General features: G+C 39.0%; 2 protein-coding genes across 5 annotated transcripts; both read left to right on the forward strand.

The window, feature by feature from the left end:
- Positions 1–19,781: 19,781 nt before the first annotated feature.
- On the forward strand, positions 19,782–28,868 carry phax (phosphorylated adaptor for RNA export). Its single transcript, XM_059969688.1, has 5 exons — positions 19,782–20,024; positions 21,482–22,167; positions 26,326–26,446; positions 26,813–26,896; positions 28,118–28,868. Exons 1-5 carry the CDS (start codon positions 19,797–19,799, stop codon positions 28,388–28,390), a joined length of 1,392 nt encoding a protein of 463 aa, XP_059825671.1. The 5' UTR covers positions 19,782–19,796; the 3' UTR covers positions 28,391–28,868.
- Positions 28,869–50,856: 21,988 nt separating this feature from the next.
- Positions 50,857–119,713, forward strand: lmnb1 (lamin B1). 4 transcript variants are annotated; one of them, XM_059969690.1, is made up of 18 exons: positions 50,857–50,977; positions 54,784–54,899; positions 57,929–57,969; positions 62,412–62,596; positions 68,688–68,773; positions 70,411–70,484; positions 77,536–77,611; positions 83,441–83,828; positions 99,059–99,215; positions 101,497–101,622; positions 105,131–105,301; positions 106,389–106,514; positions 106,874–107,094; positions 110,423–110,648; positions 110,736–110,840; positions 112,922–113,041; positions 113,558–113,662; positions 119,070–119,713. In XM_059969690.1, the coding sequence occupies exons 7-18, from the start codon at positions 77,554–77,556 to the stop codon at positions 119,109–119,111; spliced, it is 1,845 nt and encodes a 614-aa protein (XP_059825673.1). In that variant the 5' UTR covers positions 50,857–50,977; positions 54,784–54,899; positions 57,929–57,969; positions 62,412–62,596; positions 68,688–68,773; positions 70,411–70,484; positions 77,536–77,553; the 3' UTR covers positions 119,112–119,713. The 4 variants fall into 4 exon arrangements, with proteins under 4 accessions (XP_059825673.1, XP_059825672.1, XP_059825674.1 ...); XM_059969689.1 differs by lacking the exon at positions 50,857–50,977 and adding an exon at positions 50,984–51,548; XM_059969691.1 differs by lacking the exons at positions 50,857–50,977; positions 54,784–54,899; positions 57,929–57,969; ... (1 more) ...; positions 68,688–68,773; positions 70,411–70,484 and adding an exon at positions 73,744–73,879.
- The last annotated feature ends 3,032 nt before the right edge of the window (positions 119,714–122,745 follow it).

Raw genomic sequence — 122,745 nt, forward strand, 5'->3', positions numbered from 1 at the left:
GGGAAACTTCCGAGTGTCTCTGCAAAGTACACCCGGCTGCATCTCCTGGCTGAGCACGTCGAGAAGCTCGACTCCGGGAGCATTGCAGTTTTAACGAGTCATGCCTAAGGTACAGGCTGCAGTTAGTTGCAAGTGGAGCAAGAAAAGTAGAGAGGCGAGGCAAGTAGTGCAGGATTCTCACGTGGCCTTTCACCTTGAAAACAAGAATACCGTTGTGAACACTGATGGGGGAGAGATAACAGTGGTAAACTACGTATAACTAAACTATGTGTGGACACGCCCCTCTGCTGACTGCTCCTGTGGCGATTGGGGCACTGCTTCCTCCACCCCCCCCCCCCCCCCCCGTCTTCTACATGTTGTGCTCCCTTTTCGCTGTTAAAAAAAAGCCTATCGTTCACTTGCAGTCTCCGAGGGTTATTGATGGTGCATCAACAACACTTCAGAAAAAAGGAGCAGCCCTGTATCCAAGTACTTTGAACCAAGAGTGGCTCTGAGGCGCGGCAGGGAACTCCATCAGGACTGTCGTGGTGGGAGATTTCAGTGGCAGGATGGGGCAGCACAACTTGGGGAGAGCAGATAGGAGATTTTATGGTGGCAAAGGAACTCCAGCATAACAACTTGCCTTCCTGAAGCCTCCAGGATCGAGGGTGTTTTTTTTTCTGAGCAGTTGCAGAACATTCACGAAGGAGAGGGTGAGCAGCCAGCAGTCATTGCACACATTGGCACGGATGACGGGTGGAAAAATGAGAACAAATATAAGGACATAGCTGGGACTTGATCTGAGTTACACGGAAAGGTTGAATAGGTTAGACTTTATTCCCTGCAGTTTAAGAGAATGGGGGGGGAGATCTTATGGAGATATTGAGGGGTAAACGCATGTACTTTTTCCCCTACGGTTGAGCAAGACTACAAGACTAGAATTAGAGATCATATGGTGAAAGAGGATGTATGGAACGAACTGCCAGTAGAAGTGGTGGTTGTGGGTTCAACTGTGATATATAAGGGAAGTTAGGATAGGTACATGAATGATAAGAGTGTATTAGATTATGGTCCGGGTGTGGGTAATGGTACTAAGCAGAAATACAGGTCAGCGTGGACTAGACAGGTCAAAGGGCCTGTTTCTGTGTTGTATTGCTGTATAGATGAAAGACCGTGGAGTCAATATTAGAGTTAGGAAATGGGTTAAAAGCAAGACCTAAAGTGTGGTAATCTCTGGATAACTCCCAGTGCCATTTACTAGTGTGGGTAAGCATAGAAGGAGATAGTGCATAAATGTGTGGCTAAAGACAGGCAGCAGCATGCAGGAAGCAAGATAGACTGAGATTGCCATAGTGCTAAGGGCTTAGATAGGGTGGACTTTGTTAAGCATGTCCAGGAAAGTTTCCTCAGGCAATTTATAGAATGCCTTAAGAGGGGAAAAAAGCAAAAGTTTGGTCTACTGTTGAGAAATAGGGAAGGACAAGTGCCCGGGGTGTTAATGTGGAAGTACTTTAATACCTGTGATCATAGTTCTATTAGTTATAAATTAGTAATGGAAGGAAAGAAATCTGGACCACAAGTTAAAGTTCTAAATTGGAGCAAGGAAAATTTTTGAAGAGATTAGACAGGAACTTGCAAATGTTGATTGGAGTAGGGTGTTTGTAGGCAAAGGGACAAGATCAGCAAGTGAAAGGCTTTTAAAAGTGAAATAAGAGTACAAGGCTTGCATGTTCCAGTTAGAGTGAAGGGCAAGGCTGGTGGAAGCAGAAAACCTAAGATGATGAGGGATACTGAGGCTCTGGTCAAGAAAAGGTCAGGTACAGGCAGCTGGTGAAGTATAGGCAGAGAAGATTAAGAGAATCAAAAAAAATTATCAGTATATTTAGAAAAAAAAGTAATTAAAGAACTAAGTGGACATTTGTGTGTGGAGTCACAGGAGATGGGTGAGGTCCTTAATGAATATTTCTCTTCTGATTTTACAGGGGAAGAAGACATCAGAACTTGAGACAGTCGATGGGAATGATTGCGAATGATCCTGATTACAAAAGAGAAAGTTCTGGACATCTGAAAATGTGCAAAGTTAAATAGATCTCCATGGCCTGATCAAAACACTGCGAGAAGCAAGACAAGAAATAGAAGGACACCAGTTGTTGACCACAGGATTGCTGGGTGGCTAAGGTTGTGCTTTTATTTAAGAAGGGTTGTAAAGAAAAAGCTGAACTCTGCCTCCCGCTTTCGGACAATGAAGACTCAGTTACTTGCTGTCCGCCTTTAATCTCTCCCTTTTCCGATTAAAACTTTGAAATTTCAACTTTATTCTGTTGAATTTGTACAGCAATAGTTATGGCTACTTCGAAAACCACCAGACGAAATCCGGACCTGTCTAATGGGAAATTTAAGAAGACCAACAAGTACGCGGAAGAACCCCCTTGGGTCAAGAGATTAGAATCTTGAATCAGCAGTATCTGTACTGAAATAACTCAACTAAAAGTGAAATTTGAAGAAAAAATTGACCCTTTGAGCCTTGATCTTAAAGAAGTTAATCGAAATGTGGCTGATCTCTCTTCTCGCCTGGAAAAGGCTCAAAAAAGAATCGTGGATTTGGAAGCTTGATCACATTGGAATAATATTCAAATTGTTGGATTAAAAGAGAAATCAGAATCTGCCGACACACTGGATTATTTTGCTAAAATGTTTCAGTCTTTATTTCCGGAGGTTTGTCCACAACTCCTAGAGATTGAATCGGCTCACAGAACCAGTGTTTTAAAATCTTTGGATGAAGGTAAAAACAGGCATATAGTTGTGCGTTTTCTCCATTTTAGAGATAAGGATCGTATTCTTAAGCTTGCAAGAAAACAAAGAATATTTTCATTTCAAAGCTCAGAAGTCCATTTTTCTGAAGATTTTCCACGCGAAATTGTAAAACAACACGCTGCCTTTGGTCCATCTATGAAACTAGCCTATGAAAAGAAGCTTTTTCCAATATTGCAGTATCCAGCAAAATTAAGGATCATTATTAAAAATTCTGGAATTCGTATTTTCCATGATCCAGCTGGAGCATTGCGTTTTATTAACTCTTTGTCTGACGAGTCCAATGGTGAATCTGAAGTTTGAAGATTGAATGATTTATAATAGTTTGATTGTCTTGTGGTGTAAAGTGAAGAAATTGGAAGATCTGATGGTTATAAACGTTTTTACCTTAAAATGTATTTTTATCTTCGAAAAAGTCTGGTTGGGGGGCAGTTTAACCTCTGAAGATATAGTGGGAGAACGGTTGAAAGATTGTAGACAATTCTGAATCATTTAGAATTTTTTTTCTGTAGCATCTAAATGTACCAACTGTTTTTTTTTTCTTCCGTATGCTTTTGTAAAGTTTCTTTTAAGTCATTATCTGGATTTTCTTACGTTTTAAGGAAAGACTGGACAATTTAAAGATGGCAATTGTTTTTTCTTCTGTGCAAATATTTCAATGATGACAAATTTGAAGCCTGAAGTTGAATGACTTACAATGGTTTGAGTGTCTCGCGGTGTAAAGATAGATAAAATTGGAAGATTTGATGGTCACAGAAAGTCTTTATTTTAAAATATATTTCTATTTTTTGGAAAAGACTGGTTTGGAGGGTTTTAACCTTAGAAGGTATAGTGCGAGAACTGTTGATAGGCTGTAGTTAAGTTCGAACCATCTAGAACTTTTTTTTTGCAGCATTTAAATGAATTAATTGTCTTTTTTTATTCCGTATGCTTTATTGAAGATTTTTTTTTAAGTAATTATTTGGATTTCCCTGTGTTTTAAAGACAGATTGGACAATTTAAAAATGGTGATTTTTTTAGGAGATTCCTCCAAAATGGAAGCTTTTTTATATAAGATTAAATTTCTACAAATTTCTGGTGAAGATCAACAGATGCTTGATACTCCAATTACCGAGGATAAAATTCAGAAAGCTATTTCATCAATGCAATCAGGTAAAGCTCCCAGACTTGATGGTTATTTGGTGGGATTTTTCAAAAAATTTGAGAGATTACTTTCTCCGTATCTTTTGGAAATATTTCATGAGTCCTTTGAGAAGGGTAATTTACCTTCTTTTTATGAAACATCTATTTCCTTAATTCTTAAAATAGATAAAGACCCTGTTGAATGCTCATCATATAGACCTATTTTGCTATTAAATGGGGATGCAAAAATTCTCTCTAAAATAATGGCTAACTGCTTGGAAAATATTTTAATTAAAATCATCTCTATGGATCAAACGGGCTTTATTAAAGGCTCTTTCTCTGATGTTTGGAGGTTGATGAACATTATTTATTCACCATTATCTAAGCAACCTCAATGTGTTATCTCTCTTGATGCAGAAAAGTTATTCGATAGAGTTGAGTGGCCATACCTGTTCAAAGTATTAGAAAAATTTAGTTTTGGTAATAATTTTAATAGATGGATTCAAATTATCTATAAGAACCCTATTGCCACAGTCATTACTAACAATTACAGGTCTTCTTTCTTTTCACTTTCTCGTGGTACTAGACAGGGATGGCCATTAACCCCTTTATTATTTAATCTTGTATTGGAACCTTTAGCTATAACATTACAGGAGGCCAAAAACATTCATGGTATTTCTATAATTGGAACCATACATAAGATTTCTCTTTATGCAGATGATCTTTTGATTTTTATTTCGAGTCTTGAGGAATCAATTCCTAACCTTTTGGAAACACTTAGAGATTTTTGAAAGTTTTCAGGATATAAACTTAATTTGAATAAAAGTGAATTGTTTCCATTAAATGCTCCTGTTAGTACATATAATGATATCCCTTTTAAAATTGTTAATACATTTAGATATTTAGGTACTATAATTACTAAAAAAATATAAAGATCTTTATAAAGCTAATATAGTTCCTCTAGTAGACTCCATGAAATTACTATTTTCTAGATAGAATCCACTTACTCTTTCTTTAATACATCATATCCATGCTGTTAAAATGATGTTTTTACCTAGATTTTTATATATTTTCCAAAATATACCTATCTTTTTAACTAAAAATTTTTTTGATCAAATTGACTCTCTTATTTCTTCCTTTATTTGGAACAATAAGAGACCAAGAATCAGCAAGTACTATTTACAAAAACCCAAAAAAGATGGTGGACTTGCACTTCCTAATTTAAGATTGTATTATTGGGCTGTGAATATTAGACAATTATGTTTTTGGTTATACTGGCTCGATAAGAACCAAAAATCACTTTGGGTCGATTTGGAATTAAAAGCTGTTTAACAATTTTATTTAACTTCAATATTAGAAGCTCCGTTACCTTTACAGCTCTCTAAAATTCCAAATTTAAAGTTTTACCCAGTTATTGAACAATCTTTACAGATTTGGATTCAGTTTCATAACTTTTTAAATTTTAAACAATTTAAGTTGTCTAGTTTCATATATCGAAACCTTTCATTTAAACCTTCAATAATCGACCCCATTTTTTCCTATGGAAAAATAAAGGGATCCTTTTTTTTTACAGATTTATTCTGTGATGGTCGATTGATGACTTTTGAAGAATTAATTAATAAATTCTCCCTCATACACATTTTTTGCAATATTTTCAGGTTAGACATTTTTTACAACAATATTTACCTAAGTTTCCATATTTACAAGAATCTGATTTGTTGAATACCAATTTGAAATTGAATCCCTTAGTGAAAGGTTCCATTAGTAGAATTTATAATTTAATTTCGTTACAAAAAGAGAACCTATCACTAAAGATTAAACAAGATTGGGAGAGAGAACTCAATATGACCTTTGTGAATGAAGATTGGGTTTGAATTTTGAAAAAACCTAAGTTCTTCTTCTATATGTGCCAATCACTGTTTAATTCCATTTAAAATTGTCTGTCGTTATTATTTAACAAAGGAGAGACTATCTAAAATATTTCCTAGTGTAGATAATCACTGTGATAGATGTAAAACTGAAGTAGCTACTTTGTCACATATGTTCTTCATTAAAACTGTTTTGGAAATCTTTATTTTCTACAATCTCTAAAGCTTTGAAAATTAATTTACAACCTAATAGACTAACTGTTCTATTTGGAATAGTTTCGCATCATATTCAGGGTATTTCATCTTCAGATCAACATGTAATTGCATTTGTTACATTGTTGGCAAGAAGGGTTATTTTATTAAAATGGAAAGATGTCTCTTCCCCTACATTAATTGAATGGTTTTCTCAAGTAATGTTATGTCTCAGTTTGGAAAAAATTAGAAGTAGAACTCTTCGATTTGATTTTGAGAGTGTTACGAAGGATGAACAACTCTGATGGGCAGAAGGGTGCAGAGTCGCCCATGCCCCCCCCCCCTTTGGAGAATCGCAAATTGCTGCTATTTCGATGCTGTTATCAAGGAAGTAAGAGAGACAAAGGAAATCTACCAGGGCAGTTGTTATTGATAACAGCTCATGAAAGTTAATGAGCGAGAGACACAGCTAAGAGTTACCCAGGGTGGATGGTCTCCTAGTGATAAAAGAGGAGATTTACTGCTATTGTCTTTTGGAGAAGGATTGTTTACTTGGTACTGTTCTATTCATTGAAACCCCTCAGGGGGCAACCAGAGTGGGCTGGTTTGATGGGTTACATCATCCCAACCTGATTGGCACCTGAGACCCCGTGAGTGGGGATAAAAGTGAGGTCTGGGGTAACACCCCTCAGACGCACCAGGAGAAATGCTAGTGAGCAGCAGAAACCCACGAGACAGTGTGGGACATCGGGGACCGAACGAAGAGTCAGTAAATTTTAACTCTCAGTGTTTATAGCGAGACTGGTGGGGGCTTGTGTGTGCGTGTCCACCCTTGCCTGGGTGATGAGTCCACCACGGAAGAACGGTCTAGCTGAAGGACGGAGGGGTCACACTTGAATGGCCACAACAACGACACATCGACGGATCGAAATCATAAAGGAAGGTTGGCAAAGACCATAGCTGTTACTGTTTGCGCGCTCTCTTTCTCTCGTCTCTCTCTCTCCAACAATTGCAACACATCGATTGACAACTACCGCAGCCTGCATGAACTAAATTGAACTTTATATTCCCATCTGACAATTCATTATCCCCTAGACAACAATAGAGCTTGTTTTATTATTGATTATTATTATACCCGCACTTTTAGGTTTAGTATTGTTAACGTATATTATCTGTATATTTGCATTGATATTGTTTTGTATATTTTTGCTAATAAATACTGTTGAAAATAGCATTACCAGACTCCAACGGTCACTTCTATCTTTGCTGGTAAGACACCCAGTTACGGGCTACGTAACAAGAGAAGATGGGGTTCTTTTGCCAATTATTACCATTTAATTTGAATTATTCTATATGGTTTCCTTTCAATTTTATTATCTTTTTTTAAAAAAATGTGAATTGGCAGTTGATGACTTTTTAAAATATATTTGGATGATTGCTAAACGTATTGCTTCCAGGGGTTGATTCCTAATGGTTTTTTTTTTGTAGTTAATGGGTTTTTCTTCCTTTTTTCTATATAATTTGTTTTTCATTTTTATATATTATGATTAGTTTTTTTTCTTCAGCTTTACTAATTGTATACATTTCAATTTGTTGAAGTTTTGTATTACTCTATAGTTGTAGAAGATTATGTATCAATAAAAAGATTCTTAAAATGAGAAGAAAAACCTGGAAAGTATAGACCAGCTAGCCCAACATCTGTGTTAGCTACTGGAGGGGAATCTGAGCAATTAGATATGCATGCCCTCGGAAAGACAGGGGTTGATTAGGAATAGTCAGCACAGCATTGTGTGAGGGAGATAGTATTTCATGAATTTGATAGAATTTTTTGAAGAAGTAACCAAGAAGGTGGATGAGGGCATGGTAGTAGATTTAATCTATATGGACTTCAGTAAGGACACCGATTCAGGTTTCACATAACAGACTTGGAATTGCTTGGGATCCAGAGTGAGCTAGCTAACAGTGTATACAATGACTTTGATGCTAGCAAGCAGACGCTGATGGTGGAAGATTGTTTCTTGGGCTGGATGTCAATGACTAGTGGTGTGCCTCAGGGGTCAGGTTGAGCCCATTATTGTTTTTCATCTATATGAATGATTTGGATGAGAATGCACAAGGTGTGGTTATTAAGTTTGCAGATGACACTAAAATAGGTGGTGTCATAGACAGCCAAGATAGTTATTGTTGTGACTGTGATCTTAAGTCACTGAAGAGGCATTGAAACAGGTGATAGAAAAGTCTTTATTCATCACAATAAGTAGGCAAACAGTCAGAGAATCTCTTGGTAGAAAAAGTATAAAATGAGCACCACATTTTATACCCTTAAGATCAAAGGTAAATGCAAATAATTCAGTATAATTTCCATAGTTACAATGATTACTTACTTCAATATTGTTTGTCTGAGTTACATATCTGTAATGGAAGACACCTCTGAATGTTCAAACAACTTTGCTGGGACAAAATAGTTCACAAGAATGGTCTTAAAGCTTCTGAAGGCTGAGAACCCAGATACCCAAAATTAGTGTGAGTGTTGACTCTCTGAGTATCCCAACCGTTGTTCGATCAAATATACCTGTGACCATGACTGATGTGGTCTGCAAGCTTCCTTGAATTTGGTCACAGTGGTGCAAAATAACATAGCCTATATTGCCTGGTTTGGTGTAGAGCAATTAACATGATCCCGTTGTCTAATATTTGACTAATACATACAAGGATGTCTCATGGTTACTTTGCTTTGCAACTATGTCCCCTGAACATCCAGTTCCCTGCTGTGGGCCAACAGTCTCTATAGACAGAACTGTTTCTTCATAAACCTTTTCGACTTCAATCTGTTTGGCAATTTACATTAAGAACATTGTTTCTTGTTTGAATTAATAGCTATTATTTTTGCAGAATTCCTACTATATATCCCATTCTTGACCCCTGGAAAGAAATCTGTCCCCAGAATGCTAAACTTCAAGGAGGATATAATTAAGTAGGGGTAGCAAAGATGCTCTTTGCTTAGAATCTAATTTCCAATTACTCGACTAACATGTCTCTCAGTGAATCTACATCTGCACATTCCATCTTCCCTAACCGGCTCTAGTAGTGATGGCAATAAAACATTCCAGATCTTTGATCACATCTTCTTGAATGCATTTTTCCTTGATAACTTTAATCAGTCTTTAGAATGCAGCTTTGTCTCTCGTAACACATTCCTTGCTGTTTCCTTGCCAACACAGTATACATCACAATCTTTGCCCATTTAGTCTCTGTATAACTGAAACTATCAGACTGTCTGGCTGTCAGTAATTGTTGTGTGACCAAGGGTATGAGCCAGGTAACTTATTTCGTCAACATTTTCCATGCCATCACAGAAAATTGTCAGAACAATCACAAGTCTCACAGTCTACTGATGTGTCTACAAGATGGTTTGGGGGTGGTCTCAGTTTGAGTAGCGGTAAGGATATCACCCCAAAGACTTCTCCTAGAGTGTCCTTACATTCACTAGTGCAACCACTGAAAGGGCACATCTCATTTAGGTTCACTCCCATCCAGGCTGGAGTGACGGCCTTCACTGCTCTACAATTTCTCTTCTCCAATTCTCATTCTCTCTCTCTCTCTCTCTCTCTCTCTCACTCTCACTCTCACTCTCACTCTCACTCTCACTCTCACTCTCACTCTCACTCACTCTCACTCTCACTCTCACTCTCTCTCTCTCTCTCTCTCACTCTCACTCTCACTCTCACTCTCTCTCTCTCTCTCACTCTCACTCTCACTCTCACTCTCTCTCTCTCTCTCACTCTCACTCTCACTCTCACTCTCACTCTCACTCTCACTCTCACTCTCACTCTCACTCTCACTCTCACTCTCACTCTCACACACACACACATTCTCACTCCTCTCCCAAGGTCTGCCTTGCTTTTGATATTTTGGAACTTATTATCTCTCATATCTCAAATACTTTACCATCTATTTTCCCAATATCTTTCTATTTTGATCTATATAACTAATCATCTACCTTTCAGATTAGCCTTTATTACAAAGTACAATTACCATTATACTTTAACACTTCATTGTGGCTGGCTGGCACACACACTTTGGGTTCCTGTTGCTTTTCATTCATTGTTATGTTTCTATCAGTGGTAGCACAGCAGGCTGGTCATTTAAATTCTCTGCAACTACGTTGTGAGTTGGTGGGCTCGGACCCTTGGTCAGCCTGTGAGGGCAACAAGAAAGCGAGTCATACCATTTGCCCCGAATCCAGTGTTTCCACTGGCTGCCTAACTGGATCTGCACACAAACTATGCTGGCATTCATCAGTAGAACTCCCTGTGGTCCTAGGCAGCTTTGCAGGCAACTCCCTTGGTCACCAGATTGTAGGAGCATTATCTTCTCTTTCTCCAGCTCTGTCCGGCCAGCAGTATGGTGCCGCTGTTTTGTTCTGTCCCTCAACACTTCACCCTGGTTATGATTTTCCTTCACATCTCTGTATAATCTCAAGAAATTGGCCTTTGAAATTTCTTTCTCTACACTTTTAATTTCTATTGTCTCATTTTTTTTTTTGTCCTGTTATATGCCCACTGATTCCCTTTCTGCTCCATACATTTCCTTTCTGGTGTATCTTTACTTTAATTGCTGCCACCTCTGCAGGCATCTGGTCTGTTTTTAAAGATCTAATCTGAGTATGGCCCCTACCCTTGCGACCTCCTGGCATGATTCATACACATTATCTTGTCTCCTAACCCTCTTATCAAGGTTGCTGTGGCCATGATGTTTGTTTCGTGGATAATTATTGTTTACTGACCCTGACTCATCCATGTGATTTCTCCCTTTCCTGAATTTGTGATAGCCCTATTGTATGCATCTATCGCTGATCGGTACTAACAGTGGATACTGTCACCAGACAGTTGTCTGACCTGGATGCCGACCTCACCGATTTCAGACAGAAAGGGTGCTGCTGTGGTCTCTACCTGTCTTAGTGGACAACTTTCACATCTTCACCCCTTATTGGGACACTGCATCCAACCATAGCCTGAGAAACCACAGCTGTAACAAATCACCTCATTTACCTTTCTAAGCTGTCCCTCACTCAGTGTCCCAGTCATTGGCACACAAAGTAAGTCCTCTGTGTCCTTGCAGCAGCTATATTCACTGCTCTCTTCCTTCTCCCCTGGTCTATCTCCCTGACCCATGACACTGTTGAGTAGTTTGATCCCACAGCTATTCCCAAGACTAAAACTTCCTGGTGGGCTGAACTCAGGCCTTCCTTATAAGGAAGGCTGCTCATCCCTTCCTGGATTGCACAGCCCTGAGTATTCCTGTTCTTCATAGTCCATGGTGGATTTGTCATCTTTCTGAACCACTGATATTATTATTCCCAGTTACTCTTTCCTCCTCAGAGTAGCAATATCTTTCCTTGTTTCTGGCACACTCACTTGTTGCCCATATACACACCGCAGGCTATGCTTGTTTATTTTATTTCGAGATACTGTGTAGAACAGACTCTTCCGGTCCAACAAGCCTCACACAATTAACACTATCCTGGTCACCGGACAGTTTACATGGCCAATTAACCTACTAATTGTTACATCTTCGGACCATGGGAGGAGGCTGGAGCATCCGCACAGCCGTGGAGAAAATGTATAAGCTCCTTACAGACAGTGCTGGAACTGAACCCCAAACACCCATTTAGCTTTAACCAACACATACGTATCTTTGGGATGCTTTTGGTGAATTTCAATCATTTCTTCAAGCTTGCACTGGAATTCTGCATTTGCACAAGCAATTTTATTTGGGGGCAGCTCAGTAAAAATGTTCTGTTTATCCCCAGACATGAAGGGTTTATGGATAATGGTAATCAATGTTAAGGGCTGGCTGTGTACATCAGGATTCTTGCCCTGGCCATTGTCTGATCTTACTAGGTGCCATCCCAACAGGCACGGCTGGCTATAACCTCTCCTGGTTGCTGGCATATTCCATCCTTTCAGCTTCATGGGTCAAAACCTCCAAATCTACCTCATTGTTTTGCTATTTGACTATTCCCATAACTGCTACCCACCTGCAATGTCTTTTCCATTTATTACTCAAGGTCTATCAAGGTCTATCACTAATCCATCCTTCTATTGTTTGCTAATTCCTCTCCCTAACTGTTTGTTATATCCCTGTCACAATTTGCATCCTGCCTAGCTCTTCGCTGTACTTGTCCCTTGCCTTCTCCATTTTGTCTCTTGCTATGTTGGACATTTATTTCTCTGCTGCAGGTACTTCCATGCTAACTCCTATACTAAACAAAGACAAAGGAAGGGTAAAAATGAAACAAGGATCAGTTTTATTCACCATATACATTGGTATGTCTTAGCAATATGCTGTGGTGTATTGGCACAATATGCAACAAAAATCAACAATATTCAACAACGATAAAGAGTTATATAAAGATAAATTTAGAGATTAAAGTACAGATCTGGAATAAAATGTGCATACATAAATAAATGCCTGCATGTATTTCCCAAGTAAACCGGATTATAAAATATGATTTAAAGTGTGTACAATGCAGTACAATAACTGAGGTAACGGATATAGGAGGGCAGGGAGGGTTAACTCAAGTGGTTGATCAGAATAACTACCTGGGGGAAGAAACTTTTAAGATGACATGAATTATTTTTTGTTTTAATAGGCCTACAGTGCTTTCTAGAAGGGAGCTTTTGGAAAAGGCAGTTTACAGGGTGGTTAGTGTCCATAATGATTTACTGCGTGCTTCTTTATCCTGGACATTGCAGTGATGGTGGACTGCAACCAATTTCCTTTCCTGCTAACCTGAGAGTTTGCTGTAGGGTTTCTATATTTTGAGAGGATACATACTTAAAACCAGAGGGCACATTCTTTGCATTCTCCTCCTCCTGTGCTACTAAGCTTATAATGCCTGCTGTATTCCTTTCACACAAAACTGTTACCACACAAAAAACACACTTTATTGTTTAGTAAATAAAATACTATACTGTCTCCCAAAGATGTACTGTATATACCACCTCTCTGATCTCAACAGTCAGTAACCTAATTTCACAGCTGGTGGCCATGTCTCACCAAACTACCCAATACTATCATATAGTTCTACACACACACAATTTTTATATGTCCCTGATCAGCTCTTTACCATCTCCTGATTTCTTGAGATCAAAGTTAACAGCAAGCGATTCAATCAAATTTCGTTATAATGACTTCACCTGAATTCTGAACTGATTCCACAAACCGACTCACTTTCAAGGATTTTACAAATTCATGTTCTCAATGTTATTTTTTCAAAATTTGCACAATCGTCTCCTTTTGCACGTTGGTTAATTGTCAGACTTTGTTTATGTATAATTTTTCTTTAAGTTCTATTTTCTTAACATTTTCTGTAAACACCTACAAGAAAATGAATCTCAAGGTAATATATGGTGACAAACAGTGGCATGGAAAAGTTTGGGCACAACTGGTCAAAATTTCTTTTCCTGTGAATAGTTAAGTAAGTAGAAGATGAACTGATCTCCAAAAGTCATAAAGTTAAAGATGAAACATTCTTTTCAACACTTTAAGCAAGATTAGTGTATTATTTTTGCTTAGTACGATTTTAGAGTGAAAAAAAGGGAAAGGAGCACCATGCAAATGTTTGGGCACCCCAGGAGATTTGAGTTCTCAGATAACTTTTACCAAGGTCTCAAACTTAAATTAGCTTATTAGGGTTATGGCTTGTTCACAGTCATTATTAGGAAAGGCCAGGTGATGCAAATTTCAAAGCTTTATAAATAGCCTGACTCGTCAAACCTTGTCCTAACAATCAGCAGCCATGGGTTTCTCTAAGTAGTTGCCTAGCACTCTGAAAATTAAAATAAATTATACCTATAAAGCAGGAGAACGCTATAAGAAGATAAAGCATTTTCAGCTAGCTGTTTGCTCAGTTCATAATGTAATGTAGTTAACAGGAATGGTGGAAGTCAAGTTGAGTTCTGGATGACCAAGAAAACTTTCCAAGAGAACTGCTCATAGGATTGCTAGAAAGGCAAATCAAAACCTCTGTTTGACTGCAAAAGACATTCAGGAAGATTTAGCAGACTCTGGAGTGGTGGTGCTCTGTTCTACTGCACAAATATAACCTTCATGGAAGAGTCATCTGAAGAAAACCTTTCCTGTGTCCTTAACACAAAATTCAGCATCAGAAGTTTGCAAAGGAACAAGCCTGATGCATTTTGGAAACAAGTCCTATGGATTGATGAGGTTAAAATAGAACTTTTTAGCCGCAATGAGCAAGGGTATGTTTGGAGAAAAAAGGGTCCAGAATCTCATGAAATGAACACCTCTCCAACTGTTAAGCATGGGGGTGGATCGATCATGCTTTGGGCTTGTGTTCCAGCCAGTGGCACAGGGAACATTTCACTGGTAGTGGGAAGAATGAATTCAATTAAATACCAGCAAATTCTGGAAGCAAACATCACACTGTCAGTAAAAAAAAAAGGTGAAGATGAAAAGAGGATGGCTTCTACAACAGGATAACAATACTAATGCACCTCAAAATCCACAATGGACTACCTCAAGAGGTGCAAGCTGAAGATTTTGCCATGGCCCTCACAGTCCCCTGACCTAAACATCATTGAAAATCTGTAGATAGACCTCAAAAGAGCAGTGCATACAAGACAGCCCAAGAATCTCATAGAACTAGAAGCCTTTTGCAAGGAAGAATGCGTGAAAATCCCCCAAACAAGACTCCTAGCTGGCTACAGAAATCGTTTACAAGCTATGATACTTGCCAAAGGGGGTGTTACTAAGTACTGACCAGGGTGCCCAAACTTTTGCTTTGGGCCCTTTTCCTTTCTTGTTAGTTTGAAACTATAGAAGATGGAAATAAATAAGTAATATTGCTTAAAATATTAATGAATTGTGTCACCTTTAACTTTGTGCCTTTTGGAAATTAGGTCATCTTTACTCACTTAGCTATTCACAGTAACAAAAATTTTGACCAGGTTGTCCGAACTTTTGCATGCCACTGTATATGTAATTTGATAATAAATATAGTTTGACTTTGACATTATTTACTTCAATATTTTGAGTCTAACAATGCTTCCATTGAGCTACATATCTATAATGGGAGCCAGCTCTGAACATCCAAACTTTACTGGGAGAAAGTAGTTTACAAAGATGCTCAGAAAGCTTCTGAAGACAGGGAATCCAGACCTTGAGTTGACTGAGAACACAAATATCCCAATTGATATGTCAAATATGACTGTGACCATACTTAATATGATAAGTGACAATATCTGCCTGGTCTCCAAGTTTTCTTGAACTCAGTCACAATGGTGAAAATTAACTTAGTTAGATGCCTAAAAAAAAATCTCCTAGTCACTTAGCTTTGTAAACCATAGCTCTTGACCAGCCTGCCCCTGTTGTGAGTCATCAGCATGTGTCTGTATCCAGTACTGCTTGTTATACAAAAACAAGAGAAAATCTGCAAATGCTGAAAATCCAGAACAACACCCACAAAATGCTGGAGGAACTCAGCAGGCCAGGCAGCATCTATGGAAAAAGAGTAAACAGTCAATATTTCGGGGCAGAAGAAAGGTCTCGCCCCGAATCGTCAACTGCCTGCTGAATTCCTCCAGCATTTTGTTTGTTTACATAGCTATCTTTCTAATTCCAAATTGATATATGCTATATTCACATAATTTCGTAATTCCTGAATCCCTTACAGTCATTAAGGACTACAATGGGATCTTAATCAGCTGGGTAAGTGAGCTGAGGAAAGGCATATGGAGTTTAATTAACATAAGTGAAAGGTATGCATTTTGGAAAGGCAAATCAGGCCAAGAGTTTCACAGTGAATGGGAAGTACTCTAGAACAGAGGGACCTGGTTCCTAGGTACATAGTTACCTAAAAGTAGTGCCATAGCTAGACAGGGTGGTGAAAAAGGCTTTTGACACATTGGCCTTCATCAGTCAGCGGTCTAATTATGTTATTTTGGGATTTTATTTTGCAGTTGCTGAGGCCACATTTGGAATGTTGTATCAAATTTAGTCACCCTTTGCCGGTTGGTGGTGTAGTGCCATTCACACCGGACTTGGGGGTGAGTGGTCCCGGATTCGAATCTGGCCATCTCCTTGCACACTTTCCATCTGTGCCGGGTTGAGCATCAAGCTAGCAACTCAGCCATGTAGAAAATACAAATGCTAAAGATTGGCAAGGTTGCGGCCTGATGTGCCAGAGGATGTTGTTTTATTACTTAGTCACCCTGCTGTAGGAAAGATACCATTCAGCTGTAAAAAGTGCAGAAGGGATTTATGAAGATGTTGCCAGGACTCAAGGGACTTAGAAATGTGTGGTATGGTAGCATAGTGGTTAGCTCACTGCTGTTACAGCTTGGGGTGTTCGGGGCTTCAGTATTCAATTCCAGCGCCATTCTTTAAGGAGTCTCCATGATGACCCTGTGATCTCTGTCTCAGAGGCCAATGTTAGATTGTTTTTAAAGAGAGTGAACCCTTGTAAGGCAGAAGGTCCAGATGGAGTATCTGGTAAGGCTCTGAAAACCCTGGCCAACCAACTATTGGGAGTATTCAAGGACATTTTCAACCTCTCACTGCTACAGGCAGAAGTTCACACTTGCTTCAAAAAGGCAACAATTATACCAGTGCCAAAGAAGAATAATGTGGGCTGCCTTAATGACTATCGCCTGGTATCACTCACATCAACAGTGATGAAACGCTTTGAGAGGTTGGTTATGACTAGACTGAACTCCTGCCTTAGCAAGGATCTGGACCCATTGTAATCTGCCTATCGCCACAATAGGTCAACGGCAGACGCAATCTCAATGGCTCTCCACATGGCTTTAGACCACCTAGACAACACAAGCACGTATATCAGGATGCTGTTCATTGACTATAGCTCAGCATTTAATACCATCATTCCCACAATCCTGATAGAGAAGTTGCAGAACCTGGGCCTCTGTACCTCCCTCTGTAATTGGATCCTTGACTTCCTAACTGGAAGACCACAGTCTGTGTGGATTGGTGATAACGTATCCTCCTTGCTGACGATCAATACTGGCACACTTCAGGAGAGTGTGCTTAGCCCACTGCTCTACTCTCTGTATACACATGACTGTGTGGCTAGGCATAGCTCAAGTACCATCTACAAATTTGCTGACGATACAACCATTGTTGGTAGAATCTCAGGTGATGACGAGAGGGTGTACAGGAATGAGATATGCCAACTAGTGGAATGGTGCGCTGCAACGACCTTTTACTCAACGTCAGTAAAATGAAAGAGCTGATTGTGGACTTCAGGAAGGGTAAGATGAAGGACTACATACCAATCCTCATAGAGGGATCAGAAGTAGAGAGAGTGAGTAGCTTCAAGTTCCTTGGTGCCAAGATCTCTGAGGATCTAACCTGGTCCCAACATATTGATGTAATCATAAAGAAGGCAAGACAGGCGCTATACCTCATTTGGAGTTTGAAGAGATTTGGCATGTCAACAATAAACTCAAAAACTTCTATAGTTGTACCGTGGAGAGCATTCTGACAGGCTGCATCACTGTCTGGTATGGAGGGGCTACTTCACAGGACTGAAAGAAACTGCAGAAGGTTGTAAATCTATTCAGCTCCATCTTGGGTACTAGCCAACAAAGTACCCAGGACATCTTTAGGGAGCGGTGTCTCAGAAAGGCAGTGTCCATTATTAAGGACCACCAGCACCCAGGGCATGCCCTTTTCTCACTGTTACCATTAGGTAGGAGGTACAGAAGTTGAAGGCACACACTCAGTGATTCAGGAACAGCTTCTTCCCCTCTGCCATCTGATTCCTAAATGGACATTGAAGCTTTGGACACTACCTCACTTTTTTTAATATACATTATTTCTGATTTTGCACATTTAAAAAAGATCTATTCAATATACATAATTGATTTACTTGTTTATTTATTATGTTTTATTTTATTTATTATTATTTTTCTCTTTCTGCTAGATTATGTGTTGCATTGAACTGCTGCTGCTAAGTTAACAAATTTCACGTTACATTTCACGTTGCTGGTGATGATAAATCTGATTCTGATTCCTCCCTGTGGAATGCATGGTTTTCCTCAAGTGATCCAGTTTCTTCCCACAGTCCTACTGAGTAGGTTAATCGGTCATTGTAAATTATTCCATGATTAGGTATGGGTTAATCTGGGCTGTAGGGCTCCTGGGGCAGCGTGACTCAAATGGCTAGAAGGGCCGACCCTGTACTATATCGCTAGATAAAATAAAATGGAAAAAGAGGTTGAGCTTACGAGGGATATTCATTGGAGTTTGACATCCAAGGTTCCCTTACCTTGGCCTTCCTTCTTTCTGAAACATACCTGTCCTGTAGTCAGTGCTGATGGTCTTTAAACACTTGGCACATGTCAAGTATAATTTTGCCCCATAACAGCTGTTCACCATTAACTCCCCTTAGTTCCTGCCTAATACTCTCACAATTTGGCCGGTTCCAATTTAATACTCTCCCACAAGGTCCATTCTTATTGTTATATAAAGCTATCTTAAAACAGGGAGTTGTGATCAGTGTTCCCTAATTGTTCTTCCACAAAACACTAAGTCCATTTTGGCCCCTCCTCTTGTGGGACAATCTACATGTTTGTTTAAGAAACCCTCCTGTATGCACCTAACAAATTCTTCATCTAAACTTCTTCAGCATCAGAATCAGATTTATTATCACTGACATATGACATAAAATTCACAGCCACCTTCCCCCTTCACTTCATTTCATGAATCACCTGCCAGCTTTTTTTACTCCTTATTCTGGCTTAATTTTCCTTTCTTTCCAGCCCCAATGAGGGGGGTTTCAGCCAGAAAAGTCCACCGTTTATTCTACTCCATAAATGCTACTTCAACTGCTGAGTTCCTCCAGCATTTTATATGTTACTTTGAATTTCCAGCATTCATAAAATACAATTTTTTTGTCAGCAGTACAGTATAAAGACAAAAAACTATAAATTAAAAAACATAAACAGTGCAATAAAGGAATAACAAGGCAGTGTTCATGGACTGATTTTAGAAATCTAAAAGGTAGAGGAAGAAGCTGGTCCTAAATCATTGGCTGTTAACCATCAGGCTCCTATACCTCCTCCCTGATGATACAATAAGAAGACATACCTCAGTGGATGAGGGTCCTTAATGATGGATGCCTCCTTAAAGAAGGTTGTTTCCATGGCGGAACTGGCTGAGTCTTCACTGCAACCTCTCATAATCCTATACACTGGAGGCTCAATTCCAGGCTCTTGCAAACCTCCTGCACTAAGGAGGTCCCAAGCGTTAACTGAATGATTTAAACACACTAAATTCTGTGATTTGTAAATCGGGAGTTGCCTTCAAGAGCAAGGCTATTAACAGTAACAGGGGAAACAACGTGTCCAGTTTACACAACAGTATCCCTGTGGAGTTTGAGAAGGATCAGAGATGTTGCAACAAAATTACTGACAAGTCCTGAAAGGCCTCGTGACCACCATGGTGAAATGGCATTAAGTGAGGTGAGCCGTAATAAAATGAGGTGTAGTGACAAAGGGCAGCACCACTTCTGCGGTGGGAGGAAGGTGATAAAGATAGACTCCGCAGTGCTGTGAAGTGAGAAAGCTAGAAGCATCGACAGTGACAGCTTCGTCGTGGGGAGGTGATAAAGGTTGAGGCAGCGCCGTCTGTGGTGGGAGGTAATAAAGGCAGCGGCAGGAGGAGAGCGGTAGCGCCGACTGTGGTGGGAGGTAATAAAGGCAGCGGCAGGAGGAGAGCGGTAGCGCCGACTGTGGTGGGAGGTAATAAAGGCAGGGCCAGCGTTGTCTGTGGCGTGAGATGTCAAAGGCAACGATAGCGCCATCTGTGGTGGCAAGCCGTAAAGGCAGCTGCCGCAACTCTGCGATTGGATGTGAAAAAGGCGGGACTTGGCGGCCGGAAGCGGCCCCCCATTACCTCCAGAGTTTTCCCGAATGCGGCTGTGAAGAGATGGAGGCTGCGCTGGAGGACGGCGAGGTGCTGGACTCAGAGTCGGACTTGGAAATGACAACCGGCGCCGAGTCGCAGGTACCGGTGCAGGAGTGATGTGTGGGAATATTCGGGGATTCATGTTGCGGCCTGGTGAGCTACTGTGGTTGTGAGGATGCAGGAGTCTGCGGGCTCTCTCGCGGTAAAGCCGGTGCCTATCCACACGTGGGGTAAAGGTGGGCCCAGGCGATGTGAGAAAGAGCCACGGTTACTTGAAACTCTCTATCTCTTCCTCAGATCCTTCTCCCGTCCATATCCTTGCCGAGCTTTGTCCCAGACGTACTGTATATTGTCATTCTAATCCAGGGTGACATTTCAGCTCCATATTTGAATCCTTCCGTCAAAATTTTGCTGTTATCAGAACAATGACTTCTCTGATTAAAGACGTAACTGACATATGTGGCTATGATCATTGTAATGATCTCATTCTTCGTACTTCATCCATAACTAATTGGTCCTGATGCAGGATTTGTCCAAATTTGTCCTCTCTCTGGACGCTCTGAATTTTTCCTGCAGATTGTTATTAGAGATACCAGCATCTGCAGCCTCTTGTGTATTCCATTATCTTTGGTTCAGCTTTGCTGCCTGATTGGTAGCCTAGCGGGAGGAACATCTTTCACCCTATATTAGTTGTTGTTAGCAATACTTTGAATAATATTCTAATTTCTGATTTGATTTTCAATTGTACTTGTATACCTTTATTAATGCCTTCATCAGTGCCATTACCATATATACATCTGCAATGCTTTCCAGTCCTGCAACACCTCTGCTCTATGTGTGAAATTCCTGTGTCCCTGAAATGAATGTACATTTCTGATTTTGACTGCTCTACCCTCCACAGTTATATTTCCTGAACAAACTGCATCCCTCTACCTTTCAAGATGTTTATAAGAATACTTCTTTGAGCATCCTGCCCTAGATCCTGGTATCAAATTCTGCTTGACAACAGTATGTTTGGCATAATTTACTATGTCCGAAGTATAATGTAATGCAAGTTATTATTTCTGCGATTGAACAATCCAAATTTAGCTACAGGTTATATTTTTATATCCAATATCCACGTGTAGAGGTTTTAATAACGGTGTTAAAGACTCCCAATGCAATTTAAAGGATAAATGTAATTTTATGGATCACAGCATTTGTTAAATAAAGAGAACATCTATTGTAATTTTGATCAAGGAACTTGGTTATTTCAAAGAGCTATAAGCAGGCAAAAATCTGATTTTGCACAGTTTTGGGAATAATTGCATAAAACAATAATTTTATTATACAATTTTTGTATGAATGAAATATTTGATCATTGGATAATCATGGAATGGGAATTTTGGGGGAAATTTAAGATTTGGGATGATGGAGAGAGAAATTGGTAACAAGGTGAAATTGTGTAATAGCAAGTGATTTTTTTCCCTATGATTTAATGTTTTGAAAAATAAAAAAATGCCATTAAACTGATTGAGATGTTCATTCTTGCTAACTGCATTGTATTCCATTCCAAGAACCAGCAATCTGCAGTTCCCACCTGTTCTGCAACACTGTTTACTGCGCAAAATGACTTTCAACCTCGTTCATCTTCATTTGATTTGAGCAATTGCTACCGAGTCACAGCATCTGACAACTCCAGTGAAGACAGTGAGCAAGACTCTGAAGAAGAAGAAAGACTGTTGTGGCGTAAAAAACGTCAGAAATGTTCACACAATGGAGGTGATGTACCTCAAAAACCATCAGTAACGCCTTTTGGCACAGCTGGAGAAAGTTTTGCAACTTCTAACAATTCTGCCAAAACAGCAGGTCGAAAAGTTAACAATGTTTGGGGTTGTGTGCTACAGGAGCAGAATCAAGATGCAGTGGCAACAGAGCTTGGGATTCTGGGAATGGAAGGCAACGTCGACATGGCTTCTCGGCAGTCTGAGACTTACAATTATATACAGGCAAAGAAAATGATGATAAAACAACAGGAGGAGGAGGAAGAAAAGGAACTGGCTAAATTAGAAAAAGAATTGGATGAATATGTTCAGGATGGAAAGATCAGCAAAAAACTGCCGGTGTCTAATTCAGGCATCCTCAAGCGAAAAAGACCTGTTAAAGAGAGGCTGGGTGAAAGAGTTGAAATGGACTATAAAGGAAAATGTGATATTACTGAAGATGATAGTCCAGAGAAGATTTCTGATGAAATAGCTCACAGGTTAGTTGCTGCTGCTTATTAGTTGTCATTGTACCATTAACAGTCTGGAGGCTGTTTGTGTAGCTCCTAACATTTTCCTTTGCCCAGTGTACTCCAAGTCTTTGTGGTTTGTTCAGTGCAGGCATAAGTTATCAAACTTGGATTTAGTACCTTTAATTATCTTAAATTGCCCTTTGACAAATGAAGCCAGGAATTTTAAGACATTAGGCCTGCCACTTGCAGCTTCCAAGCATCAAGTGACGTGGCCTATCGGAGACCGGGTCTCCTTTTTCCCTCTCTTATGGGCAATACCTGAAAGTCATATGTCAAATGTTTCATAGTTGAACATCAGAAAACCACTCCAAAACGGCTTTGTATTACACGAATCCCACCAGATATAAAATAGTGTTTTCTGAGTTGCAACTCATGAGCAAGTTGGTTGATAAGGTGTGACAACCCTGAAAGTACTCAGTGAACTTTTGTTTTGCTTTTATCCCCACAGGGGGTAAATGTACACATGCAATCATGCACTTTAATGCCACTTCTACAAGCAATGTTCTCTGCCCATCTTTCTGCAGTACATAATAATGCACACGCAAAATGCTGGATGAACTCAGCAGCTCAGGCAGCATCTATGCACCAATTCAGTGGACACAATGTTGCAAAGAGTTATACCTGGTGTAGTGGCAAAACCAAAATAAAACAATTGCCACTAGCTTGCAACTGCTACAGAGTTCTACTCACATGACACATCCCTCCGCTCCAATGATTGCTCCAAAAGTCGAATCCTTTATTTGATCTTTTATTAGCAATTAGCAAACATACAATCTTAGAGCAATGAAACTTCAGCATACCCAAGTGTAAGCTAAGCACTATACAGTGTTAGTAAGCATTATTTAGCGATCAGCGAAAGATACAACCTCTGCCAGTCCCAAGCTACAAACTGCAACGAAATAAGTAAGAATACGTAACTTATTCCCTTCACTTTTACCATGCCCCCCCACTCATGTCTAGTTACCATAATAAACAAGCAACAAAGAATACAAAGCAGATAGAGAACAGATACATGGCTCCTATAACTATGTTAAAGTAGTGGGTAAAAATCAAGCGAATGAAGTATAATTTAAGAATGCAAAGCTCAAATGCAGGAGAAGCTGGGTAACGTGATGTATGATGTGCAAATAGCAGTTATGTTTAGCAAATATTTAGAAAATATTTTGGAGGACTGTAGGGGAAAATAATTATTCCTCAGTTACATATAACTTTAGTGAGAACATATCTGGGAATTGGTGTAAAGGGATGTAATGCATTAGAAGGAATTCGGAAAATTAATTGGAATGAGCAGATTGAAGTAGTGGAAAAGTTAGCTATACAAGGTTATAAAGAATAACGCAAGGTTAAAGAATAACAGAGATTTTGATTAAAATATGCAACATCCTAAGTTTGACAAGGTGGATATTAAAGGCAAACAAGGTGAAAATTTTCCTCTTGGAGAATTTTGAGTTGTTAGAAAACCTTGTAGGGTGATGGCAGAGAAGATGGATGTAATATTACCTGGGCATACAGGTAGATAAGATCACTCATGATCTTATAGATGATTATGAACTAATGTTTTCATCTTGTTTCTGAAGAACTTGATTCCTCTCTGCCAGTAAGGAAGGTCACTAGTGGCTGAGATGTTACAGTACATGCAGAGTTAAGTTAAAGCACTTCAGGTCTGGTAAATCGTGATTGTGGATCTCCTTATCTTGCTATACTTTTCCAGTTTGGAGAGCGAACTGACACAATTACAGACTGAGTCTTTGTAGATTATCAAGAACAGAAAAGTTAGAAAGTTAGTCAGCTATAATTTATTTTTTATGATGCAGTTTGGATATAACACAATTGAAGAATTTGCAAAGATTGGTTATAATGCAATTGGAATGGGGAACTACAGAATGGCTTCTAGTTACTTTGGAAATGGGCTAAAAAAAAAAGCCCACTTCCACCTTTGGGAAGCTGGTAGGGGGGAGTTGTGGTGGAAACTGTTTGAAATGTAACCTCCCCAAAATAATCAGACGTCAATCTCTTGGGAACAGAGTATGCTAGTTTCACGTGGGAATGCTTGGAAATTAATAAAAAAATTACTTCTATTGATACTTGTTATAACAAACAATGTAACATATGGCCTTTTTGTGTTGGAGTAACAAAATAAATGAACTAAAAACAACTTTGTTCCAGAAAGAAAAATGATTTGTTTATTGGCACACTTTTTAATAATGTGATCTGCTATAATAAAAGATTTCTTAGGAATGAAACTATTATAGCAGAACTACCTGTATGTAGTGTGTTGTAAGCACTTAACTACAGTGCCTATAAAAAGTGTTCGCCACAACCCGGGAACTTTTCATGTTTTGTTGTTTTTCAACATTGAATTACAGTGGATTTCATTTACCTTTTTTGACACTGATCAACAGAAAAAGACTTTCATGTGAAAGTGAAAATAGATCTCTGCAAAGTGATCTAAATTAATTATAAAAATAATTGATTGCAGAAGTGGAGTATTGTGAACAATTTTCGGCCCCTTAGAAGGGATCTGCTGAAACTGGAGAGGATTCAAAGGAATTTCACGAAAATGATGCCAGGATTGACATATAAAGAGCATTTGATGGCTCTGGGCCTACATTCACTGGAATTCTGAAGAAGGGGTGATCTCGTTGAAACCTATTCACCCCCTTCAAAATCAGTATTTTGTAGGTACACCTTTGGCAGCAATTATAGCCTTGAGTCTCTGAATACATCTCTTTCAGCTTTCCACATCTGGAAACTTCGATTTTCCCCCTTCTTTATAAAACAGCAAAGCAAATATCCTAGGTCACAGTTCTCTTGCAGACTGCATCAGGTTTTCCTCCAGGATTTCCCTGTATTTTGCTGCATTCATTTTACCCTCTACCTTCACAATCCATCCAGGGCCTGCTGCAGTGAAGTATCCCCACATCACAATGCAGCCACCACCATGCTACACAGTAAGGATGGTGTGTTTTTGATAATCTGCAGTTTTTGGCTTATGCCACACATAGGATTTAGTCTAATGGCCAAAAGGCTCAATTTTGGTTTCATCAGACCATAGAACTTTCTTCCAGCTGATTTCAGAGTCTCACATGTGCCTTCTGGTAAACTCTAGCTGAAATTTAATGCAAGGTTGTTTTTCCAACAGTGGCTTTCTTTTTGCCACTCCCATAAACGTGCAACTGGTGAAGTATTCAGGGAACAGTTGGTGTATGCGCAGTCTTCCCTATCTCAGCCACTGAAGCTTGTAACTCCTCCAAAGTTGTCATAGGTCTCTTGGTGGCCTCCCTCGCTACTCCCCGTCTTGCACGGTCATGTAGTTTTTGAGGATGGCCTGCTGTAGGTAGATTTACAGTTGTGCCATATTTTTTCAGTTTCCAGATGATTGACTTAATTGTACTCAATTCAGTGATTTGGAAATTTTCTTGTATGCATCTCCTGACTTGTGCTTTTAATAACCTTTTGCGGAGTTGTTTGGAGTGTTCTTTTGTCTTCATGGTGAAGTTTTTACCAGGATACTGACTCACCAGCAGTTGGACCTTCCAGATACAGGTGTATTTTTACTACAATTAATTGAAACACCTTGACTGCACACAGGTGATCTCCATTTAAATAATTATGTGACTTCTAAAACCAGTTGGCTGCACCAGTAATGATTTGGTGTGTCATATTAAAGAAGGTGAATACTTATGCAATTAATTATTGTGTTTTATATTTATAATTAATTTAGATCAGTTTATATAGATCTGTTTTTACTTTGACGTGAAAGAGTCTTTTTCTGTTGATCAGTGTCAAAAAAGGCAAATGAAATCCATGTGATTTAATGTTGAAGAACAATAAAACATGAAAACTTCCAAGGAGAGAGTGAATACTTTTCATAGGCACTGTAAATCATTTGCATGAAAAACCTGTTTGGCAGATCAACATTACCCTTGGAGGGGAACAGAGACTAGATCACTGGAGATTCATTCTTTGAAACATCAGTGTTGACCATATGTTTAATTTTTTCAGTAGAGTATATATATTTTTATAAAATAGCCTTTACATAGATAACTGTTGTTGGTGAGCTGTATAAATGTTATGAAATAAGTGATATGGAAAAATTACTAAAATTTTAATTTTAAATTGCAGACTCCGAGAGCCAAAAACTGCTTTGATACTTAGAGTTGTGCAAAACATTGGAAAGAAGAAAGCAATAGAACTCTTGATGCAAACAGCTGAGGTTGAACAGAATGGTGGACTCATGATTTTTGTATGTAACAGTTTTTCTACTTTAGAATGTTCCATCAATGACAACTGAACCATATATATCTCTGTAAAGTCTTGGTTTCGCTCTCCACTCTTTATTCAGTAAACTAATGTTGCCTGAGCTAACGATGGGTGTGTTATATTTGACTTTTGTGAGTTTGGAAGAAAGGAAAGTACCAATATTTCTCCTGCAATGCTGTTGGTTTTGATTGTGTTTGTATCAATTGCTTATGCAAGGGAGTTCAAACTAAAGAAATTATGCTCCAGGAAGATCAGTGGAGGGAAATGCCATCAATTGAGTGTCATCAATAGGATTTCACCCAATTTACTAAAATCTAAAGATGCTGCTGCAAATTTTTCTTTTACACAGGATGGAAGTCGCAGAAGAACGCCTGGTGGAGTTTACCTGCAGTTGTTGAAAAATACTCCAAGTATCACTCAAGATCAGTTAAAGGTAAGAGTCCAACAGATTTGATTGATGAATTTAAGAATTAAGTGGTCACCTATTTTTCTTGTATCTCACTATCTGCATGAATAAAAACTTTATGAAAATTGTGATTATACATATGTTAGCCAATCTTGGCAGAGCAACAACGAGAATGCCATATGCCTTATTTTGCTTCTAAACCTTTTGAGCTGTTAATCTTCATTTGGGATTAACTGTTTAAAGTGTACTTACACTCAGTGGCCACTTTATTAGGAACAACTGTGCAACTGCTCGTATATGCACATATCAGCCACTGATGTGGCAGCAACTCGGTGAATAAAAGCATCCAGACATGTTCAGGAGGTTCTGTTGTTGTTCAGACTAAATATCAGAACGGGCAAGAAATATGATCTAAATGACTTTGACCATGGAATGTTTGTTGGTGCCAGACAAGGTGTTTTGAGTATCTAAGAAACTGCTGATCTCTTGGGATTTTCATACACAACAGTCTCTGGAGTTTACAGAGAATGGTGCAAAAAATATCCAGTGAGAGTGGCAGTTCTGTGGACGAAGTGCTTTGTTAATGAGTGAAGTCGGAGGAAACTGGCTAAACTGGTTCAAGCTGACAGGAGAGCAACAGTAGCTCAAATAATAAGGCATTTTGCCCACAGAACTGCCACTCACTGGATACTTTTGCACCATTCTCTGTAAACTGTTGAAAAACATCTCTGAATGCACAACACATAGAACCTTGAAGTGGATAGGCTACAGCAGCAGAAGGCAAACATCTAGAAATACACTCCGTGACCACTTTAATAGGTGGTTCTTGTACCTAATAAAGTGGCCACTGAGTGTATATAAACAGCTAGACAACCGATGAATGTTATTTCAGCTACTGGCTAAGTTTTCTTGTCAAGAATGGTCTCTTGAGTGAGACCGCATACATTAATGTATTCTTTTGTTCTTTGAAGCCCCAAGAATCCTGTTAATGCAAGTGTTATTAATCTTTTGCTCAGATTCCTCAGATTGGCCTTGAACCAATTGTTATCTACAAGGCTCCTCATGTCCATCCTCTGACATCACTTGCTTCCTCCATTGTAGATGTTTAGATAGTTTTGACTCTGGTTTCTTATTAATCTCATGGTTAATCTTTGAAAATGTTATTACAAAATGCAGCATTTATCTTTTTTAAAAGGCTTAAATTGCAATTATATTAAAATGAAAATGTTTCATGATTTCAATCAACAGGAAATATTTTATGATGAAAATCAGAAGGAATATAATTCCAAAAAAGCAGCTAAGAAAAGGAGGCGTCACATAATTGGAAAAAAGATGAAACAGGCAATCAAGGATCTGAATTTGCAAGTAGATGATGATGCTTCACGAGAGACTTTTGCTAGTGACACAAATGATGCCTTGGCTTCTGTTGAAGATACAGAAGAAGTTCAGATGGATAAGTCAACATTAGATCCAGAAGATGCAATTGAACTTGATCATAGTAATGATTTGGAAATATTTTGAATTTTACTAAAAGTGCTGACATTACTACAAAACTAATGTAATCATTGTTACTGCATTGCTGATCTCATTGAAATTTCAATTTGAAATGTGTTACATTTAAAACACCTCTTCATGGTTTCATTTTTGATTCTTTATGGTGGTGATTGTTTGTCAACTTGTAAATCAGTGTCGTCATGGTATCAATCTCACAGTATTGTTAAAGATATAGCATAAAGCAACACATTCATATTAGCAAAGGTAAATTTCAGCAGTTTATTTGTGATCAATATTCTGTAAATTTATCTTGATGCACATCGACTATTTTGGAGAACTTTTTTAATGAATAAAATGCAGATATTCTTTGCAGATCATTTGATTCATTTCAATAGAAATGAATCTGGTTTTAAGAACAAAGAAAGCCATATTGAATGAATGTAATTAACTTTGGTTCCTTCTACAAAATTATTTGAAACACTGAAAAGATATTTAGTAAATGGGTTTTATTAATAGCACAATGAAATACGTAAAATGATAACCTATATATGGTTTGGATATACTAATACACTAAAAATTACAAGTCATTATGCAACACATATTCCTAATGATGTTGGAGAAACTGGGAATAGTGGGATGATCTACACCTAAGCAGAGAAGACCAATGGTTAGTTTTAATATTATTTAAATTGACAGAATATAGAGAAAGCTCCTGGTTTGTGAGCTAGTAATGAGCAATCACTATTGTGTATGGACCTGGTTGGGTGGGGGGAACTGTTACGTGAAAGGGATCAAAGTGGAAAGGTAACAACCAAGCTTTGACTTTGACTTTAAATTAAACTAGACATCAATGAATATAATCTAACAGAGTACAAATACACGCAATAACCACTTTATTAGGTACACCTGTGCTCATTAGTCATTCAATCATGTAAATACTCAATGCACAAGAGCATGCATACATGGTCAAAAGGTTCAATTGTTCAGACCAAACATCAGAATGGTCAAGAAATGTAATCTGTGTGACTAACTGACTGGAATGATTGTTGGTGCTAGACAAGGTGGTTTGAGTATCTCAGAAACTGCTGATAAAAAACATAGAGAACCTGCAGCACAATACAGGCCCTTCAGCCCACAAAACTCTGCCGAACGTGCCCTTACCTTAGAACAACATAGGCTTACCCATAGCCCTCTATTTTTCAGAGCTCCATGTATCCATCCAGGAGTATCTTAAAAGACCCTATCGTTTCTGCCTCCACTGCCAGAAGCCCATTCCACGCATTCATCATTCTGCGTAAAAAAAACTTGCCCCTGGCATGTATGTCCTCTGTACCTACTTCCAAGCACCTTAAAACTATGCCATTTCAGCCCCGAGAAAAAGCCTCTATTGACACAATCAATCCCTCTGATTATCTTGTACACCTCTTTAAGATCACCTCTCCTCTGTTGCTCCAAGAAGAAAAGGCCAAGTTCACTCAACCTATTCTCATAAGACATGCTCCCCAATCCAGACAACATCCTTGTAAATCTCTGCACCCTTTTTATGATTTCCATCTCCTTCCTGTAGTGAGGCGACCAGAATTCAGCACAGTACTCAAAGTGGGGTCCGACCAGGGTCCTATATAGCTGCAACATTGCCACTGGGCTCTTAAACTCAATCCCACTATTGATGAAGGCCTATGCCTTGTATGCATTCTTAACCATAGAGTCAACCTGCATAGCAGCTTTGAGTGTCCTATGGACTCTGATCCCAAGGTCCCTCTGATCTGCCACACTGCCAAGAGTCTTGCCATTAATGCTATATTCTGATCTCCTGGGATTTTCACACACAACAATCTCAGTTTATTGAGAATGGTGTGAAAAACGTAAACAAAAACAGTGGCAGTTCTGTGGGCAAAAGTGCCTTGTTAATGAGAAAGGTCACAGGAAAATGGTCAGATTGTTTCAAGCCGATGGGGAGGTGACAGTGACTCAGATAACCACATGTTATAACGGTAGTGTGCAGAAGAACATCACACGTCATACCTTGAAGTGGATGGGCTACATTAGCAGAAGACTACGAACATTAATGAAATGGCCACTGATTATAATTATATGTTAATTGGTAAATGCTGAGCATTTCAAAAGGCCCTGAAGGGCCGTATGATGATGCTTGACAATGCAACTCAAAATTCACCAGTTAGAGTGAAATCCAGTACCTTGTTATGGCATTGAACAAACTTCAAAACCTGCCCTGATTCCAATCAATGACTACCTTCCACTTCATTGCTGAGTATCACATTGTGCTACTGACTTCAAGTTGAACTTTAAATCAACGGCACACATAACCCCATCATGCCAGGTCAAAATCCATATCCGCTCACAGAATGGGAACCATCATCTTAAAACTAGCTTTCATTCTGTGTTCACCAAGAAATCAGCTAATATTACTGTCACCTATAATCACACGACCTAGAAAAAAATAATGAACTGGGCTAGCAAGCATAAGCATAGACCATCTTAACCTGAACGCAAGTATTTTAGCAGAATACTGACTCAACATGTGGTTGGGTTCTTTAAGTGCAAGTTGAATAGCTATATGCTAAACTGGAGGTTCCTTGGATATTCAGTATAAAGCCAATTTTTTTGAAACTATGGGTGCAGTGTCCTCAAAGATTGTTTCTTGAAGTACATGTTCTACACTCAGGAACAGAACGACAATATTTCGGAAGCTGATATCCACCTGCAGAACTTAATGGAAGCCAGAATAAAAAGGTTTTGGATCCATTTGTTTAATGCTTGGGGAACTTCTTGCTTCTTGCTTGGGAAACAACACATATTGCAATTATATGAGAGGCTTTGTCTGTGTGAAGTGGCAAATCACAGTACACAGTCAACGTACAAACTACAGTAATTAATAAAAGCTGCTCCAGAAAATATTTCACTTAAAATCATAGAGCATAATATTTAATTACTGGCTTCCGGATTATAAACAACTTGAAAAAGAAACTAGTGTTTTCCCAGTGTATATGACGAATAAACTGTTCTTGGGCTTCCAGCCTGGTACAGGTATCAATTATAGCTGACATTTCGATGACAAACTTTGCCACCTTCATCAGGGATGACACTCTGGCATGTCTAGTCTGGTGGTATTTATACCCCCGCAGTCCATCCCTTCTGATTGGCATCCAATCAGGTTTCTGCTCTCCCACCTTGTTTACAATCGAATTCCAGTTCTTACTTAGAGTGAGACCTTTGTCTTTGTTAAAATTCTTTTCCTCTAGTTTTATTTCAATGGCTTCCTTTAGCAGGTGGTCCCAAAAGACAGTAGTTTTGTGCCATCAAAGTCAGTCCTACGGCCATTGCAAATTCAGTGTTCTGCTACCACCAATTTCTCCGGGTAACCCAAATGGATTTACCTCCTGTGCTCCTCGATGCGGGTACCACTGTGCGTCCTGTCTGGCCAATACAAGCTGCTCCGCTTTCACAGAGAACCCTGTAAGCACTAGCCAACCTGAGTCTCAAGTCATCTTCAATTCACATAAGCTGCAGTTTGAGCTTCCTTATGGGTTTGTGGATGGTATTAATCCTGTATTTCTAAAGAATCATGGCAAACCTTCCAGAATCTGTGGAAATATAAAGAAGATAGGCGGTAGCAATGGGTTCCTCCTCATTGTTAGGTTTCCTGCTTTTTCCATCCTGACCTGATTTATAGAAATATGGCAACACAAATTCTCTCATATATGTTTGAAGTACTTTTCATCTTGGTGAATATAATGTTTCATGTTCGTCGTTAATGGCTTGATACAGTATTCAATATTCCATTAGTTTAATTATGGGTAGTGTTAATGATTATTTAATGAAATGAATAAGTAGTAGCAACCGTATAATGTACAGGTAGCTTTAGAAAATGGATGTTTCTGACTTGTGCTCAGTTCTCAGAAACATAACTCAGGAATTGCTTGTAATCTACAACAGGTCAAATGATTATATATTCAATTGTCATTTCATAATTCAGAATTAATCAACAACATATATTCAACCAAATTCAAACATATAATCAACCAAATATTATCCGTAATGCACATGTTAAGATCTTTTAAAAATCTTGCCCATACATCGAGAAAGAATGCACCTAAAAAAAAGTTGTCTCGTATACCACTCAAATGGACTGAAAACCTGGCCAATGTTACCATGACATGCTCTTTTCTGAATAGTAACAGTTTATTTCCTTTACAGTTGGTTGAAGGCACATCATGTTTTTTCCCAATTATTCCCAGGCCTGGCACACCCTGTCAATCAATCACAGCAAAAGCTAAGGATAATATGCAAATATTAAAACTACAGAAAGGTCTTAGCCTTTCCAGCTAACTGATGTTCCTCGGTACAGAAAAATTTATAGAAAGGAGGACAACGAATCAAAAGTGTTGGTCATATAGGAGTAACTAGCAGGAAATGATACTACAACAGCATGGTGATGCAGTAGTTTCCTTCTTTGTCCCAAAGATGCACACAGGTAATTGGACTCACCCCTGTAAATTACAAGATAGTATCAGTTATTGGCAAAATAATCTAAGGGTAGGTTTTGTGGGAGACTAACTTGCAGAGAGAAAGGGAAAGTGGAACAAATTGTATTGCTATCTTGGGTGCTAGCATGGATGTTTTGAACCAAATGGCCCCTTTCTGAGTCAGAAGTACAAACTCTTTAAAGGTCACAACCAAAAACAGTCTCAAAAATTACAGATGCAGATCAGAAAGGTGCAGACACAAAAACAGAGAATGAGATGGATAATGGTGCAATTAACCATGAATCACATTGTTATGGTAAGAGGCCATTATTGTACAATTTCATAAAAGTTATTGCCATATTTGAGTGAGAAATGCACAATTTTGTGTAATGTGTATCCAGAGTTGATAGCAAGTATTACATGGTTAAGTCCATTCTTGTTGCTAAGCAAACATCATTAAGGTTTTTCAAATGACATCACAATAGTATGATACATATAAATAGCCAATTTATTCTAGTGTTAATAAGTTACTTTGATATTCTGTGAGTAGGGCTGACACGGAGTTTTTAGGAAGCTTTGAATCAATAGTAAAATTTGAAGATTTTGGTGTACATTCTCTACAATTAATCATCATGGACAGTTCAAAGGTTGATGCAACAACAAACACCGAAGTCAAACTGTGAGGAAAATAATTACATTTCTCATACTATATCCTGTGTTGAGTTTTTATGTTACTTGTATTTTCCTCAAATGTGTAAAATATCACATTGGGCAGCAATAAATTACAGGATTTATGTTTTTCCATCAAAATATTAATATTGCCAAAAATGATATGCCAAAAGATTGTGGATATTCATTGATGCAATAGTGCTTGTGTAGGGTAATGTGGCTGAGAGAAATGTACATAATTTACCACCACCAGCATTGAGCTGGGGTTTCACTTTAAGAGACTGGTCTGACATGATGATGTTCTTACGTAAAGAGTAAGTGTAGTGTAGGTTTTGGAGTTCAATAAAATGTGTTATGCGTTTCATTAAACATAAAACATCTCAGTTTATTTTCTTTGTGAAAACTTAAACTATTTTTGCCCTGTCCAAGAAACAAAATTTAATACTTACAAAAATAATATTCTGAAAAGAGGCTGCAGAGGATTGTAGACTCAGCCAGCTCCTTCACGGCACAACCCTTCCTACCGTCGAGGGAGAAGTGTCAAATCACTAAAAGAAGTGTCCATCACTGAAGATCCTCGCAATCTAGGACTTGCCCTCCTTGTGTTGCTAATATCACGGCAGAGGTACAGGTGTCTGAAGATCCACACTCAACAGTACATAAACAGCTCCTTCCCCTCTGCCATCAGATTTCTGAACAATCCATGAACACTAACTCATTACTCCATTTTTTGCAGTTTTTGTTTTGTACTTTATAGTAATTTGTTTCCTTATTCACTATATTTCTGCCACACAGTCTGTTTCATATCATGTAAGACTGTGATAATAGTTCTGATTCAGAACCTTACGAGCCCTAATTTTGATCAGTAACTTATTTTAATGTATCTTATTTAAAGCATTCTGAAAATCCAATTAACTATATCCATCAGTTCACTCCACTCCTCCACCACCTGTTTTAACTTCTTTTTATGGTGCTAATTAGACTCCTCCTGCTCTGTGGCTAAATCCTTTACAACATTATTTTTAATATCAACAACTAGATTATAAAAATTGTATTTTCTGTAAGGATGGAATGCATACAATGTTCAGTATTTGTAACTCAAAAAATATCTTAAAAATGCAATATCAAAGATCAGAAAAGATAGAATGACAAACAGAAGTTTGAGGACAGTTTCTTTTTCGATTGTGAAGGACTTTCTTGTATCCAGTACAGGGGTGTGAGGAGTTTAGGAAATGTGCTCCAGCTATCTTAGCCACATTAAAATTCTGAATATAATGGCCTATTTCTAGAGATAAAAAGAAACAATATGGAGAATGAAGAGTTTGTAGCTGTTGGTTTATTTTTAGCATCTCGTTTTAAAATTCTATGGTTTTTAAAATATAATTTGCAATAGTTAAAATGGCACTTTACCCATGCCAAATCCACTCTGTAGTTACATAAATTTAAGAAATTCTATCTTTTCATGTTCCAATGCAACTACCAATCTTTTCTGGTTATAAATAATTTCCAGTACTATCATAATAAATTTGGTTGCTTTTCCCCTTCAATTGAGATAAAATACTGCATTTTTAAATAGTGATCCAGCCTTAATTTAAATGAAGAGAAAACTCCAACCGTCGGTAAATCGAGTTGACTAAAATCCTTAAATTTGAAAGCCACTATGTTTTTAAAGGGATAATTTTAAATTGGTTTCAGGGAGAAGGCAGGAGAATGGGGTTGAGAGGGATAATAAATCAGCCATAACGAGACTTGATGGACTGAATAGCTAATTCTGTTCGTATGTCTTATGGTCTTATGGTTATCTACAAGAAAATTAGTTAGCCATTGACATTTATAAATGAGACATTCTGGTAGCACGGAAAAATTTATACTTCGTGGGATAGTTTAAATGGAAAGTGAAGTATCAAAGGTCTGCTGCATAATAATTCTGAAAAAAAAAGTGCAAAGACTTAAAGGGAAAACCACACACAAAAATTAAGTAGCCCACAACCAGCTTAGTTTCAGAGAACTAAACCCAGAGATTTGGATAGCTGCTTGTTTCTATGTATCTAAGTTTTTTTTTGGTGTCCATTACCTTATGAACTACCAGTCAAGGTACAAACTGTTACTTAAATTAACTGAACTGAGGGATTGTAACAAATGAAATTCAGCAAAGATTGGGTAAAGAATCTCATTGATTTGTGTCCTGTAATCATTCTGTAGAATATTTTAAAAAAACAATGTATTCACTTGTTAAAGGTTCACTGGGTGAGACAACCATGCATTGTAATTCCATAAGAGCAAGCTCTGGCAAATGTAAATGAAGGGAGAAAGCTCTTTTTTTTAATTTAACCCCCCCACCCCACCCATTAGCTCGAGAAAGCTCTAACTAGCATCCTGTATTGAAACAATAGCAGTTCTGCCAGAACATCATTTTTTTTTCCTTTAATATAACTTTATCTGGAATAATATATAGATGAAGTACAAATCAGTTCATGTGTTCTTTGCAAATCTACCATAGTTTACAGCAATAACTTAGATCCTAAAGTGAGATTACAGATTTGATAATGCTCCAGTCTTTAAAATGTGTAGGCAACATGGAAATGAGTAAATGTAATTTTCAGCGAAAAACAACAGGCAATAGGGGAAAGGAACACAGAAGATGCTAGTGGTAATTAGTAATTAGTATAAAATTATTGCAGTTCCAGTGATCAATGACTGGGGCTCAATTCTTGCGGCTCTCTGTGAGGGATTTGTATGTTCTCCCTGGGGGCATGTGAGTTTCCTCTGAATGTTCTGGTTTCCTACCACATTCCAAGACGTATGGGTTAGGGTTAGTAAATTGAGCGCATGCTATGGTGGCAACACTTGCAGAATGCTGCCAACGCATCCTCAGACTGTGTCCTCAAACAACGCACGCCACTGTATGTTTCAATGTACAAGTGACGAATAAAGCTCATCTAATCTAACAAATATAAGAAATCTGAATTTGATTTATTTAATAGCATTAGCTTTGAAGATTACTTATCTGTGAGATAGTGGAATAATAAAAATGATAATAAAAGAAATAAAAAGAAATGCTAGCTGTAAAACATAGAACAGGCCCTTAAGCCCATAGTATCTGTGTTGACCAGCATGCCAGTCAAAACCATCTTATTTGCCTGCATGTGGTCTGTATCCCTACATTCCCTGATTGTTCGTGTGCCTGTCTAAAAGATCCAAGGTTGTTTAAAGTAATTTCCAGTGCACAAGTGTAAAGGAGAATGAAATAATTATTTAAAAAAACACAAAATGCTGGCAGAACTCAGCAGGCCAGACAGCATCTATGGGAGGAGGTAATTATTACCCTGGATTTTGATGGAGCGCAAAAAAGCACAATATGAAAATCTTCTTAAACAAATTAAATGCCTTTTAGAACTGAAATACACATTTTATACATTTATTTCAAATAAGGCATGCTTTAAGCAAACTGAGTTATTTATTCATTTTTAAATATTTTCTTCAGTTGCAAGGAAGCTCATAATCCAGTTTTCTCAACCCTTCACCCTTGTATTCCAAGACGCTATGTGATGCCATGGAAACAGAACATGAAAAACAGGAGGATCATATTATTGGTATGTTTCAACAAATTATTGCAAATAGTAGTTTATGATTGAGGATTTAAATATTCCTAAAAGGATTTTAATATAAAACACATTGGCATGTGGCCTAGTGGACAAGGCATCAGACTAGTAACCTGAAGGTCACTGGTTTGAGCTTCATCTGAAGCAGCGTGTTTGTATCCTTGAGCAAGGCACTTAACAACGCATTGCTCTGCGACATCACCGGTGCCAAGCTGCATGGGTCCTAGTGCCCTTTCCTTGGACAACATCGGTGGCGTGGAGAGGGGAAGGCCTGCAGCTTGGGCAACTGCCGGTCTCCCATACAACCCTGCCCAGGCCTGCGTCCTGGAAACTCCAGGTGCAGATCCATGGTCTCTCGAGACTGACGGATGCCAGCACAAAACACACCCTGAGTGCTGCTATCTGGCAATATTGTAAAAATCTTGAAGAAGGAGCACCATTTATCATAAACTAAATCTGTGTTTTACATGTACAGTTGATATTAAGAGCTCGGTTGTTATTCATTGAACACTGGCTCTTCAGCTCCTGTGTCTTATAGTCTTATTTCTCCTGTATGCAAAATGCAATTGGTGATTTGGATATTTTAAACTGAAGATTACTATAGGAAGGAGAAAAGTGAAAAGGATTGCTGGGGGTGAATCTGACTAATTAAAGGACAAATAAAAATATATATAATAGATTGCTAGGTGAAGTTAACCTGAAGAGCAGTGTAGGACCATATCAAGAGAGCAAGCCTTACAGATAAGAACGACAAAGATGATTTGCAGTATTAGAGTCTAAGTTATGAAATTCTACAGAACTCTTCAACTTTCAATTAAGAATGAAGTATGTTATGAATACAGACAAAAATTTAACCCTGAATGTTAAGCTTAACTTTCAAACTGCCTAAGTAAAATTTGGAATCATGGATTTAAAACGAATGAAAACTAACTTGCATGCTGTCCAGAGTTGGGAGTAGCTGCGGATGTTGTGTTATAACTTCCTTGCCTAGCTGGATTAGGTTGAACCTAACATCCAAGCATTTAGTATTTGTTCTAATTTTGATCTTGTCATCAACTAGCATTAAAAATCAGGTTAATAACCAGGAAGTATTTGTTTTTTGGTTAACTTTTTGGGGCTGACTTTGTGTCTTTTTATTGACAAATCTCATGCTTTGTTCACATTTAACTAACTTAAGAAAAAGAAAAAAAAAACTACCCCAAAGGCAAGCTCCACAAGAGGCCATCTGTCCAAATACAAGGAACATTAATTTGATTATACACCATCCTCCATTCCATCAAGGAAAAAGTAATCTGATTAAAATAAATGACTTCATACATTGCTGAATTTTGAAGATGTAAAGATCTGGAAGTTAATCTTAATGAATTACTAGAATCAGAATCAGGTTTAATATCGCTGGCATATTTGTTGTTTTGCAGCAGCAGAACATTGCAGTACTTAACCATTTTAAACTATAAATTACAATAAGAAATACATATAAAAATAAATTAAGTAGTGCAAAAAGAGAGCAAAAAAAAATAATAAGGTAGTGTTCATGGTTTCATTGTCCATTCAGAAATCTAATGGAAGAGGTTTATCCTGAAATGTTGGTAGCAATGAGATGAGGGCATGTTTTGGATGATGGGGATCCTCAATAACAATGCCTTCTTCTTGAGACATCACCTTTTGACGGTGTACTTGGTACTGGAAAGGCTAACACTCAAGATGGAGCTCGCTGAGCTTACAATTTCTACAGATTTTTCCAATCCTGTACAGTGGCTTCTCCATACCAGACAGTGATGCAACTAGATAGAATGCTCTCCACAGTACACCTGTTTGGAAGGGTCTTTGGTGACATAGGAAGTCTCCTCAAACTTTGAATCAAATTTAGCCACTGTAGTGTCCTCTTTGTAATTGCATCAGTATATTGAACTCAGGATAGATCTTCAGGGATATTGAAACCCAGAAACTTGAAACTGCTCCCCCTTTCCACTGCTGAACCCTTGATGAAGACAAGTGTGAGTTCTCCAGACTTCCCTTTCCTGAAGTCCACAATCAATTCCTTACTCTTGTTGACATAGAGTGCAAGGTTGTTGGTGTGAACCATTCAACTAGCTGACCTATCACTTGTATGTCTCTTTGTCACCAAATAAAATTCTGCCAACAATGGCTCTGTCATTATAAATTTATAGATGGCAGTTGAATCGTGTCTAGCCACATAGTTGTGGGTGTGCAGAGAGCAGAGCAGTGGGTTAAACACACAACTTTGAGGTGCGCCAGTATTGTCAGTGAGGAGGAGATGTTATTTCCAATCCACATTGACTGTGGTCTCCGGTGAGGAAGTGCAGAGGGAGGGAGAGAGGCCTAGCTTTTGGAGCTTGTTGATTAGAACTGAGGATATGATTGTGTTGCGCGCTGAACTATAATCAATAAGCAGCAACCTGAAGTAGGTATTGCTATTGTCCTGGTGATCCAAGGCCAAGTGGAGAGCTAGTGAGATTGCATCTGTTGTAGACTTATTGTGGCAATCGGCAAATTGCAGGAGGTCTAGGTCAGGGGTGGGCAAACTTTTTGACTTGAGGGCCACAAAGGGTTCTAAAATTTGACAGGGGGGCTGGACCAGGAGCAGATGGACAAAGTGTTTTGGTAATACACCTCATAAGAGAAAATAAAATATCATGGGATATGTAGAAAACATATGCTTTAATTTCAATTGAAAATGAACAAATGCATTACAACAAAATATCTGTCTTTGAAGTCCCATGGTATTTAGCTATTTATTGAAAGGACTTTTAAAACACTGAAAATTAAATGAATAAAATACAGTTTTTTTTAATAGTAACAGTTATTATTTTAAAGCACTGAAAATTCTGTTATCCTTCAAGATATTATCATCATCACTCTCCTCCTGACTGTCTTTATTTCAAAAACGGTAGGAGATGCAGGTCTACTTGTCCTGCTCATTCTTATTCAATTGTCCCCTGTGCCAAAACTCAACAACGACCAGCACAAGGACAGAACAGTGACAGCGCACCAGTATGCGGAGCACGTTATTTGATCTGGAGCGCATTTTTTATTTTGAGAACGTACGTGCACCTGCGCACTACTCATGTCCATCACTTAATAGAAATGACATGTAACATGTAAGGCTTATTGAAAAAAATATTTTCAAATGCATTTTTTACATAACACAACGAAGAAACTTATTTTTAATTTCAGTGGGAACAGTGTTGTTGGTCTCCCTTTTTAGCCAATGCATCAAAGTCTGGATTTAGTTTTGTTGTGGCGATTCTCAGGATGGATCTGAGGTGTTGGTCAGTTAACTTGGATCTGTGGCTGGCTTTGTTGATGTTCATGACGCTGAATGCCTGTTCACACAAATAGGTCGAGCCGAACAAAGAGTAAAGTGCAAATATGGAGTAATACGCTGCACCTCAACAAAGGTCAATGTATATAGAGTGCGTCATCTATTGGGAAAACGCCAGAATTGCGGGGAAAAAACGTTAACAAGGTTTATTAATATAATTTCATCAAGTTCTGCGGGCCGGATTAAAAAGCTTAACGGGCTGCATATGGCCCCCGGGCCGTAGTTTGCCCATGCCTGGTCTAGGTCCTTGCTTAAGCAAGAGTTGATTTCTGGCCATGGCCAACCTCTCGAAGCACTTCATTGATGATTTTTCACCTAATTCATTTACTTTCTCTTCCTTAGCATCAAAATATCCACAACATTCCAAATGACTACATGGAGGAGAGTCTATTCTGGGAAAAACGTGAAAGGCTTTGTCATGGAGAACACAGAATTTGCCTGGAAGATCAAATGGACCAACTGACCCCAGGCAGTATGCTTTATATTCCTCTGTCATCCCACCTCTCCCGATACAAGAGTACTATTTTACGTCGTTGGAGCAGATCTCGTGACTAGACACTTTTTGTTTGAGGATATTTCTGCATTATTCAGCCAATATATGAGAAGTAGCTGGTATTTCAGGGCCTGCTAACTGTTAGTCAATTGTTAATTGTTGCACTTATGCTATGAATAAATAGCCATATCACTGTTCCAATAAAATTGTAGCATTAATTTGCTTGCTGTTGTGTTTAAGTTAAGTATTCATAATAAAATTGATCAAGCAAATCGACAGAAATTAAATTTAAAATGAGCAGAAATGACCAGTCAGCAAATTGGATGGAATTGTTAATGCTTCTAATGTTATTTTTGTGGTTACTTTGAGGGAGAATACCCAAAAGCAGAGTGGTGCAGCAGGAGCATACTGGGTCCATAACCCAGAGGTTGATGGATTGAAATCGTCCTCTGCTAATAGCAGTTAGAGTAATGCTATTACAGCTCCAGCAACCTGGGTTCATTTCCTGCCACTGTATGTAAGAAAATTGTACATTCTTCCTGTGACCACATGGATTTCCTCCAGGTGCTCCGGCTTCGTCCCACATTACAAAGATGTACTGAGTTCATGAGTTGATTGGTCACATGGGTGTAATCGGGTGGTGTGGGCTCATTGAGCCAGAAGGACATGTTACACTCTAAATAAACAACATAAAAATAAAAATCTTAAAGACCAAAGAAATTACACATTTTATTCTGATGTGGCACTTTGCCTGATAGTAATATTTATTGAGCATTTACAGCATGTAATTTTCAGCATTTTAAATCATTAATGGTAAAATTGTATTTGACAAATGCACAAAATTCTGTTCCATATTGGTGGTGTACAGGTCTTCCCAACAGAAGCATACACTTTCAAAATTTATACAGGTGATATCTGATTTAATATTGAACAGGGCTGAATTAATGTACCATGTTCAGGAAATGTATAAATCTAGAGATATTTTCAATATTACTTAACTGCCATTAAAATCTGCCAATTTAAATTAAAAATATATTTTTTGGTTCATGTCTAAATTAAGAAGGCAAGACAGATGGTAAGTATAAGGCACAGTTAAGTATAATGATATTTGCAGGCATGGCTTAAGGGCTATCAATGTAGCTGAAAATAATAATGCATTTCATTCAACAGCTCAGAAAAAGACGTGTTACGTGTCATTTTTGTCTATGGCTCCTTCAGCTCTATGGATCTTTTATAATCAAAGCTTTATCACAATTCACTGTCCTTCACATAAAAACACAAAGCTCTTTCATCCACTAGATGACATTGATGGACTAGCAGAGAAAATTAAGTCAGGTCAGGCTTCACAGGCTGGCTTTAGAGAGTACGGTTGAATGAGGAGCCTGGTCTGTGCTGGGGGTGGGGTTTGGGAGGCATGGGGGAACGGAGTAATGGATAATCATTGAAAGGAGTGACTTTAGTCAAAAGCACCTACATGAACAGAATTGCTGAATTCTGAAGGCTCAAAAGATTTTAGGAAGGCAATCTGTTAAATGCAGCTAATCTTTAACGGATTCCTCTTGTCACTAATTAACCTGCATGTTTCTAAAAGATTGTTTAAAATATGATTTTCATGGTTCAATTTAACCCAGTAGTAAACATGCTTTTTAGCATTATAAGGCATAGATTATTATATTCATTGGTAACCAATGCCTGGTCCAAGAATTTCAAGGCTTAGAAATTCTGTATTCAAATCTTTACTAAATTCTTTCTCATCTTTGGAATGTTCGGCAATCAATGGCTCTCCCCTCCTGACCCAATTCCTAAACTAGGTCTAGAATGTTCTCTCCTTGAGCTGGACTCTCCACATACTGTTTCAAGAACCCCTCTTGGATGCACTAAAGATATCAATGTTCAGTTTCACACTTTATGTAAGTAATAATTGATGTATTAATTTAACTCTGAAGCTAGTTTAAAGTTGGGGCAGTTTGTCAACGCTACACAACGCCATCATACTATTCAAATGTCACACTGCATTTAACTGCATTTAATGTGAAAGAAACCAATGTTCACATCTTCAATGTAAAGTTTAAACTTAGCATGTCTTAAGCATTTATTTAACTTTGCTTTGCAGGGATATGTGGAATTATTGCAGGTTTCTACCTCTTTGCTGTTGAACTCTTGATCTGTGCCTTTTTCTCATCATGACTTAGCTTCTCCAGAGCATGCTGTAAATTATTTTCAATCCCTCAGATACCAGAAGTAGAAACATCATGTGAAAACTTGTCAGTACCTCCCCCTTAGCAGTCAGTCTGTGGTTTTGTATTGCCATGTGCTTCTGTCCCTGTTCCTGCTCTATTCCGGCCCCTGTATTACTGAGTACTCCACCTCTCACTTGTTTCTCATTACTACCTGTATTGCTGCCACCTGTGTCTTATTGTGCTCCACCTATCATCTGCCTCTCTGTTTATTGCTCGGTGTATTTCAGTCCTGTGCTTTCACCTGTTTGTTGCTAGATCGTGCCAGTGTATTTTCCTGAGCTTTTCCAGCATTTGTATAAGTACCCTGTCTGTCTGAATATTGACTCTGCCTGTTTCCTGATTATGATTTTTGGATTTTCTGGATGTTTTAATCTCTGCCTGAACTTTGATGCTGACTTTGTTTGCACCTTGGAATTTGTTACTCAACTAATACCACTGTGTGCACAGTAGTGGGTCTGCGACTGGATCCCTGCTCCAGCATCCTGATAAAACTAAGTTGAAGAGTGACTGAAACCTCAGGCTGCAACTGGAACAGGGTTTTGTGGTTGAGATTTGAGCCATAAGTGGAGGGACAAACATTTGGATAACTGAATCTTAGGGCAGATTTCATGTTCTTGATGAGAGCAATATTACAATATTGTTACTCCAATACTTCAGTAATGTGTCAAGTTGTTCTCTGGTTTTGTTTTTCATTAACAATGGCACTCAAGTAAAGAGTATTATTATAGGATCTGAGTCAACATTTTGTGCCTATTCATAATTGCCCTTGTGAAATTAGTGGTGAGACACCTTAAATTACTGCAGTCCTTCAGCCCTTGCACCCAGTGATAGAGAAATAATAACGTATTTCCAAGTCAGGACTGTGAGCATCTTGGAAGGAAAAAAAATACCGATGCTAGTGTTTCCATGTACCTCATAGGAACTAGCCCACCATGTCTGAGCTAACCATAATGCCAAATTAATCTAATCCCACATGACTGCATCAATTGTGGCTGAAAGAAGATCATAATTAGGAACTTAAGATCCAAGGATACACATTGTGTTGAAAATACAGGCAAGTAGGCAGAGATGGTGGGGTGGCTCTGTTGGCTTTTATAAATAAAAAAAAAAGTGAAATCAAATCCTTAGAGGTGACATGGATTGGAAGATGTAGAATCCTTCTGGAACTGCAAGGGTAAAAAGACCCTGATGGGTGTTATATACAGGCCTCTGAACAGTAGCCAGGTTGTGGGATACAAATTACAACTGGAGATGTGAAAGGACAACATTTTGACAGTCATGGGGGGATTTCAATACACTGGTAGATTGGGAAAATCTGGTTAGTGCTAGACCCCAACAGAAGGGATTTGTAGAATGCCTATGAGATTCTATTTTGGAGCAGCTTGTGGTTGAGCCTACTAGGGGAACAGCAATTCTGGATTGGGTGTAGTGTATTGAACAGCTTTGATTAGGAAGCTTAAGGTAGAGGAACCATTAGGAGACAGTGATCAGAATATGATAGAATTCACCCTGCAGTTTGAAGGGGAGAAGTTGAAGTCAGATGTACCAGTATTACAGAGGGGTAAAGGGAATTACGGAGGCATAAGAAAGGAGGTGGCCAAAGTTGAGTGGAAGAGGGCGTTAGAAGAGATGATGGCAGAACAACAATAGCTGCAGTTTCTGCAAGCAATTTGGAAGGTGCAGTATAGATACATTCTAAAGGGAAGATGAGGCAACTGTGCCTGACAAGGGAAGTCAAAGACAGGATAAAAGTAAGAGAGGGTGTATAATATAGCAAAAATTAGTGGGAAGTCAGAGGATTGAGAAGTTTTTAAAAGCCAATAGATGGCAACTAAAAAGCCATGAGAAAAAAGATGACATGAAGGTAAGCTAGTCAATAAAATAAAAGAAGATAACAAACATTTTTCAGATATATAAAGACAAAAAGAGGCAAAAAGTGGACATTGAACCACTGGAAGATGATGCTGGAGAGGAAGTAATGGGGGAATAAAGAAATGGCAGATGAACTTAAAGTATTTTGTGTCAGTCTTCACTGTGGAAGACACTAACACTCGCAGAAATTTGGGAGTGTAAAAGGGCAGAAGAGAGTGTAGTTGCTATTACTAAGGAGTAGGTGCTTGGAAAGCTGGAAGGTCAGATGGACTACACTGCAAGGTTCACAAAGAGGTAGCTGAAGAGACTGGGAAGGCATTAGTAATAATCTTTCAAGATGCACTAGATTCTGGAATGGTTCTGGAGGAATGGGAAATTGAAAATGTCACACCACTCTTTAAGAAGGGAGGGAGGCAGAGAAAAGGAAGTTATAAGCCAATTAGTCTGACTTCAGTAGTTGGTAAGTTGTTGGAATCTGATGTTTCAAGGTGCTTGTAGGTACATGATAAAATAGGCCAAAATCAGTATTGTTTCCTTAAGGGGAAATCTTGCCTGACAAATCTATCAGAATTCTTTGGGAAAATAACAAGCAAGATAGCAATTGAGAGTCAATGGATGTTGTTTACTTGGATTTTCAGAGGGCCTTTGACAGGATGCTTAATAAGATAATTGCCTATGGTATTACATGAAAGATACCAGCATGAATCGAGGTTTGGCCCACTGGCAAGAGGCAAAGAGTGAGAATAAAGGGTGCCTTTTCTGTTAGGCTGTCGCTGACTAGTGGTGTTCTGTAGGGGTCTGTGTTGGGACTGCCTCTTTTCATGTTATATGTCAGTATTTGGATGACAAAATTAATGGCTTTGTGGCCAAGTTTGTATACAATATAGGTAGAGAGGCAGGTAGTGTTGAGGAAGAAGGGAGTCTACAGAAGGACCTATACAGACTGGGAGAAAGGGCAAAGAAGAGGCAGATGGAATATAATATAAAGAAGTGTATGGTCATACACTTTGGTAGAAGGAATGTAAATGTAGACTGTTTTCTATATGGGTAGAAGATTCAACAATCAGAGGTGCAAAGGCACTTCGGAGGCCTCATACAGGATTTCCAGTTTGACAAGGTGGTGAGGAAGACAAATGCAATATTGACATTCATTTTGAGAGGACAAGGCCATAAAGCTGAAGTTTTATAAGGCAATGCTCAGACCATGCTAGGCGTATTGTAAGCAGTTCGGGCCCCTTATCTACGAAAGATGTGCTGGCTTTGGAGGGGGTCTAGAGGAGGTTCACGAGAATGATTCCAGGAATGAAAGGATTAAGGTATGAGGAGTGTTTGATGGCTTTTGGCCTGGAAGAATGAGGGAGGATCTCATTGAAACCTATGAACTTTGAAAGGACTAGATGGAGTGGATGTGGAGAGGATGTTTCCGAAAGTGGGGGAGTCTACACCCACGGGGCCTAGCCCCAGAATAGAGGGACATACATACAGAACAGAGATGAGAAATTTCATTAACCAGAGGGTAGTGAATCTGAGGAATTCATTGCCACAGACAACTGCACAGTCCAAATAATTGGGTATATTTAAAGTGGAGGTTGATAGGTTCTTGATTAGTCAGGGCATCAAAGGCTACAGGGAGAAGGCAGGAGAATGGGTTTGAGAGGGATAATAAATCAGCCATGATGGAATGACCTGGCAGAATCGATCAGATAAATGGCCCAATTCTGTTTCTATGTCTTATGGTCTTAAGATCTATATTCTCCCATCCTCTGCCTTTTTAACTGGCTGCCTAAATGCCTCTTATATGTTGTTAGCATATCTGTTTCCACCACCTACCCACAGTGGAATCCAGTCAGTTATCAAAAGCTTGCCTCACAAGATCTTTACAACTTTTCTCCTCTCACCTTAAAACTATGATCTCTGGACATTATATTTCCCAAGTATAGGAGGCAGAGGCGGCATGTGTACTTCCAAGGTGCCTTTGCACTGACGTGAAAGGATGTGCAGTTGGGCATCACAAAAGATAATTGCATTCAATGCATGGTATCCCTTGCAATTGGTGAAAGCAGTATGTTCAAAATTTAGTGGCTTCTGTGCAACATGGAGAGTATCCACAGCTCCAATCACTTTATGAAATTAGCTCTCCTATGGGATATGCTGTGGACCTCTCAATTTGACAGAGTATGATCAATTCAGGATAGATGAAGTCTAATGCTCTGTGGAATATTGTATTCATGACCTGGTGAGTATAGGGCCTCACCAGACTCTGAGCAGTGATGCACATGTCAGCAGTCCCTGTTAGAAATGATCCATAGTTACAGAAGTTGAGTAGTCTGCTTACTTTCACGGCTGCTGAGAATGCAATGTGTGTCACAGAGCATGGCTGAAGCTCATCCTTTTGGTATATCACTGAGTCAGCCAATTATTTCCTTTCTGAAACAAATTGTTCTCACATGCAACTTCACTGAAATAATTTTGTTGGTAATCCTCGACTTGATAACTCTCTCAAGTGAATAATCAGTTCTCTGGAGCAGCCTTCTTTTGAGAATGCCTCTCACTCATATCTCAACCAGGAGGGTGCATACTACATACATGATTTGCATTATATGTGTAAAATAACATTTCCTTTCTTTAATGATATCTATCATTGCCTATGCATTTGAAAACATGATTAAACACTTTAACAGCCACATAAATGCAAGAGTTCATAATTATGCTAGCAAGTTAACTTCAGAAAGGCAGAAGGAAAGCAATTATATTTTACTTGGAGTTTGGGGAGAATTGGTATGTCATCAAAGACACTTACAAATTTCTACAGATGTACCATGGAGAGCAGTCTAACTGGTTGTATTACTGTTTGGTGTGGCGGGGCCACTGCACATGATCAGAAAAAGCTGCAGAGAGTTGTAAACTCTGCCAGCTCCATCATGGGCACTAGCTCTGCAGCATCTAGGGCACTTTCAGAAGGTGATGTGTCAAAAGGGCATCCATCATTAAGAACCCCCATCACCCAGGACATGCCCTCTTCTCATTGTTACCATCAAGGAAGGAGGCAGAGGAGTCTGATGACACACACTCAGCATTTCAGGAACAGTTACAGAATTGCATGTCTGCACTGCTCAATGCATAGATCAGCAGAAATCAGGTGCTGTTCTGCCCTTTAGCCTGCTGGTGTCAGTCACAAGGCTATGTGTGTAAATCACATGACTGTGACTTGAGTGTTTTCATGTGTTTGCATTCAGTTGAACAAGGTCTGGGGCAAAGCTTCTATTTTATCACTAACAATTGTTCTTGTTAAAATGTGTAACCATTACTGTTTGCATTTCCAATATGTTATATAAAGGAACTCTCTGTAACCAAATGCAGGGTTGCTGCTCTCAGGAGGGATGGCTCTCCGTGTCACGTAAAATAGAGTCTCTTAAATACATGGGTCTGAGTCTGGTGTGGAAATAAAATTTCCCTAACAGAATAGAGTATCTCTATGGCAGAGGGTCACAATGTTGAAACATTGTTGCAAATGGGAGGGAGGGGAGGGAAAATATGTACAGGGAAATCTTATTGGATCGCACCACCATCCAGAAACAAAGGAATATTCCCACACTCACACTTAATTGCTATGAATATGTTGATGGAATCCTGATGGATCACCAAATCTGGAAGATCTCAACAACTATTACAAGTGGTATCACTTCATTCAGTAATTCCTGGACTTGTGTCAATGAGATTGGCTTGTGCTAGTCACAGACTGGAAGATTTAGTTGTATTTCTCTCTCTGCAGATGCCACCTAAACGATATCTTGAGCATTCTTTTATTGAAACAGAGAACTGTACTTTCTATTCTCAAAACTAATGCTTATCATACAACATCACTAACTGCACTTCTTTCAATCATAGGTACTAGTAAGATTTTTATGCGGAGAAAACCCGGTAAATCTGGCACTTTTCCTTACAAATGACCTAGTCCTTTGGAGCTTAGCCTCGCCACTTAGCAGTAAACGTTCTACAAAAACATGCAAGTGTCCATCACTATTCACTTTTTTTTTCATTAAACATGCATGTAGTCTGCTTTTTTTCTGTGGTGTGCTACCTTGTTAAGATCACAAGATGTTGAAGGTTGGACTGACTTCAGCGATTATGTCTCAGGATTAAACAGTTTACCAAGACATCATTTTATTGACATCCTCGGGGAAGAAAGTGAAATTGGTAAAACAAAATATTTCTAGCAAAGATTCTGAAAGAAATTTGCCCTTAGCTTAACAAACAAACCCAACATTGCCATAGGTATTTATCTTGTGGTAATTATGTATTTATACTGTGGTACTTCTGAGCTCTGTGGGAGCTCAGAGATATTTTTGGAGATTTCAATATTATATGGTTAATATTGTACTTTAAAAGAATTATGTTACAAAACATGGTGGCTATTTTCCTCTAAATGCTAGGAGGCAACTGAACACAATTATTTATTAAAAAAAATAGGGAGGTTGTATTAGGATGCTATGGATCTTATTTTTCATCAACAGAGGGGCATATGAACAAGCAGGAACTCAAGGAAAGCAGATGTGTTGGCAAATGGGATTCGTTACAATCGCATCATTGTTGGCAAAGACATGGTGGCTCGAAAGGCCTGTTTCTGTGTTGCATTGTTTTATGTCTGGTTAATTTGAAGACACTGCAAGGAATAAGGGGTGGAGCAATGATGGTGCCTTACAGTGACCCCTTCGAGCTCACCTGCAGAAACAACTTAATTTCTGCCTTTAATGTCTCTTCATTTTCCAGTTCAAGGTGGATGGGATTCAATCGAACCTTGTGGTGATGGGACCCACTCCCAGAGGCTAACGACTGGCCAATTTTCGATATCCCAAGGAGACAGCCTAGACGACAAGCAGGCCTTCATGGTTCTGAGGCCTTACGGCCCTGTGGACGAGCCAACTCTATACCAGTGCCACAGACTGAAGCATCACGGGAGAAAACTAAATATTGGGAACAGCGGATCAGCTTCTGTATCTGGCAAGTCTCTCTCCCTCTCTCCCCCCCTTTCGGTGACAAGTTCATTGATTGCCTCAGACTTTGTTTGCAAATAAAGGTTTAAACTTCTCGAAGAATTGTCTGTGTCTCCTGGTCATTTCAAGTAACGACACTCTCTGTCCCTTTATGAGGGGGAGAGAGAGCCTGTGGTATGTCCAATTGCTGAGTGAACAATTAGTTTTTGTTGTACCTCAGATCATGGTCGTTATTGTGGTCTTTGCTATTGCTTGCTTGGTGGGTGGAGGGTGCTGATGCTTTTTTTTTGCTGAAGTGGGAGAGGAGTGGGTCGTTGTTTTGCTACTGATTGTATGTGGGAGGGGGAGTAGAAGGCTTTGGAGTTCTAATGCTTTTATTATCCCTCATTCTTTGGGGCATTTTGCTGTTTTCGTGGATATCTGCGAAGAACAATACAGTATACATTTCCCTAAACCGAACTACTGAAGCTATTGAAACGGGTCTCATTCACCCAGGAATCCGATACGTCCACCGATTTGGATCGTGATCCTCCATGGCACAGGCCTTGTGGACGGCACGGCACACTCTCCATGTCTGCGCGGAACTTGGACCGATCGTACGACTCTTTCACCTCTTCCTCGGACGGTCAACAACTGCACCCAAGTTGACGGCGAAGACGAAAGCCAGCAGACATGAAGAGACTGCCTCACGCGAGGGGGGGGGGGGGGACTAGTTGCTTAGCAACCGCTTTACGGTTGACGCCGGCAAGTGGAAGGAGAAGTTGTTTGGTCCAGTGTGATGCCAATCATACGCAACTCCCACCCCTTTCCCGGTCCCGCGGCAGAGCTCCTCTCGTTGATTGGTGGTTTTCTGCTCCGCTTGGCTGCGTTGCGCGGTGGCCGGTCGCAAAGCTGGGAGTTGGCGAGGGTCGGTGAGTGGTGGCTTTGGGGTATTAACTTCTGGACACCAGCAACCGTTGGTCTGACCAACATGACTGGGCGAGGCTAAGACATCCTCCAGTCAGCCGCCGGTCACAAGCGGGGGTGTGGAGCTGCTGCTCTCGGCCCATGATCCCAGGCACTCCAGCAGAAACGTTACCGACTCCCGAAAACATATGGGTGTGAATGTAGGCCGTTTGGGTGGGACGTAGGTGTAACCTGTCATCTGTAAGAGGTGCAGTAAACTAATTGCCGGAATAACATGAATTATCTCCTGTGTCGAGGACCCTCCAAGTAATTTTCCACCGGCAAGTTATTTCTGTTTGTGGACGCTATTTGAATTCCTCTCCAGAACTGTTACGTTATGTTAGTGCAGTTGCTTCAGAAATATAAATTGGATATTTTAGGAGTGTTGGTGTTTGCGGAAGGCTTCCAATGGGCTGCAGCATAAAATCCTTGCCTGTGCCTGTGTGCAGCAGCATGTCTTTCTGTCGTCATATTTGTACGTGTGCACAGCAGCAGAAGATTGAGTTTCATGGAACATGATCTTGTGTGTTTATTCAGGTTTGCTCAATTTTTAATTTTTTTTTGTTGTAGTTTTGGCTGATGTAATTTCCTAGGTGTATGCAGAGAGAAATGTTTTTATTAGAAACTTTTTTCTCTGTTGTGACTGCTATGTTCTGTTAAATTTAATGACAAATTAAAATCAAAAACCGCTGACAGCAGCTTATTTGAATTATTCACACAAGTAGGGTTTACACTGTTACTGAGCTGAAAACTCGATTGTATTCATCATAAACAGACTGATGCATTAACGTTGTCTTTCAGCTGTCATTAAACAACAGCCCGTCAATGTGAAATAAGGATGTAAGACTAAAGGAGCAAGACTAGGCCGTTTGAACTGCTGCCCCACTATTCAACAAGACATTGGCTGACTTTATACCACAACACCCTGATTGCATGATACATTTAATATCCAAATTCAGCCTCTGTTTTGAATCTAATGAATGTCTAACCTCACAGTTCTCTTCTGTAAAGAATTCTAAAAAGACTGAATGGATTTTTTTTTCTTATTTGAGGCCCAAGTTATGTGCTTTTGTTTTGAGAGTGTGACTCCTAGATTTTGACACCTTGGCCAGGGAAGCCATACACCCTTCTTCTAAGCACTCTTAAAATTGAACATTTCTGATGTCACCATTCATTTTTTTTAAAAACTGTTGATAATAGAGATCCAACCTACTCCTTGTCTCCTTGCATATCAGACCATTCATCTCATGAACCTATCTGCTTAATCTTCAACAACTCCCTTCATTTTAAGTGCATTCATTTTGAGATCACCAATACTACCAGATACCGTGGTAATACGGTAACTAAAGTTATATAGCTTTAGAAATACAACTTGATTGCTCAGAACTTCTTGCAAAATAAGAATAATGTAACATTTGCTTTTTAATTGCCTGCTGTACTTGGACTTCAAATAACTTGTATACAAGGTCACCTTCTCCCAATTTAGAAAAGTTATCATTACACCTGTTTCTGTTTTTCCAACTTCAGTAGATAACCACATACTTTTTGCTGCACTTGAATCCATCTTAGCACCTTCATCTTTAATAGCAAGCGGTTCTACCAAAATGAGCCAATGCATTTGGATTAGAAATACCTAGAAAAGAGGGAATGTAATTTTGTCCCAAGGAGTCCCATTGCACATCACAGCCACCTGGTACAGCATGCTAATTTGATCCTGACTGCCAAAGTAAGTAAATTCACAATCAGGGATGACTCTTCAGGATAACAGCCTAGATGCCCTGCATCATGAAGAGAGCTGCAATAATAATTCTTGAATGGACAGATACTGTGAGAGACAACAAGCCACCCAAACATATCACTCACTGCAGGTGTTTACACGTAAAGGAGCTGATTGAATTGAGCAATGCAAATAAGCATAAAACCTGTTCATGTTGGCTGCCAGTATACACTTGCCATTTTCAAAGTAGTTATTTTAAAACAAATGAAGTGACTGAGTGGGATTTTTCTCCTACGCATGAGCAGCTGTATGGCAAAGCATATTCAGAGGCTGGTGAGAGAGTGGAACGAGCTGCCAGCACAAGTAGTGCATGCGAGCTTGATTTCAACGTTTAGAAGTTTGGATAGATAGCTGGATAGTAAGGATATGGAAGGGTATGGTCCTGGTGCATGTCAATGGGTGTAGGCAGTTTAAATTGTTTTGGCATGGGTTAGATGGGCCAAAGGGCCATTTCTGTGCGGTACTTCTCTATGACTCTATATGTTGCAAGCTTAGGGGTGAATGTTTTTGGCCTATTCGATTACAATTCCTGTAAATTGCAAAATTAATTTTGAACAATTGATTTGAGAAATAAAATCTGTGTTTTGTAACAGTAAAGAATATTAGCTGCTGTCTGAGAGAAAATGGGGATGCTTTCTCTGTTTCCTCCTACCTCAACACAAATACTGTTGAATATGTCTTGCTGTTTAGAACAAGTACATGTGAAATAGCAAACTTTGTAAGATTCAGTCATTTTTTTTCAGCTTGGCAGTCTGTCAATTATGTTAACAGCTTGGTAATATTTTTGTTACAACTTGTCTTTTGTTATTTTGCCCAATGTGTACTATTTCTCACATAGACTTTCTTTACCAGAGATTGCATATTTGGTTCCTGTGGATGAAAGAAAGCTGTTTCTTATGTTCATTTGTCATTGACCAGCTGGAAGTATCATTAGGTATCATGATGGAGCTTTTCAGAAATTCTGATATACAGTCAGTATTTAACAGGGAAATGGGCTGGTGTTTCCCTGAACTGTAGGGAGTACAGAACAACTAATGTTTTTATTGCTAGTGAAAAAGATAAGGTCAGTCTTGATAGTAGGACAGTGGTTATACATTCCTATCTGAAAAAAAATCATTGACAAATCAGTGATAATAAATCCTGCGTGCAATTCATCGATTGAAAATTATCACTAAATATAATGCATTTACTGTCTCTCTTCAGGTAGTCTGAAAGTTTGAATGACTACAACTTTTCAGTGTTATAAATTAAATTAAAGGTGGCTAATATAAAACAGCAATCTTAAAATTAATCAGAATTTATTATTCTCTATTGCATTGTAACTAGTAATCTGACAACTGTACTGAATGTATCAATGTATAAATTGTAAAATGAGTGTATCATACATATTTTGAATGTAAAAAAAATACTTTTGCAAAGAAAAAATTGGGAGTTACAGTGACATGGCTTATAGAGTCTCTGCCCCGCAGTGACGTAGACCCATGTTTAACGCTGATCTCATTACTGTCTCTGTGGAGTCTGCACATTCGGTCCACGGCTCTCCTGTGGTTGTTGTGGTTTCTTCCCACGTTACAAAGATGTGCAGGTGGGTGGGTTGGTTCCCACTGTAAATTGCCCTTTGCGTTTGTGTGAGCGGTAGAATTGGGGGACATTAGATAAAAATGTGGGTAGATACAAAAGGCATTAATGTTAGGATTAGTGCAAATGTGTGGTTGATTACCAGTCTAGTTTTGGTGGTGGGTACCTGCATTATGTTTATATAAGATAACCTCTTGTGATGATGAGGCTAACTTCTTGATTTAGATGACCAACTGAGTGTTCTCACATTTAACATTTGAGCATTTTAAATTATTTTGTTTTAACAATATTTAACAATGTACATTCTTTCTGCCATAATTTATGGCATCTTTCTACTTGGTCTTTAGATAATTTTTGAAAAGACAAGCCATTTTTTGTAAATGGGTAAATTCAAATTTTAACATTATTTCATTACAGAAAATCCTGGATGGTGCCCAGAGACGAAGGAAAACTAAGAAAATATTACAGTTTGTAGAGATGGTGTACCTTCTGGTTTATCTATGTACAATATGGACAATGTTCACTTCTTTCAGGTAAAAATAATTAGAAACATGTTTTTAAATATATTAAAGCTTTTAGAATTTTCATCTTGGCTCAAGTGGACATAAGTAAGTCTTTGTTGCTTTGTTTAATGTTTTACATGTTAATTAACAGTGCTGGGAGAGCTTAGTGATTTCCAAGCGTGTGGTAGAAAATATGTGGTTGTGAATGCCTTTACCTACAAATTTCTAATCTAATAGTTTATTGAGTAAAAGTATCACCATAGCATGAATCTGAGAGTTGTAATTTCAGTAGTCCAGAGCCACACAAATTCTTTTTCTGCTCTTTAATAATGTAATTGATAACAGCAACTGGGCTGAAAAATATAGACAGACATACTTTATTGATCCCGAGGGAAATTGGGTTTCATTACAGCTGCGCCAACCAAGAATAATGAAGAAATATAGCAATATAAAACTATAAATAATTAAATAATAGTAAGTTAATCATGGTGAGTGCAAATAAACGTGGACGCTCAGTGTTACATCTCGGTGTAATGAGTCTCTGGTTGAATGTACTCCTGTGCCTAACCAGTACAATAGTTTCAGGTGCTTTAAAAAGTATAACCTCTGCTGGAAAGAATGCAAAAAGAATGAGTGATGTGTAGATGATGTATTAGGTAAATTCTTTACCCAAGAACTGGATTCTTTTTTATTGAAATTTGAAATGGACAGATTTCCCTTTGATTTAAGGAGCCAAGACCAGTATAATTTGGGTAGAAAATAGATTGAGTATGGGGTGTGCTGCACTGCTGTTGAGTAGTGAACAATGTTCCAGGCACAGTACGGTAAACACTCGTTACTATTTGTTCTTATATGCTTAACGGATTTGTTAAGAATGAAAGAACATATTTGTCCTAATTAGTCATTGCTTCCTGGAATTCTTTGATTATACTCATTATATTGGCGGCACAGTAGGTAGCAGTTAGCGTAATGCTTCACAGTGCTGGCTGTAAGGTCCGGGATTGATTCCCGCCACTCTTTGTGGGGAGTTTGTACGTTCACCCCATGACTGCGTGGGTTTCCTTTGGGTGTTCTGGTTTCCTCCTACATTCCAAAAGTTTGGGTTAGTAAGTGGTGGGCAAGGTATGTTAGTGCTGGAGGTTCGGTGACACTTGCACAATCCCCGCAGATTTGATTTGACGCAAATGATGCATTTCATTAAAGATAGGCTGACAAATATATGTACATCTGTGTACATCTGACAAATAAAGCCTATCTTTAAATCGTTATACCAGCTAAATACTTCTTGCCTCCACTACCAATAATGAATAGTTTCTTCCAAATTTAAATTAAAGTGATAGAGATAGAGTAGATCTTCAAGCCTATTCTCCATTCAAAAAAATAGTGGCTTATGCCACATTCCTGTGATAACCAAAATATTTTTTGTGTGTTTTTCCTCTCTAACTGCCATCTTCATATCTTTCAATTTGTTCATATTTTTTCTGTCTGACTGCTCTCACTAACGCAAACTGGATGAATTCATCTATACCTTTATCCCCATGGCAACCTTCCCTCACCCTATCAGAGCTATCCTTTTGTCTTTCTTGTCCCTTCTACAGACTTTCCGCACCTTAAAACTAACTTGTTTTTTCTTTACCAGTCCTGATAAAGATTCTTCAACCTGAAATATCAACTCTGTTCCTCTTTCCCCAAATATTGTCTGACCTGCCAGGATTAACTAGTATTTTTAGTTTTTACTTCTGATTTCTGGCATGTACAGTTTATATTGATTTGTAGTGGTCTGCACACGTGGGGCTTGAAACGCCATCGGAAGCTGTGAGCAGACGCATGACCCGCTTGGGGCGGACCTTCTGGGGATGGTCTGACGTCACGTCCGCCCTGCTGATCGCAGGGACCCATAGGAAGAGGTTTTTAAGCGCGCGTGTTTGAATCGTTAAAACCATTCCGAGTTCAGCTCTCTCTGCCTCCATTTGTTCCTTTTGTAGCACCTTGCGCGCCATTACAGATTTTCGATTTGTATATTTTCATTGTCCTTTCCATCCATTATGAGAGGAAGCATTAATCTGATATAGTGGCACTGATAATATTTGACATGCTGAACCAGGTAAACCCCAAAGGGACTGTAAACTTACAGTATATAGATTAACTTGTATATCTTAGAACCTTATACAAAGTTAGTGAGCTATAAAACGTCTCAAGGTCTCGATATTTGCTTTTTCGAGAAGGACTACATAAATCAAATAAAAATCTGGTGGTGGCCCCACACCATCAGGTCCAGGAACAGTTATTACCCTACAAAAATCAGGCTCCTGAACCAACCTCACACTGCAAAATTCGGACTCACTTTCAAGGACTCTACAGTTCATGTTCTCATTGTTATGTATTTGTTTATTTTTAATTTGCACAAATTGCCTTCAATTGCACATTACTCCTTTGTCTGTCTTTATGTATAGTTTTTCATAACTTCTCTTGTATTTCTTTATTTTCATGTAAATGCCTACAAGAGAATGATTCTCAAGCTAGTATTTAGTGACATATACATATTTTGACTTTTAGACTTAGAAAAAAAGAGGAATACTATGTTCAGAGGCAATTCATTGGCATTGTCTCCCATTTACACAATGCAGTTAAATAAATACAGTATCTAGTGTTAAGATATTGATGAGAGATTTTAAGCTATAACTAATATGGTTGTGAAAACAATTAGATTTCAGATGCTATAAATATGAGACAGGAATAATGGGTTGGAAATAATCAGCAGGGCAGGAAGAATCTATGAAAAGAGGAACAGAGTAAATGTTTCAAGTCAAGTTGGGTTTGTAAGTAGGTTTCATGCTGTTTTACCAGAAATACTTCATTGTATGTAATCCATTGTGCTGAAAGAAAGTGCAATTTAGTTCAAAATGTCTGCCACATTTCCAGCTTTGCTCAATGGATTATAAAACCAGCTAGTTTAAATAACTTTTGATTTCTTATGAATTTTCAAAGTTAACAAAGCAAGCAATTTGCTCATTTGTAATGGTTAAATTTTGTTCTATTTACTATCTGCATTCTTTCAGGATATGTGAAGCCATGCCATTGCAGTCACAAAAGAATACAAGTAAGTAATAGTAAGGTAGCAAGTTGTAATAAAACTTGTTTTTTGAAATATGAATAAAAATATAACTTAAAATACTAAAACATATGTACAATTGAAAACAACTTTGGAATGATAGAATTCAACTTACAAAACTTAGACTACAGAGATTTGATATTGAAAGCCTACAGAAGATCAGAGGTAAATAACAGTCAAGTGACAAGTTGTATCAACATTTTTACACTTTTTTGAAAGATGAATAAAAATATAGTAAGGTATAGAAGCAGGTACCATTGGAAAATTTTGAAATTAAAAAAAAATTTAAGAGGTATGTACATTCTTCCTGTGGATGCATGGGTGTCCTGGGGTGCTTCAATTTCCTAAAGCAATCCAAAGATGTACCAGTGAGTAGTCATTGTAAATTGTCTTGTGATAAGGCAAAGATTAAATGGGTGGGTTGTTGGGCAGTGTGGCTTGTTGGGCCGGAAGGGCCTGTTTTGCTCTGTATCCCCAAATAAATAAATAAGCAAGTAAGTAAATAAATAATCTGAATTAATATAATTCAACTTAGAAGATTTGGATGACAGAAGTTTAATGTTGAAATCCATATAGTATTCTGCAAGATATTGAATAGGCCACAATAGGAGTAATGTGTCAATTCTGATCGCTAGATATGAAAGTTGTGCAGGTACTAGAGAGGTTGCTGAATAGTTTTGTGTGAACAGTTTTTCATGATGAGTAATTTGGATTAGAATGTTTTTGATAGAGTAAAAAAATAGTGACAAGTTAATAGAGATGTGCAAGATCGTGAATGGTTTAAATAGAGTAAATAAAGAGAAGATCACATTAGCACATACTTTAAAGACCAGAGGGCACAGATTTAAATTTTAGGCAAAAGCTACAAGGGAGAGTTTAAGAGTTGGAATGCATGACTTTCAAAGGTTTTACAAACACAACCAAAATGTGGCTTTTAATGGGAATTAGATATCTACTAATTAGGGAATATTTTTCAGAGTTAAAGGGAAAGAGTTGTTATATTTGAAGCTGACACAGGCTTGCTGGATGAACGGCCACCTCCAATGCTGTACTGATCTTGGACAGAGTATCTGTCATTGGCCTGACAAAATAACAAAGATGTTGGAAGAATAAACAAAGTGGTTAGATTACCAGAGAATTGGAGTACAATCCAGAGCCTTGTTTAAATGCTACCACTGGAACTAGGATATTTGTTAATTAAGTAATATGGAATTTAAAAAGAAAATCCAAAATCTTGTGTAATAAAAAATACATTTGCTTGTCTTTCAACCCTGTCCTTGCCTTTGTGTGGCCTTAGCTTCTCTCAAAAGTGACCGAAGCAAGCCTATCTTTTGTATTTAATTCTATGTTGAAACGCTGAAAATAAAGCTTAATGGATCTGTGATTGGTTTAGGCAGCAGATTCAAACACTTTGCTCCATATGGTTTGGAATTTGTGTCTAAACTGGGAGAGCAACAGACTATGCTCACTATATTGTAGCTTGCATCCAATGTCTCCTACTCCTCCATTACAATTTCTGGCTAGGTTTATTTACTAGAGGTAATTAAATTCAGAATCAGGTTTAGTATCACTGACATATGTCATGAAATTTGTATTGTGACAGCAGTATATTGTAATGCATAATTTAGTAAAGCTATAAATTACAATAAGTGATATATTTTTAAACATTAAGTAGTGCAAAGAAAGCAAAAACATTGAGGTAGTGTACATGGGTTCATTATCCATTCAGAAATCTGATGGGCAGAGGGGAAGAAGCTGTTCCAAAAGCATTGAGCGTGTGTCTTCAGGCTCCTATACCACCTTCTTGTTGGTCACAATGAGAAGAGGCTATGTCCTGGGTGATGAGGTCCTTAATGATGGATGCCGCCTTTTTGAGGCATCGTCTTTTGAAGACAGCCTTGATGCTGGGAAGGCTAGTGCCCATGATAGAGCTAGCCGAGTTTGCAAATTTCTGCAGCTTTTTCCTCTCCTGTGCAGTGGCTCCTCCATATAGGACAGTGATGTAACCAGTTAGAATGCTCTTCACAGAACAACTGTAGAAATTTATGAGTCATTGGTGTCATACCAAGTTTTATAAAACTCCTGATGAATTATAGCCACTGTCGAGTCTTCTTTGTAATATGTTGGGCCCAGGACAGATCTTCAGAGATGCTGACACCCAGTAACTTGAAACTGCTCACCCTTTCCATGCTTATCCCTGATGAGCACTGGTGTATGTTCCCTCGACTTCCTCTTCCTGAAGTTCACACTCAATTGCTTGGTCTTGCGGACGTTGAGTGCAACCACTCAACCAGCTGATCTATCTCTCTTCTGTACACCATTTTATCACCCTCTGAAATTGTCCCAATAATAGTTGTGTTCATAGCTCTTGGATTCAGGGACTTTAATGCCCATCATTAAAAGTGACTTATTAGCATCATCATTGTCTGAGCTTGCCATGCCAAATGGAATCTTTGGTACATAATGAGTGAACTGACATGAGAGATAAACTTACATGACCTCATCCCAGCTCACTTGCCTGTTGCAGTTGCAAATGTCTGTTTGATAAAAGTGGCCATAGAATAATTTTGGAGAGACTAAGTCCTGCCGTCATCTGTATGAAAAGTGTTCTATGAATAAAGTTGTTATTATTTCACACTAAGGACACTGTTCATCACGTGCCACTCCCATGCTGCTATATGGGATAGTCTCAGAAAAGTTCAGACAGACCAACCTGAAGCTGCAATCCAACAACTCACAGAAAAGTTAAGAAATCTGCAGTCCTGTCATGCCTAGCTGTGAAAGGTGGTTGTCAAATTAACCAGCCACAGACAACCCATAATTACCAAATGTACCATCTACAAAAGGCAGTACACATCATGCTCCACAATCTTTCAAACATGAGACTCATCCCAGCAAGAAGGACAAAGTCAAAATGAGCTGTAGAAATAGGAGGATTCATAAACACAAGAAATCCTGCAGGTGCAGATGCTAGACATCCAGAGCAAAATACACAAAATGCTGGAGGAACACTGCAGGTCAGGCAGCATCTATAGAAATGAATAAACAATTGTTGTTTTGGGCCTCTTCATCAGGACTGGAAAAGAGGTGGGGTAGATTAATAAAAAGGTGGAAGGAGGGGAAGGATGAAGCCAGGTGGATGGGAAAGGTAATGGGCTGGAGAGTAAGGAATCTTATAGGAGTGAACCATGGGAGAATGGCACCAGGAAGGATGGGTGGCTGTGGTAGCAAGTCTGGGTGAGTACATGGTCAAAGCATTGGAGAGCAGCCTAGATCACAGAGGATCTCACAGAACTCCCATTGAAGAGAAGAGTTAAACTTCTTCAGGGTAGGCTTATCTTGAAGAGCCTTCACAGTGGAGCAACAATTCATAAATAAGAGATTCTACAGATGTGGGAAATTCTGAGGAAATCAGCAGGTCAGACAGCATCTATGGAATGTATAAAAGTTGACGTTTCAGGCCAAGACCCTTCATCATGACTGGAAAGGACCACTTAAATTGATTATTATGATATAGAAGTATATTACTAGTTCTTTGTCACTAGTTGTAACTCACGGAACTCTCTATAAATACAGTAGGAGTACCTTCATTTGGATTACAGTAGTTCCAAAACTTGCTACTATTTCTCAAGAACAGTAAGAGGTGGACAATAAATGCTACCCTTTTCTGTGATCTTCCCATATCCACAAATGAATAAAAAAAACACTAATTGCAATTGTAGAAGCAGATTTGATATACAGATCCAGATCACTAACTGAGCAACTAAAGATACGTAATAGATACTGAGCTTACCTGCAATGCCATTTATTAGAGATATTTAAAAACAGACATTTCTGGGAATACTTGGCATCTCCAGCAGTGAATGTGCAGAGAACCAAGTCCACATTTCAGGTTGAACAGTCATCATCTTTTCCATCAGTATTTATAGTAAGTTGCTTAAGGAAGTGGTCTCCATTTTCACATATCTCTCCCTCCTAATTTTGCCTCTTTCATTTGATAGCATCTGCACATTTCAAAATACAGTCTAAAGTGTATTGTTTTCTGTGATTAAGTTGCTTCTGGTAAATCAATTCAATGTTATTTGTTCTCCTTTGATATGTAATATGATTGCAAAAATTACACCCTCGTAAATCTGAACCTTAGATGTAATGTAAATAGAGTGTATTCCAGTTAATTGGACTATCTGTTAATGGAGGCAGCTGCTTATTTGGGACGCTATGCTGCTTAATTGGGACAGGAGACAGTTGCAGAACAGGTTCTAACTAGCATCAGTCACATGGACTTGTGTGCCCATTAGACATTATACCATGCTCAAACAGAAGAGTTTTTAAATAGCATCATCTGCATGCGTTTGTGTTCAAAAAGAGGTAATTTCACTGAAATAATCAGCAAGACAATATAGATATGTTTTGATTACTGTGGTTTCAAGCATTCAGGCTTGGAGATACCAGAATCGGGCAGGAATGAAAATGAAGCAATTTCACTAATCCAACTAGTTAGAAATTATGAAGAATTTGAAATTATCAACAATCCTCTTGAATGTTACAATGAAAATGAAGATTTTGAGGATGCAATCGTCAAATGCATTGTGTGAAGGCTTTGTATTTGCACCAGGTATTTGCGCTGATTTTATTTATTAACAGTCAGTCAAAAGAATATAGCATTGTACACTGGAAGAATTCCTCTGTTGATAACTATTAAGAACTAATACATTGTTTTATGGTATTGCCGGTAGCATTGGTTTTGTTCTAATTTGTTCTGAATTTAAGTACATAATTTGTTACTCAGTTAAACAGTAGTTTGTCTTTTTTATACTTTTTGAAAACTATTTTTGTGAAACGTCGGCTAATTGGGGCAGCCACTCAGTTGGGCCAAAATGTACTGATCCTGTTGTATCTGAATTAACCAGAATCTACTGTACACAAGAGAATTGTTACATTTTTATGTAAAACTGGGATCTAGCCTTGTTGACAAACATGCACTGTGTATAGAATTCTTTGTGAAAGTTTCAATGCAGTGGCTCTTAACACAAGTAAATGGATAAGTATATTATTTTGCAAATTGCAAATGTCACTCCTCCCTTCAAGAAGGGAGGGAGGCAGAAGAAAAGAAACTATAGGCCAGTTAGTCTGACCTCAATGGTTAGGAAGATGTTGGAATAGATTGTTATCGATGTGGTTTCAGAGAACTTGGAGGCATGTGATAAAATAGGCTGTAGTCAGTATGCTCTCTTCAAAGGAATATCTTGCCTGACAAGTTTGTTGGAATTATTTGAAGAAGTAACAAGCAGGGTAGACAAAGGAGAATTAGGGGATGTTGAGTACATGGATTTTCAGAAGGCCTTTGACAAGATGTGACACATGAGGCTGCTTAATAAGTTAAGAGCCAATGATATTCCAGGAAAGATGCTAGCATGGATAGAGCAGTGGCTGATTGGCAAGAAGCAAAGAGTTGTAATAAAGGGAGCTTTTTCTGGTTGGCTGCCAGTGAATACTCATGTTTCACATGGGTCTTGGTTTCGACTTCTTTTTACATTATATGTCATTGAGTCGGATGATGGAATTGATGGCTTTGTGGCAAATGTTGCGGACGATATCAAGATAGTTCAAGGATAGGTAGTTTGGAGGAAGTAGAGAGGATGTGTTGGGAAATGTATGGTCTTGCATTTTTGAAGAAGTAATAAAAGGGAAAACTGTTTTCTACATGGAGAGAAAATTCAAAAAACCTGAGGTGCAGTAGGACATTGGAATCCTTGTGCAGGATTCCTTAAACGTTAATTTGCAGGTTGAGTAGGTGGGTGAAGAAGGCAAATGTGATGTTAGTATTCATTTCAAGAGGGACAGAATATAAAAACAAGGATGTAATGTTGAGACTGGTGAGGCTTCACTTGCAGTATTGTGAGCAGTTTTGGGTGTCTTTTCTAAGAAAGGATGTGCTGACACTGGAGAAGTTCAAAGGAGGTTCACAAAAAAGATTCTGGGATTGAAAGGCTTATCATATGAAGAGTGTTTGACGGCTCTGGGCCTGTACTCACTGGAGCCTCATTGAAGCCAATTGAATGGCTGAAAGGCATCGGTAGAGTGGATATGGAGAGGATGTCTCCTATGATGGAGGGGTATAGACAAGAGGACACAGCCTCAGAATAGAGGGGTGTCCCTTTAGAACAATAAGGAATTTGTTGTCACTGGTGGCTGTGGAGGCCAAGTCATTGGGTGTATTTAAGGTAGAGATTGATAGAAGCAGGTGATTGGGGCTGAGAGGGAAAGTTGACCAGACATGATGAAATGGCAGAGCATTTCATTGGGCCAAATGGCCTAATTCTGTTCCTGTATCTTATGGTCAGCAAAATGTATACTAATGCAGTACAGTAACAGTTGATGATTATCATATAAATTCAGAGTACAAAGTAAATGTACTATTAAAGTACATACTATATGTCACCATATACTACCCTGAGATTTGTGTTCTTGCAGGCAGTCACATTAAGTACAAAGAAACACTATAGAATCAGTCAAAAACTGCAAACGAACCATGGTGGGGAACAACCAATGTGTAAATACAAAAAAGAAAAAAAAAAAGCAATATTAATAATAAGTAATAAATATTGAGACCGTGAGTTATAGAGTTCTCGAAAGTGAGTCTATGGTAGATTGTGGAATCACTGCAGTACTGGGTGAGTGACGTTATCCTCTCTGGATCAGGAACCTGATGGTTGAGGGCTAATAACTTCCTGAACCTGGTGGTGTGGGACTGAAGGCTCTTGTACTTCCTTCCTGATGGCAGCAGCCTGGATGGTGGGGATCCTTGACGATGGATGTTGCTTTCCTGCAACAGCCCTCTTTGTAGATGTGCTTAGTGGAGGGGAGGGCTTCTCTGTGATCATGGGTCTTGGAATAGACTTTTTACCCAATGGAACTGCAACCAGAATTCTGTGTTATGCAACTTCTCACATTTCAAATGGTCCAGTGGGGGATGTACTCAATGGGACATTAAGAGCCATGGGAGATAGAAACACTAATTTTGAGTGTTATAGGAAATGCAAATACTCCACCCTGCATACTCATTGGAAAATGGCCAAAAGTATAGTGGAATATAGTGGTTATGTCACCGGACTAATAATCAGAGTCCTGGATCATTGTTCAGAGACATGAGTTTGAATTCTGCTTTACCATCTGGGTAATTTAGATCCAATTAAATCCACCAGCTGGGAAATCTAAACCCTCTTTTTGCTACTACTATCAGGCAAGAGGCACAGTTGCCATAGGTTGTATGTCACCAGGTAAAGGATCAGTTATTGTCCTACAACCACGAGGCTCCTTAACTGGCGTGGATAACTATTCACACCTACTATTCTGAAACGATTCTACAACCTATCAACTCACTCACAGGTCTTTTGACAACATATGTTCTCAGTATTATTTTTGTTTGCACTGTCTTCTTTTGCAATTTGGTATTCAACAGTCTTTGTTTATAGTTTTTTGAAAATTCTACAGTATTTTTTCATGTAAATGCCTGCAAAAAGATGAATTTAAAGGAGGCATATGATATCATATAGTAATATATTCAATATGTATTTGGATAATAAATTTAGTGTGAACTTTGAAGTAATTAAATTAACCTGAATTTAAAATAAGTTGGTCTCCACAACAAGCTAATTATCATTAAAGATGTACAAAGTTCATTAATGTTTTGCATGCATGTTCTACAAATCTGCCAGCCTTACCTTGCCTGACCTGTATGTGACTCCAGCTTCTCAAAATAAGTTGAACTTTAACTGCGTCCTCCACTCAGAGGCAGTTATGACTAGGCAATAGATGCTGGCATTGGCTGCATCATCCATATTCTGTGAATGAATAAACAAAGGCAAAGCTGGACTATTTTAAACAACACACACAAAATGCTGGTGGAACACAGCAAGCCAGGCAGCATCTATAGGGAGAAGCATTGTTGACGTTTTGGGCCAGGACCCTTCGTCAGGACTAACTGAAAGGAAAGATAGTAAGAGATTTGAAAGTAGAGGGGGAAATGAGAAATGATAGGAAAAGACCGGAGGGGGTGGGATGAAGCTAAGAGCTGGAAAGGTGATTGGTGAAAATGATACAGCGCTGGAGAAGGGAAAGGATCATGGGACGGGAGGCCTCAGGAGAAAGAAAGGTGGGGGGGGGGGGGGAAGGACCAGAGGGAGATGGAGAACAGGCAGAGTGATAGGCAGAGAGAGAGAAAAAAAACAAATAACTATATATGTCAGGGATGGGGTAAGAAGGGGAGGAGGGGCATTAATGGAAGTTAGAGAAGTCAATGTTCATGCCATCAGGATGGAGGCTACCCAGCCGGTATATAAGGTGTTGTTCTTCCAACCTGAATTTGGATTCATTTTGACAGTAGAGGAGGCCATGGATAGACATATCAGAATGGGAATAGGACGTGGAATTAAAATGTGTGGCCACTGGGAGATCCTGCTTCCTCTGGCGGACCAAGCGTAGGTGTTCAGCTCCTGGTGTGGCCTTTTACATATTGATGAGACCCGACGCAGACTGGGAGACCATTTCGCTGAACACCTGCGCTCGGTCCGCCAGGGGAAGCAGGATCTCCCAGTGGCCACACATTTTAATTCCACGTCCCATTCCCATTCTGATATGTCTATCCATGGACTCCTCTACTGTCAAAATGAATCCAAACTCAGGTTGGAGGAACAACAACCTTATATACTGGCTGGGTAGCCCCCAACCTGATGGCATGAACATTGACTTCTCTAACTTCTGTTAATGCCCCTCCTCCCCTTCTTACCCCATCCCTGACATATTTAGTTGTTTGTTTTTGTTCTCTCTCTCTGCCCATCACTCTGCCTGTTCTCCATCTCCCTCTGGTGCTTCCCCCCCTCCCCCTTTCTTTCTCCCGAGACCTCCTGTCCCATGATCCTTTCCCTTCTCCAGCTCTGTATCACTTTCACCAATTACCTTTCCAGCCCTTAGCTTCATCCACCCCTTCCGGTCTTCTCCTATCATTTTGCATTTCCCCCTCCCCTCACTACTTTCAAATCTTTTACTATCTTTCCTTTCAGTTAGTCCTGACGAAGGGTCTTGGCTCGAAACGTCGACAGTACTTCTCCTTATAGATGCTGCCTGGCCTGCTGTGTTCCACCAGCATTTTGTGTGTGTTGTTTGAATTTCCAGCATCTACAGATTTCCTCATGTTTGCTGGATTATTTTATCTCTCTTTAGAAAGTTGGTTCAGTTTTTCTGTCGAAAGATTGTAGGTAGGCCTCCATTAGTCTCGATAGACCATGGATTTCCAGGGCGCAAGCCTGGGCAAGGTTTTTTTTAATGGAAGACCGGCAGTTGCCCAAGCTGCAAGCCTTCCCCTCTCCACGCCACCGATGTTGTCCAAAGGAAGGGCACTCGGACCCAAGCAGCTTGGCACCGGTGTCCTCGCAAAGCAATGTTTGATTAAGTGCCTTACTCAAGGACACACACAGCCTCAGCCAAGGCTCGAACTAGCAACCTTCAGATCACTAGACGAACGCCTTAACCATTTGACCACGCGCCAACACCGAAAGATTGTATTTACTAATTGACAAAAAAAGATTAACATAAGAATAAGGAAGAATGTAAAAGGACAAGGCAGCATAATCAAGAGAGAAGAGATTTATTTGATAAGGGAACAGGGCAGGAATAGGAATTTTACTAATTAATTTACTATTTTAATCTTCCATTTTATTGCAATGGAAGTTTGTCATCTCTCATAAAGCTTATCATTATTTTTATCATTATATTTATATACATAGATTTATGTAGCACAAAGAATCTTAAATTTAACATGAATTGAGCACTTCAAGGAAAAACTTTATATGATTTCTTTTTTTCCTGTGTTCCCTGGAGTTTATTTCAAGTTTTGTGGAATTCAATTTCATACTCCTTCCATCTTCTATCTTTTGGTCACCTACATACGGGAAAGATATAGCTTAGCTTGAAAAAGTACAAAGTAAGTTTACAGGGATGTTGCCAGGTCTGGAGGACCTGAGTTATAAGGAAAGATTGAATAGATTAGGACTTCACTCCTTGGAGCATAGAAGATTGAGAGGAGATTTGATAGAGGTATACAACATTATGAGGGGTATAGAACAGTTAAATGCGAACAGGCTTTTTCTATTGAGGTTAGGTGGGCCTACAGCTAGAGGTCGTGGGTTAAGGGTGGAAGGTGAAAAGTTTAAGGGGAAACTTCTTCACTCAGAGGGCCACGAGAGCATGGAACAAGCTGCCAGCACAAGTGGTGCATATGAGTTTGATTTTAGCGTTTAAGGGAATTTTGGATAGGTACATGAATGGTAGGGGAGTGGAGGGGTGTGGTCCCGGTGCAGGTCAATGGGAATAGGCAGTTTAAATGCTTTGAAACTGACTGGATGGGCTGAAGGGCCTGTTTCTATGCTGTGCTGTTCTATGACTTTATTTCTCTGCTACTTGCTTAGCCCCATATTCACAGGTTTAGTATCTGTCATGTGTTGGTAATTGCTAAAGCAAATTTCTCTAAAAGTTAGCTGTTGACTTATGAGCTGTACTCTATCATTCTGTTGACCCAAAAGGTAAATTTTCTAGAATTTTCTGTAAGGTGGATAGGAAGAAATTGATTTGGTAATTTGTTTAAAGATGTTATTTTTCAAAATTTACTAAGTAATATTATAAATATATTTTATTTATGAATTAAACAGCAAATATTTTGCAATCAAGACCTTGCTGGGAATATGAAGAATACAGCATTCTAAGAGAATGTAGACCTTGCACTGATTACGAAAAGGTATTGTGTGTGTGTGTGTGTGTGTGTGTGTGTATGATATTCAAATATTTCTTGTCCTTGAGTAGTGGAATGATAAGTTTTCTATGAGTGGATATTCTAAACAGACGTCTTAAAAGTAGGGATATTGTATCATGATGACATACATCTTTAATTAACCAATTTGTTACCAATGGTTCTTTATACTGTTTGGAACATTGTACAAAACAGCAGTTTCCCAAATCATTATTGGCTGTTGAAATATTGGTGAAGATAAATAGTTAGTGCTTTTGCTTATGCTCAAATACAACTAAGCTTGATATGACCAAAATGCTTGGTTAAATATGTTGTGTTGTAGGCCCTGATGCAGGTTTTAACCTGAAAGTCAACAATTTCTTTCCTCCCACATATATTGCATAACCTGTTTAGTTCCTCCAGCAAATTGTTTCTTGCTCCAGATTCCAGAGTATGTAGGCTTTTATCTCTGTTGATCTGCTATTAGATTCCTGAAAATTTTATCTGATTGTTTAGCTCAACTGAGGTACATTGATTAACAGTAGCTTTCTTTCCTTTTTGTTTTTCTTCAAATACTCATTGACTTAACATTCTAATTTACATTTCTTTCTTGTTTTTTTTGCCTCCCATTCAACATCACTTAAAAAAGATACTAAAATTAATCCTTTGGGGAGGGATCTTGTTTAACGTCAATTGTCTGCCATGTTTTCTACAGTGCAATGGAAGTGAACTTTTAAAATTACTTAATTCACTGTGAAGTGTTCTTTGGCGTGCAGATATCATGAAAGACACTACCTGTTCTGTCTTTTCAGAACAGTCGAGTTAAAATTTTATTTCATAGTCCCTTCAGCATCTGGAAAACTTTGGAATCAGATCTGTAGGTAACAGCCAACTGAAAAATGGAAGGTGAATGAAAATATGTGAACAAAGATGAGCACGTAGAAAGATTGCATATATGCCTTAAAGGTTTACTCTTACACAAAGATATGTAATTCCTGAAGTTAACTACGTTAATTTTACCATCATGAAATAGTACAGAATTGTAGCATTATGCATGCAGCACTTAGACAATCTAATTCCAATGAGAAGGTTAGGATTTTGAATCCCAGCTTGTCTGTCTATTAAAATTATAGGCTCTTCTGCATGTGTTGCTCAATTGTTCATTTCTAAGAAAGGGTCCTTGTTTCAAAGCATTTTTTTCTCTCTCCATAGATGCTATTCGACCAGCTGAATTCTTCCAGCTTTTATGTTTTTGTTTCAGATTCCAGTGTTTGCAGTTCAATCAGTTTTCTGATCGACTGCTGTTTCTGGTTATGCAAAGAAAGATTAGCAGAGAAAATTGTTATATTGGACAATTACACTATTTTCTTTTTATTAATTGCATGTGGTAAAACCTATCATCTATTCTGATGAATGCTGGTGAAACAAATGATGAAATTAGAAACAGATTTAAATATAAATCTAGTGTTCATTGAGAAAACACACAGTTTACAAATGTGTAACAAGCCTGCAGTATGTTCCACAAACCATATTCTAAGAAATCCAATTTTTTGTCTAGGTTTTTGATTGTTTTTGGTTTAACAAAGTAATGAATTGCTTTTAAAATCTTACTGCTATTCCATAACCTATTATCTAATATTATGCAGACTGTGCATCCTGAATGTAGGTTTACTGGTTTTACTGAAGAGGTAAAGTGTGCCGAAGACCAGAGGTATAGAAGGTAAGGCAGCTCAAAGTTTCAATCTGGTTGGTGTGCTGGTTTGTTTTAGTAAGGTATCACATTTGAAAGCCTTCTTAATCAGTAAATTTCATTTTATTATTATTGGATCGTGATGCTATTTGAATTTCTGATCTGGTGGCAAGCTCCAATTTCTTTATTGTTTTGTTATATTTGATGTTTCAGCAGAGTTTACAACATTTAAATTGCATCCACACATGTCTTCCTTGTTATACATCATGTAGTGGTAGAGAATGAGGTTATAAACTGCTATAAATCCTCTTTCTTGGCTGTGTTTTATTTGCATGCGTTTATTGTATGTTAATATAATAATGGTCATTGGTAACTTTTGATTTTACATATTGCTGTTGGATAATTGGAATATAAAAATACATAATTGTTAAATTTACAGTATATTGCAAGTCATCATTATCTAGGAGGCTTAGTGATATTAAGATTTGCTGTTGATAACCCGGGTGGTGGGCTGGAGATAGGTCTCTACCAATGCAAGTGTTAGGCTCCCCTTCCCTCTGCTAGCCTGCACATCACCCTTGGGCAAAGTGTAGCATCTGCTTAGCCCATCCCCCAGTCAAGGTCATGTGAAACCATGGGAACAGGTGTGGGTGGTTGTATGAGCAGCTGGTGCATATCACAAGTGCTGGTTATGCGACCACTGACTGACACCAGGCAGTCAATCTCTGAAGATTACTGATAATGGCTGATAAGAGTACTGATAATGGTCACCTGTGTTGTAAAGATACTGCCCAGAAGAAAATAATGACGAACCACTTCTGTAGAAAAATTTGCCAAGAACAATCGTAGTCATGGAACCATGATTGCCTACATCATATAACATGGCTCATAATGATGTTGATAACAAAAAGACACCAAGACTGCAATGAAGCACAGTGATCATACCTTCCATGAATACAGGCCTCCCCCGCTTTACGAATGTTCGCTTTACTCCTCTTTGCTTTTACAGAAGACCTACATTAGTTACTTGTTTTCACATTACAAAGAGGATTTTCGCTTTTACGAAAATTTTTCCCATATAAGTTAATGGTTCTTCACTTTACACCATTTCGGCTTAAGAAAGGTTTCATAGGAACGCGCTACCTTTTAAAAGGGGGGGGGGACACCTGTACACTAATTCCCATGTTTGTTTCGCCTTACCTTGTATATTTCAGCTTGTCAAAACAGCTTCGATTTGCTTTTGGATGACTGCAGTCTTATAGAGCAGAAATTGACTATCTTTGGATATTTTTCACTATGTATATACCTGACTTGTTTTGGCTGTAAATCTACCACAATCCTGACCACTAATGTTACTGATCCAGATTCTCAGCACACACATAGTCCAAGCTGCCAGTCCCAGCTCCAAATGTACACTAATCTTCAGACCCTGGCTTGGGTCACATTACTTGCCATACATCAATTGTTTTCTTAACTGACTTAAAACACTGGTGATTATAGGACTTGGAAAGGCACATACATAGAAATAATATGCAAAATGGGTGTAAGTTTATATACATTGATGAATAATAGATATTAGCTAACCAAAAAAAAAAGACCCAGGTTCTTCAAGTCAGCTGCACACCAACTATTGATATTTCACTCCTTGCCATTGCAAGACATCTAATGTGTGATATACAGGATTTAATAGCCAACATTGGGGAAGGTCCTGGAGGAATATTCAATGTTTACCAATAATCCCATGAAAACTGGTTTGACCTCACAAGAATGCTGATCCACAGATTGTAAGTTTAGTGTGTAATGAAGACTTGTTAATCTGTTCCAGTTCATGATCCTGTTCTGATTTATGAGCAGAAAGCCATGAGACTTAAATAGGTCTGGAGTCGATCTTGATTCCAAGATCCACACCCCCTGCCTTTGTGCCACCATCTCTCTGGATCTTCCCTGTCAGTGGAATAGAAGGTTCTTAGCAATTGTAATGGAGAATCACGCACATTGAAAGTGAGGAATGTACCATAAGTGTAACTATATCAGGCTGTCACTTGAACTAGACTGTGGAACAGCTTTCCCAGTTTCCATAGAAGTGTATGAGGAGGAATTTGTAAGTTTAATTACTTGGGAACAACTTTGCCATGTTTGATTTTGATGCCTAGCGATGCCAAGTGATCCATCCAGTTAAATGTAGTAGTATTGGTTCAACCGAGTAAATAGTCAACTACATGAGTCTGGAATCATATGAGGACCAGACCTGGTAAGAGTGGCATTTTCCTTCCCTAAAAGACATTAATGAACCAGATGGAGTTTTAAAGATAATCCAGTAGCCTCCATGTACAGACTAGTTGGGGTTTTATTCCTAATTCAGTTTATTTACTAAATGTAAATTCTACAGCAGTTTTGGTGGGATTCAATCCTGATTCTGTGGATTACCAGTCATATAACTGAACTACTATGTCATGCCTTTACCCATTACGTGCGTAGTCTGATGCCGTAGTGTAAAGGTAAATGGGAAATTGTAAACCCTAATGAAACATTCAGAATATGTTATTTCTGTATAGTACACCCTCTTTCAGTTTTTGACCATTTAAAACAAAAGTAGTTAATTTACATAATATTGTGAATCATGCTTTATCATTCCTCGTCTTTATGGATACTCCCTTCTTTATACCTTTATTTTCTTGGAGATATACATGTTGGGTTAATATTAGTAGCTAGATTTGGAACAGTTAAGTTGGTATGGATAGGGAGTGTTCCTGAATGTCAAAGCCATTTAGTAGCGGAGCTATGTATTGAGCAGCTTGATTCAGCTTTAGCTTGTTCAGTCTTTCTAAGATCTGTCTATATATTGTTCTTTTTTAAAAAAGGTTAACTGAGACTTGGTTCTTTGTGATTAAACAGGAAAATCATAGGATGTAATATTTCAAATGGTTGTATCTAAGAGTTATATTTCCTACTATTTATGTTTTGATTTCACTGCTCAGATTTTGAGTTGTTTATAGACAGAAGGCCAGTCAGTCCCTCCGAGCTTATTTAATAAGATCATAACTGATAAGTTTGTAACCTCTGCTGATGCAATTGTTCCACTTATGATGAAAGTAGAAAAACATGCTGTATGATAGACTGTCACACATTTCACTACGATCTGATTTCTATATAAGAACCACCATTACATGTGCCATTAATTTAACAACTCTTTTTAATGTTAGATACAAGGTATTTATTAGAAATATTAAACTTCGATTTTTGCTTAAGTTTGTTTTCACTTTGACCCTCAGCTGTCGTTCAGTTGAATTGGAGGAACTGAAGTTCTGGAAGTTTGAAGGAATTGTTGTTTTGATGGGTGTAATCTTTGCCATTATTGTTACTTTCCGTCAAAGGACCTTAGACAGACGTGCAGAGCAAAAAGTGCGACGACAGCTTGAAGAGATGTAATTTCACAAGATACTAACATTTGTGTTTGCACCCAAAGTAGTTCAGATTGCTTTTCAAATTAATGTTATTTTGAATTGGTGATCTTTAGTGTTCTATCCATTTTTACATTCAATATCCACCTGTAAATGTTGTAGGAAATAATAGATTTTGATGTAGTTAAATTTGTTTCCAATGCGGTCATAAATGTTAGGATGTAATTATCTTTTGTGGTTAGACAATACATTTCTATAATATTTATATGAAGAGATAAATTGTAATATAAAAATCTATTTATATAGGCAGTATAAAATGAAAGAGAATAGTCTGTTCAGTTTCTTATTTTGTTAGCTATTAGAAAATGTGATTAATAGTACTTTTTACATATTGTACATCTATAAAAGTCAGTGTTTCCATACTGATTTCAGTATAAAGTTCTTGTGTTACTGTTATTTTTTGTACTTTGAACTGAATTTACCTGTTTATATTCCACCTCATCCGCCACGATTCTCCCTTTCCCCCAATCCGAAGAAGAAAAAGAAATTTACATCTAAATAGTTAATTAAAGTCAAGATAAGTCATCTCAAAGTTTGTTTGCAGAGATTAATATTCTGAAGAAATAAAGTGTAAAACTCATAATTTCTTTAAATATGGATACTGTGCATTTTTAAAAAAAAATCTTCCTTGAACCCTCAGGTTAGTTGAGCTTGTTGAGAATTTGATCAGGTAGTCTGCAATGTAAAACAATCCCTCTTCCCTCTTTAAGATGCGAGTGGGGGACTAAAGAAGAATTTTGCTTTTCAATGTTTTCAATGAAAAATGCACATAGTCTAGTTCTTTTTTTTACGTTGTTCCACAGATTGAATACAATTGTATTCTTCTCAATTTAAACGCTTTTGTGCATGCATTAACACTAAAATAACAATAATAACTGATTTTTTTGGGCTTTTTAAAGATTGTTTACAAGTAATTTCTTATATTTCTTCCTTTATATGAGGTTATTTGGCCTTAGAATCTCCCTGAACAAACATACTAGTCCCATTACCCCAATTCTCACAATTTATTTTCTGGCACCTGCCTATCAATTTCTATCATCCTACTGCCACTGATCTAAACAAGGGCAAATTGCAGTAGGCAATTTATCTATTAGTACAACTTTGTGACGTGGAGGAAATAGGAAATACCTGTGCAGTTACAGGTAACATTCCAACCTCCTCACAGACAGCATTTGATAATAATTGAACTTATTACTCTTTAGCAGGGCAGCATCAGCCCAGCCTCGTATATACCCCACTTAGTGATTACAAATAAAACACAATACACTGGAACTACATGGCAGGTCAGGCTGTATTTGTTAATATTTCAAGTTGATCATCTTTCAAAAACTGTAAGAGTCAGCAAAAGCAAGTTTCAAGATGCAGGAGAACGGGGTGGGAAGAGGTGAGAACAAAAGAGAAAGTCTGTGAAGAAGGAGAGATAGTATGACAGTAGAGAATGAATTATTGGGTGATAGAGTAGCGATGAAGGAAGGTGATTTAGTGAACAAAAGATTGTCTAGGGAGGGAGTGAATACAGAATAACAATACGAAATTGTTAAATTCAGAAGTTTATAATGTATCTCAACCTTTATTTAATTTCATTGCAACGATTTTGAAGTTGAGGACAGAGATGGGGCAAATAAAATGACAGGTAACTACAAACTCGGGTCATCTTTTCAGACTGAGTAGACATTTTTTACAAAATGGTCATCCTCTTTTTGAAATAAAGGAAGCAACATCATGAGTAGTGAGTACAGTATACAAAAATGAACATACAAGTTACTGCCTCATGGAAAGGGTATTTGGAGTACTGAATGACAGGGAGGGAGGTAAAAGGGAAGGTACAGCAGTGCCTGAGGTAGCAAGGTAAGATACTGACAGAAATTGAGTAAGTATTGGTGGAGATGGAAGAGGGAATCAAAGCACCTCAGTGAAACAGTCCTTTAGAAGATGCTTTTGGTGAAATCATGGTGCAGTTGCTAGAAAATTGAAAGAGTAAATCAATAAATTAAAAGGATTTTAGAGGACAATTCTCCTCCTGAATTAGGGAATGGGGAAAGATTAACTGTATATTGAAGATCTTGTTCATCTGATTTAATTATTGTATAATACAAGTCAAGCTGATTTTGTGTGTCCAGAACCTAATGTAAAAAGTGCTTTATAATTTACTTATTGGACACTTCATGCGGTGACAATGAATGAAGATTAATAATGTTGAGGAAAAGTGGCTACTTCTCTTGCTCAGTATTATGGCCACAGAGTGCATTACTGCCAGCAGTATAACTCATCCACTCTGCAATACCACAGCTCCCATCAGTAACATCAGTATATGGATATTGAACACTAGTCAAAATATATCCAATTAACTATATAGTAAGGGAATTCCTCCTTTGTCCCATCCTCCTATACACTTTGCCTTCATACCTTTGCAGTGAAAAAGGGAACTGGGAATTCAGCTATGACCATAGATTATGCATGAAATGAATAACAGTCTTAAAAAAATTATAGCTTGGACAAAAGAATCAATTTCAATTTGTAACCATAAACAAACCCAAATGTGCCTCTAAAGGTCAACATGGTCACCTATTATTTACCTTTTTAAAAGCTGCTGTTCTTTTTTATTCATTGAATTTATTCAAAGTTCAAAGTAAATTATTTTCAATGTAGATATGTCACCATATACTACCTTGAGATTCATTTACTTGCAGTAAATACAATGAAACACAATAGAATCAACAAAGATGGACAAACACTAATATATAAAAGAGAAACTGTAAGTACAAATAGAGAAAAAACCCTAACAATACATATTGAGGATATAAGTGCGGGAATCTTTGAAAGTGAGCCCATAGTTGTGGAATCCCTTCACTGTTGGGTGCAATGAAGTTATTACCTCTGGATCGAGACCCTGATGGATGATGGGAAATAATTGTTCCCAAGCCTGGTGGCTTGGGACCTGAACTTCCTATACCTCCTTCCTGATAACCATGGATGGTGGAAGACCTTGATGATAGAGCTGCATTCCTGTGACAGTGCTTCTTATAGATGTGCTCAATAGCAGAGAGGGCTTTGCCTGCAATGGACTAGGCTGTATCCACTAGTTTTTGTAGGTTTTTCCACTTTAGGGCATTAGTGCTTCCATGAGAAGGTGATGGCAGCCAGTCAGTATACTCTCCGCTGCACATCTATAGAAGTTTATCAGAAGTTTTGATAATATTCCAAAACTTTTCAACTTCTAAGTAAGTGGAGGCACTGTTGTGCCTTCTTTGTAATGGAAGTTACATGCTGGATCCAGGACATATCCTCTGGAATTATAACACCACGGAATGTAAAGATGCTGACCATCTCTACCTCTGATCCCCTGATGAGAACTGACTCATGGACCTCTGTTTTCCTCTTCCTATTGTCAATATTAAGCTCTTTGGTTTTACAGACATAGTGTGAGAGGTTGCTCTTGTGGCATTATTCACTCTTCCTCATATATGCTGATTCGTCACCACCTTTGATTAAATCTACAACAGTTGTGGTGTCAGCAAACTTAATTAGGGTATTGAAACTGCACTTAGCTTCACAGTGATAAGTATAAAGCAAATGTTTATTTCAATTAAAATTTCTAATAATTTTTTGATTTTTTATAGCTCTGAGTGACAATCCTAATGGTGTGCCGGTTCTTCTATAATTTTGTGCTATGGAATGAGATTTACATTTTTTCAGGTACAACATTCATCAAACCCAAAATTTACTGGTCATGTAATCCCATCCGTAGACTTTATGTATTTAAATACATTTTGCAAGGGTGAAACTAGGATTCACATTTAATCCTTAATTTTAAATTACATTATTAATGTATGTAGAAAAAATGGACAAGCTTGCTTGATGTAAACTGATTTTGTAATCTCTATCCTAAATTTCAATGAACCTATCTTTAATCGTTGCAAGTTTTTAAAAAAATCTTGGAATTCAGAAACTAAAAGTTGAAAAAATCTGAAAAAAAACTGCAAATGTTGGTAATCTGATATAAATTCATCATGTCACTTTTGATAAGTAGCTTTCAATTTGAAAATTTAATTCTGTTTCTCTTTGCACAGATTCTGCCTGGTCTGACATACTTCCAACATTTTCTGACTTAAAATTTTGTACTTAGATAAACAACTTTCTGTTCATCTTAGGTTGATTTTTCCCTCTTGCTTGGAGGTACTGAATAATGAAGCTACTGGAAATATGGTTCAGATCAAGTAGCATTTGTAAAGATCTAAAACAGCTAACATTTTAGGTCAATGACCTTTAATTACGGGTTATTAAAATGTTCAAGCTTTGTTGTTTCCCTGAGATGGTTTAAGTTAGTTATTTATTATCCTATCATTACAATCAAGATACAATTCGCACCCATGTTTTAAGAGGTCTTAGAAATCCTTGCTATGACTTGGAAGGAAATATGGAAAAGAAAGTTTGGTTTTAAATAGTTTAAACAGAGCTATTGTAATTGGAGGTTTGTTCAAGTTTTGGCAAGAAGAATGGAGAGAAGCAAATAAGCTAATAAAAGTTATATGAACAGAGGTGCTTGCACATACTGATGATGGTGTAAAGGCAATTTGAAAAGTCATACTAAAGTTTTAATACTTAATATTTCACCTAGGGAAAATGTTTTTTTTCTCTGAGCATCATATTTAAGGGGCATTTAAACATGATGTATATCATAGAAGGATACTTAAAAGTTAAAATAAATCTCATGGATACAAACCTTATTGCAGTGAGTTGAGTGCACAATGAAATAAGCAATAGTGAAATGATACTGCATTGCACTGCTCTATTTGGCATTAAAAAATTTAATATTGAAACCTATCACCATCTTCAGTTACCATAAAGATCTCTTTGGTGAAAAAGGGGAAGTTTTTATCAGTTTCCTGACTAATTTTAGCCTGTAAACCAAAAACAGTAAAAAAAATCATTGCTAATTATACTACCGTGTTTTAATTTGGCTGTTGCCACTCTCCTAGTATTACAATAACACTCGGTGTAATTTATTTGTCTATGACTATCCTTGTGTTATAAAATGTGTAAAGTAAATAAAGTTTTTTCTGTAATGGAGAAGTTTGAGGTCTGAAGTAATTCACGTCAAGAATTGAGATAATATATGCCTACACAGACTGACTATCTAAAATGCTAATAAATTTCAACTGTAGTAACAAGAACCAACTGTAAACATGTTATGAAGGGAAATTGTGTAATTTTCATACTTGAAATACCTTCACTTAATCTATTCAAGATTAGAACTGTGCAAATTTGAAAACAAATGAAATTAACAAGAGGCAGCGGGACAAAGACTTCATCAGAATGGTGATGAGTGAGATCATTGGAACAGGAAGGCAAAATCCAGCAGCACAGCTAAATTCAGTGTTCTTAACCTTCCAGCATCAACATTCCAATTGAAAATAATAGTAAAAAATTACAGATTTATTTGGTGGGATTTTTGTAAAAACTCTTGAAATCAGAAATTAAGAAATGGTGACAAATGGATTGAGAAGGCTCAGGCTAAAGACCCTTCCTAATCCAATTTTGCCAAGCAGAAAACCAGAAGTTCACATGAAATTGCTTTTTCTGAACATCAATCCCAACAGGTCTAAAAACATGGACATGAAACAATTGTGCTATTTATCCTCCCACTAATCCAAAAACCACTTGCTTTCTCAAATGTTCAATCATATAAACAGATCGGGCAGATTTTCAATACTGTCGTGCTATTGGCCAAAGATCAAATCCCAGGGATAATACAAAAGCAGTGCACAGAAAGGTCACCTGGAATCACTTTTAGATTTTTAAATAAGATTTATAAAATGCCAACATTACATTCTATATATATCTATAAACAGTGACGTTAATTCTTATACCAAAACATAAAGTGACAATAATTAAGTTCATGTTTTGATATGAAACCACACAAAATATATATAGGTCTTTACAGGTAGCTACAAAATGATGTTTTTTCCTGGCTGGATGTCTGCATAGACACAGAGAGTAGCAGGAGTAGGCCATTTAGTCTTTTGTCCCTGCTCCACCATTCAATATAATCACCATTGATTGTCCACGTAAGTTCCTGTTCCTGTTTTCTCCTCATACCCCCTAATCCCTTTGTCATCATGAAATACAGTATATCTACCTCCTTTGTGAATACACTTATTGACTTGATGTTCACTGGCTTTGTGGCAGAGAGTTCCATAGGTACATCACCCTGTACATAAAAACATTTCTCCTGATCTCAGTTTTAAATGGTACATCTACTGTTCTGAGTTGAGGATACTTGGTTTTCAATTTTCCAGACATCAGGAATATTGTCCCTTCATTTAGCCTGTTAGGCCCTGTAAGAATTTTCAGTTCCACTGAATATGAACGTGGGTCTCTTGCAAAGTACTGAGCAAAGACTTAGACACAGGTGAAAAAATTCTGTAAAGCAAAGATGCTTTCAAAACAAATGAAATAAAAAGTTTCTAAATATATAAAAAATATATAAAGAACAGTAAACAGTAAAAAAAATAAATCAATATTTGGTGTGACCACTCTTTGCCTTTAAAATGCATTAATTCTCTTAGGTACACTGTCACACAATTTTTTAAGAAAATTGGTTGGTGGGTTGTTCCAAGCATCTTGGATAACTTTCCACAGTTCATCTGCAGACTTTGGTTGTCGTACTTGCTTTTGTCTCTCCAGGTAATCCCAGACAGCCCCTTGATGACGTTGATATCAGGGCTCTGTGGAAGCCATACCATTTGAAACAATATAAAAGTTCTAGGGTGCCCAAGGTATTTGCACAGTACTGTACATCAATCCCACCACTCCAGCAATCAGTCAATTTGCTGTCAATCTTTGACAAGATTATCCTTCCTCAAATGTGAAGACCAAAACTACCCCGAGAGCTCCAGATGTCGTAGTTTCACCAAGGTCATGGGAGTTGCAGCATGATGCCCTTAACTTTCTATACTCAAAGTTCTGGCAGTAAAAGTCAATGTACCATTTGTCCTCCTAACTGCTTGATGCAGTTAAATGCTTGCTTTCAGTAACCATGTACAAGAGCACCCAGGTCTCTTATATTTCTCCATTTCTTGGTTTATTGCCATTCAGATAATTCTTCTTTCTGATCTAGAATCAAGGCGGACAACCTCACATTTATCCGCATTACATTTCATTTCCCTTGTATTTGCCTGCTCATCCCACTTGCAGCTCCCATTTTCCTTCCAGCATTGTGTGTGTGTTGCCTAAGTGTCGTGCTCCTGACACCAACATAGTATGCCTACGACTTCCCATGGTGAGAGAGTCTAGGACAAAAGGGAACAGCCTCAGGACAGAGGGGCATCCATTCAAAACAGATGCAGAGAAATTTCTTTAGCCAAAGGGTGGTGAATTTGTGGAACTTGTTGCCACGTGCAGATGTGGAGGCCAGGCCATTAGGTGTATTTAAGGCAGAGATTAATAGGTTCTTAATTGGACATGGCATTAAAGATATTGGGGAGAAGGCCGGGAAATAGGGTTGAGGATGACAAAAAGGTATCAGCCATGATTGAATGGGGGAAGCAGACTCGGTGGGCCAATTAGCCTAATTCTGCACCTATGTCTTATGGACTTACAGCTTAGCTGCACGTCTTTTGAAGTAGGGGAGGAAACTGGAGCATCCTGAGGAAATCTATGTGGTCTTTGGAGGATTGTACAAATCCCTTACAGACAGTGACGGGAATTGAACCTGGATTGCCGGTGCTGTAAAGCGTTTCGCTAGTGCTACTTTGTTGCGCTGCTCTGTAGACACAGATCTGCAACTGTTTCCTGTCTGAGTACTCATAGAGGCTTTTCCAGTGGCATTTTATATCCTGGGCAGGTGAAATCTCATACGCCATTTCCACTGAACCCCTCAATTCAATCTTTTTGTTCTCATTTGCACAACCTAAACAGCAGGTGCTGCCCATGTGGGATTGAGATGAAGAGAAATATCTCCTCTTGGGAGTCAGTGCATTTGTGCAATTGTCTGCCCAAGAAGGCTGTGATGACTAAGACATAGCTGGGTGTTATATCAGGCTGGAGATGGGGTAAACATGTAGATAAGATCTTGTGCAAAATCTGTATATGGGTATGTATGTTTGTTTTTATGCATGTGTCCAGTTATGTACAGTATATACACATACGAAATGCATGCATAACCATTTTGGACCTTCTTGCCACTGGATTAAGACCAAGACCTCCCTCAGTCAAGATAGTGTATACCAGCTGGTGTCTACTAGTTATCTCAGACACACACAAAGATGTCACACACACAGGCATTGTTTGCTGCCCCTATTCTCAAAAAGATCAACTACGATTAATAAATATTCACCACATTTTTCTCTATCACTGGCACCTTCAGTGTCATTCTCTCTCGGTCTCCATCCTATCAACAGACACGTCCCTTGTTCTCGACACTTTCCTGTCCCCAACTTAAAACGTGTTCTCACTTTAACTAGTTCTGAAAAAAGATCATCAGTCTGAAACATTCAATGCTTCTTTCTCAGCTCGACTTGAGTATTTTAAATATATTCTGATTCTTTTTGCGAATTTTCACAATCCATGGTGTTGCTCGCAAAAATTAAGGCGTTCCCTTATGTAAACGTAGACGGAAAGGCATTTCTTTTAAGTGAAAAGAGCCAAAAACCGCCTGACTTCTCAAGTAACCCAACGAAGTCTACAAAACATCTGCCCGACTTCCTTCCAACCTTATCGGTTTGTTTCTGGATATCGAGCTTCCTAGCGTAGGGCGCGCATTGTGGAAAGACACAAATACTTCTTAGTTCTGGGTATTTCACTTTGTCCGTCTAATCGATGGTGTTAATCCATTCGCAACTGGGGGAAATTACATAATTTATCTTTTGCCGAACAAAATACTGATTTAAGAACTTTCACAACTAAAATGGATACAATGTAATATTTACGATTTATTTGAAACAATTAAATCAATCCATTAAAATTTCGATCATTAGCGCACCACGTTATCTCATACGCCTTAAGGGAGAAGAGCGGTATCTGATGCTTGCAGTGTGTAAACGCCTCAGCGCAAGGAAACCCACAGAATAAAACTGATGAAGCAGCTTCTCGTATCCAGTTTTCGGTGCTCCACCGATATATTGATTCTGAGAAAACAAAACTACACCGAGTTTTGTCAAACACAACTCTTAATTTGCCACTTTGGTTTGGATTTCTGAAGGGAGAAAAATGTACGGGATTTGCTTGGTGGGGGAAAAAAAATTGCTGGCGATTTGCATAGTAACAAATGCTTTCAAACTTTGCAACCTCTGGTATCAGAAGAAGTCCTTTAGTCTCGCGGTACAATTGGCCGCTTGCGGTCACGTTGTGGAGCTCAAACAAGGAGCCATTTTAATAGTGGATTTGTCAGTGGATAGGGGGAAGAGGCGTGAGCACGGAGTGAAAGGAATAAGCAGGTGCTCGCGCTTCTTATTGCTTTGATTGTTAAAGCATTTTATTTTGCCGCTTCTCCGCACTGTTGTTGATAATTGACTTGATTTTCAGTGCTCTCTAAGGAAGAGTTCTGGGAAATTATGGCGATGGCCACTCCACAGACCCGGCAGCGGGCGAGCAGCAGGAGCGCTGCGAGTACACCGCTCAGCCCAACCCGCATCACCCGCTTGCAGGAGAAGGAGGACCTGAGGAACCTCAATGACCGGCTCGCCGTCTACATCGATAAGGTGCGCTCGCTGGAGACGGAGAACAGCGCTCTGCAGCTGCAGATCTCCGAGAAGGAGGAGGTGACCACCCGGGAGCTGAGCGGCCTCAGGAGCCTGTACGAGAATGAACTGGCAGACGCCCGTAAATCCCTGGACGAGACGGCGAAGGATCGGGCGCAGCTGCAGATTGAACTGGGAAATCTCCGCGGTGACCACGAAAGTCTTTTGCAAACGTAAGTGTCGGGGTCATTCATAATATCCTTTTTTTGTTTACACACGAAACCACATTTTACTCAGATGAAAGATGTATTTTGTTTCGTATCTGACGCTCTCGGGGCGAGCTGCGCGCATTAAGCGCGAAAATATTTTGAAAAGCACCGCGTTAGATTGTAGTGATGAAGTTGAAAATCCACAAATTATGAATAAATTGTTTCACATTCTAAAGGGCGGTTTTTAATATACAAGCTGATCGTGAATGCTCTTAAAGCATAAGCAGTTATTTGAATTACTACTTATAAACCACTACACGTTTTCTTATGTACTTTTTGAACAATGGAATGTACGATACTTGAATGTTGCTAGTTTCATAGTAACAATCCCTGACTGGCCACAGCTCAAGCTCGCCGTCAATCGAAATGCATCATTAGATGTGGTAACATCTGATTTGAATTAGTGACACTTGCAGCTCTTTAATCCTGAATTGTTAATTAAGACTGACCTCGGTGACTTGATCGCATTTAATTGTTGGAACTTTTTTTTTGTACGAATCTGTTGGATTAATTTGCCACAGATTGAATGGGTCAGTTCGGCAGTTAAGTTACTGGCTAAAGGCGGCATTGCTCTCTGGGGAGTTCCAAGTGGGGGGTTGGGGTGGGAGGGAAAGAGCCGAAATCTCAGCCCTTTCACAAATGTCGCACCTTTTTTTTTAAAAAAAGTGGGCTTTTGTTTCAATGGGACGGAAATGTAGAAGTCCCCAATAAAGGTAACGTTTGTGAGCTCGGGAAATGGGAGGGAAATGGTGAAATGTGAGCTGGGCAATGGCCATCTGTCGCGTGGTAGTGCTACTCTGCAGACAAAGAGCCGGGGTCCCTGCAAACCCCCAGCCACGTACAGTTCAGTCGATGTGGCCCGCACCATTAAAGCGAAGTTAATGGGGACGTTTTTGACATATTCCAAATAAGGATCGTGCTGCACGCAGGGTTACCGTGTAATCTTTCCTCTTTGGCTGCCCTCACCGCCAGAGTACTGTGTGAAAAGACAACAATTAAAGTTCTAACGACAAAGCAGCTTTTTGAGTGGCGATTGTGTGGGTTGCAGTGGTAGTCTAGTTTTCAAACGAGAGGATATCTGCGGATGCTGGAAATCTAAACGACACACACAAAATGCTGGAGGAGCTCAGGAGGCCGGGCAGGTTCTCTGGAAAAGAATACTGATGAAGGGTGTCGGCCCGAAACGTCGACTGTTTCCTTTTCCATAGATGCTGCCTGGCCTTCCGAGTACCTTCAGCATTGTGTGTGTGTGTGGCCCATTTTTCTCTTTACAGATGAGACTTTTCCTTAAGAACTCATTGTAGCACACTAACAATTCCTAAGGTAAATGGTTTTCGCAGGAAGAACTGGACTTGTGAAAACAAGTTTTCTGGGGCGTTTTGCTTTCGGTCAACAAGATTCCTTTCCATCTTTCTCGCAAGCACTTTTGCAACTATAACAGCTTTCAATTGGCCACCTTTAGCATTCGAGTGGAAACAAAACGTGTTTTATCCCGATGATCTACTGAATATCATCTTGCATCCCTAGACCTTGCACTTCGTTTCACACGTTGTTGCATTTACTTTATCAAAAGCGAAACATATTGTTAAAATCTTTTGAAGTTGTTTCATCTGTGATCTTGTTGATCCTCTTCCCAGCCTGCCCTTTTAGTTTGCTGTCCTCTGCAGATTTGACTGGTTTGCATGTGATCGTATTCAACAAGGCAATGCTTTTATTCTGACAGAAGATAAGTTTAGGTGAGGATTTATTGAAAATGCAAAGTTAAAGTTACTAAATCTAATAGAAGTGTGAGATGCTATGTTTTGAACTGTACAAATCAAGTTTAGTTGATATGGAGTTAGCTTACTCCAACTTCAAAGAAAAAAAAGTAGCCTTTTCCTGTGTTCTTGATAGTTTAAATTCTTCCATATAAAATGCCATACTCTTATGCTTAAGTTTGGGATTTTAAAAGAAAAGTCACCATTAATGGCACCCTTCATTGAAGAAAATAATAGGAGCTTGGTTTGAAATCCTACTGATAATCTTTGTAGAAATTTTGAAGGGGCACTTCAACATTTTAAGTTTTACCCATCTGTTTAAACATTTAAAAGTACAATTCACCTGGAATATGGCTAATGCCTTCAGCTGCAGTAACCAGTGGCGTCAACACCTGCACTAATTTTGCAACGCACGTGGGTTTCTTGTGTTCCACTATCAATTCCCTCCCCTAGCTGCTTGAAATGGAATGATTGGACATTCCTCCAATTTAATTCTTCAATTCTCCATCCTTGGCCCTGCTAGCTGTTATTTCTATGTCACCATTGCTAAGTTCCTACCTCTTAAGTGTTGGATTTCGTGCTAATGACTCATGAGCCCTAATTAGCACACTATCACCATTTCCTGAGAACTCATTGTGACAAATTGGTTGTGCTGACATTCTAACTAAATTTTATTTTGGATTTGGACTTATTACATGTACATCAAAACATACAGTGAGATGTGTTGTTTACATTAACAACCAACATACACAAGGATGTGGTAGGACTGGTCTACAAGAGTCGCCACATGCTGTGCTGGCAACATAGCATGCCCTCAATGCTTGGCAAAACAACACACAAGTGACGAAACAATAACAACAGCAAAACAATCCCCATTCCTCCCTCTCGCACATGCACTTACACAAACCATAACTCCAGGAAAGGATGTTTAGAATGATCGGTCTTTAGATGTTGGACTCTTGCACTTTGCTTTTATTTCCTTCCTTTCTCCACTGCCCTCCACCCATGCCCCTATCCTCCAAAGCACTTTTTTTGGAGGGGAGAAATGTGCATAACATTATCACAAACTTAACAGACTGTGTGTCTGAAAGTGATAGCCTTGGATATCAATTAAACAGTCAAATTGATTATTTAATAAAGAATAGGCCTATGAGCAGGGGTTTTGATGGATTGTTTCCATACGTAGATCATTCAGTTTTGTTTGACTTTAATTTTTACATTGAGATAAAGAGCTGTGAATAATTAAAATGCATATGCACTATTCTCTTGAATTGCAGGCAATTCCCTTATCATTTAATTGTAGGTTGTAATTCATTTGTGTACACAAGCTAGATATTAATCTTAAACTATTGGCATAAATTGTAGAAATTAATGGTATACAGATCTTTAAAAAAATTGTATGGATGTCTTTAGAACTTGGAAAGGGTAGTTGGATAAGTTGCTAGCTATTTAGAATGGAGTTTTGGTTAACATTGGAAATCTTAGGAATTTTCTAACTTGGAGTTCTGGTTGCTTAATCACCGGGTGTACTTGATGGTAGAATCAGTAGTGTTTGGATGAAAGTAATTTAAAGAAGGGATCAGGCAGAAAAATGAACAGAGCCCACGGGATCAGTAGAAATTTTATTGAAAAGCACAGCTAGCTCATGGGGCCATATAAGCTACAGAGCTTAAATTTAACTTGAGGTTTTGATTTCAGTGAAGTTCCTGTGGTGGGGTGGGGGATAGTGTTACTCTCGAACAATATAAATGACTTTAAATTATTCAGTTATAACGTGGCCATGAATGGCAAAGCCAACAATAATCAGGCTTTATTAAATGTTCATTTGAAATGCTGGAGAACTGCTTGATGCTAGTATGGTTAACATAGTGGTGTAGTTCTATAGAACATGTCTTTGAATTGGCAACAGCAGTGAATTGGTATTTCCATGTTAGTATGCTGAAGTTTGCAGGGGCTTGCAGGTAGTAATGATGATTCCTTGTAGCTGTTAGCTTTTGTGGTGGCAGAAAGTTACATGTTTGGAAAGTAGGCCAAATAAGGAAAGAAAAATTTGAGTGGTGGAGGATGGGTGGACATTTCAAATTGAAGGCACCACTTGAGCTGTAATCTCAGCTGTTCCTTGACTACCCAAGTATGGGTAACTTAGACAAGGTTTTAATTCAAAGTTGGAATTTGCTTACTGTGACATCTGCAACATTAGCTCAAGTTTAAGATACTAGAGCTCCTTTGTTTTGAATCCATTAGGCTGATCAGCAAAGCAGCTGCAAACTTGGAGAACCAGCTGCTTTATTTGACAGATGTTTGAATAAAGTCTGCCTTTTCTAAGGTGTGCAAGCTGAGTTGTGCTTGCAGCCCTTTCCAAACATCAGTTGATTCCTGAACTGTTCCATGTGAATATTCATGTAGATTAGATTGCATAATACATGAAGCAAACTTGTGAGTTTTGCGAGTCCTCATTACATTTTCTTCATTTCATAGGCGAGTTAATTTTTTAAGGAATCATGGTTGAGTTTTGATAACAATATGCAGTGCATTCTGATTAATTGAAACACATCAGGACCAGTACATTTGACTCAATTAGTTGAAGTTTCATGGAAATAGTTAAAAAGGTATAAAAAAAAACAAGAAACTGCTGTTTAACAGAGTAACAAGTTGTGTATTTAAGTGAAATATAGAACAAATTAGAATACTACCAATACTACTACAGTACTATAAATCTCTTGGTTACTAATAGTTATTGATGGAGGAATTGATCCAGCGTAGGCTGCCATGTTCTTTTGATTGACTAAATGAACAAAATCAGTGCAGGCACCTGGTACTGATAATGGAAATGCCTTCAAACAATGCTGTCGATGATTACATCCTCCAAATCTTCATTTTCATTGTAACGTTAAAGATGATGCCTTCAAATTCTTTATAGCACCTAACTTGTTGGAGCGTTTTCACTTCCATCTGGTTCTGCCATCTCCAATCTGGAATGCTTGAAACCGCAATGAGCAAAGCAGTTCTAAATTGTCCTACACTTTATCAGTGACAAAAGAAAACACCGGTTTTTGAACACAAACACGCAACTGATGCTATTTTAAGAACTGTCCGCTCCAAGCACAGTGTAGAGTCTAACAACCACACAAGTGCACGTGACTGACACTAGTTAGAAACTGTTCGGCAACAGTCTCCTGTCCAATTATGTGGCATATTTTCCAAAATAAATTAAGGGAATTCTGGCTATTTTCTCGATTAGTTTTTGTACTTCAAGAGTTGTCCCAAATAAGTGGCTGCTCTAGTTAACTAATGGCCTGATTAATTGGAATCAAACATTCATGGAAAGGGAGAGCGTGAGGGAATCATCCATAGAGTTAGAACTTAGAAATCTACAGCACATAACAGCCCCTTTTGGTCTATGATGTTGTGCCGACCATGTAACCTACTCTAGAAACTGCCCAAAATTTCCCTACTGCATAGTCCTCTATTTTTTTCTAAATTCCATTTACCTATCTAAGAGTCTTTTAAAAAGGCCCTACAATAAAGAAAACAAAATAAATTGGTTCTGAGACTTCCTGACCACCGACTGCTAATGGGTCTGGTTTGTTAACACCAGACTTAAGTGACGCTATGCACTTTGGGAACAGCAGCTTGGTAACCGAAGATGGAGATTTAAGTGGTGATTTGAAGACAGAAGCTGGACAAAAACAATTTCTCTTCCACCAACTGCCATTCAAATGTGTTGAATGAGAAGAATTTCCTGTACTTTGAAATGCAGAAAGTATGTTAGTGTGAAAGCCTTCATCCAATTCATGGACTTAATTGTGCTTTTGTCAGCACTATTTTGAGCTCTGTGTGATAATTTACAAAGAGAAAGCAAGCAGATGCTGGCAACACACACAAAATACTGGAGGGACACGGCAGTCCAGGCAGCATCTATGGTGGAAAAAGTACAGTGGCCATATCGGACCATAGAGTCTTATGGAAGGATTTCGACCCAAAAGATTGTACTTTTTTTCCATATCCGCTGCCTGGTTTGCTGAGTTCCTCCAGCATTTTGTGTTTGATAAGTTATTTGGATGTTCATTCAAATAGGTTGAATAAAGAACATTAAAAAAAAACACTTAATACTTGGTGGAATAGCCAATAATACAATAAAACACATTGGACAACATACAAGAAAGGATGTTTCAGACATTTGTCTGCTAAAGGTTTGCTATTGTACCTGCTCTGAAGATTTCTTGGAGCTGAATATAACCCACTTGATAAAAGCACCTTCACAGTAAGGTGCTAACTTTATCAATGAGACAAGATTTACTGTTAGAGATATTAAGTGCCTACCAGAGCTGACCTCTGTGGTATTCCAAAAAGACTTGTCCTATGAAGACCATAAGACAAAGGAACAGAAGTCAGCCATTTGGCCCATTGCGTCTGCTCTGCCATTTTATTATGAGCTGATTCGTTCTCCCATTTAGTCCTACTCCCCTGCCTTCTCACCATAACCTTTGATGCCCTGGCTCAAAGATACCTATCAATCTCTGCCTTAAATACACCCAATGACTTGACCTCCACTGCTGCCCATGGTGACAAATTCCACAGATTCACCACCCTCTGGTTAAAAAAATTCTTTGCATCTCTGTTCTGAATGGGCGCCCTTCAATCCTTAAGTCATGCCCTCTCGTACTAGACTCCCCCACCATGGGAAACAACTTTGACACATCCACTCTGTCCATGCCTTTCAACTTTCGAAATGTTTCTATGAGATCCCCCCCTCATTCTTCTAAACTCCAAGGAGTACAATCCAAGAGCGGTCAAACGTTCCTCATATGTTAACCCTCTCATTCCCAGGATCATTTTAGTAAATCTTCTCTGAATCCTCTCCAACATTAGCACATCCTTTTTTAAATAAGGAGCCCAAAACTGCACATGATATTCCAAGTGAGGTCTTACCAGTGCCTTATAGAGTCTCAACATCACATCCCTGCTCCTATACTCTATTCCTCTAGAAATGAATATGAACATTGCATTCGCTGCCTTCACCACCGACTCAACCTGGAGATTAACCTTAAGGGTATCCTGCACGAGGACTCCCAGGTCCTGTTGCATCTCAGAACTTTGAATTCTCTCCCCACTTAAATAATGGTCTGCCAATTTATTTATTCTACTAAAGTGCATGACCATATACTTTCCAACATTGTATTTCATTTGCCACTTGGTTGCCCATTCTCCAAATCTATCCAAGTCTCTCTGCAGACTCTGTTTCCTCAGCACTACAGGCCCCTCTACCTATCTTTGTATCATCAGCAAACTTGGCCACAAAGCCATCTATTCCATAATCCAAGTCGTTGATATACAACATAAAAAGAAGTGGCTCCAACACAGGCCCTCTGTGGAACACCACTGGTAACCGGCAGCCAAACAGACTGGGATCCCTTTATTCCCACTCTCTGTTTCCTGCCAGTCAGCCAACGCTCTATCCACATATGTAACTTTTCCGTGATTCCATGGGCTCTTATCTTGTTTAGCAGCTTCATGTGCGGCATCTTGTCAAAGGCTGCCTGAAAACCAAAAATACACAACATCTGCTGCATCTCCCTTGTCTAGCCTACTTGTAATTTCCTCAAAAAATTGCAGTAGGTTTTTCAGGCAGGATTTTCCTTTAAGGAAACCATGCTGAGTTCTGCCTATCTTGTCATGTGCCTCCAGGTGCTCCGTAACCTCATCCTTGGCAATCGACTCCAACAACTTCCCAACCACCGATGTCAAGCTAACAGGTCTATAATTTTCTTTTTGCTTCCTTGCCCCATTCTTAAATAGCGGAGTGACAATTTGCAATCTTCCAGTCCTCCGGAACCATACCAGAATCGATTGCCTTTTGAAAGGTCATTGCTAATGCCTCTGCAATCTCCACAGCTACTTTCTTCAGAACACAAGGGTGCATTCCATCTGGTCCTGGAGATTTATCTACCCTTAGACTATTCAGCTTCCTGAGTACTTACTCTGTCGTAATTGTGACTGCGCACACTTCTCTTCCCTGACACCCTTGAGTGTCTGGTATACTGCTTATGTCTTCCTTAGTGAAGACAGATGCAAAATACTCGATCAGTTCCTCTGCCATCTCCTTATCTCCCATTACAATTTCTCCAGCGTCATTTTCTATCGGTCCTATATTTACTCTCACCTGTCTTTTACTCTTTATACACTTGAAAAAGCTTTTAGTATCCTCTTTGATATTATTTGCTAGCTTCCTTTCATAGTTCATCTTTTCCCTCTTAATGACCTTAATTTCCTTTTGTAAGCTTTTTAAAAACTTCCCAATCCTTTGTCTTCCCACTAATTTTTGCTTCCTTGTATGCCCTCTCCTTTGCTTTTACTTTGGCTTTGAAGGTGGATATTGTCAAAGATTACAAGAAAGGAACTGTTTTCAAGAAAAGTTTCTTCTTACCATTTCTCTTCACCTTCAGCTGTCCATCACATCTGGCAGGTGCCTCTCCTTCCCCTTCTCCCAGGGTCCTCTCTGCTTGTCTATCTGATTTCTTCAGCTCTTCACCTCCCAAATTCTCATTTTATGAGCCAACCACCACATTCCCCTTTACCTGGATTCAGCTGTCTCTTTCCACTCTCCCCATCTTCCCCTTTCCTTTCCAGTCCCGATGAAGGGTCTTGGCTGAAGCAGTGATTGTTTATTCCTCTCCAGATGCTGCCTGACCCGCTGAGTTCCTGTCTAAGCTGCAATTCTGTTTTTATTCTACACTCTTGAATTCTGGTTGGATCCACTGCTAAGTGAATAGCAGGGACTTTTTTTTTGTATATATTCTTCCAGTCAAACTTTACCAGTAACTAGCTTAACATCTCTTTTTCCTGATGATGCAGCAATTCACTTCCAATTCTTTCAATCTAATGTATTGCATTTGGTGTTCAGAATGTGGTCTCATCTATGTTGGAGAAACCAGTCACAGCCTGGGGGTGATAATTTTGCTGAGTACATGTTTAGTCTACAAGAGTTGCTTTTTACCTTTCAGAAATTTACCATCCTCTTTCCATTCTGAACTTTTTTTTATGGTCTCCTTCATTGTCATATGAAGGGCCCATCATAAGCTTGATGAACAGCACCTCTTCTCCATTTGGGTGCTTTGCCTCTGTTCAGGCACTTGTACATTGTAAAGAATTCTGCATCTTTGTGTAACTTGTTTTCTCCATCTTTATTGGAACTGGCCACTCATTTTGTCATATTGACTTAGTTTCTTGTCCCAATAGAAGATCCTGACCTGCCAGGCATGTTCTCTTCCACCTCATTTTACTACTTAAGTTGCTTTGTACTCTTAATTGCTAACTGCCCTCATATTCAGATTCCCTTTTTAACTGCTTCATCAACTGGATTACTCACTTTCAGTTTATCCTCATGGCAAACCCAGTGCAGGACAAGCTGTTTTTCCTTTGTGAGCTGAACTATATTGAGATAAGGAAATGTTGCATACATATTCTTGCAGAAACATGGCTCCAGATCAACGTTCTGTGCACCATCAATCTTCAGACGATGCCATTCTGGGACTTGTGCTAATATTATTCTTTGTGACTGTATGCACTATCGTAACTATATGTGGCGACTGTATGTACGGTGTTTTGCACTTGCCTGCAGAGGAACACTGTTTCATTTAGCTGTATAAATGTGTATTCCTGAATGATAATTAAACTTGAATTTATTGAATATATACCCTTTGTCTCATCCATCTTTCTCTTAACGTGTCTGCAATTTAAACTTTGTTCTCTCTACTTGCAAGTTGTATTTAAGAATCTTTGAACTGAATTGTCCACTGGTTCTGCTTCCATTGAGGCTGTTTACTGTGTGCATTTACTCTTATTTCTGCTTCCATTTTCTTTCTTAGCATGGATAATAATTCTGCAATTGTTCAATATCCTGTTTCTGATTTTTAAAATGCTTTTATCACCCATTCCATTAGTAACATTCTGGTATGTGCAATAGTATGCAAGCAATGTTGTAGTAGGAGCAAAGATAGATTACACTGCCTCTGAGTCAGTTTGTAACAAGCTATGCAAAGGTCAAGAGTTACTTTCAAGTGTCTACATTTTTATGTTATGTGTGTATGAGATATGCTGAAGAAATATCAATCATTGCTTTTATGCATGTAATTGGAACTAGAATTGATTTTATTGTTGTCCAGAGAATGAACCCACAGAAAGTACCTGGCCTGGATGATGTTCCTGGCTGGGTCTTTAGATCTGTGTGTAAATCTGCTGCCACTGAGTACTGGCAAACATTTTTAACGTCTTGCTGCTTCAATCTTTAGTTCCCACCTGCTTTAAGAATACCACTGTTATCCTGCAACTGCCCAATGGTTTTGACATCTATTGTCATGAAGTGCTTTGAGAGACCGGTCATGGCACATGTCAGTGCCAGCCTTCCAGAGACACTTGACCCACTGCAATTTGCCTACCACTAAAAAAAGGGTAAAGAATGGGCACCATCTCCTTTGTCCTACACTCATCTTTGGACCAACTGGATAGTAAAGATGCACCATGTCAGACTGTTTATTAACTGTAGCGCTGCTTTCAACACTATAGTTCCAAGCAAACTCATCACCAAACTCTGTACTCTGGTAGCCTCCCTCATCACTGACTTCATGACCAATAGATTGCAGTCAGTAAGGATAGGCATTAACATCTCTGCCACAATTATTCTACTCACTGGTGCCCCACAGACTGCATTCTTAGCACGCTATTCTACTCCCTGTAAACTCATGACTGGGTGGCTAGATTCTGCTCGAACACCATTTATTTACAGATTTGAATTTATAACCTTTGCCTAAGGTAAATAAAACACAAGCTGATCTAATTGATGTATCCAATGTTGATTAACAATAAGAACAAATATATATTTGTCTCTTTTTCGCCTTGTGAAAATCAAAATTGAATTTGCTTAGTAAGTGAAATACTTCCTACCTCTACTCTTCCTTGTAAGGTCTATATCCTCTTCAGGTGACTGAAGTAATGAAAGATTTGTTATCTCACTGTTTCTGACACAGTGATACAACATAAGCTTTAAGTGGGAAATTATCAGCATAGTGACTCTTTTTTATAGTTATTTGAATAGATAAACCAGATAACTATTTGCTTGCATATTGACAATTTTTTTTCTTCTCCAGCCTCTTTGCTAACTGGCCACTTGCATGTATAAACGATTCCCTGGATATTTTGTTACTTTATGTATCTGGGTACTGCCTTTTCCTAATTGCCCTTGAAATGGGCAGTCACCTTCGTTGTCGAACCATTGAAGGAGTGTATCTCCATAATGCTTCAGGGTAAGCGGTAGAATGGAACTTGGCTGGGTGTAAGTTGGAATGGTCAAGTTCAGATATAACAAAAGATGTGAATTGGCTGCCCTGCATCAAATCAACTAAAATAAGCAGTTTCAAAGTGCTGGAGGAACTCAGCAGGTCAGTCAGCATCCGTGGAAGCATAAGTTGACATTTTGGGCTGAGGCCCTACATCAGTCCTGATCAAGGATTTCAGCCCGAAAAGTCGATTGTTCATTTCCCTCCTCAGATATTGTGTGTCCTGTTGAGCTTCTGCAGTTTTTCTTTATGTGTGCTGCTCCAGATTTCCAGCATCTAGTCTCTTTTGTCTGAGGTAGAGCAGAGTTGGATATTACTGAGAACGAGACTGTGGTTCTTGCTGATAAATCTGTGTCTAAAACCAATCACCGGATCCGTGTGACACTGACTTCAGGAGCTCAGTGCTTCCATGCTCACATCTTGGGAGGAAAAGCTGCTCCTTCCTCGATCTAATTCCTTTGATCTTCAGAGCCTCTCCACAGGCTGTTTAATTTGTCTGGATCTTTTTTGTTAACCTCGCTCATGATAACTAGCTTCTCAATTTTTAACACTTGATTCCTCTGGGATCGATGTGGGGTTAAAACTCACCAGGCTTTTGCTAGAAATGGAGCCCTTACAAACCTTGCGGGGGAGAAAAGTTGGATATTTTCTGGCAACTCTTGCTTTTCCTGGGGCCATGACTTCACCAGACATCAAACAAATGACAACAAACAATTGCTGATGTGTCATTAATACCATCTCGTGAGGTTGTCAACTCATTACCGCTGACTGTTAACTGGCTTTGTGAATAAACATTGCTTGTCACATAGTCTGAAGGATCTAATTTTTAAAAAAAATGTCACTGTACTATTTCACTGTCATTTTGGTTGCATCTGTTCTCCACCCCTTTACATAATTTATTTTTCTCTTCATACCCACTCCCCTTTGTGTTTGAAACTCTTTGCAATCTTCTATAGATGTGTGGCAGAGATCATATTGACTAGCTACATCACAGCCTTGAATGGAAACACCAATGCCCTTGAGCATACATTGATAACAAATTTACTTTGAACCTTCCCTGCCTGGAAAGTTAGCAAACTCAAATATTTGTTCAAGATAAGCTACCTTCTCTGTCAAATTTTGCTTTCCTTTCGGTTAGTCCTGACGAAGGGTCTCGGCCCGAAACGTCGACAGCGCTTTTCCCTATAGATGCTGCCTGGCCTGCTGTGTTCCACCAGCATTTTGTGTGTGTTGTTCTCTGTTAAATACAGTGTTTCCTATGTAATCAGTAAAACCAATTTTCTTGGAGTTATGGCATTGAAAGTTTCTAATCATGAAAGATGAAACAATTCTGGAGGAAGTCAGCAGGCTAAGGCAGCATCCATGGAAAAGAGCAAACAGTCAACATTTCGGGCTGAGACCCTTCATCAGGACTCGGGCCTGCTGAGTTCCTCCAGCATTGATTTTGTGTGTGTGTGTGTGTGTATGTGATTTCCAGCATTTGCAGATTTTCTCTTGTCTGTGATAACAATGCTGTATTTTGGTTGAAGTATTCATTTGGAGCTACTATTGGTCATTCCTGCTGAACAGGCTTCAGAACTGGAAAAGCCAGAAAACAATGATTTTGGGAGTGCCCGTTGCCTGCACATGCTTTGTGGGGTTTGATTGAGGGAACAGTTTACACTGAAGTAACTTGTGCTAAAGAAAGTTGTAGTTGCAATTAAAACCTAGTCTTTTGCAGCAGAATTTTTCTGTCATCTTGAATAGTTGAATGAGCAGTCTGCTTCATACAACTGTGGGTAGACAAAGAAAAACATTGAATACTGTGAATAGCATCTTTAATGCTTTTTTAAAATTATATAAAGAATTGTCCCAATGGAATGGCATCTGAAGGTTTGTGCACAACTAAACTGCTGGAAGAACTATGGGTCAGGTTACATCTGTAGAGGCTCAATGGATGTATTGATGTTTTGGGTTGCATCAGGTCTGGGGCTGACAGGGAAGAGAAGTACTATAGCAGTGTGGGGAAAGGGTGTGACAGGAGGTTGGGTAAATGGAGCAGAGAAGACGGATGGGAAATGTGAGCAAAGGGGAAGAACCCATGAGGGTTGTTTGGAATGGGAAAGGAACATGGTATATGTATTGCTTGAAACTGCAAAATTCAGTGTACATACCATAGGGTTGTAAGGCACCCTAGTGACATTTGAGGTAGTGTTCTTAGTTTTGCTTTTCTCCTCACTGTGGCAGTAAAGAAGGCCGAAACTAGGCAGGTTAGTATGGGAAGGGGAGTTGAATTGACTCTCATCTGGAAACCCAATTTGGCTGATGTAGGCAGAGTGCAGGTGCTCTTCAACATTGTCTCTATTTTAATCTTGATTTTATCAGTGTATGGGAGGCTGCTTTGCAATTATCTAAGGCAGTAAATGAGGTGCGCTTGAATCTTTTCCTCACTTGGCAGGGCCCTTTAAGTCTCTGGATGGTGGTTTGAGAGGAGATGTTGGGACAAGTGTTGTAACTCCTACAGTTGCAGGAGAATGTGGCTGGGAGTAGGAAAAGGAGAGAAGGAAGAAATGAGAACAGACCAGGGAGCCACAGAGAGAATGGTACTTGCAGACAAAAGAAATGGAGGGGAGAGCAAGGAGGAATCTGAAGTGTCAGGGGAGTGGACTTGGGCACCTTTCATGCCCTTTATCCTTTTGATAACAATTAGTTTCCTGGACCCAACCACCACCTCTTTACCATGGACATCCAGTCTCTATACACATCCATCCCCATCAGGAAGATCTTTCTGGAATGAAAATCCAACCAGTGATGTGCCACTAACACTTAATTAGACTAGAAAACCACATTCTTATCATTAACAGCTTCTCTTTTAATTTTATCCCACTTTTTACACAGATCAGAGGTCCTAGCTATGCTTATCTTTTTGTCTGTCTGGAGCAGTTCATGTTCTAAAAATATTCTTGGCACCCCTCTCTAACTCTACTACATTGGTTCTGCTCTTTGCTCTCAAGCACCACTTGCCAATAGTATTCCCTTTTGCCACCATCTTTCACCTGGGTTATCTCTGTCACTTGCCCAGACAAAACGGCTAATTTGCCTAGTCTTCGTCTTTTACTTCATTAGCCTTCATATCCTTCATTTCCATCAGCTTCAATGGGGTTTACCAACCGTCACCACTGCTGATGTATTATACGGCAAGAAAGCAGGGTACTACCAGTATGATTGGGTGAAATTAATGTTAACAAATGACAGTATTGGCAAGAATTTTAAGTTATTTTTACTTTTCTGATAGAATCTGAAATATTTACTATGTTGTAGTTAGACAGCAAATGAAAGATGATAAAAAATGTGAATTGGAATTGATTAATTTTCCACATAAATAGCAAGCAGTTTATGCTGACGTTTTAACATTTAATGAAACCATATTGCATTTTTTTTATTCTGTCAGTGCTAAATACAACATTTTGCCTTTTGCAACTTCCACAGGTGCAAGTTTCCAAAATAGAGATAGCTTGGGGCAGTTGTAGTCAAGTAAGACTTTTTGAAATGAGACTGCTGGAGACCTCTTTGCTCACTACAGACCAGATAGACTGTGTGTACTTAAAGCTGAGTCTCAGCTGATGACTTTGTAGTGTCATCAGCTGTCTGCTTGACATTTTGATTGACTTCAACACCGCTATTGTGAATGGTAATAGCTCTTGTGAGTAAGAATTGAAATATATACAATTTACAATAATCAGTACCTGTAACTGATGAGCCAGTTCTGTATATATTAGAAAAAAGTAGCTGTTTTCTGTTCTGACTTCAGAATGGTGTGGGTAACGAGGGCCCATGCTGTTCTCCTTGCGCACAAGTAAAATAAAAGAAAGCTTCAGCTGTAAGAATGTGTGCGTTCTGGGCCCAGTTATTTTAGTTGTTTTATTATTGATGACAGTTACTTCGACACAACTTACAAATGGATGTTTAATTTAAGAGTTAACTTGTTCGATGTTAAGTAAGCTTTATATCCTGATAAGGCTGTGTGTTGGTGTACATTTGCTAAGACATGAACTAAGCACTAGTTCTAGCTTTTGATTTTTGGGATGATTTTTTTTTACTCTCCCCTCTGGTCTCGCAACAGCTTTGCCAAAAAAGAATCTGATCTACATGCAGCGCAGGTTCATGTCAAAGATCTTGAAAGTGCACTTCATGCCAAGGAAGCTAGCCTCTCTACAGCACTGAGTGGAAAAGAGGCGCTTGAGGAAGAAGTTGAGGATTTGCAAGCACGTCTTTCAAAGGTAACATTACAACTCAAGAAAAAAAAATCACTGGTATGAGAAATATTTTGGATTCCACTCCATTTAGTTAAAGTTTAGTTTGGACGGTGGCCACATATCTTTTTCTCCATTTCCATGGTGTTTTTTTTAAAGCTGCATTCTTAATTTCACACCCTTTGTCTTGGAATGAAGTACTGGATAGGAAGGTCCTAGCTTTTCTTGTTTATGGGCTTGTGATAATCTTTTTTCAAATTAATTTTAAAGCAGCAGAAAATCTGTGTTTATTTTATTGGTCAAGGAGGCTTAAGCTACCCTTTATTCCCCCATTCGATTATTTTAATGCATTTCAAGCCTGTGCTTAAATGATCAGTGACCACTACCATTTTATTAGAACTTGGTCAGTAAGGAATAATCAGTGAGTAGAAAAATTCTGTTTTGAAGCACTTAAAATGATCTGCCAAACAGTGAGTGCCTCAAATGTTTACTGCCTTAAGTTTATGTAATTTGCCTGTGCAGGTTCTTGGCTGAAGTAATCCATAACTAACCTTTTGCCCAATTTTTGTCTCTCTCAAGTCACCTGTGATATTTTAACAAAACATTATATTACTTTCATAATGAACTCTATTCTAAAATACATTGGCAGCAGTAGGTAGTATTTTTGTTTAGCATCCTGAGGGACCTAGTTTCAATCCTGACTTTCAGTACTTTTTATGTAGACTAGTGGTCACCAACCTTTTTAAGCCCAAGATGCCCTATCTCTGCCTTAGTGAAAGGCAAGATCGACCTACTAAATTGTTTAGAGAAAAAACAGCTCAGATTGTGCTTCCAACTTGAGGCCCTTGATTTGGGCTAATTGTATTTTAATTACATAAAATGCTTTTGTCAAACTTTCAAATTAATTTAACCAAGAATATACTGTAACTAGCATATTAAACAGGCCATAGAGACATCGAGCTCATCCGATAACGCCTTGAACAAGTGGTGCTGAAGTGCTTTTGCTTGAATCAAGTTTATCAGTTTGACCACCAGTGCCATTACATGAGAAAAGTCCACGACCTTCCCAGCCGAGGCCTGCTGATGAATCTCACAGTGATAATCCAGGAAGTCAGGAAAATCAGGGTCATTACGGCACAGTGTTATAAAAACCAACTTGCACACTGCAAATTGCTGGGGCCCCATCAGTAATAATTGCCACCAGTTTATAAATGGGGATGTTATTTTCACGGACATTTTTTTAAAAACTCATTGTAAGTATCCTCACCTCTTGTTCTCTCCTTTAAGTGCAAAAGAGTGAGCAAGTCCTCCTTTGTTGTAAAATCCTGGAAAGCCAGTCTGACAAATACAACAAGCTGAGCTGTCTGCATTACATCCAGGGATTCAACAAACTGTCGTGAAAAAATATTCACAGAGTGACAAGTCCTTTAACATTGTCAATCCACGTCCTCTGTGCAGCATGTTTGCTGGGCGTTCAACCCCAATTTCAGCTCCTCAACTTTCCTGGTATTGGTAAACTGTTACTGAGACACTAATACAAGTTTCAGGGGTACGCAAGCTAATGACACCACTATTTTCGTTTCCCATTTCTTGTACATTTGGGGAATATTGGAATTTAAAGTGGGAGAAGGGTTGTAATGTGAGTATTATAAAGATAATTTAATACCAATTAGGATCATGGTAATATAGCAATACTCCCGCTACAGAAAACTGTTTGTAAAGAGAGATTGTTTCCGGGGTTGCGGGGTTTCACATTAGTGAAAACTTCTGTTATGGGAATATCGTCTTACCGTCCTAGATAAAGTAGTTCCTTTTGGGCATGAAGTTACCGAGTGGTCCTTTTTCAAAGTAGAAGTTACTACATATTTGCATCAAAAAGTTTATCAGGCATAATGTATTTGTGTATTTATTTTTCATTTTTTTTCGGGATCTACTGGGAAAGTATCAAAGATCGACCGGTGGATCGCGATCAGCTGGTTGGTGACCACTAATGTAGGCATCGTGGGTTCCACTTCTGACTACAGGGGTTTTCTGTGTGTCCTGATTTCCTCCCACATTGCAAAGACATGCTAACTGTTAGACTAATGTAAATGACTTGTATGTGGCAGATGAATCACTTAATGAGCATTTAAGAAAGAAAAGGGAAATGTATACAAGGTTGGGATTGCATTTATGGAATTGCTTTTCTGAATGGTCTCTTATTTTGAAGGGAATTTGAGAAAATGTGCTGAAATGAACACTAGTAATTTTGCAATCTTTTTGTAGAAGGATTTAAAAAAAAATGATTAAATTAAAATCTTCCCTGCAGCTGGAAGTCTCTTTAGCTGCTGTGAGGAAACAGCTTGAAGATGAAACACTCTTGCGAGTGGACCTTGAAAACCGTTGTCAAAGCCTCACAGAAGAACTTGAGTTCAGAAAAAATGTGTATGAGGAGGTAAGGAGATTTTGCCATATTTGAAATCAAAGAAATTTAATTGAGAGGGATAAAAGAAAGCACTGTACAATAGGCAGAACACAGTATTTTCAATCAATGGTCAAATCAGATGACAGCTCTGCAGTCCTACATGCAAGTCAAATTCAAGTTTATTGTCATATACAAAAGTACATGCATGCACAGGTGCAATTAAAATCTTACTTGTAGCAGTATCATAGGCTGATGGCATCAGCTAAGCAGCATTCATAAGAAAACATACACACTACACAGTTTTTACAAGAAAATAATTTGAACAAAATATGCATTTTAGTTCAAAGTAGGCAAAATGTTCATAGTCTATTCTGCAATGAATAGGGTTTTGTCAGTAGGTTCAAGAACTGAAAGGTTGAAAGGAAATAGCTGTTCTTGAACTAGGTGATGTGTGACTTCAGACTTCTGTACCTCTTGCCCACCTTCAGAAAAGATGTCGTGGCTCGGATGGTGGGGATTTTTATTGGATGTTTGATAGATATTACCTTCTTGAGGCAGTGCCACTTGGAGATACTAGGGCAAAGGTCACTAGTTCCTGTGCATTTAAATTGCCTTACAGCCCATGATGCAACCAGTCAGGACATTTTCAATATACATCTGCAAAGTTTGATAGAGTTTAATAAGCTGAACCTCATTAATCTCCTAAGGACAGCACACCACTGTCATTTACTTGTGATTGCATCTGTTTTGGGCCAAGACAGGCATCTGACAGGAATATTGTTAATATATTAATAGTGTGAATATCAATGAAGAGTTGAACGGCTAATGAGAGGAGGTGGTTCCAAGAGTACTCCCATCCTCAATAATGGTGTGGCCTAACTTGAGTACTAAAGGTAAGGCTGAAGCATTCACAACCATGATCAGCTGTTTCCTTCTGAGTTGCACCTGTTCATAAGATCAATTTCAGCCACGTAATAAGCCAAATAACATCCTAGGTGTACTATTGACAGTGTGTATTCCAGAACAGGTTGTGTCTCCAGCCTACCTCTTGCAGTACAATTTCAACTAACAATGTGGAAAATTGCCAGTTGTCTCATTCAGGAGGAAAATTCTAATGCAGGTAATTGCCTGCCAGTTGGTTAGTGATAGAAAATGTAATTGATGGCCTCATTAATGTCCTGTCCATCCATGTCCATGTCAATCCATACTCCCCCTTCTCCAGCCTTGTATCCCTTTTGCCAATCAACTTCCCAGCTCTTGGCTTCACCCCTCCCCCTCCTGTCGTCTCCTATTATTTCGGGTCTCTCCCTCCCCCTCCCACTCTCAAATCTCTTACCATCTTTTTTTCCATTAGTCCTGATGAAGGGTCTCGACCAGATGCTGCCTGGCCTGCTGTGTTCCACCAGCATTTTGTGCGAGTCATTGGACCTTTTTTTTTGCTGAAAATAGAACAAACTTCTAGGAAAAGAAAATCTTTTTCTGCGAAAGATAAGCTTCGTGCACTTGATGCGATCAAGACTAAAGTCAAACTCAAGTTGCACAAGACCTCGGGATACTGGAATCAACACCTTGTGGCCGGAAGTCTCACGAAGAAACGTTACGCACATTGCTTTGCAAAGTTGAAGAAGAAGCAGGACTAAAAGCCAAACGCCTGAAGACAGCCAAAGATGTCAGCTTCGATGACTCCCTGTCCAGTGGTTCTTTCAAACTCACTCAGAAGGCTTTCCAATTTCCGGTCCTATTCTCAAACCTCAAGCTGAAAGTTTGTCAAGCAGATCAACGGAGAAACCTCACAGTTCAAAGCTAGCAATGGATGGCTAGACCGGTTTAAACGCTGTCACGGGATTTCTCAAGTGTTTTTGTCGGGAAATTTGCTCAGCCGACAGTGCTGCCACCAGCAAATACCCAGCTGAACAAAAAACTCTTAGAAGAAGGTGGCTGCGTGGAAGAATAAGTGTACAATTGTGACGAAACGGGCCTGCTACAAGATGATCCCAGACCGTACACTGGCTACCAAAGATTATGCCCACCGACGTGAGGGGTTCAGACAACGCAAAGATTGTGTGATGTTTTCTGTAAACAAGATTGGAACACAAGTTAAAACCGCTCATGATTGGCAAATCTCACTCACCCTGCTGTATTAAAAAGCCTTACTGAAAGGATCTCGGCCTGAAACGTCGACTGTACTTCTCCCTGTAGCTGCTGCCTGGCCTGCTGTGTTCCTCCAGCATTTTGTGTGTGTTGCTTGAATTTCCAGCCTCTGCAGATTTCCTTGTGTTAGCATTACTAAAAATTAATTTGTTTTAATTTCTACAGTAACAACGATTTATTTGCGTAATTCTTTAATTCAAAGGTAATTTACTTGCCAGAAAGGTAAACGTTTAAAAAAAAAAACGGGTCAAATAAGGTGAAAATAGGTGTGTTTTAGGATGTTAGGCCAACATTGGGTCAGTTTGAACGCTGATTTTCTTGAACCCTGATTTAGTGCAAACCTGCTTTTTTCGCAATGACATTTTATGGACCCAAATGATTGCATTATAACGGGGTTTCACTGTACTTTGATAATAAATTTACTGTGAACTACTCTGACTCATAACCTCTGCCACCAAGTAGGATGAGCAATAGCTGCACGGGACCTCTAATGCATGCAGGATCCTTTCCAAGCTGCATATCTGGATCCTGGCAGTTCTAGGATCTGTTTGCATCAGTTATGGAGGAATGACAGCCTATCTCCAAGATAGTATGTTATGTGATTTGGAGACTTCCTAAATTAATGTTTTCCTCCTTATTCTTTATAGAGGTTGAGAAGCAGTTGGCAAGTTGTTGCAGAATATCTTGGGATACAGGATATGCATCTACGTACAAAGGGTACTCTGCATCTTGCCTGTTAAGTTTCTAGTTGGTAGGGACTTGCAAGCTACTGGTGGAAATGTACTCCCTCTGTCTCATACTCGTGCAATGAAAGGTGGCGTTGGGTGAAGTAGGAAGAGTGGTGGAGGGCCAGAATTAGAACAATGGAAACTTAATAATGATTTTTTTAATGGATAGATTATATTTCTGCCATTGGAAAAGAAAGTTGAGCAATGCTCATTTGGCTAGGGAGAATTGGGGATGTAGTAGCTGAGGTAGGAAAGTTGGCTCAGTGAAGCAACGTGTGGTAATTTGCTCAGATTTGATCTCAAGTAGCTACGGGTGTATAGCTTGGCAAAAACTGAGATGAAGCAATGTGTAGGCTTTTCTTGTGAATCTTCTTATACTTTTCTGAAATTAAAATCAAATTTCCTGGACTTCACTGTTGTAATTTGTAATGTAAATCTCATCGAAGCAAGTCCGGGCTTCCTCCTCATTGCTCAAAGCTATTTGAACAACTCATTTTGTATTCCATTGTATTCTAAATTACTGTAAGTTGAAGGTTTATTTAATAAAATTCAAGCTTGATTGAGATGTGAATTTCAGTTTTCTTTTGCCTTAATAATTTGTATGCTTCTGGTGAATTCTTCTCCCCACCCCACCCACCCACTCAAAATAAAAAATCCAGGAAATCAAAGAAACTAAAAAGAGACACGAGACCCGTCTGGTTGAAGTGGATACAGGGCGCTTGGTGGACTATGAGCATAAACTGGCCCAAGCTCTACAAGAATTAAGAGAACAACATGATCAACAGGTGAAAGTCTATAAAGAAGAACTGGAGAAAAATTTCCAGAATAAGGTAATAAAAACTCTCATTTGCAGCAAGTTTTAGATAGGATAGTCCTGTTGAAGGGCCTCGGCACAAAATGTCAACTCTTCATTCTTCTCCATAGATGCTGCCTGACCTGCTGATCTCCAGTATTTTGTGTGTGTTACTATGGGTGGGAGAGTAATGTACAATACAGAAAACTTTTCTCAGATTTAACATCTTTTGGATATGATTTAAGATGGAGAAAGTGCAGTGGAAAAAAATCACAAGTGTTTTATTGGCCTGCACGCTTGAGATATTGGGAGAAACTATATATATCCTAGGACTTGTTTTCCCTGGATAGAAGGATGCTGAGGGGAACCTTACAGCAGCTTAAATCATGAAAGTCACAGTTGAGTCTTTTTTCCCAGGGCATAGGTTTAGGGTGTGAGGAATGAGATGAAAGGTGAAGCATTTAAAGGAGAGCTGGAGGGATTTTTTTCATACAGTGAAGTGAGTATATGGAAAGAGCTGCCAGAGTAAATGGGAGAGGCAGGTACAATTAAAAGTGTAAAAGATATTTGCATGTGAATAAGAAAGGTATAGAAGAATATTGGGTCCTTTTGCTATGTTAGTGGCATCTTTTTGTAATCAACTAGCACAAAATATATCCTCGCTGTAGCAGATGGGCAATTGCACCAGAAATGGAGAAGTAATGATGAAGTAGTTCAGTAGTATTGCTTTTCTTGTGTCGCTGAACTTTAGTATAATTATATGGTGACCAGATGTAGTGCATATTTTGACTTTGGAATGCTCACATTTTATTAACTGCATGAAGATCTACTTCAAGAGCCATCCTTTTTTTTTACTGAAAATCCACTCTTATTTTTTGATATAAATAGTAATGCTAAAATTTGTGTGAGGAATCTATTGTTTCAATAGTGGAGATCTTTAGCCCGACCTCGTTAGTAATTGGATGTTCTTTCTTCAGATTATCAGCATATTTAAAATACTTTTTAGCCTTACTTGTTTATCTATATAATCATGGCAGTCAATCTTGGGATAAATTGACAACATTGTCCGAAACTCGAAGCAGTTTTTCTTTCAAGTACTGAAATTTTGACATTCTTTTTAACAGCTTGAAAATTCAAAGCTTGCATTGGAGATAAACACCAAGTCGGCCAAGGCAACTGAAGAGGAGCTAAAGGAAAATTACATGCGAATAGAGAACCTCAGCACTCAGTTATCAAGCTTGCAAAAAAATGTAAGTCAATGTGTTGTTATTGGATTATTATTGCCACGTGTGCTGAGATGCCATTTTTTTTTGCCATCCAGGCAGATTGTACCAAGTACACTGGGGTAATAAAAGAAAACAATGTAGAATATAGTGTAGCAGCTACAGAGGAAGTGTGCAGTGTAGGTAAACTAGTGCAAGGGCCATGCCACGTAGAGTGGCAGATCAGGCCTTGCGAGCTTGCAAGAGGTCTGTTCAAGAACCTGATAACAATAGTCCTCTAGTCTGGTAGCATGTGCGTTCAAGCTTCTGAATCCTTTATCAGTAATGTTAAACAACAATGTTAACCACATTTCCTTCCCTTTCCCCCCTCCCCCACCACCATCTAGGCAAAAATGTGGCAAGAACGAGTCCAGGAATTGGAAGAATCTCTGGAAAAAGAAAAAGATGGAAATCGAAGGCTCTTGCTAGAAAAGGAGAAAGAAATGGCTGAAATCAGAGCACAGATGCAACAACAGCTAAACGAATATGAAGATCTTTTGGATGTCAAGTTAGCTTTGGATATGGAAATTAGTGCATACAGGAAACTCTTGGAGGGTGAAGAAGAAAGGTAACCTTTGGTTTCATCTTAAATGTGTAACATGTTTAATATTTTTCAAATGTAATCTCTCAAAAGTGACTTGGGAAGCCATATTTTTACTTTTTGCCATCTACCCAGTGCAAATTTCCATTTATTTATTGCACACTTTATTTACTACGGTTTAAGTCCCATGCTTTAAGTGGTATTTTGCAGGAAAAAGCACAATCTCTGATAGGTATCCATTGGATTTTTATGAAATGCCTCCTATTACTTACTTCCTACAATAAAATGGGGAAAGTGGCATCTAAATACCCTTGATCGGCTTCCTATGATTTGATGTCCCTCTCCTGTTTGGAATCTTTAATTTTCAGAAAGCTTCTGCAAGCAAAGTATCATGTCAAGGTGTTGGTTAAGATGCTTGAGGTTCCCATCTGAACAGGATGGGCAGGTAGAATTTTCCAGGAGCTTTTATGATTTCTGCTGTTAATGGGATGCTTATCATTTGATGTTGCACCATAAGGGAACTTGCTCACGTGTGCATACTTCTGAACATGCCCTTCTTCCTACGTGCCTTTTTATATTCTCTATTCTTTACTTTGTGACTGTGTATAATGAGTACTGATGTAACCAGAGTGAATGGAGACAATTGGGTAATTCCTCGGCACAGACCAGATGGACTGAAGGACCTGTTTCTGTGCTGTACTTCTCTATGACCCTGTTATTCAAGCTTGCTGAGATTGCATATAGCTATCCTGTTCACTGTATTTTCCTAAGCTACCCTTTTTTGGGAATGGTATCTGTTTCCTCTTGTTTTTTGAGTGTCTTTTTCGGGGTAAATTAGCATTCCTTGCATAATGAGTCATTAAACTTAATCTACCATTGGCATTTTCGCTTTAGTTCAGATTTTCAATTCCTCTTAAAATTGAGGAATCACCTATGTAGTTTCAGCATGAGGTTGAAAGTATTATGTGAATCAACTACTAGAATATATTTCCATCCACAACTATTTTCATTTTAATCTTTCCAGATTTGAATTGTTTTGAAAGTAGATGCATACTGATATAGTCGCCAGTCCCCAAGGCACGTTACTATTCAGTGATTTGTATTATTTGGTTTACAGTCTTGCTCTCTGTCACACTGAATTGTAGAAGTGTACAGCAAAGAAACAGACCATTACAGCCCATCTTGTCCACACTGATTATGATGGCTAGGTACACTGATCAGTTTGCTTGCATTACGCTTGTGAACTTCTATTCCTATTTCTATCAATGTATTTGTCTGATGCCTTTTAAATATTGTAATTTTATCTGCCTTCCCTGCTGCCTCTGGTTATTCCTCAGCTTCCTGGCTTCAAGTGAGAATAATCTCACCCAATCAGTTCTTGTAACCCAACCTACATTCCTGGCGATACCTAGTGAATCTTCTCTGAACTTTCTCTTGCTACCACACCCATTAGTGTGGCAATCAGAACTAAATATAACAATGTGATTCAGCCAGTGTTATGTACTAACTGTAAAGTGGTGTATCAATTCTTATTCTCAGTGCCTCTGCCTGTGAAGACATGCATCCATGTATGTTTTTCATTACCTATCCACCTGTTTCACAATTTTCAGGGATCAATGAACATGCACTACAAGGTCTCTTTGTATATCCTTTCTGTCCTTATTCCGAGATTCTGCAGAAGCTGGAGGTCCAGGGTACATGCACACAGTGCTGGAGGAACTCAGCAGGTCAGGCAGCATCTATGGAGAGGAATAAACAGCAGATGTTTAGGGCCAAGACCCTTCAGGACTAGAAAGGAAGGGGATTGAAGCCAGAATATGAAGGTGGGGCTAGAGGGGGAAGGAGCATAAGCTGGAGGTGTGAGAGGAAGTCAGGTGAGGGGGGTGGTGGGAAGTTAGGAGGTGATGAGTGGAAAAGGTAAAGGGCTGAAAAAGAAGGAATCTGATAGGAGAGGAGAGTAGGCATTGGAGAAAGGGAAGGAGAAGGTAACCAGAGGCAGGTGATAGGCAAGTGAGGAGAAGAGGTAAGAGCGAGCTAGAATGGGGAATGAAAAAAGGGAGAAGGGGAAGAGGGGGGGGGGGGGGGAACCTGTTCATGCCACCAGGTTGGAGGCTACCCAGATGGACTCTGAGGTGTTGCTCCTCCAACTTGAGAGTGACCCTATAGTGGCAGTAGAGGAGGTTATGGCCTGACATGTGGGACTGAAAAGTAGAATTAAAATGGGTGGTCACGGGAAATCCTGCCTATTGTCGGTGGAGTGAAGATGCCCCACTTTTGGGTTTCACCATTGTAGAGGAATCCACACAGATTTGTAGGTGAAGTGTTGCCTCACCTGGAAGGACCATTTGTGGCCCTGAATAGAGATGAGGGAGGAACTAAAGGGACAGGTGTTGTCTTTGTCCTCCTTGCAGGGTTAAGTGCCAGGAGGGAGTTCAGTGGGATGGGATACAGTGAGGGAGTTAGAGAGCAGTCTCTGAAAAGTCGAGAATGTTGGGGTGGGGGGAGATTAATTTGGTGGTAGGATCCTGTTGAAGATGATGTTATGAAGAATGTGCTGGATGTGGAGGCTCGTGGGGAGTCACCCTCACCTCATCTTCCTTGCTGCCATAACATGGATTCTGGGTACTATCTCATGCCTCGTTAATTTAAATCCCTAACACATCCCTTTGCAAGAATAGTGGTTCCCCTCCTGTTAGGCTATAACTTATGGTCTTCAGCCTTCTCTCCTACAGTAATTCTTTAGCCATGCATATATCTGTCCTATCTTCTCATTTTTATATACTCACTAGCAAATTTCACAGGGAGTAATCCTCAGATTACAACCCTACAGAGCCTACTTTTTAAGTTTTAACTTTCTAAATTCCCCACATCAATCTTAACCATGTTTTGTTTCAAGTCAAGCCTGAATACATTTTACGTAGTACCAGGACTGTGTGCTTTTGTTGTTAGAGTACACACATGATCATGAATAAATTCATCTCGGAATAGTTAGGGCAGCATGGAGTGTAGCAATTAGCACAATGCTTTTACGGCATCACGAACCCAGGTTCATTTTCTCTGCTGTCTCTAAGGAGTTTGTATGTTCTCCTCATGACTGTGGGTCTCCTCCCACGTTCCAAAGATGTACTAGCTCATCGGTTAATTGGTCCCATGGATAGAGTTGGGTAGTGCGGTCTCATTGGTCTGGAAGTGCCTGTGACCATGCTGTATCTCTAGATAAAATAAAGCAGGTTAACATTTGAGTTAGTACATTCATTGTGTTGAATCATTTGAAGAATTTTGCAGTTGGCAGTGGTGACAATGTATCATAAATCGTCGGAGCATTTTGAGGTGCTTTCTAAACTTTACTTTTCAGATTGAAGTTGTCGCCAAGTCCATCTTCGCGCGTGACCGTTTCTCGTGCCACATCAAGTCGCAGTGTCCGCACAGCTCGTGGAAAGAGAAAGCGTGTTGATGTTGAAGAGTCTGAGGCCAGCAGTAGTGTTAGCATTTGCCATCATGCTTCTGCCACTGGGAATATCGTCATCGAGGAACTGGATGTAGATGGCAAATTCATACGCCTTAAGAACAATTCTGAACAGGTAGGAGGTGGATGGGTGGGGGTAGGTTGATCTTAAAGGGTTTATTAGGTGCATGTTTTTATGTACTGATATTTTTTCTTAAAATAGGATCAACATATGGGTGGCTGGGAGCTGATCAGAAAGATTCATGATACAACTGCCTCTTACAAGTTTACTACTAAATATGTGCTGAAGGCTGGACAGACCACTACTGTAAGTTCAATAAGAATCTTGTTGAAGTGCTGTGAAAAAGAGTGAGTTTTACCTCTGAAGTGTAAAGGAATAGGACGATGGGAAAAATATTTTAGTGGAGATGCTAAATATCAGTAGCTTGATTACAATCAATAACCAGTGAATTCTGAGATGTCTGATTTATGGTAGAAGGCTTTCCTTTTGGAGTAAAAGAGACTATTCGTTTTGATTTTAAAGCTGCATTTGGAGAGAGGTGCTCTGTGTGTATACAGTCTGGATAACCAGTCACAAAAGAAGCCATTGTTTTCTGATAGCTGTGGCAGTTCCCAGATAATAATAATTTGAAAGGACACTTTTTTTCGTGCACGGTCCCTTTAAACTTCTCTTTTGTCAACTAGGGTTGATATACAGATTCCATTTAAATTGGGCATTGGATTATTTAAACTATTGTGGAGGCAAGACAGTTTGAATCACATTTTAACTGGTTAATACCCATTAGTTGGTTCCTGATGAAGGGTCTTGGCCTGAAATGTCAACTCTTTATTCCTCTCCTTAGATGCTGCCTGAGCTGCTGAATTCTTTCAATATTTTTTTTTGTGTGTGTGTGTCTGTGTCCCCCCCCCCCCCCCCCCCGGCCGTCCATAATTCATGTGTTTTACTGCATAGCCCTTGCAGGACCTTTATCCTCGTATAGTAGAATTGTTTTGTGACATTAATAGCTGTTGACATTCTTTTGCATAGGTTGGTAAGAAAGGACATTCATTGTTAAACAACTTGCAAAGTAGCAATGGACAATGTCATGACTCTTTGCAAACCAATTAGAAGGTTTGAGTGCATGGTTGTTTGCTGGTTATTGACTGATGGTTGTTGTATTTGAAGTTTAAAATATATCTTGTTAAATGATCTGTATCACCTTTTACTAATTGAAACACCTTCCAAAATCCCATGTCGCATATAGTGCAATTAGGCTTTTTTAAAAAAAAACTAGTTTTGCTGGTATTCATCACTTCAGTCACCATCATCTTTTATGCTTATCTAGCCTCTCTCAAGTGCAAACCTATGGTTAATCTCATTATTTTATGCTTGCACCACTGAGTAACAATTTCTTCTGAATTCCTTATTTAAATCCATCGTGACTGTCATTTTAATTGTGTTCTTACCCATGTAGAAAAGTTTTTGAGCAGTTACTAAACTTTATCTTATGGAAGTAAATTCAAAGATGGAACTCAGTGGCCAAACATTTTAATTCTGACTCCCATTCCAACATATCGGTCCACAGCTGCCACTTGTGCTGTAATAAGGCCACCCTCTGAGTTAGAATAGCAAAACCTTACATTCAGTCTGGGTAACCTCCAACCTGATGGCATGATTATCGATGTCTCCCTCTGCTTTTTTTTAAAAAAAAAAACACCTTTCCCCCCTCTCCCCTCTTCTATTCCCCAATCTGGCCTCTTTTCTCATCTGCCTATCCACCTCCCCCGGTCTCTCTCTTCCCCCCCCCTCCCCCCAATCCCATTTCCTTTCCTTGCTCCTGTGGTCCACTCTGCTCCCCAATTAGATTCCTTTCTCTCCAGGCACTTGTTTTCCCTACGCACATGACAGCATCTTTTTGCCTTTACTTTTCCTCCTCCTCTCCCCACTTGTCTATTCTGTCGTCTACCCCTTCCTTTCCAGTCCTGAAGAAGGGTCTTGGCCCGAAATGTAGACTGTTTATTCATTTCCATAGATGATGTCTGGCCTGAGTTCCTCCAGAACTTTGTGTTTGTTGCTTTGGATTTCCAGCATCTGCAGAATTTCTCTTATTTATTTTATGGACCCGTGTAGGAGCACGCTTCAGCCTCATTAAGAAATTTGTGCTCTTCATAAGTTGTTGTTAGCCATTGCCTTGTAGTTCTAGCCCCATCTAGATGATGTGTTGTTGCATAGATCACAGTTTGATCATTGTATTACATCTACTTTTCTGTTGCATCCCTGTAGAAATGCCTAATACTAGGTTTGAGTTTGATATTTATGGTCAGAGTTTCAACATTGATTTTTGTTTTTGTACTGCCAATACCCTTTTTATGCCCTGTGCTTTATTATCGATGATTTTATCATTTTAGATCTGGGCTGCTGATGCTGGTGTAGCATCTACTCCACCAAGCAATCTGATCTGGAAGAATCAAAAAGCTTGGGGCACAGGGGCAGACGTGAAAGTAACCCTCAGGAATTCTCAGGGAGAGGTAATGTTTCTTTTGATTACTGTGAGAAATTTGGCAAAATTGTACCACATTCATTTTTTAAAATCAAAAAGGAATGGGAAATGTCATGTTCATATTAATGTAGGTTATTGTCTCATGGTGTTGAAATGGGGTAGTGTGTACAATTAAATAAAGGTGCTTCAGTCATTTGACAGCAATCTTTGAAAAGGTAGAGAACATGATTTTTCTTTGTAGAATGTGGTTTACACCATGCTTTACGGTACAGGCAACCTGGGTTCAGTTCCTGCTGTTGCCTTTTAAGGAGTTTGTAGGTTCTCCCTGTGACTGCATGGGTTTGCTCCAGGTGCTCTGGTTTCCTCCTAAGATTCAAAGATGTACCAGTCAGTGGGTTCATTGGTCTTTAGGCCATCATTAAGTCGGGGGTTTGCTGCGCGAAGTGGCTCAAAGGGCCTACGCTGCACTGTATCTCTATAAATCTCTGGTTTTTGATACTGTAAGTCATACTTGGAAATGAACTTTGCTACTTTCTCTTTGAAGGAAGTGGCTGAGAGAACTACAGTCTTTACCACTACTCCACCAGAGGAAGAGGAGGTGGAGGAGGAAGAAGTTGAGATTAAAGATGAAGACCTTTTCCATCAACAAGTACGCTTTCCTCTTACAATTGAAATCTTGCAATGGAAATTTGGAGGAATACTTGTGGTTACATTTGCTGATGCAGCCAAGTTTCAGGTTGCAACATTAATGGAACGAATGTCTAGGTGACTGAACCCTGATTCATAGGTTGTAATGATGGAGTGATATTGGGAGATGTTCTCCCTGTTGGACAAGTCCTTGAAGTTAACCGAATGTTTAGAGGTATTGCAAGCTCTCGTGATCGGCAATACTGTTGACGAAGGGAGGAAAGAAATGACATGAAGTATATCATGGAGCTTTAGCCTTTGAATATTTATCTAGTGCTTGCTTTCTCCAGATGGAAAATTTTAAGAAAGGTTTTGGTATTGTCAATCTTGACATTATTACCAAGGAAAAGAGTAAGTTAACTTTTTGTCAGCTCTGTATTTTGAAGCATTTTCCCCATTCTGTGAGATGAATATGCATGAGGATATCCTGTTCCAGAAGACACTTGTCTGGTCAGCATTAAATATTTTGTTAAGGGAGTAGCAACCTTTAGATCATTTTAGTTTAGAACTTCTGGTGCTACATTATCTGCACTTGTTACCCCCTCTACATGACAAGTATCGTGCATGTTTCTTGATGTTCAAACAGCTGTGGTTTTTCTTGAGCATGTCTACACTTTCAGAAGATTCATGATTCCCATGTGCATTTGCAAGTCTTGTTAGATCAGTGCTCATAAAGAATCAGAATCCAGTTTATTATCATTGACATATGTTTTGAAATTTCATTTGTGGCAGCAGTACTATGCAAGATAAAAATCACTAAGTTACTGAAATAGTGTTCTTTTAAAATAAAAACTAATGAGGTTGTGTTCATGGGTCATTTAGAAATCTCATGGAATGGGGGTGGGTAACTTGGATTTGAGTGTGTGTCTCCAGGCTCCTGTACCTTGTCTATGGTGGTAGTAATGTGAAGAGGACATGTCACAGATGGTGAGGGTCTTTAATGATGGGTGCAACTCTCTTGAGTCACTGCCTTTTATAGATATCCTCAAAGGCCACAAGATACAAGAGCAGAAGTAGGCCATTTAGCCCATCAAGTCTGCTGCACCATTCAATCATGGGCTGATCCAACTCTTCTAGTCATCTTCACTCCCCTGCCTACTCCCCGTACCCTTTAATGCCCTGGCTAATCAAGAACCTATCTATCTCTGCCTTAAATACACCCATTGACTTGGCCTCCACAGCTGCTTGTGGCAACAAATTCCACAGATCTACCACCCTGTAATTTCTCCATATCTCAGTTCTAAATGGATGTCCTTTAATCCTGAAGTCGTGCCCTCTTGTCCTAGACTCTCCAACCATGGGAAATAACTTTGCCATATCTAATCAGTTCAGGCCTTTTAACATTCAGAATATTTCTATAAGTAAATCAATTACAGTATACATATACTGAATAGATTAAAACATGCAAAAAAAAAAGAGATACTGTATATTAAGAAAAAGTAGATTGGGTTCAATGTCTTATTTAGGAATCGGATGGCAGAAGGGAAGAAGCTGTTTCTGAATCGCTGAGTGTGTGACTTCAGGCGTCTGTACCTCCTAGCTGATGGTAACACTGAGAAAAGGGCATGCCCTGGGTGCTGGGGGTCCTTAATAGTGGATGCTGCCTTTCTGAGACACCACTCACTGAAGATGTCCTGGGTACTTTGTAGTCTAGTACCCAATTGGAGCTGATTAGATTTATAACCCTTTGTAGCTTCTTTCGGTGAGAGTAAGCGTTTCGCATGGACTAGAAGGGCCAAGATGGCCTGTTTCCTTGCTGTAATTGTTATATGGTCCTGTGAAGTAGCCTCCCCCCCCCCCCCCCCCATACCAGACAGTGATGCAGCCTGTCAGAATGCTCTCCACAGTTCATCTGTAGAAGTTTTTGAGTATATTTGTTGACATGACAAATTTCTTGGAACTCCTAATGAGGTATAGCCGCTGTCTTGGTTTCTTTGTAACTACTTCGATATGTTAGGACCAGGTTAGATCTTCAGAGATCTTGACACACAGGAACTTCAATATATCCTTTCTAAAATAAGGAGCCCAAAACTGCGCACAATACTCTCCAAGTGTGGACTCATGAGTGCCTTATAGAGCTTCAACATCCCGTCCCTGCTGTTATATTCTGTACCTCTAGAAATGAATGCCAACATTACATTCACCTTTTTCACAAATGACTCCTCAACCTGGAGGTTTAACCTTTAGGGTATCCTACTGAGGACTCCCAAGTCCCTTTATATCTCTGCATTTTGAATTCTCTCCCCATCTAAATAATAGTCTGCCCGTTTATTTCTTCCACCAAAGTGAATGATCATACACTTTCTAACATTGTATTTCATTTGCCACTTTGCCCATTCCCTTAAATATCTAAGTCTCTCTGCAGGCTCTCTGTTCCCTCAACACTATTAGCTCCTTCACCTATTTTTGTATCATCAGCAAATTTAGCCATAAATCCATTAATCCCATAGTCCACATCATTGACATGCATCGTAAAAAGCCTCAGTCCCAACACTGACCCCGTGGAACTCCACTGTTAACTGGCAGTCCGCCAGAATAGAATCCCTTTATTCCCATTCTGTTTTCTGCCAATCAGCCAATGCTCCACCCATGCTAGTAGCTTCCCTGTAATTCCATGGGCTCTTGTCTTGCTAAGCAGCCTCGTGTGGCACCTTGTCAAAGGCCTTCTGAAAATCCAAGTACGCCACATCTACTGCATCTCCTTTACCTACCTGCTTGTAATTTCCTCAATAAAAAAAATTGCAGTAGATTAGTCAGGCAGGGTTTTTCTTTCAGGAAACCACGCTGGCTTGGCCTGTTTTGTTATGTGCCTCCAGGTAGTCCATAATCTCCTCCCTAAGAATCGATTCCAACAACTTCCCAACCACTGATGTCAGCCTAACAGGTCTATAGTTCCGCTTTCTGCTGCCTCCCACCCTTCTTAAATAGTGGAGTAACATTTGCAATTTTCCAGTCATCAGGCACAATGCTAGAATCTGTCGACTTTTGAAAAATCATTGTTAATGCCTCTGCAGTCTCTCTCCAGCTACTTCCTTCAGAACCCAAGGGTGCATTCCATCAGGTCCAGAAGCTTCCTGAGCACCTTCTCAGTCATAATTTTCATTGCACATACTTCATTTCCCTGACACTCTTGAATGTCCGTATACTGCAGATGTCTTCCACTGTGAAGACTGGTGCAAAATACACATTCAGTTCCTCTGCCACCTTTGAGTTTCTCATTACAATATTTCCAACGTCATTTTCTATTGGTCCTATATCTACTCTTTTACCCTTTATATACTTCCTTTAAAAATAAAAGCTTTTAGTATCTTCTTTGATATTAGTTGCCAGCTTCTTTCATAATACATATTTCCTTCCTAATAACCTTAGTTTCCTTCTGCAAGTTTTTGAAAGCTTCCCAGGCCCCTTTCTTCCCTCTAGCTTTGGCTTCCTTGTATGTCTTCTCTTTTGCTTTTACTTTGTCTCTGACTTCACTTGTCAGCCACAGTAGTGTCCTTCTTCCATTCGAAAATTTCTTCTTATTTGGAATATATCTGGCTTGTACTTCCCTCATTTTTTTGCAGGAACTCCAGTCATTGCTGCTCTGCTGTCCTTCCTGCTAGAGTCCCTTTCCAGTCAACCTTGGCCAGTTCCCCTCTCATGCCATTGTAATTTCCTTTATTCCGCTGAAATACCGACACATTGGAATTTAGTTTCTCCTTCTCAAATTTCAAAGTGAATGCAATCATATTGTGATCACTGTTCCCTTAGAATTCCTTAACCTTAAGCTCTCTTATCACCTCTGGATCATTGCACAACACCCAATCCAGCACAGCCGATCCCCTAGTGGGCTCAACAACAAGCTGTTCTAAAAAGCCTCTCTTAGACATTCTACAAATTCTCTCTTGAGGTCCAGTACTGGCCTGGTTTTCCCCAATCTACTTTCATGTTAAGATCCCCAATGATTATCATTGGGTGGGGTGGGTGCAGTGGGTGGGGTCAGGGGGTTATACTATGACGGATCTAGTTGAGTCTACACCCTCTGTGGCCTCTTGTGATCCTGGGCATTGGAAGCTCCATACCGGGCTGTGATGCATCCAGTCCAAATGCTCTTCACTGTACATTTGTCGAAACTGCTCATCCTTTCAACCACGGAGCCCACTGTGAGGACTCTCCAAAATCAATTTCTCCTCTTGTTGACATTGAGTGTGAGGTTGTGCAGTATATCCAATAAATAACTCTATATCCAGATAGATTTGGGAAGGACTGGGTCAAATGATTTTATCACTTGTGTCTGTTCACTGTGACCTGCAGCATATCCTGTCTGACTGCAGTATCCTCCTTGTGGTAGTGCTGGTGCTACTAACTAAACCAGGCTTGATGGGTATTGAAATGTCCCAACAGTACATTCTGTGCCCTTAGTTTCTACATTAGAAATTAGTTTATTGTCACATGTACTGGGTTGCAGTGAAAATCATATTGGTAAATTCCTGAGTGAATTGTAGAGCACAATCATTGACATTGTATGACATAGGTTATTCAAAGCATCATCTCTACCTGTTTGAGCAGGGTTTGGGCCATTCCTGTTTAATCCAGCACCACCAAGCCATTAGCTGTGTAGGTCAGAGCTCCAAGTACACAGAATTTTTATGCCACTGAAGGACAAACCAGAGTTTTGAGTCTGGAGTTGCACATAGGTGAAACCAAATTGTGGTGGAAAATTTCCTTAAAGGCTATTTGTCAACCAATGATTTTGACAGTTTGGTAGTTTCATGGTTACTGTTCCTCATTATTTAATTAACTGGATTTATATCTTCCCCTTTCTGCCATGATTTGATATAAGTTTGGGTCTGTGACGTGCTTGCACATGTTCCTCGAGTAATCCTTAAGACCGCAGAATTCGGCTATTTGGCCCATCAAGCCTGCTGCACCAGTCCACATTGGCTAATTTATTATCCTTCCCAACCCTATTCTCCTGCCATCTCTATGTCACCTTTGACATCTTTACTAATCAAGACCCTATTACCCTCAGTTTTCAAATATACCTAATGAACTGGCCTTCACATACGACCACTACAATGCTGCTCTTAATCATCTGATGTTCACTTTTCCCACCACCCACCAACCAAATGGAATTAGCAGCTATATACCACTGCATTTTTGAGTTTCAGCAGGATCATATCTATTGCAATAATGCTGCTCCAATGATAGAATGTGCTGATAGCTTTTTAAATACCCTTGGTTTAATTAGATAATACCAAATGCAGTCTCCCTGCCATTATTGCAAATTATTTGCTTAATTTTCATCTGGAGTGGAAAAAATCAAATTGTTCTGAATTCTTATAGTTCACCAAAACTAAATTGTTCATTGATTTCTTTTTGTGTTTTAGGGAGATCCAAGAGCAGCTAACAGAAGCTGTGCAGTAATGTGATCAGCATCTTCCAAGACCACGTCTTCAAAAACTTATTACTGCCTATGTTAAACTTTTAATATTTAGAAATTCAAAATATTTTTGTATTTTGTATTTTAGATATTTTCATTTCCTTTTGTACACATGACATGGATCAGGTCTTTTTTATACTATTACTGAGCATTTTTAGAACATTGCAAAGACTAGAATTTAACAAAACTTAATGTGAATGACTTTTTAAAACTACAGAAGATGTTTATCTGAACCTGATTACAGATGAAGCCAATGAAAAGTAATTTGTGTAGTTGCAGAAACCAGAGTCATCATGGGCAGCTTACAAATGTGAACTTGACTTTGAATTAAAATCTATAGCAGGAAATGGGTGAAAAGGCATTTTTGGTGAAGACTTGTAAATTTATAAATAGAACAGCACATTAATCTTGATGTCTTTTTTAAAAATTGCTAATGCTAGGTTGGCCAAAATGTACCACAAAAAAACTTTGAAAAATTGTTTGTAGTGTACCCTTTTAGTGGAGGGGAATATGGTATGCAGACGTTTTAATTAGGTGGTGGCCTACTTGAGTTTCCATGGTAAATATAAATAAAACTTGTTATTTTCTGGAGCTGAATCTGGATCTTTAAACTTCAAGGCATATCAAAATAGTTTTGAATAAAATTGACACCATTACCAGTTCCTTGAGTATTTCTAAATTTGAATGCGAACTTGATGGCATTTTTTTCAAGATTTATAGGCTTTGTAGGTTAAGTACAATGATGGGAATTTGGTAGGAGATGATTGAAAAGCTTTGACAACTAAAGCATTTGCAATTAATATTCACGCTGATTTTTTTTTTGGATTACTCCAAACTTACGGCTGGAGAGAGGCAGCAGTAACATCTGCTTCCTAGTAAAAACTTGGATAAAGAAAACCATATAAATACAATTCCCTTGTTTAGGAAATTTATCTTCATGTTTATTTTATCAGAGTTTGGAGTTCAATTCTGATGTCCTGTCAGAATGTTTGTACACTGTCCTTGGGACCACATGAGTCTCCTCCGAGTGCCCAGGTAGTCCAGTATCATATTGGTTGATAGGTTTGTTGGTCATTGTAAATTGACCTGTGATAAGGCTAGCTTCAAATACGTGTGCTGTTGGGTGATGGGCAGCCCACTTTATGGTCAAAGAAAGTACAGCACTGAACTGGCCCTTCAGCCCACCTAGTTCGTAAATTACCTACTCTTATCGACCTGCACTGGGATCATTGCCCGCCTTACCCCTACCGTCCATATGCCAATACAGACTTCTCTTAAACATTGACATCGAATTCACATGCACCCTTTGTGCTGGCAGCTTGTTCGACACTCTTCACGTGAAGAAGTTTCCCATCATGTTCCGCTTCACCTTTCACCTTTAACCCATGAGCTCCAGTTGCAGTCCCACCCAACCTCAGTGGAAAAAGCCTCTGCAGCACTCCACTGGTCACAGGCCTTCAAATAGAGGGGGCAACCATCGACTACCACACTCTGGCTTCTCCCACAAGGCCAATGTCTAAACCAATTGAATTTAATTGGAATTGACTTTATCACTTACATCCTTCATATACATGAGTAAAAATCTGTGTTACATCTATCTAAATGTATAGCTTGTAGTAATTTATAGTAAATAGTATGTACAACAGGACAGTCGATTATAACGGAAATACAATTGTATCTGCTTGAATTAATCCTTTGGGCCCTTTTTACACACCTGTCTTTGTAAATGCCCTGAATCATGAGAAGTTCACAACTACAGATGCGCTGGGCTGTCTGCACCACTCTCTGCAGAGTCCTGTGATTAAGGGAGGTACAGTTCCTATACCAGGCAGTAATGCAGCCAGTTAGAATTGTGCCCCTGTAGAAAGTTGTTAGGATTTGGGGCCCTTACTAAACCTCTTCAACTGTCTGAGGTGAAAAAGGCGCTGTTGTGCCATTTTCACCACACAGCCAGTATGTACAGACCATGTGAGATCCTCGGTGATGTGTCTGCTAAGGAACTTGAAGCTGTTCGCCCTCTCAACCTCAGATCTATTGATGTCAATAGGGGTTAGCCTGTCTCCATTCTTCCTGTAGTCCTCAACCAGCTCCTTTGTTTTTGACAATTTACTACCTCATCTTGGAGACTGAGCAACTGAACCTTCTTGACCAACCTGCAAAGTGTGACATTGTCAAGTACCTTGCTAAAGTCCATGTAGACAACATTCACCGCCTTGCTTTCACCTTCTTTCCTGGTAACATCCTTGAAAAGCTCCAAGACTAGTTAGACATGACCTACCATGCACAAAGCCATGCTGACTATCCCTAATCAATCCTTCTCTATCAAATACTCAGATATCTGTTCCCTTAGAATACCTTCCAATAACTTCCCACTACTGCTGTTAGTCTCACCTGCCTATAATTACCCGGTTTAGTTTTGGAGCCTTTTTTAAAACAACGGAAGAACGTTGGGTATCCTCCAATCCTCCGGTACCTCACCTGTCACCAAGGATGATTTAAATTTCTCTGCTAGGGCCCCTGCAATTTCTGCACTTGCCTCCCACAGGGTCCGTGGAAATCTTTGTCAGGCCCTGGGGATTTGTCCGCCCTATTTTGCTTCGAGAGCAGGCACATCCTTCTATGTAATCTGTATGGAGTCCATGAAGTCAGTGCTGCCTTCTCTTACTTCTATAGACTCTACCTCCTGACTAAATACAGATGCAAAAAAAAATCTTACCCCATCTCTTTTGGCTCCATGCATAGATGACCATTCTGATCGTCCAGAGGACCAATTTTGACCCTTGCGATCCTTTTGCTCTTAACCTAGCTATAGAATACCCTAGGGTTCTCCCTCACCTTGTCTGCTAAGGCAACCTCATGCCTTCTTTTAGCCCTCCTGTTTTCTGTGTGTTCTCTTGCATTTCTTGTACTCAAGCACTCATTTGTTCCTATTTGCCTATTACTGCTGTGCACCTCTATCTCTTCTCCCCCCCCCCCCCCCAAAACAAGGGCTTCAATATCTCTTGACACCAAGATTTGTTTAAAATTACCTTTTATTCTGACAGGCATATACAAGCTTTGCCTCATTTCTATAGACTGTCTCCTGAGAACTTTGCTTCTGAAGGCCTCCCGCTTACATCTTTGCGAGAAAACTGCCCGTCCCAATCAACACTTGCAGATCACTTCTGATACAATCAAAATTGGCCTTCCTCCAATTTAGAATCTCAACTCACAGACCAGAACTATCTTTTTACATATTTATTTTGAAACTAATGGCATTATAATCACAAAATGTAAAGTATCCACTACTCAAACTTCTGTCACTTGCCCTGCCTCATTCTCTAATAGCAGATCAAGTATTGCATACTCTCTCATTGGGGCTTTCATGTATTGATAAGGAAACTTCCCTAAACACATTTGACAAGCACTATCCCATCTAATCCTTGTACTGTATGAGAGCCCCAATCAATACGTTGGAAGTTTAAATCACCTACTATAAAAATCTAGTGCTTCTTGTGGCAGGCTGTGATCTGTCTACAACTCTGGAATATTGAAATGCCAGTCCTGCCCCTCCTGCAACTGTGGCTCAGAAATGGCTACAATATTGTAATTCCATTTGTTCCCAATCCTGAGTTCATCTGCCT

Source organism: Hypanus sabinus, chromosome 5 (genome assembly GCF_030144855.1).
Source record: "Hypanus sabinus isolate sHypSab1 chromosome 5, sHypSab1.hap1, whole genome shotgun sequence".
Classification (NCBI taxonomy): Eukaryota; Metazoa; Chordata; class Chondrichthyes; order Myliobatiformes; family Dasyatidae; genus Hypanus; species Hypanus sabinus.

What these genes read in the sequence shown, in the direction of transcription:
- phax (XM_059969688.1), top strand. Translation starts at nt 19,797, where the DNA reads ATGTCAAAGGCAACGATAGCGCCATCTGTGGTGGCAAGCCGTAAAGGC. An exon ending in CAACCGGCGCCGAGTCGCAG is followed by an intron (nt 20,025 to 21,481) that starts GTACCGGTGCAG and finishes TTCCATTCCAAG; the next exon opens with AACCAGCAATCTGCAGTTCC. An exon ending in TCTGATGAAATAGCTCACAG is followed by an intron (nt 22,168 to 26,325) that starts GTTAGTTGCTGC and finishes TTTAAATTGCAG; the next exon opens with ACTCCGAGAGCCAAAAACTG.
- lmnb1 (XM_059969690.1), top strand. Translation starts at nt 77,554, where the DNA reads ATGGTGTGCCGGTTCTTCTATAATTTTGTGCTATGGAATGAGATTTAC. An exon ending in CACGAAAGTCTTTTGCAAAC is followed by an intron (nt 83,829 to 99,058) that starts GTAAGTGTCGGG and finishes GTCTCGCAACAG; the next exon opens with CTTTGCCAAAAAAGAATCTG. An exon ending in TCAGGAATTCTCAGGGAGAG is followed by an intron (nt 113,042 to 113,557) that starts GTAATGTTTCTT and finishes TTCTCTTTGAAG; the next exon opens with GAAGTGGCTGAGAGAACTAC.